We start from the raw sequence: 126,596 nt of genomic DNA on the forward strand, positions 1-126,596 counted from the left end.
TTTCTCTTTACATACATATATACGCAAAAATAAATATTTAACCCGTAGTAAACGTGTAGTTGCTGACGCCTGATTTCTTCCGAAGTTAGGTGGTTTCGCGGACAGTCGAATGAAGCTCATATATGAAATTTCAAGTAAATCTTTTACATATTTTGTTCAAAATGGCTCGCTAATGGCTCCGGAGGTGTGATATATCCCAAAAGTTGATCAATCGTGTCATATCGAAATTAACTTACTTAACTTCTATCAAAATCGGTTCAGCCGAACTTCAGATACACGCGTGCACAAACAGACCGACAGGTTGCTAAAAATAGTTTATTTACACTTCCCTACCACGGTGAAGTACGTTCCCACCGAAAAGTCGATATGCAAAATTTGTAGCCATCACATAACCTACCTTTTTGTATACACAATGTGGTCGGTAGAAATCTTTTATGGTTCTGGAGACATGGAAAAGCCACAGTGCAGAAAGCGGTGAGCATCAATTAAAATTTTACAATGGAAGAAAACTTAAAATTCATTATGTTATAAAATTATGCTAGGAAAAATAGAACATCAATAAAATTTTATTTTCACGTAGTGGGACTATTGCTTAATTTTGCATCTACAATTAAGTAGTTTTCTCAAGAGACCTTTTAAAGATTGTTTAAATCAAGCGAAAAATCTTAAATTTTAAAATTAAAATGATTAAATTTTTCGTCAATCATTATGTCCGTGTGATTCAAGTATAAGAAAGTTTTTAAAAATTTAACGAAACTTGAAAAAATTTTATAAAGTTTTTGCATGCCAAGCGTTTAGGGTAATACTTTTTAAACAAAAATCATAGAAAATAGTGACGTTTTTATTTTCTCAATGTTTAAAATTTTTTCTAGTTTTTTAAAATCTTATATCTTGAGTTAATGCATGTCAGAAGGTTTTATTTTTCAAAAAAAAAAATTGCTAAAAATTATCAAGAATAATTTTTTTTCAAAACTTTTTAATTAAATATAAAATCAGATAAGAACAAGTAAAAACGTTTAAACCGACTGAATTTTACTCTGTACTTTAGGAATCTGACAGTTACACAGAATCTATAATTATTGTCAAGTCTCATGAATCTAACCTTATTATTTTTCTGATTATTTAAAATGATCAATTGCAGTTATCTGGCAGCTATTCGAATCAGTGCAGCCATTCCATTGAAATTTTTAGCGTACAAAATTTCACACTTATATCTTTATTTTTTTTTCATTTTTGCACTCCTAGGAGGAATATATGGCTGGTCCATGACATTATAGACTATGTCATGCCCCAGTTACAATGCGTCATAGAGTCTTAACTGAGCAGGTGATTTGCTATTTCATAAGTATTTTATAATAAAGCTATAATATTGAGTATGATTTTTATAGTGATATGACCGGGGTTTGAACCCGAGACCCCTTCGGTTAAAGGACCGGTGCCATAATCACTGCACCAATGGTCAGATATATTTTTATTAGTTTTTCAAATATTTAAAATAAATATCTGTTGGCTGAATTGGTCCAATAATAATAGGGTTCGTTCTTAGCACAAAAGAAGCAACTTGTGGGAGTTTTATCTTGTTTACTTTATTCATTTTTGAATTATCGTGCAAACGGACGGACGAACGGACATGTCTAAATCAAAGCAGGATTTTACACTGACCAGGAATATATATATACATGTCCAAACCGAAGGAGCAGGGTTTCACGAAGGAGCAGGGTATAAAAATGGATTCAGAAATGGTTTTTTCTGAAGTTTCTCATTTTCATAATCCAAAATCAAAATTTTCGGTTTTTGGTATAAAGAAAAATATTTGTTTACGTTTGATTTGGTTATGTTTGACGTTTATCACGTATTTATAAAATTTTTAAACGTTTTTCCAACTTTTCCGTCTGGTTTATTTCTTTTTTGAAATCACAAATTTTTTTCTTTGCGAACGATAACTGTTTTCTGTAACAGACAAACCTATTTTGTCACATATAAAAATGACCTATGCATCAGTTTAAAGAAATACACAAAAACTAAATAATAATCAGTTGCATTAACAACATACATACATATATTTTGAATTTATGACGCATACTTCATGTCATTTGATATACTGGGTAACATCATATTATTTTTAATGTATGTTATTAAAATATTATATAAGTGCATATTAAGTATTTATTAATTTAAAAGGACAGATTTATAATTCAAAATTAAATAGTGTTGTTCTAGTACAGCAATTTTCGTTAAGTAATAAAACAAAAATTTTGTTTTTATTTATTTATTAAAGCAGCGTTTCATTTTATGAATTTTCGTTACCAGTAATTTTTGTTTTTAATATAACATTAGTTTACATAAAATGATGTTCAATCCATAATACTCGAATTTAATATTTTTATAGTATTTCATTTACAAGTACAAAATTCCTTTTTTTTATTTTGTTTATTTACTCATGTTAAATGTTATTTTCTTTTAATTTATATATAATTTCTTTTTAAATATGTTAAATCACATTTAGACCACATTTAACTAAAAAAATTTTTATTATTTTTTTTTTTGTAAATTATGTAAATTTCAAACGAAGAAAATAAAATTTTAATAATAAAAGATTAATTATTACAATAACACTAGATTATAAATTACTTTATTTAATTTTTTTATTTGAATATTTATTTTTTAAATTCTTTACTCAATCGGTAGAAAAAATATTGTTTTTATTTTCTAATTGTTTTTTTATTTTTCCTTTTATAATTTTTCTCCTATATAATTTTTTTATTGTAAGACTTTTGAATACTAAATGTGTGTTTTACGTTATGACTTCTTTTTTTCTAAAATTCTAAGTCATCATCGGTTTCATAAGGTTTTACTGTGTAGTTTTTTTTATTAATAGAGCAAAGAAATTGATAAAGATTTGTAATAAAAACATTGGGTATTTCGGTAAACGGAAACCGGTTACATTTTTCAGAACTTTATGCAGTTTTTGAATTGATTAAATTTTAAAATAATTTTTCTTTATCTGTATATAGGTATGTTAAGGTATTCTTTTTTCATCGTCTGTTTGTGGACTAAATTATGGCTATACTTTCTTTTTCTTAATTTTTTTAATGTATAAATATATGGTGTGTGTAAATTTGTGATTATTGTTAAAATTATTTTCATTTTTTTGTGCTAATTATTTCTAGATTTAGAAAAGCAAAATACATACCATACAATCAGAGTGAAGTATAGTTTTCTCTATGTAAGTATTTAAATTTAAACACAACTGATTTATACTCAATTAATTTTATAAAAGTGTGTATATATATATATATATGCATGTATATATATATATATATATATATATATATATATATATATATATAGAAAAAATATTTTAATAATTTCTACAACTAGTAAATAAAATCATGTGTGTCAATCTTCAATAAAAAAGAATATAACAATTACAACTGAAAATTTATTGTAATTAATCTAGTAGAATGAAATTTATTAAAAAGAGATAAGGACATATATACATATAAATATGTATGTATTTGGAATATTAGAAATAGATGTAAAAATTTAATTTGTGATGTGATGTATGTATACCTATATATGTATGTATTTACTTTAAAAGTTAAAATTCTAAAAAGAAATGTTTAATAATAAAAATTTTATTACTAAAAATTTAAATTGCAAATATAATTTCATACATACATACATACAAAATTGATCTAAAAAAATTATTTTTTTTTCAAATAAACTTAATTCTTTAAATATAGTACTGTTTCCAAGCAACTTTTAATAGGAAATTGTCTTCTTTCCAAACTAAAGTTGTTTCATCCTTCCAACTGGCAGATATCATAAATAGATTAACCAGTTTAAAACAAATATGTAAATCTATGTACATAAATAATCTGAACAAAATTTACAAATACCGATTTATATACGTATGTATATACATATATATTTATTCGAATAAAACTAATCAAATTTTGTTTGCAATTATACGGTAAAATTAAAATTGTTATGCTATTCATAAATTTTGCTCAGGTTGGCTAGATTCAGGTTTGTATATGTAGTTGAAAAAGGACAAAACAAAACTGCGCTTTCAATTTAAACTTGTATAAAAATTAATTAAATAATTTTTAAATTCTGTTTAATTCTGAATTGAATTATTTTTATCTACACAAAATTTAATTTCATATGTTATTGATTTATATACATATACATATGTGTATGCAATAGTTTTATTAAATTTATGTTTATATGAATAAATATATTTATACACGTATTTTGTAAGTATATATTAATGTGAAAGTGTTTATATATAATATGAGAGTATATATAACAAGTCTTATGTGATTTTTTTTATAATAATGAAGCGTTTCTTTTTGTTATATATTATAAGACTATAATAATTATATAAGAGACAAGCAATTTGAACAAAAAAAAATTTCAATTGCTTATGCGTATTATAATAATTTTCTTTTTATTGTTTCATTTAATATTTTTGTTCAAATTTTTGTGTAAATAAAACATCGCATAATTGTTTTTTAAATACATGGCAAACATTTTAATATATGTATGTAGATTTTATACAAATATATTTCGGTTTATATATAAAAAGCGTTTACATAAAAATTTATGAAGCAAAATTTTTTCTTTCTTTTGTTTAATATTTTTTTTGTTAAGGTGTTAATTTTGATTTAATAAATGTTACTTATTTTTTTATATAATTTTTTCAGCGTTTTTTCATCAATTTTTGTTGCATATATGGTAATTATATTATTTAAGAACAATTTTGTTTTTTTTTTTTTTTTTGACAAACTTTAATAATGAAGAACTAAAATTAATGAAAAATATTCATTAAATTTGTCTTTTATTATTGATTTTTTTTTAATTTTTGAATATTTTGATAATATTTTCATTTTGAGTTCATAAATTTTCATCGATTTTTTTTGAAAAAATATAGCTAGCGATGAGAAGAAAAAACGAAGTATTGTGACCCTTTTTAACCACATACAGTGATTAATGAATCGTTAGCAGTATGTTCAGTTGAATTCTTACATAGTGCAGCTTTATTTTGCCGAACAATTTCAGCACGACGTTCCTGAAAAAAATTAAATAATTAATCAACTATACAATTCATATTGTTTTAAATATATATGTATATCTTTTTTGATTGTATCAATTGAAAATTCACAGTTATACTCGTACATGAATAAACATCTAACGTAACAAGAAAATTAATTTTTTATTTCGCTTCCAAATTTTACGTAAAGAACGTGTACTTAGTTTCAAAAAGAAATAAACGCATTCAAATAGAGATTAAATGAATTTTCAATTAAAAATAATCGAAAAACTTATTTTTTTGTTATTTAAATTGTAAAAAACATTAAGTATAAAAAACATGCGTAAAACACTGTTTAATATAGTTAGAATTTTTATGTACTGAAATGTAAAATTTAGAAAAATTTAAAAATTTGTTCTTATAAAATATGAAACTTATCTTAAATAAAACTTAAACCATAGGTCTAAAAATCATAGTTCAGAATGAATTTAAAATCAAATTGCTATTAATTTTTTTTTTAAAATTAATTTTCTGATGTATTTGCAGTTTAAACATAAAATATTAACGTCAGACTTTATATTTTGGTCCTTCATTTAATTTAATTTTTTTATATTTAATTACAAAAATATATTTAATTAAAAATGGTTAAAAAGAAGTGGGATTGTGCTTTTATAAATAGTGATTAAAATATGTGTATATAGTGAAAAAATAATAAAAGTAAAAACTATAGATCAAATTTCGAACACATTTAGCATGACATAAGTATAAATTATGCAATAAATTAAATATGCTCTGGGAACTTTCACTCTTTACCAATGGAGAAAAAAATTTTTTTTTTTTTACAAAACATATTAAAATTTACACTGAAAATTTTATTTTAAATTAAAATTATAGTAAATAATTATTTTGTAAACGTACAAGTTCTCGAATTTTTTCAATTTTTTTTTGAATTTCCCTTTCACGGTTCTGTTCTGCTGTATATAATTTATTTTCAATAATTTTTGTTTTTTCTTCCGATTTTTGGGCCACGAAACCTTCGACTTGATTTTTCACTTCTGCTACCTTAATGGTATTCTGCACAACAGAGAATATAGAATTCAAAAATATATTCGATGTTCAATAGTTTTGTAGTAGTAGTTTTATGTTATTATGATAGGTATTAGAAAACAAAATTTATCAAAAATTATTAGTAGTTATAAAAGAGAAATATAAAACAATGCAATTTTTAACTCGATTTTGCAATGATTTTTGTCATGTTTTTTTATTTTTATTTTGTTATGTTATTTGAATTTTTCAAAATTATTATTATTAATATCACAGCAGCTATATTTTCAGCAAAACATTTGCTTTTCAAGAAATATGTGATTTTTTTTGCACATAGAAGTAATACAATGAGCAAATGAAATGTACAACATGTTTAAATGAAGTAGAAAAAAATTGAAATTTGTAAAACATGAAATAAAATGTTTTGCTAAATTTTTGTTTCTTTTACATTAATTTATACATCTTACATGTTCTTTAAGACGTTCAATCATTTTTTTCAAATTATCATCTCGAAGAGATTGTGCAATTTTAAGTTTTTCTTCAATGGCGGCTTTTTCAATTTCTTTTTGTTGTTCCAAGGAATTGCGAGTTTTTTCAATATCTTGTGAATGAATCTGAAAAATGCGTAAAGTTAAAAAATTAAAAATTAGAAATTAAAATAATTTTTTTTGAAATACCTTCAACTTTTCTTTCATACTTGAAATGATTTCTTCTCGTTTTTCAACGTGCTGCTCCATTTTAGATTCTAGAGCTTCTTTTGTTTGAATTATAAATTCATTATTCAATTCATCCTTTTTACGAGAGGCTTCTTCAATTTTTGCCAATTTATTAGAAAGTTCCGCCATTTTTTTAGCTTCCAAAGACTTTAATATTAATTAGTTCATTGAATTATTTTAGTTGGTATTTCATTCATTAAAATTATTCAACTGTGATATCTTATATACTTACGAGCCTTCTCTCTTCAGCCGCTTTTAGTTTTTGTTCAATTTCTTCGGCTGAAACATTTTTATTTGGTGATAGAGGTTTTTTAGGCAGTGCAACATTTGGTGCTGGTTCAGCCAGAATAACTTCATAACTTAGACCACCTTTTGATTTTTCCTGGCATCGAATTTCCGTAGCTTTAAATATGTATAACAAAATCATAATAGTTTTAATGTGATAATTTTGTTTATTCAATATTTGTAGAAAGAGAGTCAAATTTATTCTTACTTATGAATTTCACTTTTTTTGAACCAGTTCTAGGCTGTTTGGCGCGAACTTTAGTATTGCTTTTCTTGAAAGGAGCATTTCTTTTTCCAACTATGAAATAAAAATATGAATTATTTTTATCCTTCTTATATCCATAGGTTTAATAATTTTACTTTATATTTTATTTTATTGTTACAGAATTATAAGCAAAACTTATATCATAAATTTAATTGATACCCATTTGCATTATAAATATTACATTACAATTTAGTCCTTTACATAAAAGCAATATATCGTGAGATATAGCGAAAATTGCCCTGTATAATATGTATGTTCAAAAACAGATATTGCAAATTAAATGTGTTCATAAGCTTTTCCAACTTACCAAAACATTTTATCATGTTACATGAATTATCATGTCTGGCGAAGTAAATTGCTTTTGTTATGTTTTATATTTTTAAAATGTCTGATCCGATTGAAAGTGAATTAAGGGTTAGATAATTTTAATAAAATTTTTTAAAATGCATTTTTAGCGAAAGAAAATTTATATTAGAATTTTTTTTCACGAAAAGAAAAAAAATCTTCATATAAAAAAAAATAAACCAGACGGAAAGCTTGAAAAAATTTTTAAAAACTTTAAATGTATTTAATCAATGTGTAAATGGTTATTCTATAATCTATACCCATAATAAGTTATTTAAATGCTACTGTACGTACAAGTCGTAAGTCGTCTTTATTTAAAATCGATTGAATAAATTTCTTTAATAATAAATACGCTGTATTAGTTTTGCTATCCATGTCTCCAACCACAATCTTATAATTTTAAAGTTACTCCAATAACAAAAATCTTCTTAAGTGATTCTTCTTTAGGTTTAGATCAATCAGTAAGACCTGAAACTTTAGACTAAATAACCAATTTAGTTTGCAAGTTTTTCTTGGCTTTGAGGCCGACTCAAAACGACTCGCTTAACAAATTTTATGCTTAATTACATTCTTTTATGAAGATTTAAATATAAATGTAGCTAATTCTAAGTTGATAAGTAAAATCCTTTAAACCTATATTTTAATAATTTAGTTGCAAAAACTTACATTGAACTCATTCACTTACTTAAAATAACTATTTGACAAAACATTATTTCGAACTTTATATGTAATAATTATATTTCGATTACTCTGACATTAAATTTCATACTATAAAAATGTTGAAAATTTTGTGTCCTCAAACTACCTGTGTACATGATACTTTTATTATTTTTTATTTCCACTCGATTTTAATAATTTAATGTACTCATATATAAAGTCGACATTACTGGAATTTCATTTTAGTGCAAAAAATTAAATAATGGAAAATGAACAAGTAAAAATTATTGACATAAAAAAGGAAAATTCAAAAAATAGAAGCAAGGGAAACAAATCCAACTATGGAGAGTGAGGATTCCCTAATATATAACACTAGAGTATTACATTAGAAAGTACATATACGTTAGTTTATGCACTACAGAAGTCTACATACTATAATTTATACGACGCCTATAAAATGACTCATTCATCTTCCACAAGGCTTTTGACACAACAACAATGTTTTTTTATAAATTGGAAAAAAATCGTCATCATAAGTCAAAAATACGACAAGTATACAAGTATATTCAATACAGAAATTGATTTTTCAAAACGAAAGATATTTTTATGTAACATAAATACCTAATATACTTATGCGTTTTTGTATGTACATATGTATGTATACTTATACATAATATGAATTTATCTTCGGTAAATCTAAGAAAGTAAATTAAAAACAATAAACGTGTAGTTTTAAAATAGTGTATCTTTAGACTAACTGATGATTTATTTGCATTTTTTTTAATGAAAATATTAAAAATGCTATAAAAATGTACTAATTTTTGACTTTGTCTAGAAATTTTTTTATTGTTTTTTTAAGTTCGATATTAGTTCCTAGAATTTGAGGTTTAAGCGAGATTATTTTGAAAATTTGGATAGTGAGTGGAGGTTTTGATATAAGGTATAATTTTATTTTAAAACGAATTGGAAGAAACTACAATTAATATTTCTTGAGGTACATTATATATGTATCTTAGTAATTAATATTTTGTAGTATCACATACCTACATAGAAAAATTAGTTAAAATGAAATCTATATATGTATATAGATTTTTTTAGGGATAATATTGTAAGCGCAATTTTTTTAAAATAAAACAAAATTTTATGATTCGTAATTTTTGAGTCATTGACTTGTACATAATATAAAAAAAAATTAAAAATAAAAAATAAGTAAAAACTCAATAGTAAAAAAATTACTGTTACACATAATTACCATATATTATATAAAAACTTACCGGCAGGTAAAGATGGTGCCTGGCACGAATGACAGAAACAACGCATTACAGATTCTTTTACTAGAGTTATAAGCATGATTGACAATTTTCTTATTTCTTTTTTTTCTTTAAATATAAAATTGTTTATCCCTTAATACCAGTGAAATTTCAAATTTAGAAAACCTATATGAATTTTATTTTTTTGAAATTTTTTAAGTTCCTTTTGATTTTTTAATAATATAGTTTTAGTTAGGTTAGAAATTAGTATTTAGTAATATGTATATATTTAATTTTCATTTATACGTTAAATTTATTCTAATTTATTTATTTTTATCATTTTTTAATAATTTTTATTATTTTCAAATTTAAAGTCTTATAATAATCTCATGAACAAGGATATGCAATTATAGATCGATTTTTTTCTCATACAGGCTTTTTATGAGCTTTTAATTAAAATATGGCAGAGAAGTTGTCGGGCGGGGCATAAAAAATTATGTAAATAATTTTGAAAAATTAAAATAAGAATATACTATCCTTTTTTTTTGAAAAATATAAGAAAATTCAGGATAAAATTGAAAAATCTACCAAAAACGGAAAAATTACTATTTGATTTTAACCATAAAATTACAGCTTATATGTATTAAATCACTAACAACTGGCTTTGATTGAACGCGACGACTGACTAAATGATTTAAAATAAAACAATCTACCGTTAACCTTGTAAGTTTTCATTTCTTTAAATTTCCAATTTTACGATATAAACATAAGAGGAGATAGTATCGATTTCCTTCTTTTTCGAAATCATTTTGAAGTTTCACAAATTTTATAGATTTATCCGCACAACACAATTTTTGTTTTTTGTGTTACAATAAAAAAAATTTTTTAAGATATTTGACAAAGCACATTTAAAGATAAGACAAAATAGATTTTGAAATTGAAGGATTTTATGTTATAAATAGAATTATGTGTTATAGACTTAAAATATTTTATAAAGCGAAGAGTGTTGGTTAGGCTAAATATACTATTAACCTATAAAAAAAACTTAACCTGGACTACATAAAATAAACTGAATTATTGGAATTTTAACTTATGTACGCACGCTAAAGTAGTGTAGGTGTTTTTACGCACAGCTTTTTGATATTTAAGATAATGAGAAAGTTGCAATGTCATATTCGAATGTGCAATGTTTCAAAAACGTCTCAACCTTATTTGCATAATGTATTATTGAAGTAGATTTTTTCCACAATTTAAGTTTTTAGACGCGTTTTGAATATATGCCGAAGGTGTAATCATAAGTTTTGTCAAAGCAAGTTTTGATTTTTTTCCCGCATGTTCATAGAAAATTGTTTAAATAAAGAAAATTAAAGTGAAATTAAATTTTGGCAGAGCGAATTAAAATTAACCAAAGTCAAGAACCATACACGACATTTTTGAAAAAGTAATTGTTGTTACGACGGCACACGTTTTATCGTATTTACATACGTGAAATACGATACTGTTTATCCTTTGATCGCGCATGCTTATGTCCTTTTGGATAAACAATTCATTTTGTGGAATAAATTTCTTTTTTAAACTTGTAAAATGACGTAAAAGTTCATTAGTTGCAAGTACGAATGCAGCAAAAATGTATATATGTACATACATAAATTTATTCAGATATGTTTCCTACCATAATTACATATACACGGGGATGTATACAATATAATATATGTATATTTCATTTACAGGTGCACATGTATAAGTGTGGATAAAATTTTTCGTAATTATATGTATGTTTGTACAAAAATGCATAAGGAAATTGCGGAAAATTTAAGTAGAATTAGTGAATTTTGTAGAAGAATAAATATACTGTATTATTTTACTTTTTATATTTATGTATATACGTATATATGTATGTATTTTTATTTGTAACAGACGACGTTAATCTAAAAAAGCAAGGAACGTAAATATAAAAAACCACTACCCCTATTTAAAATTATTAAAACATATGTATATGAGTCATTGTACGATTTCGGTATATGTATTTTAACTTCAAATAAATAAGTTGAAATAAATTTCTTAAAACTTTAATTTAAGGGAGCTATGGGTACATATATGTATGTATGTATATACAAGAATAAAAATGCTATTTATACATTATCTTATTACGCTTTTTAAATACATGGACATGAAAATAAAAGAAAATTTTTCAGCATATTTATGTTTACATGCATATGTGTATGTACATATGTATGTATATAAAAGTAGATATAAAAATGCAGAATATTATATGAATATATATATAGTGTGTGAATATTATGTGTATTGTATACTTACGAGTACATATATGAGAATCAAACTTATAGTTGCCTTAATAAATAGCGAAAGTTGTTTTTTGTGCATGATTGATAATTATTTTTTAATTCCATTATATTATTTTAAATATCATTTATGTATAAATATGTACATACATATGAACGTCCTTATATTGCTTAATTATGGCTTTAATAATTAATCAATATAAGGACTAACTTATTATGACTTCTCATTATGGTGTGAAGCTCACAACATAACAGCTGTAATATGAAAAATTTTATGTCTTCTTCAATTAAATTTGGTAGTATGCACGTAAAGCCACTCTCTCCTACTTTTACATACGGTAGTATGTAAAAGTAGGAGAGAGTGGCTTTTCTACAAAAAAGGTGCTAAAGCCGTCGATAATTGAATACTGTCTAAGAATATGGGAAGAATTTAATTGATTGTAGGTACTATAATTATATTACGTTCGATGTATAAAAATATGTATCTTTTCGGAGAAATTCTTTTGTGGAACCATAAATTGTTATTTACTATTTCTGTCACATATACATAAGTACACCATTGTTTTCATCCATAGGTATTATAAACCAAACATAAAAGCAATTACATACATTCTCGTATACTAAAGAATTTGTAATGTAGATCAATATGTGTTTAGCATTCCCTTTTGATAAAGAAAGAAAAGTAAAGAAAATGTAACATAAAAATGAAATTAAATTTGTGATTTGCGATTTAGTTCTACAAAATTTTTTTTTCGTATGCAAGTTCTTGTATTCATTCTGTTAAATTTATTTTAATCAATAAATAAACTTAAGTAGTAAATAAGTAAAAAACAAAATTCGAAATATTCTGCGTTTTTGATAGTTCATTTCTAAATTACTAAATGAAATAATGATTTACGTTTGATAATAAAGTATTGCGGAGGCTAACAAAAAAATGTGTTTGATGCGAAATTGAAATGCTGCGGAAGCTATCTTGTATTTAAAAAAAATAATGTCAGAACAGGATTTATTAGAATAAATTTCTTTTAAATTTTGTTATTATAATTTAATAAAAAATTTATATTTCAGTGAACTAGAACGAGTGTATCAAAAACATTGAACTAAAATAAAATTAAATTAAGTTAGGTAAAAATTTTGTTATTTTTATTTTGATAATAACAAAATTTATTTTTCATTTTATAAAATTTAGGTAAAAAATTCGAATGTATAAAAGCAAAAGAGTTTGAAATTTCAGGTATGAATGTACACATGCACGTACCTGGTACAATAGATACACATTATCAGATAGTGACATAGAAATAAAGTAATTTATAAGGAAAAAAAGGTGTATGCATACTGATTACTTTATGAAGTATAATTATTAACAATTCATGGGAAATATGTTCTAAATTTATTAAGATTGTAATAAAAGTAAAAAATTTAAAGATAATTTATTTATTTTATTTATTGATAATTATTAATTACAAATGCTTAACACTAAAAATTTTTTGTTTTATATCAAATTGTTTTATAGTTTTATTAAAACTTTTTATTATGTGGTAAATTCTAATTCTCAAACATTCATAGATGAAATTATTTTTAAGTGTTCATATATACATATATTACATTCTAAATTTTTTTCTGTACAAATATCATTAAAAAGTTTAATAAAAGTGTTTTCTAAATTCTTTAAATTATCCATGAAATTCTTGGATGATTTATAAAAAACTGAAAAATATTTTTTTTCACAACTATTTAAAATTTTTTTTAATATTTTACGTCTTTTTAAAATTTATTTTTATTATATTTCAAAATTATATTATATAAATTATAATAATTTTTTTTTAACTTTTTTTTTTCCGCTTCGCTTTTATAATATGAATACACCTTTTTTGCCACCTTGTACTGGAATGAATTACAGAAATTATTGTGTCGCTTTTAAAATTCTTAATATTTTTCCCTTTACTTTATATACGAGCAAATAATAAAGTGTCGCCTTTCAAAATACATTATAAAAAAACAGGTTGACATCTATTGCGTACTCTTTCCCTCTCCCAAAAATTCTTATGTGTATAAAAATGAAAATAAGAAGGTATACTGCTTAACTCTTTTAACTAGGGGAATTTTTTGTATACAAATATTGGTGAGTGATTGCATTAGTGAGATGGAAACGGAGAGTCGAACTACTTGTGAGTAGATATACTTTGGTCCCAATACTCAATTTTTTTTACGAAATATTACGAATTTTTGGCTTCGTTCCTGTTTTTTTCTTTAAATGCCAATGATCGTGTGACGTGTCATATTTCTTATTATCTTTTTCTCTTTTTTACGCAAAAAAGAGTTTAATATTAATGTCTTTACATCTAATCTAAAATAATTATGAATGAAAATATTAATATATTTTTTTGATTTTTCAAATATATTTTCGAAATTTTACCTGCTTTATAATAAGTGTGAATTTATTTTAAAAATTTCTTCTCAAAAAATAGGCACTTCGATTTAAAAAAACCCATATAAAATAAGGTCGTGCTTTCAAGTTTCTCTCTGAGCATTGGGACTTGTTAGATATAAAGTCATTAATTTAAGTTCTAACTTAGAAATCCGGAAGCATGTTGCATTATTAAAAACACCCATTCTTTGCGATTTTTGTAGCGTTCCGTTAAATGTCATAAATAATAGATCATGTCATAATCATAAATATCTATGACTTTTGACTTCGCAGGCTATAATGAGACAAGAAATTATTTTGCTCTAGCAAAAGTTTCTTGTCTCATCACAGCTCTTTCAGTACACATATGTATGTATAAATATTTAATTTAATTTAGGGAATTTGAATATATTGAACATATAGAAAATATAATATGTTGTGGACAGTAAAATAACTAATGTAAGAAGTGATAAATAATTCAAAAAAGCGTGTATTCTATTGAGTTTCTTTTAACACGTACAAATATATTTTTTAAATATTAAATTAATTGCAGATAGTTTTGAGTTTGAAAATTTATTAAAAATCTGTACGATGCAACGTCTTATGTATACGTTATATCGTACACGAAGCAAATTGTAACAATAAAAAGCAAAAAATGTGTAAACCTGAATTGCTTAAACTTTATAAGGTAAGATGCACTAACTCGATAGATATATAATTATACACTAACTAGATACATATATAGGTATGTGCTTTAGATTGCTATCAAAATCTTCTTAAAATATCTGTTACTTTTAAAACCATTACATACATATATTATGAAGGAGAAAAAAGTAAATATTTCTTTAATATTTCAAATGGTATGTTCTCCACATACATAGATAAGTTACACTATCATTTTTGGTTTCTAATTTTAATGAGAAAAAGGGAAAATATGGAAAGTGTTTAAAGAAATCTTGATAATTTTTTTGGGCTTGGGTTTTTCTACCTTTTCGTGGTATAAGTGGTGTTTTGGTGGTAATAATAGATGTATTTTTCTGCAAATTGTAATATTTTTCATCTTTTTTTCAAGGGACGACATAACTTTTTTAATATAATAAATCTGTTATATGTACATATGTATATTACAATATACTTTTAAGGCAAATAGATTTCGGAAAGCTTGTTTTAAATTTGAAAAGTAGTTTTTCAAACTCGATTGTGAACATCCAGTTTTAAAAAAAACATTGACATTTCACACATAACATTTTTAACTTAAACCTTACATTAATTGTCAAATAACTGAAAAACAAAAAAAACAGGGATGCGTTTTCCGTAGTATATGATTTGCATATTTATGCGCGATCATTTTTAAATTTTTTTATAAAATTTTTAATCCTTTTGAAAGCTGATTTGTAGAAAATACTTAAAATTTATTTCTATTTACTATTTACTTTTTCAAACTACTCATAAACTCATATATGACGTATGAAGACGTAATTTATAAATGTATAGATCTTTCTCGGTATATGAGTAAAACATAACCCTAATTTTTTTTGTATAACCTTATTTTTTAAATAATTTTTTTGTTTTTTATATGCATAGCTATTTTTTTATTGTTCAAATGTCAAATAAATAGAAAATCACATTTAAAATATAATTAAATTAAATGTCAAAATAACTTCGACACATACCATTCATATGTTGTAAAGTAACATAGAAAAACTATTTCACCTACCGGAAAAAGCATCATTTTTTAAAGTTGTTTAATTTATTTGATTTTTCTTATATGTATTACGCATTGTGAGAATCTATTACTGAAAAAATGTTTTAAAGACTATTGTTTTTCACGCAGCTTTTCATTTTTTTTATTGCAAATATTTCTCCTTTTCTCCTATTAGTTTGTTTAGATAAAGCAAGAAGCACATCGTTAAAGGGCGTATCTAAAAACGTCATTTAATAGCAATTAAGCAAGCAACAGTTACCAAGCAACGGCGTCATCATTTATAGGAACGGAAAGGAAAAAGAGGGGATAACGTAGGTTAAATAGAGGGAGTAGAAAAAAGGCAAGTAAAATAAAATGACGAGCACAAATGAAAACTGAAAAACTTGACACAAAGAAAACTTAAATTTTAATTATATTTTATAACAGGTTATTAATTTTAATTATAACATTTTTCTCATTTTAATTCTTATTCTCACAAAACATTTTACTCATCAGGTAAAAAAATATTTCTAATGATTAGAAAGAAATGTCATCATAAAAATTCTAGGAGAATTTAAAAAAGGGAACTCAACTCTTCTTTTTTTCCCAATTAAATTGAAAAAAGAAAAAGGGCAATTTTCCGCGTTGACGGTTTTATTTGACATTATTTGTTTTTGTGCGTGCGTAACGTCATGCATTAATTTTGCAAAATACATATAATATGTGAACGCTCTTGTTCTGGGTTGACATCGGAAACCGTCTGCCTTACGTGTACTACAGTATATATTATCTGTTTTTCCAGTTAAATATTTATTGTACTACAAACTTTTATTAGTTTTATTTTAAAATTTACTTATTTTACTAAAATATTGCAATGTCAAATTCGTCTGAGTTCCGAAACTTTAAAAAATTTTTAAGGAAAATAATTAAATATCAAATCCCATTGTAGAGAAAAAGAAAGATAGTCTCTACTGCCAGTGTTTTAATCTAGTAAGTCTTATTAATAATTAGGCGCATTGCGGCACAATTCACAAATGATCTTGATATGTTTTTGTGTTTTTGTTTACTACAGAGTTTCCTTAAAACGTGAAATGTTATATTAAAACTACATATGTATGTAGTCCATATATAAGTACATATAACGAATTATGTAAATTGAATAACGTTATCAAAAATGTTTCTGGGTAGATATTATAAAAATTCTATTACTTGGTCCGCAAGCAACTGCATAAGAAAAAATTTTCAAAATCAATTTAAAATTAAGCTACAATTCGTTTTTAAGCAAATTTATACGAGTGCTTTGGTTAAAAATTTTGGAACAAAAGATAATGACTCTGGATGGGGCGATAATTTAGAGAAAAATGGTGAATTGCAAATAATGAAAAAGTTCATTGAAAAAGACTTGTATCCTTTAACAAAAGATAAAACGTTACTTTCTATGAAGCATTTAATTAGTGTTGATGAGGTATTTGTGTTGTTTTGGAAATTTTGTTGGATTATGTATTAAAAAAAATATTAAGATTTTTCAGCATCATGAAAACTTCCAAGAACATTATAGTGGGCAAGCATTTGCACAGGCTCTTCAAAAAATTTTGATGTTTCAACAAACGTTTCCAAATGAAAACATAAAATTGTTCAAGAAATTGCAAGTATTGTTGAATAATATGAACAAAGTTATTGTAAATATGGACCTAAATGAAAGCATTTATTGTTTACTATACGTAGTAAGGCTTGGAGTGGACACTAATAATACGAGCACACAAAAGTTGTTTTTAAAATGCTATAATTGTTTAGATGGTATGTTGGTACACTTTGAATTTTAATCAAATAGTAAAAATCTTTTTTTTAAGTTGAAGACGAAGTCCCCTTATCTACATTATTAAAATTTTCATACATAATCAAAAAACGAAGAGGGTTTTATAACTTTGATATTTGTAGCAAATTGATTGCTTGTGTGGCTAGACATATCGAAAATAATGGAGACTGTGAAAGTTTATATGCGGCAGCAGCATGCTTGCAAAATATTATATCGTTTGTTCCAGACGAGCTTATTGAAAAGTACAAAATTAAAGTAGAAAAAAATATACCCACAAAAGATTTTGATAATATTGCTACTAACAGAATTTTGATAATTGCCACACTTTTTTCTTATCCTAAATGGTCAAACATGAATCATAATCTTATTCGAAATTTATTAATTATTCTATTAAATAGAATAGAAAAAATGAATACTAAAGAAGTGGAATTAACTTGTAAATTATTTCAAAATAACCTTGAACCTGCAAATATGCTACCTAAAATTTTTCATATGATTGAAAACTTAAATGAGGACAATTTGAGCATTGATTTGATTGCGTTTGCGGCAAATTTCAATAAATCTCATAGAAAATATTTGTTTGAAAAATCTAGAAAAATAGTTGAAAATATTTCATTAACAAATAACATTTCAAAACTGTCTTCATCGCTCTATAATTTAATAAGAAATCTAAAAGTTTCTGATTTTCACTTATGTAATCTGTATTGGTCAAAACTGTTATGTGTAGTAAAATCAGATCCTCAACAACAGATGGATTTTTTGCTAGCAAAACATTGTTTTCGGTATATGTTTTTCAATAATAATGTTGGGGGAACCTTCCGTCATTTAGAATTCGAAAAAACTTTAAGCCGATATGCTGAAGAAATTATATTGAAAAATGAGTGCGAGAAAAACAATAGGAATTTTATTATATTAGCAAGTTTTATATTGGCTTATGGTGCAGGAAGCAAAAATAAACCATACGAATTGCCTCAACTTTTAATTACAAAATTAGAGGGAGCAGAACATACGCTCAGTTATTATGATTGCTTTCACTTATCGAAAGGGATTCAAATAGCTTCAGAACTAATGTTTAAAAACGATATTCCAAAAAATATATTTTTAAAAATTGTTAGAATTAAAATTATAATAGAGAGACGTATAAAACATTTTTTAGGTAATGAAGAAATAGATCTTTCTAAGCTAAATTTTATTATCAGATGTTTAAACAATATTAAAGGTAAGAACTAAAATATAAAGGTGCTACTTAATTATAAAATTTTCTTTAATTTAGTAAGTCCATCATCGGAAGTTTATGTCACTGCAATAGAATGCTACAAAAGTGTGTGTTCTAAAAACATTAATTCACGGTTAATCCGTGAAATTGCTTTAAATCTTCTAGTTTCAAATTATTTAATTTCCACAATTGTTAGTAAAAGTTTCGATTATGTTTTTAAAAATAGAGACTTTGTACTAGGCGATACAGTCGAAAAACTTTTACATACAGCATATAGTTTGGCTTATATTCCAGAAAACGAAGATGTGTTACATTGGTCCGCCGAAATTATTAAAAGAGATTTTGATTTCATGACCGGGTCAAGCATTGTTAAAGCTTGTTTATCACTTTGTTATTATAGAATTTTACCATCAGAACTTGTTCAAAAAATTTTTACTCCAGAATTTATTAAAAAAATTGAAGATGAAATTGAATTATGTTATTCAAAACAAACATACCCTAGCCGAATTTTGAATCAAGTTATGGAATTAAATCGATCTGTGTGCATAGACTTCCCAGAAATGCAAATTCCTTGGTTTCAACAAAATTACATTGAAGCACAAATGAGCAAAAACATAAAAAATCCGTCAAAATTGTTTATAGAAGTTGAGAAAGTCCTTTTATCTGTAGTGAAAGATAAAAAACGGATATTATTAAATCAAACTACACCTTATGGATATACCATTGATTTCGTTGTACATTTACCCAATTATCAAAAAAAATTGGGATTAAAAAAATCTCAATTGAATGAAGAATCTAAATTCGCCATATTAATTCTGAGACAGGATGCCTATTGCACCAATAATAATGAAAATTTAACAGGACATGAGCATATGCGTGTTCGTCACCTTGAAATGCTTGGATTTAAAGTCATTCACTTAAGTATTACTGATTGGAATGCCCTTTATATGAATATCCCAGGTGCGAAAGTGAAGTATTTAAAAGATTTGATGCAATTGTTGTGAATTGGTTAGATGAATATTATTAAAAGGTCTTATTATGTAATTCGATTTTCGCATTTGGAAAAATTGTAAGGTAGCACGAATCAATTTGTATGGCATGTACTATTTTTCCATTTCTCTAAGTATGAAAATCTAATTACATAGTAAAGTCCACTTAAGTAATTTTTTATATTTAAAAACGGAAATTGTTTTAATTTGTGTTAAAATATATTTCGTAAAAAAATGTAAAGGAAAACCATATAATGTAAATGAAAACTTAAAATAATAGTTTATATAAAATTATCTTATAAATCGTGTACTCAAAGCCTTTTGGCTGAAAATGAAATAAATTAACATATACTGAAAATACAGACTGTTAAAAATATTTACTTATTATAAAATCAGTTTCTTTTCTTAAATATTTTCTAAATAGAACTTATGAAATATCGTGTACTATTTTGCTTACATTTCTATAAAAGTTTAACATACTGTTTTTTTTTTTAATAAAAAAGGAAGTTCTTTTCATATGTAAATATTCTGTTTAACTTTAAAATTATAAAAATTTTAAATTTTTTCTTAAATATCATATTATGCATGTATGTTTTATATGGATTTAAAATGGAACTCTTATGTTTTAAAGTATGTATGTATTTTTTATTTAAATGAATTGTAGCAAAAATTATTCTAAAAATTAGTCATCAGGATCAAATTCCACAAACTTTTCATACTTCTCTTTAGTTTTTTCATCAGAAGTATCAACAAGTAATAAAGAATGAGACTGGCCCATGGTGACTTGAGGTATTTTCATTCCTTCACATTTTGTTACTTCTTTAGGTGTGGTTGATGATTTTTGCATGTCACCAAGACCCAATTCGCCGTAAGTTGGTGAAGCACCCCATGAAATTAAAGTATCGTCAGCTGATATGACAATGGATGTGTAAGAACAACCTACATCTGTTATGTTCCAACCTGCCAAATCTTGCACTGGCTTTGGGTACATATTTGCCTCCCCTGTCTTTTTGTTTTGTCCAAATAAGTACAATTGCCCAATGTCAGTTATGGCAAGGCTAAAAGAAGATCCACAAAAAACCTTGGTTACCCCACGGCCTTGACTGTCAAACATTTTTATTAACCTGGAGATTTTTGTATATATTATTATAATGATTGAAACATAGAATTAAAGTGTAAAATAAAATATACCTGGGAACCATTTCATCTTTTTGCTCTGCATGTCCCAATCGTCCAAAACCACCAAATCCCCAACTGTAAACTCGCTTTTTCGAGTCGATTGCAATCTACAAATTTCCAATTTTTTAGTATTATTTAGAAATCCTGTGCTTTTCAAGAAAAATTACCGTGTGATTACTACCACAAGCGATGTCGACAATTGATACGTTTTCGACTGGTGTAATATGCCCTTCCTTTGTTTTTTCAATATAAAGAAGAACTTTTTTTGGCGATGTTTCAAAGTGGAATGTAAGCTTGTTAGCTGTTACGAAGTATTTTCCGTCGGTATTATGACCTAACTGGCCATACTCGGGTAGACCGAAGGTATATAAATTACCTTTGATGTCTAAAATTGCTGAGAATTCAGCTCCGCAAGCGACACGTACTATCGGTGGTCCCCTATAATTTATTCTTGTAGCATTTTGCACAATAGGCTGTGTGTTTCCAATACCACATTGTCCACTTTTGTTATCACCACAAGCATAAACAGTACCATTATCTGACAAAAATAGTGTATGGTTTCTTCCTGCAGCTGCTTGTATAATATTTAGATTTTCAAGACCTGGAACTAAAGTTGGTTTTTCATAACACTTCAATTCTGATTGGCCTAATTGACCAAACGGATTTCGACCAAAAGTTAAAGCTTGGCCTTCTGTGTTAACCACAATATTATGTGCAGCTGCACACCCGCTTGCGATATATTTGTACTAAAATAAGAATAATGTACTTTTAAAGTAATTTCTAATATTTTTATTACTTTCGCATCCGTAAATTTGTTAAATGAGTAGAGATTTGGCCGAACTTTTGCGACTTTTTTAGCGTCTCTTTTTCCTACCAAATCCCAAGTAACCATTCCAGCTATTAAAAGTTGCCCAGATCCCTTTTCATAAGTTTTTAATAAGTCTTCAGGCAGTTTGGAGGTGTTATCTAATTCGTCAGATGGGATCAAAACTTCAACATGCGAATTCCCGTTTTCAGAACGATCGCTTTCTTCTTCTTCATCTTTAGATTTTCTATTACGTTTACCGTTATTGACATCATTAATGTCTGACTTCCGTTTTGTGGACATTCTTCTATAAAAACATTTTGAAAAACAATTGTTGAATAAAAAAATTGTAGGTATGAAATTTATTTTCAAATATGTACGTATGAAACTATGACATTTATATAAATTATGTCGAAATACAATTCATAGCTCCTAAGCTTTTCTATTAAGCTCCAGTTTAATAATTTTAAACACAAAAACGCAGGTAACGTTTGCATTTTATTAATGTTTCATTATAAAATTTAGTTAGTAGATTTTGTAGTTTATGGATACATAAATTGTTTTTCACACTTGTACGTAATTATAAATTTTGAGTTCCTTTCAAGTATACATCCGTACATATATGCATGTACATATATGTATATACATATATGTTTATTGTATGTGCATAATCCTTGAATACACTTTACCAACGAAATTAAATCGTTTGTGTTTTACTTATTAAAGGACAAATTACGTACGTTTATTCAATATTATAAAATTTCAGAAAGTTTTGTTTATTACAACAGCACTTTAAACGGGACGCTAAAAATTCTTAATGGCGGCTTTCGTTCCCACATAAAAGAAAAATCTGTCTCTATATTTCTGTTCCAGTATAAATGTACCACCTTCATGTTTTATTTATACTTCGTACTTTTTATATATTATGCAACGGTATATTTACCTTAATATTCAAAATATTTCTTTGATAATATAATAAACCGGATTTAGTAATTTGAGGATGCTGAACTAGACTTAACACATTTATTTTACTTTCTTTTTCTTAAACAATAGAAAAGCATCTAAGATATAAACTATACATTTGACGGTGTAATATATAAAGTAGTGCCAAGTTGCATGAAAAAACGGAATTTTTTAAGTGACCAGTCGATGTATCGACTATTTATAAACATATGATTTAAAATGGCGTGATGGTACACATACGGTTAACATGAGAAAAATTAATCTTTTCTGTTTTTATGGAAACTATTTTAAAAAAATATTGATGAAGGATTTTTAAAAATTCTAGACTTCTTCAAGGGACAAATTTTGAATTTTAATATAAGGTCTTTTACGAAGACTTAACTTAAAAAACAATTTAATCAATTTTTAATTAATTAATAATAAGCCACAAGGTTAATAATTTTTGGTGAAAAAATAATATGCTCGCGAGAAATAGCTTATTATTTTTTAATTAATTAGAAAACAATTATAACAAAATTAATTAGAAAACAATAGTGATTCACCGCGGCGAATTGTTAAAATTCATTTAGAATGGACCTATCTAAATGCCTAAAATGAATTAACTGCCCAAAATGAATTTTTTTGAAAAGATTTATAAGAAAAGAAAAAATCTTTGTAAAGAGAAAGAAGTGTACAATTTCAAATTGTTGTTCTCATTTAAAAGAACAAATGGTAGTTTCCCACTACATGTATGTACATATGTGAATATAATTTATTTAATAATTTAAACAAATATTTAAAAGTGTTAAATTTAATTCGTAATTTTAATTATATGTCGTAAATTTTAATTGTAATTCGTAAATTTCTTAAGTTTTAATGTTGGAAAGAAAACATTCGTTTTTGTTTTTTATACTAAAATCGAATGTAATAAAAGCAAAATTAATTTGTATTTGATAAAATATATCATACATACAATATTTTAAATTGGCCTTCTAATTTAAAATATTGTATATAAATTTACTTTATAAATTATAAAATTTATAAAGTAAATTTATTCAAGAGAAAAAAAAATAATGAGTTTTGTTAAAATTTTTTTTTACAGATATTTAAAATGAAAAAATATTTTGAAATATTTTTTTGTTTCTACTTTAAAAAAAAGTTTTAAGTTATCTTTCTAACAAATTACACATATTTTATAGTAGAGGCCAGATAAGAAAATAAAATAAATAGGCTCCTGCTACGAATTTGAAAATGCTCGGAGCAAAGAATGAGATAACTAGAAAAATTAGGCTTCATTGTTTTTTCAAGATGTTCCTGCCTTTAATATTTCTAATTCCTTGTACAAAATACTACAGAAACATTACCACACACACAAAATCTTTTTTCGATTTGATCTTTAAAGATACTAGAATTAATGCCAAATTTATTAGCAATCGGGATCAACTGGCTACACTTTTATATAATAGTGATCATAGGGCAGTACTGGTTCCATTCACAATAGAGAGACAGATGCAATTGAAAAAAGAGTTGCCCATTGATTGTCAGTTTTTCCATAATAAAAATAACTGGGAGAAATTTAAAAAATTTCCACAAAAATTTTGAAAGCGATTATAGAAATACAAATAAAATAAATGACAGGCGTAGTTTAAAAATAAATAAAATCTTTTAAACCTAAATCCAATTATTTAAAAAACAATAAATAAGACAGTACCAAAGATAAATAAGTGGTAATCAAATGAAAAAATACTACTCAAAGAAACCCCAAATTTTGTTTAACGAAAAAAATAGTCTTATAAACAATAAACACAAAATCTATAACCAGAAACTGGATTTCTTTTCTCAAGAACTTTAATTATTTAAAAGCCATCTGAATATTGTTGTTTCCATTGTTGGAGAAATAGACTAAAAAGAATAATTCCTGGAAACACAAATAAGTATGTTTATGGAAGTAAAAAAATGATTTATAAAATGAACGACAACAATATAAAAGAGTCTATATATCGATGTTGGTAATGTAAAGCCTCCGCTCCAAATTCAGCTGAACTTCAACCTAACTTTATAATGGGCTGGGTTCGTACGTAAATAATCTCATTTATGTTTTTTTATAGCAAAATTTAGTGTCATATATGCATACATATCTATCAGGCCACCAAGCTCAGACAAACTCAAAAATAAATTCGAAATTTATGTAGAGTTTAAATAAAAGGGGTGTCGCTAATCACATATTTGTCTGAAGGAAATTGATGAATAATATGTTTTGCTCTACTGATTCTACATACATATGTATGTATGTATGTTTTTTAATTTGAAATATAAAAACCGATTGGTAAATTTCATCTGAAGAACGTATTAAGAAAAAATTCGAATTTTTCAAAGCAAAAAAAAAATTACTAAATAAAATGAAAAACCAGACTAAATGAACTGAGAGTCACAAAGAATATTTAAAAATTTCACAAAAAAAAATAAAGCAAAATTTTGTAAAATAATTTCATAGACATGTACATACATAGATATGTATATATATATGGCATTAGCAAAAACGTATAAAAGAAATTATTTAAATCAAAATAATTTTCAGACCCGAATTACTAATAAAGTTAATCTGTTTGGGAGTAACTATTTCTACAACATCGGTGAAATCACCCAAAAACTTAAAACTTATTTGAAGCAGAAGTTTATTGGAAGCAGAATAAAAGAATACAGGTGGTATGACACTAGGTTCATTTCAACCAATATGCCAATCCATACACAAAAAGAATTAAACGCTGCATCAAAAAAATTATTTATTTTAAATACAGAGAACCTGGTATATTTTTATTTGGTATATTTTATTACTCAAAATAAATTTTATATGTCAATTGATTAAGGGACAACATATCATATAGAAAAGCAGTCTAATTTGTATTTCAAGCCACCTCAACGAAAATTTAAATATCAATTTCGCTTTGAATTAATGGAGAATTTATAAGTGTTAGAAAATAAGGCAAATTAATATTTCTTCGATATTGTAAATGGACAAGAAAAAGTGGAACACTAGAAATTTTTTTAGCGGTACTCTCATCCCGTCAAAATCTATTATCTGTAAGTCAAATAGATAATAATAGGTGGCAGAGAAGTTTTTGAGAATGGTCAAGTGAAAATTTTTATAAAACATGAAATTAAGCTGTTGTAAATAAAATAAAATTTTGAAATGGTTTATACTGCTTTGACTTAAATATTCATCGGGTTTCTGCAAATTTATAATTAGACGCAAAATGACATTTGACATTGAATTTGACTATTTGGAACTTTACACATACAATATTTTAAGTCATGTATTCAGTCATCAAGACTCCATTCTAAGAGTGGTTTGGAAGTAAACCATTTGTATCAAAATTAAGTAACTTTAGATGGGATGCTTAAATTTTTACACAAAATTAAAAACAAAAAAATTAAGATAACAAGACTTTTAAATGTATGACTATCGGTTATTTAACAATTGGTTATCGATTGTGGGTAATAACGTCAGATATGTAGTTAAAGAGTCACTACATGTAGAAAGAGTCACTACAAACCAAATTAACACTTACATACGAACACTTCAATTATTCCTAAAGTAAACTGCAGCACCGGTAGACTCGTCACCTACCTAGTAAACTCAATGACGGAAGAAACTGATTCATGGTTATGTACAATGACGTGCACCAGCCCGATATTGTCGCCATTGAACGGAGTGGCAGGTTAAAAATGGTGGGATAGGCAAAAAGTATAAGTATACAAATGACATACCATATTGAAACAAATACATATATTTTTAGCCATTCTAGTTTATCATGCCATTGCGCTTCTATCTAGTAATCTAAGGTTTTTAAAGTAACAGGCTTCATTGATGTACTATGTTCTCTTGGTGTAGGTAAATTCAGGCACTCTCTTTCCTTCAGCTTGTTATCCCCATATTATTCTTCATCAAGACATTTTCCCTTTTTCTATTAGTCAACTCACGAGATGCCAACTTCGAACAAATTTTTTTTTCAAGTCAAAAAGCTTAAGGTCCCTATCACTTGGCGGCATCAGCTATGATTTTAAAAATTAGTAAAATGTAGTGCAGTTTGTGTGAAGTATTAGTGATAAATAAAAAATAAAGAAATATGTTCTGTAAATGTTGTATGCCATATTTTATGGACTACACATTACCGAAACACAAATTTTCCAGCCTTAGAAAAAACATTGAATTTTTTAATAAATCGAAGTCTATGATCCCAGGAATATCTGAATTTTGTACAATTTTAAACATACATCATGTATATTTATATAGGAACGTATTTAAATAAAATGATACAAATGAATTAATACATTTGTATGTTATATATGTATGTATACCTTTGTATATCTATATTTTATATTGCATACTTTATACACTTATGAATTCGTTTTTATCACAAAAAAATCAAAAGCAAAACTTAATAACAATAGTAACAAAAACTACTTTCTGAGATCATATATAGAATTTTCAGATTAAGGCAAACCTTTTACATATAAACGAAGCCCTTTCCAAAATATGCGAAGCCTTTTCCAAATTAAATGAAACTTATTCCAAAAAAAAAACTTTTTCGAATTATGTATGTATGTATGTGAATGGAATGAAGGGTTTCATTTATTTTGAAAAAGATTTCGTTAATTTTGGAAATGACTCCGTTTATTTTGTAAAAGTTTTCGGTTAATCTGGAAAAAATTTCCTTAATCTGAAAATAAGACATATGATATCTGAAAATAACATATGAGCGTTATAAATTTTTTTCTTTTTCTTCATATTTTGAAAAAGCGTCGTAACTACAAATCGGCGTATATCAGGTGCGTCGTAAATGGAGGACCTGCTGTAATCGAGTCAAAAATTATTTTCAAAAGTGATAAACAAGCTAAAGGTAATAAGTAAAATTAAGTGTGATATAAGTATATAAATTAAGAAAGTAAACGCAAAAACAAAAATTTGGACTTTAACCAAAAATTTATCATATACTTCTCTCAATTTTATTTTAATATTAAATAAAATGTTCAGATATAAAGACCAAAGACCGTAGGTTCAGTATCGATGAGAAAATATTAGCTGTATCGATAATGAAGCAAAGTTCGAAATGTCACAGATTTTTAAGGAAATATTTCAATTACTGTCAAGTTTGTTAAGCAAAATGCTAGAAAAAATAAAAATTAAACCTGCATTTTATTAAGACCTTTTTGAATACCTTCAGGATATTTTCGGAAAAGTCAACGCCAACCTATGAAATATGTAGCTTAATTTTTAATGAAATAAGTCTTTTACCTCGTGTTGATAAAAGCGCAAAAGAAGAATAAAGTTATTGGGTTTGAAAATTTTGCAAGCAATGAAAGAAGTGAAAAACTCGCTATTGTTTTTATACTTCGTGGTATAGTAAAGTAGTGGAGAACAGCCAATACTTTATTATCTGGTTTCGTTTAGATGTTTATCCTTAAATATATTTTTAAACTGGCAGCAAAATAACGTTGCAACTATTATATACATACTTATATAAAGTTTCGGATAACATAATAAATAATCCCAAAGTTTTTTTGAAGTTCATAAACCATAAGACGAAATATGATAGTTATCCAACCTTTTTGAAATTCGGCAGGAATGCAAATAATAATTTCCAAACTACTTTCGAATTTTTTCGTAACTTTTTTGCCGAATCTTACTACTTTTCATCTTTTTAAATAAATGTTGACGATTTTCGGCACTTAAAATTATCTTTACAAATTTTGTCACAAACTCTTCTGGGTTGAAAAATATTCCTCCAATTTGGGATCTAGTCTGAGATTATTTTAAGCAGGTGCTGCTCTTCTCTGGCGTACACCTTAACTTTAATTTTTATTAAGTCTGATTCCTCGGGAATTTTTCCTTCCGTGCGGAAGGAAGCTTTTATTAGACCAATTTATAAGAAAAAAAATAAAAATGATGTGAGAAATTACCGTCCTATTGCTAAATCACCCGCAATTCTTTAGGTTTTTGAGTAGATGATATATGACAATTTTTATTACCATTGTATGCCATTAATTTTCAGTGGATGTCAGTATGGCTTCTTGAGAAAGAAATCCACGGTGATGAGCCTGGTGGAAGCCATGACAGTTTTCTCAAATAATATGGAAAATAGCTATCAGACGATCGTACTTTACACAAACTTTAGAAAAGCCTTTGACATTTTTCCACATGATGTAGTTATTTCGAAATTGAAACTTTTAGGATTCCCTGACAAGTACTTAGCCTGAGTAAAGTCATACCTAACTGGTAGGAGTCCTCTTTCGTTCAGCAATTTCTTCACCTCTTTCGGCAAATTTTGGTGTCCCCTAAGGTAGCCACTTCGGTCTACTGCTGTTCATAATTTCAGTCAATAATGTTGTTTCCATGTTGACTCACAGTGACGTATTAATATATGCTGATGACATGAACATTTTCAAAAAAATAGGCTCTGCAAATGATTCAATCGCGAGTAGGTCTTGGGGATGTAGCCCTTTTATCATGAGGTGGATGTATACCATGATTGTAGTGCCGCTTTTAACATACGGGGCATGGGGAAAAAGAACCTCGCTCGAAAGTACAAGGAGGAACTTTGAGAATACGGAAATACACGCTAAAGAAAGGTGCGCAAAAATAAACCTGGATCAGTCAGGCTGCCATAAGGACTCTGGATTCTTCCCAGGTGAAGGACTGTCTCGGAAAATTCAACCGGTTGGGTCAGGACAAACGAGTCACGTCGTGCTTGGTACAAAGACACCTTGACATAGAAGGAAACGAGGAAGTAGATCTGTTAGGTCGCGGTGCAACATCGCCCCTTTCTGCAATCTACAATCTTCAAGATGATTTTAACCGCTTTTACGAGTGGTGTTTAAGTAATAACCTAAAAATTAATGTGAATAAATGTGCACAAGTGTGCTGCTCTAGGGAAAGACGGCCATTTTTAACAAACTATAATTTAAATGGCCAAACTCTTAGTCGAATCGATTCAATTATGGATTATGGATAGGTGTTTGCTTCGATAGCAAGTTATCATTCAAAAACCACTACAACCATATCATATGCAAATCAAGTTCAATGTTGGTTTTCATTAAACGCTGGTCAAAGGAGTTTAATGATCCTTATGTCTTGGAATCGCTCTACTCGTACCTTGTCCGTCCTCATCTTGAATATGCTTTGTAAGTATGGTCACAACTATAATAATATACATATGAAATACAGACTTAAATTAATATTGACTTACCCATACAAGGCAAAAGAGTAATGTCGCGGATGTGTTATTCATTTTTCAGCTTATGAAAACTGACTTAATTTCTCCCAACATTTTAAATAAAATTGTTACCAACTCTAACTTTAGGTCACGTTCCCCTGATCTTTTCTTGGTTCCTTTTCATAGGCCTAATTATGGGAAAGATGAACCTACCTGTCAGTAGAATGCTGCGTCGATGAAACAAACACAGACTTGACTTTTCACTGACGAGTCAATAATGATGTTAAAGTCAATAATTATTTCTTATAGTCCAAAAAAGATGTATATATACTTATATATACATGTGTTTTTTAATTTTAATTTTTGTAAAGTGTTTAAGCTCAACATGAATAAATAAATAAATTAACTATTTCATCAAATGTCTACAACATAATTAATGCTTCTCAGAAATGTGGATTGAGCATTATGTCGACAGTTGAAACATATAAAAATTGAAAAGCAAGCATACGTAACATAATTAAAGAGTTCAATATATTCACAAAACGATATATCTGTTGCAAAAAATTCCTTTTTATGAAAATTTCCTCAAATTTGCCCGAGTACGTGCTATGTAGAAAATTTCAACGTGGGATTTACCCTAATACAGTGTTTATAAGTAATTTTATTTTAATAAACAGATATTTTACAAAAAATATATCAAATTTTTTATTTTATACATAATATTTTTTATACATTAAAATAAGAGGTTAAATCACTTTTTTTATTTTTGTGAAATTTGCTCTATTCATGGTGAAGAAATTATTTCTTTATTTGTTAATTTAATTTCTAAGTTATTTGTTGTTTTTAATACATAACTATAAATAAATTACTTGCTGGAAAAGTTACATATTTTATATCAAGAGGCAATATACAAAAAATGCTGTAAATTACTATAATAAGCTTTACAAACACGATAAATAAAACTAAAAATTAATTGTAAATGTTCTAAATAAAAATTAAAATTATTAAAATTTTTTTTTAACAAAAGTAAAGTACAATATAAATAAATATTAAAAGCGGCATCAATATTTATTTTTTGAACTAGCATTAGTTCAAGTCCTTACCACCAATGAAATACAGCCTGTTGAAAAAAAGGTATCAGATTTTTTTTGTATATAACTGAATGCTTATAAGTTCGGAATCATGCCACATACGGAACCATAGAAAAACCAACGATTGATTGCTCTTAATTTTCAGTTTTACAATCCATTTTGGTTTGAACTATAGTTTTTGAGATGAATCAGAATTTTTATTTTTTTATTGTTTTTTTTCGATGCACTACAATAAGATATAAAATTTAAGCGATATAACATTTTCCTTTATCTCTCATAGTTTTGAGAGTAAAACGTGCTAAATTTTTTTAATGCATATTTCATACATTTGAATGAAATGATATTAAAATTATTTAGAAGTACCGTGATCCTGCCTTATCTCACCTCATTTCGGCAACAGGTTGTAGCTTATGTACCTGTTTTACTTATACTGCAAAGTTGTTTTTCTTATACAGTTTACCTGCTCAACTTCAGTCATTTTACAACCAGTTCGTGTTTCTTTCTTTTTTTTTATTTGGTCACTACATATCGTCCCCCTTTTTTACAAACCAGATTTGGAGTTGCGAAATTTCTGTTTTGTTTTTTGAATGCAAGATTTTTGAGCTGAGCCTAAGAATTTATTAAATGAAGACAATTTTTTGTTGTTGCTTGTTTATTATTTATTTGTCGAATTTTAAACATTACACTTCATATTAGAAGCAACAAAGCGCCAATTTTGAAAGGATAATCAACAAATATCACTTTAACCAAATATAAATCGGAAGTTATTTAGTTACTGCTCTATTAATGTACGCTAATAACTCTATTAGCGTACATTTGAATAAAAAAAAATCTAAACCCGTTTTTTAGCACTTTTCCAAAAAATTTTTGAAAAAAATGTCCTCACTAGTTTCACTGTGTCCTTCCGTTGACATATTTACTAAACTTCTACAAGCTTTTTCAAATTACTATAACGCAAAAAGCTAACAGTAAATTCCGTGCCATTAAAAAATATAACTATTTTTCTTAAATCACGCAATTAATCCTTAAAATCGAGCATTATGTTAGCATCCTTCTAACTCTTATTTTTGCTTTATTTCAAAGACTGCATAAATCAAAAACTAAATATTTGAAAGACTGAAATATTTCCGTATATGAATAAAAGTAATTTTAATAATGTAGAAGGCCTAAGCGGTATTGTTCATAAAATAATGCAGAAGGCCTAAGCGGTATTGCTCATAAAACTATTCTATAGAGAATTATAAAACTTTGAGCATAAGTAAAATATATATTGGATATTTCTCATTCATAATCGTATACCAAAAATTTGTCAAATGTTGAATAATAATATTAAAAATTAAATTTGTTTTCGTGAATACCAAAATGTACAATCATTGACACCATGTACTTCTGACATTGCTTAACGGTAAAATTATTGACACCCAAATATAGCTATTGATATGGTATAAATGTAAAATTATTGACGTACTTCTTTACAATTTTTAGGACATTAGTAATCTTATAGTTAAGATACCTAGAAAAATGTAAATTTGGTTCTTAGTATAGTTTCGCTTTGTGCTACCTGAATTCCAAAAACAGCTCTCTAGCTAGTTTCGGTAACAATCAGAACCCAAATATCACATTTCAAGACATTACATCAATTCGTTCCGTAGATATGGCAAAAAATGTAAAATCGGCTCTCAGATCAGTTTCCGAGGTCCTGATCCTTCCAAAAAATTTATATGTTCATTGTTTTAATACGAATAATATAAATATTAAATTTCAATGAAATCAATTGATTATTTTTCTTTATATACGGAAAAATGTATATTTGGCCCGTAGTAAACATCAGTTGCTGACATCTGATTTTTTCCAAAAGTTAGTTCCACGTACTGTCGAATGAAGTTTATATATGAAATTTCAAGTAAATCGGTTGAATATCTTCTTTAAAATGGTCAAAAATGTAAAACAGGCCCGCTAAAAAGTGCAGTTCCGGAGGCCTGATATATATATCTGATATATCTTGACCAATCCGTGCCATAGTCGAAGTAAACTTACATATTTCAACAAAATCGGTTCAGCCGAACTTAAGATACACGCGTGTACACACAGACAAACAGACCGGTAGACCGAAAGGTTGCTAAAAATAGTTTATTTACACTTCCCTACCATGGAAAAGCACGTTCTCACCGAAAACTCGATATGCAAAATTTGTTGCCATCACATGACCTACCTGTATACACAATGTGGTCCGTAAAAATAATTATATTTGAAAACCGATTCGTATGTTTTAAGCTATTTTATCCAACCAAGTCACCCCACGTCAATAATAGAAATTTATCGAAAATTTGATCAATTATTGACACCCCCATTTTACAATCGTTAAATATTTTTTTTTATTTTGCTTATACATATAAATATATAAAATTAAACGTCCATTCATTCCAAAAGTGCAACAACCATATTAAAAACATCGCTAAATTTACATATTGAAATTCTTAATGATTTTCACTATTTTTTTGCATAAAATAAATTTTGTAATATTCCTTTTTTATTCTTTAAAATAAGAAGGCTACAATTTAAATAAAAGTTATTAACTAATAAACAAATAATGAAGAAAGCGTCAAATAATTAGAATCTATAATTAATTGATGTGATTAATAATTTTAAATTCTTGAAAAGCGCTATAACAATTTCGGTGTCAATAATTGTATCGAATTTTGAGAGTGTCAATGAAGGGACAAAGGCTACATTACAAACCATTGGTTTGACCCAACTTAATTTAACAATAAAAATACAAAAAAAAAACAATTTTCTAATTTTTCTTTTATTAAAGATCGATATGTTGAAACAGTTTTGTTTTGGGTAGCAGAGTTGTAGATTTGGAAAATGCTTGTAGTTTCCTTCTATGTTCCAAATTTTCATCTTTGATTTTTGAACTTTGGAGCTTGTTTATTTTAATTGAAATTTTGTTACAATCTAGAATATTATCACAGTTTTTACTAAAGTTACTATCAAGAGTTTTAAATAAGTTTTCTTTCTTCTGTTTATATTTATATATGATAGGTAGTGTCCGGCTCAAATTTCCATATAAAAATGTGTTATATACATCGACTGGATCAATTTGCCAGAATTTATGGAATGATACTGGAGTTTCAATTTTTAAAATTTCGGTTGGGTAATCAATTGGTCTAGCCTAAGTAAAGAAAAAAAATTTTTTTACGTTGTTTTTATAATAAAACATTTTAAAAATGAAGATATAGTTTTTAGAACTGATAATACCTGATGAAATTTCGAAGAATGAATTGGAATTATACCAAGATTTTTTAAGCATGTTCCAATTATCATATCATCAGGTGAGGAATCTTGCGGGCAAGTGCAGTATTCTATAATAATACGAGCTGTTGGAATATTAAAGACAATACCCCCGCCCCCCGTAATATAATTAAACCCATCTTTAGCATGTATTCTATAACCATAACGTTCTCCCAAATAAACATATTTTACAGATTTATAACATCCCAGAATATCACAGATTGCGGAAATGCTTTAAAGAATTAAAAATATGGAATTTCGTTTTTCGTTTGATGAAACAAAAAATTCTACCTTAACAAAGTGTCGTCATCTGATAGAACAATCCAATCGATTTTAATCTTATTTTTTTTATTCATAATATCTATTTCGTTCACAGCTATTTTAATAATTTTTAACGCTTTTGCGCAATGACCTGAATCAGTATTTGGAATTCCAGTAATTATTGTCGGAATAAACAAATCTAAAAATAGAATAATATACATGTGTATAAAGGATATCAAATCAAATATTTTTTACATAAAATTAAAATTGCATTTCATACAAAGCGAAAAAAGAGTCATACCTTGCATGTCACTAAAATATCTTTTAACGGGAGCATGTGGACCCCAGGTAGCTTCGATTATAGGAATTCTCTCCTTATGGAATTTGTGACAAGTTTTGATTGCAAAATATATTTTTTGCGGAGTTATAGCCATCTGTAATAAAAAATAACCTCTATTTATCTATAGATACTCATAATTTTACTAGGCACATTTTTTAAGATATTTTTTTTTACTTTTTTTAAAACCTGAGAAAAATGAGTTATATAAAGTTAAAAGTTATATAAAGTTATTTCACACTAAGAAAGATAGTCGTGAGGAAGTTTTGTTACGCTTTTATTATATTATTGACAGCATCAATATAATATTTTAAGTTCTGTAATAAATTTTTTACTACTTAAAAAAATGAAAAAATGAAAAAAAGGCTCCTTGGTCGGTTTCCAAACCCTGATCTTTCCAAAAAGTTTATTGGCTCATTGTTTCAACACTCAGGCTTTAAATATCGAATTTCAAAGAATTTGTTTGATTATTTCTCTTTATGTACGCAAAAATGTAAAATTGCGCGCAAAAAGATCCAGTTCCGGAGGTTAGACATACCTCAAAAGTTGATCAATCCGTGACATAAACTCATATATAAAATTTCATCAAAATCGGTTTAGCCGAACTTGAGATATATATACGAGTACGCGTGCACACACAGATAGACAAACATAAAGAAAAAGAGAGACCGACATTTCTCTAAACATAGTTCATTTATGCTTCCCTATACCATGGACAAGTAAGCTCCCACTGCAAACTCGACATCCTAAATATGGTGCCATCATATAACCTCTCTTATTATCTATGAATACTTTTTTGTAGTCTTTCTTTTGTTTGACTTTAATAAAATTTAAAAAATTTTATTAAAGCCAAACTGATTATGCAAATTTTTATTACAAGCTTTTTCTTTTCATTTCAATTATTGCATACATTATAGTTTAAATTTTTTCCTTCTTCCTACTGTATTTTCCACAAATGAAAAAATAATAATGAAATGACACCTCTTTTGGGAAAACTTTCTAAGTTTATAATATGTTTCTTGTTTCAATATTAAGTTTTGTATATCTTAAACACACATGTTATGTATACAAATATACATACATATGTCTGTTATATAAATACAAGTCTTTATTTTTACATTTAATCTAATTTTATTATTTTGCTCAATAATTTTAGTTGTCTTTTTTGTGTTGTTGTTCTATAATTTGAAAATACTTAGATTTGGAAGTTTAACATAAAAATAGATGATGTCCAAAAATAACACTGTGTTGTGCGTTAACTCTGTTATTCGCTGAGTGAAAAAATTAAAGTATATTGCATTTCATAAAATTCTGTCATCAATTTTTATTTTTTTGTGATATTTGTTGTAGCTCGTGTGGTGAATGTCATGCCAAAGGATATTCTATATCCTTTTTTACGCATGAGTACTGAAACTGAAAATTCCATGATAAATAAATGCAATTTAGCTTAGGTTTCTGAATGAAATTTATACAATGTAAGATTGATGACTTAGAGAGTGTTTATCTGCGTTTCGTAGAAAGGTTTCGTGCTCACAATTAGTGAATTCACATAGTAAATTAAGAATGAACTCGGAACACGTTACTTCTGCTACCTAGTCTTCCTAGTCTGGTTTCTTTTAACCATATAATTTATTAATAACAGATACTAATTACTACAATAAAATAGTGAAGCCCAATTAGCGGAATAAAAATGAGCTACTTATTTTATGATTTTTAATACTTATATTATTTTATTTTCAATTAATGTTCTATTCCCCAGTTTTATACTTAATAATTTGTAATTTGTACAAATATCTTACGCAACATCGCATTGCTTCAATGTGCTTCAGACGAAGCACATAATAATACAAAATATGATGCTTCATTGTATGTGCTTTAGGAAGAAATTGATTGAGTTTTTCGAAATTTGCATTGATTTTTGGAACGATTTACTAAGTTTCTTAACGATATTTAATTGAATATATTGCTTTTGATTTTTATAGCTGAATTTAGATGCAAAATAACAAATATTTAGCTCAATTTTCGAATTCCATAAAAATGTTTTTAAACCATTTAAAAAAATTTAAAAAAAAATCGGATTTTCCCAATAAAGCATTATAACGGCATTTAAAAGAATTTCTAATTTCACTTCTAAATCAATAAACTTCGGATTTTGAAAATATGGTTAGTAAAAAATTTTAGAATTGTGTTTAGTAGAATTGTTTTTAGAATTGTGTTAGTAAAAAAATTAGCATCTTATATAGTTTCTCCAAAATCATATTTTTGTAGCGCAAAATTTATTACTTTTGTTGTTTTTTATATTGTCATAACAGACGTTCTTAATGCAAAGTTACATCTGTATATAAATATTCATGTGTGAAAGTGTTATACATATTTTATTGTATATTGTTACATAACACGTACACAAAGAGAACTATTTCCTTGAATTATATTTGGATAAACAGCACAATTACTATCTTCTTTTGTACAAAAATATGATGATGCGTTGACGAGGAGAAGTTTCTTCTTTACGTTGTCTACTTCCTTTGTTTTTACATTTTCTTTATTTTTATTATGATTACTACTGTTACTATTAGTGCTATCGTTGACTCTGTTATTATTCCAATTCTTACTATTCGTACCAATGCCATTCATTTTATCATATTGTGCTACAGTATCTTTGACATCATTCCGTTTGTTTTGCACATTTGGATGTTCATTATATTCGGCAAATATAGTTTTTTTTTTATTATCTAAATATCTATTTTTACTGTCTTTATCAATAACTATGTGCTGTGTTTTACTATTTGTATTCATAGGAATACTATTGTATTTCAAATTTGATTCCGTATTTATTTTTATTTTATCGGAAGTACTATAATGATTATCATCAGTTATGGAATCTTCATTTACTGTTTTTATAGAATTTTTAAGTTTGTTTTCTTTTATGGTTAAGGATGAAATTTTCCATTTATTATTTTCAATTTTGATATTTTGCCAAATAAAAAAGGATAATTCGTGGGATGCATCGATAAAAAATTCGGTTCGAGGTAGTCTTGTTTTTTCAGTTATGAGATTTCCAAGACTGCAAAGAAAAAGAAGAATAATAATTTTTCATAATTGTATTAAAATGTACGAGCTCTAATCATTAATAATTCATACACCAGAATTTTTCAAATTACTTTTGTTTTTAATTCAATGTTCCAGAAATATAGTAAACTATTTTAATACCTAATTATATTTTTTTAAAAACTACATTTTTAATCTTTAATTTTATATATGTATATAACTTTATGTAAATTAAAAAAATTAACAATATTCTATTAATATAAAAAAACCACATACTAAAAATTAAATATTTCTTCGACCATTTTTAATTCATTCCAGCTTCATTAAAATTGCGTAACATCGCCTTTATTTTTTATTACAAAATTCTCTGTAGAACCATTTGCTTTAAAATTTTTAATTATACTCACTATACAGTAGATCTAGTTAAATTAATTTCTTTTAATATTTCACCATAACTTCTTCCATTTTGCATAACTTCCATATTCCATAACTTCTTTCACAACAGGCCTTCCACGCGTCATATTTGGCACTAACTTATTGAAACAACTTTTGCAACTGTGTGAATTAATAATGGTCGAAGAAATATTTAATTTTTAGTATGGAATTTTTTTATATTAATAGAATACTGTTAAATTTTTTAATTTACATAAAGTTATATACATATATAAAATTAAAGATTAAAAATATAGTTTTTTAAAAATATAATTAGGTATTAAAATAGTTTACTATACTTCTGGTACATTGAATTAAGAACAAAAATAATTTGAAAAATTCAAGTATATGAATTATTAATGGTTAGGGTCGTACTCGTATATGATTGTATGAATGTGGACAAGCATTTATTATATATTCACTCATATAAATCGAGTTTTATTTTCGACATATTTAATTTCTAAGCATAACTTTGATAGTTTTTATTTAAGAAAAAAAGTGCTGTATAATATGATATGTTTCTTTTTTATATACATATGAACCAATGAGATATCTCACTAAAGAGTAAGTTTACTAAATAGCGATTTAAAATGTTGATAAACTATAAATAAACCCGTCTTACATAAATTGCATTGTTGCTAGTGTTGTGCTATAATTTCATTTTTTTCTCAAAAATATTATACAGTTGATATTCATTGAAAAAGCTACTGAAATATAGGAATACACAAGGAAAATAAAGAAATTAATTCTATGTATTTTTCGAGAGGGATGACAGGCAATGAAAGGTTTAGAGTCTGTAACGAATAACTGCGTTAAAGCTCAATCGATTTTTTAGAGACTTATTGGAAACACGGATTTCTGAATATGAAACACTATTTCTGAAATAGTGTTAAAATTATATCAAGAATATGTCCCTACCTTAATCCAAAAAAGCGCATTTCCTTCTAATACCTTTTGAATACTGTAATTAACATATGATTCACATGGGGAATCTGTTATAGCTTTATATAAAATAAACTGTCTGTGATCATGAAATTCGCGTTAAAATTTAGCGTGTCGAATCATGATAAAATGAAATGGTACAGCAGAGAACCAAATACAATGTCATATTTAACTTTTAGGGATGTTTCGACTTTACTGGTACATTTGTATACCAGCCGGATCGAAAGGATTAATGTACTTTTACATAAATACTTACGTGTTTAATAAAGGTTTTGAAAATGCTACTCCAGCTCTCAACAATGGATAGGGAAACCATTTAGGATTTTCGTAAAATGCGAAATGATGAATAATAGTTGCTTCCTGATCATGTAAAGCATGCCCTAAATAGATTTCCTGCAATTGAATTCACTTTGTATTAAAATTAAAGATTTTTTTTAAGTTTAATAAATAATTCAAAGTTTTATTTTTGTTTAATTAATTACCTTTGTATAATCTACTGTACTTAAACCTTTAATTAGATTTTTTAAATTAATTTTACTTTGATCTTCACAGAAAAGAATCCATTTAATATTTTCATTAATTATATTTGTTTTCATTAAACTGGGTAGTAAATATAAGATGGTCCAATCTCCGATATGACTGAAAACTTCATGAGTAAGGTAAACATTGATTAAATTTTCTCTTGAAAACAATAAAGATTGATTAAGAAGATCAAAACGTAAATTATAAGCTAGTTGAATATTGTAATCATTTTGTTGACTTAATATCAATATGAGAATATTACTTGGGGCTGAAAATCACAGAAAAAAAGAAATTTCAACAAGAATTATCTTTTATATGATCAAAAATTAAAAAAATATTCTTCAAATTGCAAATAAAGCGCAAACCTATCGGTGATCCGAATTTCGAACTAAAGAAAGCACTCGCAGCGAAAAATAATTTTTTCACCCGAATCACAATTTATAAGCAATATTTTCGATTTGCAAAGTAAAAATTTTGACTTAGCAAAATTGTTTTCATATGGTTTATTTACGTCTTATTTGCAATTTTATCTGCAGTTTGGATGTCGCGGTTTCAATATATTTAAGTTTCTTATTTTTTTTTATTTTCATCATTTTATCAACACTATTCAATTATTAATCATTTTATGACTATAAAATATTAATTACTCAAAACCATAATTAATGTATAGGTTTTCCTTCATAAAAAAATATTGCTTTTAAATTAAAATGTAAATATTTTCTAGCCTAGTTGAAAAGGTTTCCGTACTTTAAAATCCCAATTTCTCAACTGGCACAATTTTTTTTTTGAAGATTGACTGTAGTCAATTAAATTTTTCATTTATTCGTTATTTTTTCTCATTTTTCTTCAAGTATCTCAATTGAATTTCTTGACGTAATGCCTCTTCAATTTGGCACGTCAGCATGTTCGAAAATCATAAAGTTTTTTTTTGCATGTGTATACATGACAAAAACATTTGCATTTTTATTTTCAAATTTTATTTTGTTGTTATTCTTTTCAATCACACCCTACAAGGATCCTAATGAGATTTCCAAGTATAGTATACTATGATGGAGTTTATTCAAAGAAAATGAATTATGTAGTTTACAGTTATGCAACATGCAACAAGGATGACGATTGATACTTACATAGCACTTTTATATGTTGTTTGTGTTGTTTCCCATTTTTATAGGAAAAAGGTAGAAGAACAAAATAGCATAGAAAAGATGTGGTAATAATAAAAACTTTTCTGCTTCTTGTTTAAAAGTTCCTCAAGTGGAAAAAATATATTTTTAAGGATCCTGTAGATGAATTATTCTAGAATTGTGAAAACTAGTCTTGTCTGGCTTTAGTAACTTAATCTATGGAAAAAAAATACTTCAGACTTCAATAAGACTACCAACAAAGAAAAAAAAAATTAATTTATGTTTAAAAAATTTTGATTGCTTGTTATCTCAATCTTGTTTTGTTTTTATGTTTTTAATGAATAAAGTATTTAAAAAAATATTTTTGTTTGATGAGCATGTTTTAGGATTTCCTGAATTGAATTGAAAAGAAAAAAAAGTGAAAAATTTAATTGAATATCAGGTGAAAATAATTTGTTAAAAGTTAACAAAATAATTATTTAGAGTGAGGCATAATTTTATAATATATTTTTTTTGGCTTTTTTTATTCATTTAAATATGAAGATATTTTTAAACGAAAGGTTGTTTAATGAAAGCTACATTTGATAATATTGTGTATAAATAGTTTCTTTTTATTTTTGCTAATTACATTAATATAACTGAGTTTTAGGAGTTTATGTATATTATGGGTTTTTTAAACTTATTTTGCAATTTTTAATTTATTAAAAATTATAAAACAAATTGGATACTTAAAGTAATTCGTAACGCAAATTACGGATTACTTTAATGTAAATGTACGTTATAAAGCTTTGATTTTCTTGTTTTTTTTCCAAGCAAAAAAATCGTCAATTATATGGTTTTAGCCAGGTTATTTAGGCTAAGACAACTTTAGCACTTGTATTATGAAATCATATCATCTTCATTTCATGCAATTTATTGTCATATCATAATACTACATAACATTATAAGTGAAAAATTAAAACTACAATACGTACAAATAGAAAATACTACGAACACTCATTTATACAAAAGTACATATAAGTTTTGAATGTAATTTCTACAAAATAGAGATATTTTTATACCAGTACGAACGTATGTTCGAAAGGTATACTAAATTTGCCTTACCGTTTGTAACGTTAAGAAATAACGATCTTAGATATAGACTCAAGTGTATGTTTTTGATCAACGTCGAATTCTGAGTTGATTTAGCTTTGTCTGTCACAGCGGTAACTCAAAAACTAATTGAGCTAACTTCACCAAATTTTCACAAATGATTTATTGTAGGAAGTGTCAGAACCCTATTTAAATTGGACATGATCGGGGTACCGGTTCGGGTAGCTGCCATACAACTTCAAAATTTATTTGGTTATATCTCAGAAACTGTAAAAGCTGCGGTTTTTAAATTTTACACAAGTGTTATATTAGTAGGGCCGATGTGCTTGATAAAAGTCATTGAAATGGCTTGGCTCCTTCTGGTATCTGCCATACAACTGCAAAAGTTATGTGGCTATATCTCAGAAACTATGAAAGCTATGGTATTGAAATTTCACACAAGCGAATATATTAGTAGGGCCGATGTGCTTGATAAAATTCGTTAAAATTTCTTGGCTCTTTCTGGTAGCTGCCATACAACTTCAATAGTAGTTTGGCACACACAGTATTTTGAATAACACAGTACTGAAATTTTGAACAAATTAATATAGTAATACGGCAAGTCATAGTCTGTCCCATAGTAAGTTATGGCATATTTATTCGCACATAGGATAGCAAATTCGTGCGGGTATCACAGAGTTGACAAGGTCAACTCTATTTTTTCTTGTTTCTTTTTTTTTTAACCCTACTTCGCTCCTACTGGAACTAAAGAAACCTATATTGAAGAGATGAATTAAAACTTTAAACCTAATGGTTTTTTCGAAAATTTTTTCGAAAATTTTCGAATTTAATCCAATTACTGGGATAAGAACAGATCTTCTCTTAAATAGTGAAATTACAGTAGCAATTTTTAATATGTGAAGAAAAACACCTTCCAGTAAGCTAAAATTAAAAATGTAACTAAGTATATAAGTACAATTGGAAATTAATCCATCAGGTTTCGAATTAGAATTATTTAAACTTAAAATTAATTTATTAACTTCAAAAGAAGAAATTTTTTCATAAATAAAAAAAGCTATCAGAATAAGAAATATCATTAATTAAATCACTTCTAAAACATGTAGAACCATTAGAAGAATCCAAATTAGGAAATAGATTGAAAGAGATACTAGGAAAATATTACTCCATTTGACAAAGAAATTTGAAGCCTAGATACGAGTATGTTATTATTTAAAACTTCATTAAAAATCCTCCATTCAGACTTAGTACTATCATCTTTATTTACATGAAGTATTTTCTTAACTTCTTGAACACAATTTATGATAATATTTTTTAGAACTTGTGTTATTCCATTTTTTAATTCTTACTCTAGGTTTATTTCGCTTATTTATTAACTTAACTAAGGAATTGGAAATTCATTGTCTCCATTTCTTATTACGTTTACTGATTCTACTCATTGCAATCAATTATATGACTTTTCATAGTCAAATAAAAGCTAGAAAAAGCCAAACAAGAACTAGAAGCCACGTAAGCTTCATCCCATTTTTCAATTTATTAACATCCATCATAGTAGACGTCGTACCAGTACTAGTATTTTGTAGCTTATTCGTCTTGATAGAAAAAGAGAAGCTTATCATACTATGACACCAAGATCAAGAACTTCAACCACGGAATCATATTTAACATTTCTGTGAAACCTGTTAAAAAGATAATCCATACAAGTTTGCGAAGAAGGACGTGTAACTTCAAAAATAGGAGAAAAAAGTTCACAAAATGAAAACAATAGGAGGTAGTTATCAACAGTCTCATTATTTGTTAGAATATCAACATTGAAATCTCCAAAAGTTATTAAATTCTTAAGTCTTATATTATAAATCTAGAAAATTCATAAACAAAAGTATCTACATTACGAATATGAAAATGAAAACGATAGACACATGAAAATGTAAATTAAAATTTATCAATGTTAATTTAATTATATTAATCCTATTAAACTACATTCAAGGTTATATTTCGACGTGTTAAAATTATTATACCTACTATGAATATAAACTACTGCAGGAATCTTAAATTGTTTATGGTTGATGAAACACAGAAATTTATTTTCCACGCCTTCTACAGCTGTAATCTGCTGGAAGGAGGAGTGGGTACGAAAAAAATTATAATAGGGAAACTATGCATTTACTAAAGTTTATTTATACAAAATTAATTTAATACACAAGTGAGATGCGATCGGTCGCGCGGAAGAACAAGTAAAATTAGTTTTTTTAAATGTGTCAAAAATTAATTTTGTATGAAATATTGTTAAATGATATTTTTCATGCGTGATTCACGGTTAAAATGATGCAAGAAAAAAATTTTTTCTTTAGATAAAAAATTAACTAAATTGTCTTGAAAATTATTATTTTCTGTAATTGATTCGCAAAATGCTTTCAATTTCCAAAGAAATGAAAAGAAAGTTTTTTACAACAACAATACTTAATACATTTGTAAGCCCTCCTTTTTTTCTTTTTCTCTAGAACACTTTTGAATCACTTTGATTGAGACTTAACTAGTTTATTGGTGTAAAATTAAGCTCTTTCATGCCATTCTTTCTGTATAACAGTTTTAAGATTTATTTTGTTCGAAGTCTTAATATTTCCGACATGCTGTTGTTAATATATTCCACAAATTTTCAATCACTAGACGCGGTGCAAAAGTTTGCATTATTTGCGGACAGTTTTATAGAACCTATAGTTGCATGCTAAAAGAAGGATACATGAGATTGTTATCTGGATAATATCGAATACAAACTCCCATTTTTAGAACTTTTCCAAAAAATTTTTTCTGTCCGTCTGTCCGTCCGTGGATAAGTTTACAAAACTTCTACACCCATGAAGATAGAAATCTGAAATTTAATATGTATATAGATCTTTACTAGAAACTTATTTCCGTAGAACAAAATTTTTACCTACCTCCCCCTTTAAAAGTGATACCCCCCCAAAACCTTAAAAATTCCATTTTTCAACTTTTTATGTTGTAGAACCATGTGGAATTTTTAAATATTGCAAACACAGAAAGGCAGTGTGTTGCTTCTTCTATCGCAGCATACTACAATTGAACTTTATAAAACAAAATGGCCGAAAAAACTCCATCAATTGAACACGAATAAATTTAATTTCCTTGAATAATACCTCAGTGTACACAAAATTTTCAAGAAATTCCTTAAAAATAAACAAAAATAGAAATTCGAGCCTCAAACAACCTTTAATCTCGAAAAACTGAGCACTACTAAATTTTATAAAATTCCATATCAAAATTGCATAAAATTCCATTCCAGAACAAAATAAATTTTCGGGACTGTCCCTTTATGCTCGAACTAAAAAAATTTTCTTTCAAGTAAAATGAACTTATTCCTGTGCCAAAGTACAAAAATAAATTAATTTAGCTGTGCCATATTGATTTTAAGTAGAAGTAACATTCCTGGTTTTAACTACGAGATATCTCGTAGCGGTATATTTTAAGAACATTTTACTACGAGATATCTCGTAGCTGGCAGTGAATGCGTTAAAATGTTTATATATAACGTCGTATCCATTTTGATCCATATAAATTTCAAATTTCAGTTTCATTAAATTTTGCTTTCCAAATAAAAGGGAAATATCTTCATCTTCTTTTTACCAACGAATATTTTCAAAAATTTCAGGAATGTCGTGCCTTATGTGCAAAAATTTAAAGTCAAATTTAAAGAAAACGCAAAAAAAATAAACTTCATAACAAGTTAATTAAAATCCAACTTATGCTGACCATTCTGTATATTTTATTATTATACCAGTTTTATTGATAATATTTTCTATTTTCTAAATTTTTGGTCATAATTTTCCTTAACCCTTATTCGAAAACATTTATGTCTAATTTATATTTAAAAACAATTTTTGCGTTTCTTTTTGAATTGGATTTTACAAAGAATTGTTAAAATGAGGTCAAAAAGTGTACTTGTTTTCGTTATTTCTATGTCTACATATGTTGCGTTTTTTCTATAATATTTAATAATCAAAAAGCATGAACATGTTTTGCTATAAAGTTCATGCTGCTGATAGAATTCAATCGTTCTGAAAATTGTAACAAAAGGTGAAACTAATAAAAAGCTTCATTTCCCTAAAACTGTTGTAAAAATATATATTTATAAGCTCATGTGTAACTATCACTTAATAGACCTTTTCATAAACGCAGTATATTACGATATATAACGAGAACTGCGCTATATTTGTGTTCATGAACAAATGTTGCTAATCAAGTTTGTTTATAAAATATTAAACTATCATGACTAGAGCTTTTAAATCAGCTGATTTTTTTTTTACTAGTTTTTGCAGTGTTTTTAGGAATTCGTCTGTTAATTGTTGTACTTAAAAATAACAAAATGTCTTTTTGTTTCAGTTTTCTTTTTTTGTTTTTCTTATTTTTTTTTTCCTGAAATAAAATTTTCACTATTTGGCCCAAAGTAAATACATTTTTTTGTTAACGACATTTTTTGTTCATAAATACAATACTGCAAATTCATAATAACAAAAGTTTTTTTACAACTGTTAAAAATATATTGCGTATGTATCGCGTTATAGTTTTGCAGTATTATGTTTATGAAAATACCTAATATTCTAGGTATAATGTAAAACCTGTATATGGTATAACCTATGTATGACGTATATATTTTAAATTAGAATTTCACTATAGATTCTTGGACTCTTGCAATCATTTTCATTTGAATGGATCATCGAGTTTTAAATGTTTGATAAATAAACATATGTTTCAACACATAAAAATATACATGTATGCATATATAATATATGGAATGCAGAATCATGAAGAAATGTATCCTTTTTAAAATTTATGCAAAAAAGAACAAGTATGTATGCATAATATGAAAACATCAAACATTTATTAAAAAAATGTATTTTATTTTATTATTATAAAGTATTTTATATTATTATTTTATTGTAAGGAAGTATGCATACATAAACAACATACATATATGTAGGAAGATATTCCTTTAAATATAATTTTACACTCCATGTTCAAAAGGAATTCAGGAAATAATTTTTATATTGTACATTCGTAACAACTATTGTATAATGTTTTCATGTACATATATATGTATATGTATATATAAATGGATACACACCAACATCATGGTCCTATCTTCTACAAAAATTTTATCGCCTTCAAAACTTTCACAATTCGAAGTTCTTGTGTAGAAACGTTTCAAAATTAAATCCAAACGGATATTTTTTCATAAAAAAGCCAATTATAACTCACTAATAAATTTATTGGTGGAAGAAAATTGAAGCATAAGAATTCATTAAAATTAGAATTATAGCTATTTTTCTATAATTATTAATATTTATGAGGAATTAGAATTTATATCGTTATTGGATATGCTGTAAAAATTGGAAAAAAAGTGTTTAAAAGGCATTTTTCTAATCTTCTGTAATACTTTTACTTAACTAGACAATATACATTGCGGTCGGTTATGTGCTGATCACATCAGATTTTTTTTCATTGTAATTTAAAATATTGTAAAGCGAGGCATGGGTCTAATTATTTGAAACTATAAGAATAAATGAAATCAACATTTCACTCTAAAACAAAAATAAATAATTGAATAGCTAATCTTGTCTAATTTACCACAAAATCTTGAAGATGACTTTTATATATTTTCTATTATTACCTTATCCATAACAAACGTTTACGATAGCTTTCTACATTCTCCGGAAAGTATTTGAAACGAAACTATATATTTTCCGTATGGAAATATTTTAAATATAATATTTTAAGTACCATACGGTTCAAAATAATTCAAACTGCCACAATAACACTTTTATGCTAAATTTAATATAAAATTCTAAAACAAAAATTAAAAAAAAAACGAGAAAAAATAGAGTTGACCTTATCACGAATTTGTTATCCTATGTCCGAATAAATAAGCCATAACTGACTATAGGACAGACAATGACTTTAAGTTGCCGCATTACCATATTAATTTATGCAAAATTTCACTACTGTGTTTTTCTAAATACTGTGTGTGCCAAACTACTATTGAAGTTGTACGGCAGCTACCAGAAAGAGCTAAGAAATTTTAACGAATTTTATCAAGCACATCGGCCCTACTAATATATTCGCTTGTGCAAAATATCAATATTACAGCTTTTATAGTTTCTGAGATATAGCCAAATAACTTTTGAAGTTGTATGGCAGGTATCAGAAGGAGCCAAATAATTTCAACGACTTTTATCAACTAATATTAGCCCTACTAATATATATTCGTTTGTGTGAAATTTCATTACCATAGCTGTTATAGTTTTTGAGATATAGCCAAATAACTTTTGAAGTTGTATGGCAGGTACCAGAAGGAGCCAAGTAATTTCAACGAATTTTATGAGACATATTGGCCCTATTAATATATCCGTTTGTGTGAAATTTCAATACCACAGCTTTTATAGTTTCTGAGATATAGCCAAATAAATTTTGAAGTTGTATGGCGGCTACCCGAATTGGTGTCCCGATCATGTCCAATTTAGATAGGTTTTGGCACTTACTACAATAAACAATTTGTGAAAATTTGGTGAACTTAGCTCAATTAGTTTTTGAGTTATCGTTGGGACGGACGGACGGATGGACAGACAAAGCTAAATCAACTCAGAATTCGACGTTGATCAAAAACATACACTTGAGTCTATATTTAAGACAGTTATTTCTCAGCGTTACAAACGGTAAGGCAAATTTAGTATACCCTTCGAACATACGTTCGTACGGGTATAAAAAAGATCGACATTTCATAAGCGGAGATAATCCGCGTCACGTTTTCAAAACATCTTCTTTTTGTTTGAGGGCAAAAAGTAAAAGAAGAATGAAAAAAAACTTTCAACTGATATTCTTTTTGTAGAGTTTATGTCTTCTTTATGAAGATAGAATTAGGCCTGGTTTTCGATGTTAACACATTAATACATTCTTATATAATATTTGCAATTTATTTTATTTGTGCTGTATTAAGAAGTAAAAAAATACATGTTTATTTGATTGCTACGAACAGAACTCTTACTCGTTAGTGAAATAAAATTATAAACACACAAACGTAAATGCTATAAAATGTTGTATTCAAAATTAGTCAAAATTAGTTCAAAAATGTAAAAACACGTTATTTATAACTGTTTCGTTTGGAGAGATCTTTTATATTTTTCTAAAGACATTTTTATGATTTGCAATGTCTCACCCAACGATGTATAAGAAAGAACTTTTGGTATAATTTAAAAAAAAGCTTGCGACATTGTATCGGGTCGAACTAATTTTCGATTTGGCCGACACTGTTAATCATTTAAATACAGAATTTAAAAACAAAAATAATTAAGTTCAAAGGCTGTTTGTATAAAAGGTTTAAAACTTTAGTTTTTTTAAATGTGGAACCCAAGTAGTTTCTGATTTTATCTTTGACATACGATAATTGCCATAAACGGATTACCAATTAACGCGAATCGGAACACTTAACCATTTTTATGATGTATGCCGGAGTGATTTTCTAAAAATATGTCTATTTTAATGCAATTGCTTTACTAAATTATTAAAATTATATTTATGCACCAGTCTCATGGCATCATAGATATTAAAAGTAGCTAGTGACTAGCCTGCCGTAGTTTTTTGCTTTATATTTATTTAAGGTTATTGATATTTGTTGTTTATTTTTCTTAGTTTATCGAAAATAATAAGTTTTTTAGTATCTTAAAGTATTATATATAATAAGCTATAATAATATTGAATATAATTTAATAGTGGCCTGACCGGGAATTGAACCTGAGACCCTTTGGTTGAAGGACTGGTGCCATAACCACTGCAGCAATAGTCATGTTATCAATATTGCATACTTAGGTATTTTTCAAGTGAAGGACTTTCTCAAATTATGAATGTTTTAAACTTGATACGTTTAGGATTGTGGAGATTTCTACACTAGTTTTCAAATTATTACTCTTCTATAAAAATGAACTTTTTTTTAATTAGCTTTTCCATAATGTCCACTTACTTCTTCGTCATTTTTGCCTCTTGACACCACTTTATTCTGTTTAAAAAGCAGAAGTGTGTGCTTGAATTTAATAAATAAATGGCAAAAAACAATACTAACAAAAAAAATTGTCTTCGTGTTAATAGATTTTTAGGTTCAAAACATTTTTTAAAAAAAGAAGAAAATAGAAAATTTTGAATAAAAGAAAAAAAAAATTTCTAGGCAAGTGGGAAGAAACATATTCAAGAACTTAAAAATAAATCGAAAGAACACGACTGGTGTGTTAACAAGGATTAATTGTGAGAATTCCAGTTAATTTTAAATTTATATATTGAACTAAATTTTAATTAGTAAATTTATAATCAATGCATTATAACTTAGTAGCTTTTGTTGGGCTTGATGGATGTGTCACAATAATAATCTCTTGTTTACAAAATTGAAAAATTTGAAAAGAAATTAAATTAAAAAAATTCATGTTTTATATTTCGAATACAAGGGAACGATTGTACGATGGAAATTTTTTTCTGTATCCTGCTTAATGCACAGGCATATGATGTACTTGTAGTAGTTTTTTTACATTATATTTATATTCATATGTACATACATATATGGAATATGTACACACATATGTACATATGTATGTATAAAATACTCGCTTGTATATTATAAGATAATTACGAAAAAAAATTATTTTCCAATTAAAAGGCGTAAATTCCATTTAAAACCATGACCTCTTTAATCATCAATTCATAATGTTTGTAATATGGATGGTATTCAAGTTGTGTTAAAATACTAAAGGATTAAATTTATTAAAGGCATTTAGCGATCTTTTTTTTCTCTACAATTTACGTTTTTGTCCTTTTAAATATGTAGATACGTACATATGTATATGGAAATGAAAAATTCACAGGTTCTCATAATTTTGCATATGTTTTACGAGTATGTGCATAATAATAATAATGTATGTGCAAAAGTATACATATAAATTTTACTTTATTTTTTATTTTCTTCACTCTTGATGATTTCTCAACCATACAATTTTAATCAGATTGCTTTTTACAATGAAATTGATTGCAATTCAAAAAATAATTTAAAAAAAATAATGCTTTATAATGTACGTACATATATACATATATAAATATTTAAATCATTCACAAATAAAAAAACAAAAAAAAAGAACGTACATTCCTGCGTAAAAATTGTATTGGAAATGATTAACTTTGTAATTGATGATGACCACAAACATAAAACATTTCCTTTGTTATTGCATGTGAATATTTTCAATTTCATATAACCTTTTATGTGTTCAAATATTTTCTGTTATCATAAAAATACATTCATATGTATATACATACATAGTTGAGAAATGGACCTAGTATTAACGTGTTAATTTGGTCTACATAATTGTACTCATATGACTCTATATAAAATTATTTTTTTGTACATACGTTCATACAAAGAGTGTGTTATGTACATATTGCTCTTTCATTAGTAAAATAAGAGTGATGCATTATAAAAATAATTTTGCTTTTTTTTTGAATAAAATATCAAAGAATTTATTTGTATATATGTATATGTATCTTTAAAATAAAAATTAATATTATTTAACATTTTAATAAAAATATCTGCAAAATTAATATGAGATTGAAAATTCTTTATTTATTAATTTTATTATTAATATTCAAAATGTTGTTTAAAGATGAGAAATGAAAATGTAAGTTTAAATTTTTATTTTAAAAATAAATATTAATAAATTCTAAATAAAAATTACAAGTTTTTATTTGTATTGTAAGTACGTATACGTAATGTATTTATTTAACGCCAAAATAAAAGGAAATTCGACCGTAACTTGCATCTACATAAATAGGGCTGGTAAAATTGAAGAGTTTCGGTTTATGCCAAGAATTTTATTTACAATTAGTTTTGAGTAATTATATTTTTGAATTTTAACTCTTACACACAACTGAGTTCACCACCAAAAGTGTATCAAACAAATAACATTGTTTTATCAATAAATAATATTGCTTTGTTTTGTTTAAAGTTTAATAGCTTACCTAGAGATACAGTAAAATTTGTTGCGACCAATAAGATATAAAAAATTCTCCAAAACATTCTTATAGGACACTTGTTGTTTATGCGCAATAAATTTTCTGAAATTGAAAGAAAAATATAAGTTTTTATTAATTAGTAATAGAAACTGGTTACTATAAATTTATAATGAAGTTTATAAAAAATCCTAAATATCATTTAGTTTATTGGTGTAAAAGCTAATTACGTTCTAGACCATGGTTTTGGTTTTTTATAATATATTTTAAATATATATTTGCCAATACTAGGCAAAGTCATTATCACAAACTATGGAACTTTCCAAGAGTCATAATCCTGTAATACTATTGTAATTGTAATGTATTCCTCCTGCAAGTGATGAGTCCGAATATTTTTATCTCTAGCGTTATGAACTCCAGTTGTAATTGTAAGCGCAAACGGAAGTCAATTTTGGCTACAGTATTTTGTAAAAAAAAATTTCAAAAAAAAAAACCTGCCTTGGTATACTAAATTTGCCTTACCGTTTGTAACGCTTAGCAATAATGGTCTGAGATATGGACTCAAGTGCATGTTTTTGATGTCGAATTCTGAGTCGATTTAGCTTTGTCTCTCCGTTTGTCCGTCTGTCCGTCCCAGTATGATAACTCAAAAACTAATTGAGCTAAGTTCACCAAATTTTCACAAATTATTTATTGTAGGAAGCTCCAGAACCCTACTTAAATTAGACATGATCGGGGTACTGGTTCGGGTAACTGCCATACAACTTCAAAATTTATTTCACTACGTCTTAGAAACTATGAAAGTTGTGGTATTGAAATTTCGTAAAACTAAATATATTTGTAGCGCCAAAGTGTTTCATAAAAGTCGTTGAAATTGCTTGGCTCCTTCTGATAGCTGCCATACAACTTCAAAAATTATTTTCCTATATCTCAAGAACTATAAAAGCTGTTCTATTGAAATTCAATACTAGTGAATACATTATTTTAATCGTTGAAATTGCTTGGTTCCTTATGGTAGATACCATACAACTTCAAAAGTTATTTGACATTATCTCAGAAGTTATTGGAACTATAATATAAAAATCTCGTGAAAACAAGTGTATTAAGTAACTCGATTCTCCTAGAAAATATTGAAAACACAGTGCTGAAGTTTTGCATTAATTAATATGGTAATACGGTAACTTAAAGTCATAGTTTGCCCCATAGTCAGCTATGGCATATTTATTCGCATATGGGATAACAAATTCGTACGGGTATCACGGTCAACTCTATTTTTTCTCGTATAATTTTAAATTCTCCTATAAACTTCATGAATTTTAAGTTCTTGTTGCAGTATTTTCTTTTAAAAGAAAGAAATGGTACGTTGATTAAAAACATGTCAATTAAGGGGTATATACAAAAGGGAAATATAAATGATGCCTATACATGTTTTCGGAATTAAATGATCCTTCTCGAGCCTATTTATTAAATATCATACTTTTTATATATGAAGAAGAAAAATATTATGGGCATATGTATGAAATTATCTCCATGTTGCGCAAAGCAACACAATATTACGTCATAGATTAAGGACTGTTATACATATTTACACCTACATAAGTAAAAATTTAATTAACACTCAGACTTATTTTAAACTTAATAATAAATTATATGTATGTGTACAAACCAAAAAGATGATGGAATAGATTTTAAAAAATCAATTATTCCATATATAAGTCCAAATACATAGCAATATCTTCATATAGCCACGTATATATAGTGAAACACATTGATTAAAATCAATATTCTAATTTCAAGTTAATTACAAATTAATATTAAGAATTTTCTTGATAAAATTTTAAATATTGCATAATTTACCATTAAAATTGATTTCTTGAATCTGATTTTGTATAATGTTCGAGCAACTATATAATATATTATACATACATAAATAGTGTATATATAAAGTGTATGTAGCCGAATATATGAGTAAATATTTTTATACCCTGCACTTCGTGAAGGGTATATAAACTTTGGTATGGAGTTTGTAACTACTTGAAGGAGTTATTTGCGGTTTGGACATATATATATATTCTTGCTCAGCGTAAAATTCTGAGTCGATTTAGACATGTCCGTCCGTCCGTCCGTCCGATCGCACGATAACTCAAAAACGAATAATGCAATCGACACCAAACTTTCACAAGTTTTTTCTTTTGTGTCAAGGACGTGCTCTATTGTAATTGGACTAATTCGGACAACGGGTTCGGGTAGCTGTCATACAACTCAAAGAGTTTATTTTAAATATTTCAAAAACTCATAAAGGTATAAATATAAAATTTTGTATACATGTGTCCAATTACATTCTACATATGCTCTAAAAATTTCAATGGGATAGCTGTACCGGTTCGGGTAGCTGTCATACAACTTCAACAGCAAATTTTTTATATTCGAAAAAATAATAAAGTCAGATTCATGAAATTTGGCAGTCATGTGTCCAATTATAGGTCAGTTATATTTGTGAAGTTTTAGTGGAATTGCTTAATAGGTTCGGGTACCTGCCATACAACTCCAGAAGCTAATTTTAAATTCTTGAAACAGAGTCGTGTGTCTAATTATAGCTCAGACAAATTTCTGAAGTTATGGTGGAATTGCTTGACAGGTTGGAGTAGCTCCCATACAAGTCCAAAAGTTTAATCTAAATATTTGGAAAAACTATAAAATCAGGCAGTTGGGTGTCCAATTATAGGTCAGACATATTCGTGAAGTTTCTATAGAATGGTTTCACAGGTTCGAGTAATTGCTATACAACAACGAAAGGTGCAGGGTATAATTCAATCGGTTTATACCGACTGAAACGTTTTTACTTGTTTTATATGTATATATTTTGGTAATTTGAAAATACACGTAATATAAGTATGAATATGGGCATCATTTACGTAAATTGATCCTTCAGAAGTATGTGTATATTGTAAGGGCCATCGGAATGATATTGGTTAGCATCTACATACATATACTCTTGATTGTAAAATTACTTTATTATACTTGAGTGCTACTAATGGTACTGCATTATTGATTACCGTTATATTCAAATGTTTATGATTGTGTGTATGTATAGTAAATTTATATGTGCATAATGTATGTATATAGATATAAATGTATACGTACATATATGTAAAATACATTAGTATATATATATATAAAGTTTTCAAAATATATGTTTGTAAATATATGCATAATATGTTTGTTCGTCTTTACCCAAATCCCTTAGCGTATAATACAACATTAATTAATATGCATATCAGCAGTATTACTTCAAAAATAGTTTTCCACTCTGCTATATTGCTGAAACGTATATAATTACGATTGTATGGTTTTATACTTAATATATATGTGATATAAATATATATATATATATTATACTTAATATATATATGATATATATATATATATATATATATATATATATAAATATAAATTGATATATATATATATATGTAAACATATATATCTATATATAATTAAATATTTGAAATATGTATATATATATATTTTTATAAATTGATGTAATTATAATTAATGTGTTATAAATTTTATATATGTGTAATAAACACAAAAACTACATACATATGTACCTATATAAAATTGCATTTATTATTAATGAATATAAGCTTTCAACAACGGATAGGTTTTTTTACTTTTGTTCCACTTTGTGCTAAAAGTAAAAGTTTTTTTATGTGTTTATATCAAGGGTTAATTTAAGGGGATATATAAATTCGATTATTTTCATAAAAACTTTTATTTAAAGATAATGTGCATCTTGTTACCAAGTATACCCGGTGATGTTATAAAACTATATGTATATATGTATATAAAGAGTGTAATTTCAATCACTTCCATTCCCTAATTTTTTGTGGTTATTTGATTTTTCTTTATAATTATAATTAGATATTTTCGTTAAAGTATTTTAGTTGCTTCAATTTTCAAGATACTAAAATAATATTTATGTTAAAGGTATTCAAATAAAATATTTATGGGATATTTCTATTAGGAGAAATTTATGTGTTATATACATAAGCGTATTACGTTAAACCTCCCAATTATCATATCATAAAATTGCATGATTCTCGGTGCTTATATCCGGTTTTTATTATAATATGTAAGTGGTTTCAGTTTATATAAGGACAAAATTAGCATTTAAGCGAGTATACTATTCTTGTATATTTAAATTGACATACATAAATTTCAAAGAGTGTTTTCGTTTTTACTTCAGAGCATATTTAAATCTGTCAAAGAATTGATTCGTTCGTTTTTTAACTCGGATTTCTTAGAGCTAAAATTCGTGTTTTTTTTACAATAAGAATTTTGGACATGTTCAGATCACTTTCAGGCTTCCCGGAGCACAATACTTCAAATTTGAAAAGTCATTAATTGCAGAAAAAACTGTGTGGTGTTCGTTTTCGAAATCAGAGCTGTCAGAACAACATTTTTTTCGTCTAATATAAGCGTGTTCTGACTCTGAATTCTGAATCTTATCAAATTCAAACTGTGAAACTTTTATTCAAACTCATATTCCACCAATAAAAAATAACAAATAATTTTGTTACTGTTTATTGGTGGAGTATGGCAACTATAATATTTGACATAAGTTTTAAGTTAAACTAAAAAAAATTTTTATACCGTAACGTATGTTCGAAGGGTATACTAAATTTGCCTTACCGTTTGTAACGCTAAGAATTAATGATCTGGAATATAGACTCAAGTGTATGATTTTGATCAGCGTCAAATTCTGAATCGATTTAGCTTTGCCCGTCCCTCCGTCCTAACGATAACTCAAAAACTGATTGAGCTAAAATCACCAAATTTTCACAAAAAATTTATTAGAGCCAGAACCTTATTTAAATTGGATATAATCGGGGCACTGATTCGGGTAGCTGCCATACAACTTCAAAATTTATTTGGCTATACCTCAGAAACTATAGAAGCTGTAATATTGAAATTTCACACAAGCGAATCTATTAGTAGGACCAATGTGTTTGATAAAAGTCGTTGAAATTGCTTGGCTCTTTCTGGTAGTAGCCATACAAATTCAATAGTAGTTTGGTCATATCTTAGAAAATAGTGTAAACAAAGTACTGAAATTTTGCATAAATTAATATAGAAATACGACAACTTAAAGTCATAGTCTGTCCCTCAATTTAAAGTTATAGTGTCGTCAGCTATGGCATACTTATTCGCACATAGGCTAACAAATTCGTACAGGTATCACAGAGTTGACACGGTCGTTTTCTCGTTATTTTTTCTCGTTTTCATCAATTCCTGTTTTGCTTGTGGATACGATATAACGAGGAAGAGGTAAATGGGTTGAAGTTGTTTGTGTTATCCCATGTTTATTATATAGGGCTTATAAATTACGAGAAAAAAGTAGAAAAAAGTGAATAAAACCAAATTATGTTTTGCAATTCATTTAGTGGTCCAACTGTTATTATAAAATTTATAAATTCCGCATTTTATTGACAATTAATTTGTTATTTACACTTTTCTTTATTAAACAAACTTATTTAATATAATTTATACAGGTTCTCATTATACCATAAATGTAAATTCTTATTTGCTATATGACGATAAACAATCTCGTTATATTAGGAATCTAAGAGTATTAAATATGCAAAATGGAAATGGAAGAAAATTTAATTGTTATATTTTGAAAATGTTTTATGATATGATATTTTTATACACATATCAATGAAAGTTGTTTTAATGTAATTTTGTAGTCCTTTGAGAAATCTGTGGTAGCCTTCTTTTAAATTTAAAGATCAAATATTCATGTGTGTGTACATAGAGTGTCCCATATCTAAGTGAACATTAAAGTGATCTAACATTAAACAGACTCCTCATGAGAGGGCAAACTTTTGTATGCAAACAACGTCCACGATTCAAAAGGCTCCTCGAATTACAGGGATTCAAAGCCAATTTCGACCGTTTTTATTTCACATTTTGAAACTTTAAGTATAATATCCGATTTTCTGTCAGATATCGCATGATTAAATATGGTTTGGATAAATGAAAAATACCGTACAAAAATTTTACCTATTCGTCAGGGTCCACACAATAGTACAACGCAGTGGTTTTAAACACGAGACACACTATACATCATTTAAATAAGGATATATGGACATACATAGGTATATTACTACATAAACCATATAGAAATTAAAAAAAATAATTCATTTATATAAAATTTCAAAGGTGGTCCAAAATTAGCTTCTCTGGCAATTTAAAAAATTACCATGGTATATTTGCATTATATATAGATGTAAACGTAAAAATTATTTATTCGTATGTTACCGTATTTAAGTTTATACATATATGAAGTTGGGTACAACATCTGTTTTAAAATCAGTTAACGCCGCTAGATTGTATGGATTGTATATTGCTAAATACCAGTAATTTGTTTTTTACTGGTGCAAATTTTCTTTTTTTGCGTAATGTGATCTAGCTTTGTATTCAGATAAGCAACTACACTTTCATAGCGACTTTTTCATTTATTAAGGCTCAAAATCGATTATTATGGAAATACACAGCCCTTCACTAATCATTATAATCACGCTGTTATATCCTTTTTTCTTCTGTTTGTTTATCTTACGTACATATTTATGAAGACAATCTATTTCAATAATTCATTTCAATGAAATTCTATAGTAATCTTTGCTGTATAATCTTAATAAAAAGAAATATCAAACTTATAAAAAGAAATTTAAATATCTTATAGAAATCTATTCAGGTGTTCAAAATTGGTTTCTGTCATTTTAAGTAAATTTATATATATAGAGCTATACTTAAACGTATATATACTTTCTTGTGTTTTACATGTTTTATATGCTATACATATCCTTAGCCCTTACTAATAATCATTATTATACGATTCATAGCGAGAAACATCTTTTATAATATATATATATATATATATATATATATATATATATATATATATATATATATATATATATATATATATATATATATATATATATATATATATATATAAGTACCACTTTAATATAAAATGAAATATGCAAATTAAATTAGATTAAAACCTATAATTAATCATTGAAACTGGAACATATTTCCACATTTTATGCTGAGAGATTTTGTGAACGATATCCTGAAATATAGATAAAATTTAATTTAAAATGCTTTTTCAAATTTTGTATAGAATTTATAATTTATAATGACAAAATAAGGGTAAAAATAGCATTTCACCAAAGAATAATCTTGAAACTTTATACATATACATAATTAAATATATTTATAGTTTCATTTAAAATTTTCTGATGTCAGAATTTTAAAATAATGTGTTAAGGTCTCAGGTCTCTATATTTTGCTTTGAGATTTTTTTTATATTGAATATTCAATTAAATGATTTGCAATAAAAATTTTATTTGTTTAACAAGAGAATAGCAAAAATACAAATTACAACCGAAATGGAATATTAAGTAAACCAACAAAATTCTGAAATATTTTAGGAAATCTTGAGTTATAAATAATGAAAGAAAATAAATTTTATTTACATAAATACAAAATATTTTCTGCTGATCTTTCTGTATTGGCTATTTATTTACAGATACTTATAGAAACAATGGAATAGTATAGTTTTTGTGCTAAATAATGACAAGGTATCTTTAGAATTTTCGAATAACAAAATTTATTTGAAATAAAAAATTTATTATAATGGTTGACCAATCATCCATACTTATTGGATACTTTAAATACCCTGCACCTTCGTGAAGGGTATATTCAATTTGGTATGGACTCGTCTCCGGAATGGACATGTATATATACGCTTGCTCAGCGTCCGTCCTTCCGTGCGATCGCACGATAACTCAAAAACGAATTATGCAATCGGCATCAAACTTTCACAAATTGTTTCTTTTGTGCCAACCACGGCTGCTAATGTAATTGGGCCAATTCGGACAACGGGTCCGGGTAGCTGCCATACAACTCAGAGCTTTTTTTAAAAAGAGCTTATTTCAAAGAGCTCAAAGAAATTATTTCAAAAACTATTAAAGATATTAATATCAAATTTTGCAAAGATGTGTGTAATTACATAGGTATGTTCTGCAAATTTTAATGGAATGGCTGTATATGTCCTATTATAGGTCACATATATCTCTGAAGTTTTGGTGAAATGACTTCATAGGTTCGGGTATCTGCCATACAACTCTAAAAGAAAATTTTACTTATTTGCGGGAATATAATAAAGTTATATTCATGAAACTTGGCAGTCGTGTGTTCAATTTTAGGCCACACATATCCTTGAAGTTTGGGTGGAAGGGCTTAACAGATTTGGTTTGCTGCCGCATAACTCCAAAAGCTTAAAATTAGGTTATTTGGAAAAATGATACAGTTAGGTTCATGAAACTTTGCAGTTGTATGTCCAATTATAGGTCAGACAAATCCATGCAGCTTGTATAGAGTGGTTTGTCAGATTCGAATACTTGGTATACAACTCAATATTTCAAAAACAAATATAAAACTCGGATTACCAAGGTGCAGGTTATAATTCAGTAGGTTTATATCGACTGAAACATTTTTACTTATTTTAAATAAGACTGTTGCAAAAATGTAAAAATTTTGTTTTAATTTACTTTTTATGTATAGAATTGAATAGTACACGCATTATAAATAATTTCTTCAATTTATGTCCTGATTATAAGTAACTATGAAAAGAATGTAATAATGGCGCTTTAATCTAAGTACAAATATTGTTATTCCAAAGTTATCAAGAATTGTCAGATTTTATTATATATTCTGGTCAAATTTTATTTGGCACAATATGGCCATTAAAAACTGTAACACGTATCCTATAATATACAATATAAAATTTATCAAAATGCGTTTTTTTAATAGTTTAAAAATAACTATAAGAAATCAAAAAAATAATAATTTCTTATATATTCATTTCCCCCAAATAAAGAGCAACAAAAAAGAATTTTTGATCTGAAAATTTAATGCTCTTACAGTTAAAATGAACATCTTAATAAAACCGTCATTTAGTTTTTAGCACTTTTCCAAAATATTTTTGAAAAAAAATGTTCGTCCGAGCGACCGTCGTCCGTCCGTCTGTTTAAAAAACTTCTGCACCGTTCAAGATAGAAAGCTAATCTATATATATACGAAGAATTTTATATATATATACATAGATTTTTACTAGAAACTTATTTCCTAGAAACTTACTAGAAAGAAAATTTTTACTTATCTCCCACCTCTAAAAGCTATATCCTCCCAAAACTTAATAAAATTTCATTTATTGATATGAAAATACAAGTATTTTTTAAATTTCGCAAACACAGAAAGGCAGTAGATTTCTTCTTCTACCGCACCATAACATACTAGAATTTTAAAAAAACAAAATGGTCGTTTACCGCAATCTAAAGTACTTTTATTTCCAAATTATTGATATCGTTTTTCTTCTAGGCCGCAGGTTATAGGTGTCTGAAATTACCAGCTCTTAGATATTCATAAATACGAGTAGTTTATTTCTGCAGAAGTAAATTTGTTATACCTCCACAACCTCTCAAGTTATCGTCCCTCGAAATTTGTAAGATTTTAATTTTTGACATCTTATATTTCCAAAATATTTTAAATTTCTATAAATGCAAGAAGGTAACAGTAAATGCCATGCTATTGAAAAATATGATTATTTTTCTTAACTCACCCAATTAACATTAAAATCAAGCATTATGTTAACGCCTCTTAAATGTAAATTTTACTTTTAGTAGAATTTCGCCTTCTGACATCTGCCCAGTTCCCAAGGCCTGATATATCCCAAAAGTTGATCAACCCGTGACATAGCCAAAACAAACTAACATATAAATTTTCATGAACAGACAGACAGGTCGACAGATTGCTAAAAATTGTTTGATTACACTTCCCTACCCTGAAAAAGTACGTTTCCACCGAAAACTCGATTTCCAAAATTTGTTGCCATCATATAACCTCCATCATAGTTGCCATCATAGTAACGGTACTAGTATTGACGCTCTGAAAATTCGATACAATTATTGATATCCCAATTGCTACAGCGCTTTTCGAGTATTTCTAATTCTTAATCACCAAAAATTAATTATGAATTCTAATTATTTGATACTTTCTTCATTCTTTGTTTATTACATAGTAAATTTCAATTAATTAGTAGTCTTTTTTTAAAAAATAAAAAAGGAATATTACAAAGTCTATTTTATACAAAAAAATAGCGAAAATCATTAAGAACTTTTAAATGTAAATCAAGGATGTTTTTAATATGCTTGTTACACTTTTGAAATGAATTGACGTTTAATTTTACATATTTATATGTATAGTCAAAATGGAAAAAAGATTTAACGGTTGCAAAATAGAGGTGTCAATAATTGATCAAATTTTCGATGAGTCAATTCGAGGAGTGTCAATAGTTATACACTATAAAAGTACAATTATTAATACTAGCTAAAAACTGCACAATTTGCAAATCTTTTAAGAAGAAGTAACTCAGCAAAGAGAGGAGCTGCAATGAAACTTTGTTTAAGTAAGAGAAAATAATTACAATAATTGTTAAAGCTTGAAATACGTCCAATATTTGAGGACAAGTATATATGGATGTGTACTGATCTCAGCACATATACACATATTCTTTTTTTAAGCTTCTCCAACATTTAACTATTACGTAATAAAATTTTACAAGAATTTATGCAAGAATTAATAACTATGTTAAACTAGGGTAAACTTACTGGACGATGTTTGAACCAATATCGGCAATAACATAGCAGGTATTTTTGTAGATTGAGATCTTGGAATCCTGGGATTATGTCTTACATACAAGGATTATATCAAACGCATACAGATAAAACTGCAGATTGCATACTTACGGCTATCTATCTGCCCTAGTTGGATAAAATAGCTTAAACCTTCGAATTAGTTTTTAAATATAATTATTTTTTATCTCATAAACATACGTCAGTAATTTAACATTTACGAGTATACCATGTCAATAGCTATATTTGGGTGTCAATAATTGTACCGTTAAGCAATGTCAATAGTACATGGTGTTAATAATTGTACATTTTGGTATTCATGCAAGCAAGTTTAATTTTTCATATTATTATTCAACATTTGACAAATTTTGGTATACGATTATGAATGAGAAATATCCAATATATATTTTACCTATGCTCAAATTTTTATAATTCTGTATAGAAAAGTTTAATGAGAAATACCGCTTAAGGGTGCTAATAATTGTATCCGGTACGATTGTTTTAAAAGCTGTATTTTTATTTGTTGAAGGGAAAAGTGCTACGTTACAAACCATTGTTTTGATCCAACTTTTTTATTGAATTTTCAAAACAAGAAATTCAAATTTGTCTAAAAAATTAATTTCACCTACGAAATATTAGCTGATGAAGCACCACGATAAAAGATAAATGACGAACATGTACAATTGGTGGTTTTTAAGATTTTTGCTTTTGAGTCGAACACATTAAAATTTAGAGATTTATATAGGGTCACTAACGAATGAATAAACCTTTCATCATGAATACAATGCGTATGATATTACATGCATTAGAACAATACATTTACAAACCAGAACGAAGCATTAGTATAATTAGTCGCTTTATTTGGCTATAGTTTAATTACAGCATATAAAATTATTGTATTTCCACATATCTATTTATTTCTGTGTTTTAACCAGAATAATAATAAATAACAGTATACAGTTACAAAGAAAGGAGTTGTCGAAAATTGAAATGTTGGCAATTTAGTTAAATTTCCGAAGGCAAGAGTTTCAAATTTAAGCAGTATGTGAATATTGATAAATATTTTATTTTACTTAAAAACAAATTCTTTGTTATTCCGAGATTTTTAATTCTCTATATCTTTGTTACTAAGAACTGCATCAAATTTCTATAGAATTAAAGAAGTGGAGGCAACCGTCCTTGTGCTTAGAAGTATACCTCAATTTTTTAACTAAATCAATTAGCAATGCAATCGAAGTTTTTTTCCTTAATTTATGCAAGATTGCTTAAATATATCAAAAATAACCGAATTTTTTCAGTTTTGTTACAAACTTTGTAGCGTTTTTAAAAAAAAATTTTGAAAAAAAGTGCTTATTAGTTTCACTATTTCTGATCGTCCGTTCGTGGACATGTTTACAAAACTTCTACAACCTTAAAGATAGAAAGCTGAAATTTCTTATGTAAATAGATCTTTACTATAGAAACTTATTTCATTTCACTCCCCCTTTGAAAGCTAAGTCCGTCAAAAACCAAAATGCTATTTCTTGGCTAGTATTTTAAAGAAAACATACATACACAGTTTTCTAATTTTGCAAACGCAAAAAAATTGTGGCTGGTTTACTTTATTTTTAAAAAAAACAAAATGACTGCAAAAATTAACTATTATTTAAAATTTCATTTTTCAAATTTTTGATATCGTTTTTCTTCTAGGCAATAAGTTATAGGAGTCTGAAATTTAATTAGCTTTTAGGAATTTATAAACAGTTTATTTTGTTAGAGAAAAAAATTGTTTTACACCTTCACTTAAGCTATCGCCTCTCGGAATTTGTAAAATTTGTTTTTTGCCACTTTATATTTCCGAAACTCCAGGCTTTTCGAAATTTCTATAAATGGAGAAAGTTAATAGTAAAAGCAACGCATCAAAAAATATAATCAATCACCGAAATCAGAAATCTGATATTTTCAACTAATTTTTCACATTCTTCTTCAAAATTTCACTTGATATTTTAATTAAGATTTAATTTTGCTTATTTTTGGAAAGGAAATATCTGTGGAGTGATAAAAATTGCTCTCATACTGTATTTATCGAGTATATATGTAGTACATATGTAGATGAGGGTGAAAAACCAAGATACAGAGCGTTTTAGGACATTAGTGCGTTACATTTTGCTCAGCAGGTTTTTATATACATAGTATACGTAAAACATTGCTTTCTCCTAATTTTTGTTAAAAGATAAAATTGAAGGAATTTTGTCCATTTTAAAGTTTGTGACGTTATAGTTATTTATTTGTTGCAAATAAAAAGAAAGTTGGATCAGACAATGGTTTGTTATGTAGCACTTTTCCCTTCAACAAGTGAAGATACTGCTTTTAAAAACAATCCATGTACATACTACATTACAACTAAAATTATTTTCATTCATGTGCAAATATATTTCAAAGTTTGTATACAATTAAGATGAGCACAGCATGCAGTCTTTGAAATAAAACAAAAAGAAGTTTAAAGAGATTTTAAAATAATGCTCAAATATGAAAGTTATTTGCGGACGTTAAGAAAAATAATTATATATTTAACAATGGCATATTTTTAACAATTTACCGTTAACTTTCTGCTTTCATAGAAATTTAATAAAGCTTGCAGTTTCGGAAATATAAGGTGTCAAAATTTCAAATTTTACAAATTTTGAGAGGCGAGAACTTAAGAGAGGGTGGAGGTGGAAAAAAATTTTTTTCTCCCGAAAAGAACTATTTATTATGTCTAAAAGCTGCTATCAGGCTCCTATTCTGAGGTCTAGAAGAAAAACGCTATTAAAAATTCAAAAAAAAAAAAACGAATTTCAGATAACGGTAAATTTTAACACTCATTTTGTTTTTTTTTAAATTGAAATATGCCACGCCGCGGTAGAAAAAGCTTACACTAGTTAGAAAAGCTTAGTTTTCTGCGTTTACAGAATTTTAAAAATGTTTGTGGTTTCATTACAATAAATAGTCAAAAATGGCATTTTTAGGAATTGAGGGGCTATAACTTTGAGAGTGGAGAGTGATAGGTAAATATTTTCTTTCTTTTACGCAGGTTTCTGGAAAAGATCTACATATATACATAAAATATTTCAGATTTCTGTCTTCAAGGATGTAGATGTTTTGTAAACAGACACATTAACAGACGGACGGGCGGACAGAGTGAAACTAATAAGCACTTTTTTCCAAAGTGTTTTGTAAAAGTGCTAAAAACATATACAATATTATATTATGTATAAATTCTTAATTGTCAGTGTGTCTAGTACATTACAATAATATTGCAAAAATTTATGAAAAAATTTATTTAATGTTTCGTTCCGAAAAATTTGGTAGATACGTAACAAATGTCTGTATTTATCAGTAGTAGTGCCTGCAAATAATAGCATTAACTTTATCAAAATATTTATACAAATCTACTTCAAATATTTTGATAAATTTTGAGTAGAATGAAAAAATTAAAATATATAGACTATAAACAAAGTAATTTAAATAAAAACTATACTCAGCCACTTGATTGAGAAGTACATACAAACTGTAGAAAACAAAATCAATTATTGTTGAAATTGCTATAAATTTAGAGCTTCTTTACAATATTATTTATTCAATTACGAAATATTTACATACATATACATATTTATGTATGATATCAGATGTATGAGTATATAAGTTCATAATATGCATATTTCATAAATAATGCACATATTGCATTCAAGTTATTATATATTGATTATTTCAATTCACTATTTTGTATTTTATCTAATTAAAATGGAAAGACAAATAAGGATATTTTATTTATAAAATATACAATTGAGTTCCGATATATCAAGTGTTTTGTTATATACGTATAAACATATTTATTTATGTTTATATGTATGTAACATATTTATATCGCATCGGTAATATATTTATTATTTATGTGATGATATTATATATTACGTAATATATTTATATGTATTATTTATTATGAAATTTCTATGTATGTATATACATAATATGTGGATATATATACATATGTTGTATATATATAGACACAGATACACAATTAATTATAATATAATTAAAAAAATTCTGTTATATTTTTGTAGTTTCTGTTATAATATAAACATGTTGTACATCCTTTACTGTAATACACCACATTTAACGTGAAGAATGCTCTCCAAATTTTCTTAACGTTAAACATAATAAAACTTAAAGTCTATCAAAATTTTTGTGAAAGTGAGGTATCGAAAGTGAGGTATCGATACTAAATAATGAATATTAATGTGTATATACTTTTATATATTTTGTTCATATATACCCGAAGCAAATATTATAAACTTACCACTCCGTTTATTACCTAAGGTCTGAGAAATTGTAACATAAAATCTTGAAATTAAAGTATATATACATATATATATATAAATATACATAATATGTATATATGGATTTTTTTTTTCCTTATTCACTCCTAGAAGGAGCATAGGGCTAGTGCATGATTTCTCATGCACTAGTTTCGTAGCGTCATAGAGTTTAACTAGGTAGGTGACTAACCTGCCGTAGTTTTATTTATATTAATTATTTGAGGTTATTAATATTGAGGTTCTTAGTTTTTTTTTTAATATGGAATATTACGAATATTTGAAAATTACTTGTATAATATTTATTAGTATTGTATATTAAGTTATAATAATATTGAATATAATTTTTATAGTGACCTGACCGGGGTTTGAACCCGAGACCCTTCGGTTAAAGGACCGGTGCCATAACCACTGCACCAATGGTCAGATATGTATATATGGATAAATCTACATAATTAGAATTAGCGCCAAATTCATACTGTTTCTGTTCAAACAGAGTGATTCAGAAATGCATCAAATTTTCACAAATTGCTTAAAGAGTTATGTCATATATAACTTGCTTGGAAAAAAAATAAAATATCGGAATAATAATTTATGGTATTTTTAATTTAACCTATTTAATTAAGATGCAATCGAAGTAGCTAATCGTAGCAAAACCATAAAAACAGTTTAGTCAACTTCATTTTATAGCTTCATTGTACATCAACATTTTTGAGTCAGCTTTTTTAGTCTGGATTAATACACATTTTCATTTTTTTATTTAACAAGTGTATATATATGTACGAGTATGTCATTTTTTCAATGTGGTTGCTTATTTCGTAATTGGATATTGAGAATAATTTTCACAAATATTGATAGTTCGAAGCAAGGCGACTGCATTTTAAATACTTTATAGAAAAAATACATATGAACTACGTCCTACGATATTTAATAATTATTCTTCGTACATGACTTCGTAATTACATATGTATGATGCTTACTTTATTTTTTCTCACCTGGTGTGGAAAAAATTGAGAAACTGAATGAGAACATGTAATATATAAAATAATGAAATTAATAAATGACAAGGACATACATATATTTCGTTTATTCATTAAGACATAATTTTAATAAATGAAATATAAAAGTGTATATGAATTTGTTCCAACCAGACTCACATTAGTGAAAAAATCACACGTTAAAAAAGAGTATTACTGTACATAGATATAAGTATAAACAAGTTTTTGATGCGGGTGTATATGTATAAAGTATATAGCGCGTTCATAAAAATTTTAAAATTTAAAGCACAGAGTGTTATTATTTTAAGCACTGATATAAATATAAGAGATTTTGCATAAATATATTTCAATTACAAAATAATATTTAAAAACCAAGAATACTAACAGATTCAAAATATCCACTTAATAGACATCTCGATTTAAATTTTAAAATATAAGTTTCGAAATTTATATCTGTATGAGTCATTTACTAAATGGTTCATTATTTTATTATTCTTTTTATATTTAAGGCCTTTTTTATAAACACAGCGATATATAGCAAGAACTGCGCTATATTTGTGTTTATAAACAAATGTTGATAATCAAGTTTGTTCATAAACATTGTTAATCTACCACAAAAATATTTAAATTATAGCAAGTTAAATCAGTTAGCGCAGTTAAATCAGCTGTACTCTTTTTTACTAGTTTTTGCAGTTTGGTTTTACATTTTTAATTTTTAATTGTTGAACTTACTTAAATATAACAAAATTTCTTCAGTGTTGTTTCAGTTTTCTTTTTTTGTTTTTCTCAATTTTTTTTTTTCCTGAAACAGATTTTTCACAATTTGGCCGAAATGAATAAATTTTTTTTTGCTGACGACATTTTTTGTTCATGAACACGATACCGAAAATTCAAAATAGCAATTACATTATTATATGTATCACATTATTGTTTTGCAGTATTGTGTTTATGGAAACCTTTTTATTTATAAAGCGGGATACATTAGCAGATGAGCTTGAAGAGTGAGTTTAAATTACCAATAACAATAAATTACATTCGTTAGAGCAATCGGGATACTTATATTATTAAAATATTTTTCAAAATCTCTACAGAATATTCAATAAAGAGACCCTGTTTAATACGTTCTTACATTATTTGTATAATGAATATGTTTATTTAATTTAGTTTGTTGTCAATAACATTTGCGTATATCTTTTATATTTTATTGCATTCATTGCATTGAAAAGTAAAAAAAAAAATTAAAATAATTTTATTCAGAAAAATCTTTTAAAAAAACTTTTATTTGATTTCTTTTTTTTCAATTCAATATTTTCTATCATTATAATGCTGTTTTTCCTATCTATTCTCATTATAAAAGATAAGTAATTCTTCAAATATATTATATGATTTGCAACTGACGGATTTCAATATTATAGTTAAGGTACATACAATTGTACTGTGAAAAAAAGAATAATGAATGCAAAAATTCTTAGGATCTTTCAGTTAAGGATAAATATACAATTACAGTGATGCGATCTTTTGAAATGAACTAAATAAATAGTTCCGAGATTGCAACAAAATTTTTTTTGTTCATTAATTTTAATTTTATTTAAAGTTTTCATGGAATTGAATTTTTATTACTCCGCGCTTGAAACAATTTTTTTATATGTATTACATAAAACATAAGTACGAGTATAACGTACATCATTTAAAAAATATTTGGTTAAATTGTTTAAGAATAAAAAGAATTTCAATTGTGCTACTTATAATGATTATGAATAAAGTTTATGAATCAAAAAATATGAATTATAAGAAGTTTTCAGTATTAGTGAAAAAAGGGGAAACAAGAAACTCCTCTAGCTAGCGAGTTAAAGGAAAAATTTTCGTTACAAAATTTACAATTATATATTTTTTTATTTGGTAGCTAGTATATATAAGAAAATTTAAATTTTTTTTATTCACAAATTGATATTTGATAAACATCACGTTTCTTAAAATTATGGTATTTTAGTAAATTATTTATTGTCTAATATTATCATAATTACATATTGTAAAATAATTTATGAAAATTAATTAATAGGGTCTGATAAAATCCAAAAGAGTTATAAAAGCCAATAAAAAACCTTCAAATAATAACAATAATAAACAACACACAACAAAAATAAAAAATTGAATTATACATATTTTTTAATAAAAATAATGTTTTTTTAAATGCCCTTTTTGGAATTTTGGTCGAGGGTTAAATATTTCACACGACGTTTTTGTGGAGCACATACGCATTAATGGAGAAAAGTTTTTTACATATAAATTATTCTTATAGAAGCGCAAAATTTTCTGTGATATATCGATGCACAATCTTTTGCACTGATCAAAGAAGGCCCATATTCATAGTTTATCCTTTAAGTAACTTATAATTGTAGCCCAAGTGGTAACACTCAGACTATTAACTTAGATTAAAATGTTCTCTTCAAAATTAAAATTATTTTAAGCACACTTTCAAAGATAATTAATTCTGTTATTAAAATAGTAAAATTATAAAGTTAGGTCAAACCAATGGTTTGTATTGTAGCACTTTTCCCTTCAACTAGTGGAAATTCTGTTTTTAAATACAGTCTATGTATACCTATCACACTATTAAAATTTTTTTCATTCATATACAAAACTATTTCTGGGATTGCATATATTTAGGATGACCGATTTATGCAGTATTTGAAATAGAGCAAAAATTAATATAAAGAGGGGTTAACATAATGCTCGGTTTTAAGGTTTAAATGTGTGAGTTAAGAAAAATAATTATATATTTTAATGTCATGGAATTTACCGTTAACTTTTTGCGTTTACAGACATTTGAAAAAGCTTGCGGTTTCGGAAATATAGGGTGTCAAAAATTCAAATTTTACAAAATTCAAGAGGCGATAACTTGAGAGGGGGTGGAGATGGAAAAAAATTTTCTTCTAACGAAATCAACTATTTGTTAATGTCTAAAATTCCCTAAAATTTCAAGCTTGTACAGGCTGGGGTCTAGAAGAAAAACGATATCAAAAATTTGAAAAAAAACGGATTTTATGTAACAGTAAATTTTAACAGCCATTTTGTTCTTTTAAAGTTCAAGTATAGTATACCACGCTAAGGAAAGCAAGCCGCTGCATTTTTGCCTTTGCAAAATTTCAAAAATGATTATGGTTTCTTTGCAACAAATAGTTAAAAAAGGCCATTTTTAGGGCTTTGGAGGGGTATACCTTCTAGAGGGGGGAAGATAGGTAAAAATTTTGTTCTACGGAAATAAGATTCTAGTAAAGATCTATGTACATACAAAATTTCAGCTTCCTATCTTCAAGGGTGTAGAAGTTTTGTAAACAGACACACGGACAGACGGACGGACGGACGGACGGACGGACGGACGATCGGACGGTCGGACGGACGGACGGACGGACGGACGGACGAACGGACAGAGTGAAACTAATAAGCACTTTTTTTCAAAAATATTTTGGAAAAGTGCTAAAAATGTGAAAATTAAAATTGAGTTGTGTTCTAAGTTAATGTTTTCCAACAAAACTGTAAATGGTTCATGAAACTAAGTTCAAATTTAACACAATTTTAATAATAATCAAAAAAAAATTATTATAATATGCACGTATATAAAAACAAAATAATAATAAACTAATAAAGGGTTCTAAAGGGAAAAAATATTTTAATGTTTTTATATAAATTGAATAGTGTTCAAATTTCCTATATAAGAAATGTCTTGGATATGTAATTGAAATGCCAAATATAAGTGATATGTAGGTATATGTATATATACATAAAATGTTAAAAATATTTGACTTCGACTTGAAACAAAAACATTTAAATTTTTAATTTTTAAACATTTAATTTTTTATATTTTGCTTAAAAAATTAAATAAAACTCTACTGCAATAAATCAACTTTATAGGTGGACGAATCAAAGTTTTAAAGCATTTAAATTTAGTTTTTCCATTTTCTCTTTTTAAACGTTAAAATTTAATAAAGTAAAAACTTGAAAATTTAAAAATCAATTGCAAAAAATTCAACAAGGCTTAATTGTTCGAAATTCTTAAGCTTCACTCTTAATAATTAGATTTTAGAATCTCGATGAAAATATTCCTGCGGCTTTTCATTTTGCATTTATTTTAAACTTATAGGAGCTTTAGAACTCCGTATAAAGTGTTTTAAAGTATTTAATATACATAAATGAAAATTTTTTAACATGTCATGAATGATATGAAAATAGAAATATGAAAATTCATTTTTCAGACTCTTCTATACTAATTGTTAAGTAGATCTCAACTAACAAAGTTTTCATATTTTAATTACATACTAAAACAATTTATGAAATACCGTCGGAGTTGCCGAACACACTATTAACTAAAAAGTATATAAAAATGCTTTTAAAAAATACAGTATTTATTGAAAAAGTAAAAACTATTTTAATAAATAGAGTGATGTTTAAAAAAAGTTATAGTTTTAATGAATTAAAGCATTTACAATCATATCGAACAAAATATTGTTATAGCATTAATTATTGCTTTTTCTCCCAACTTTTCTCGTCAAAGTTTCGAATATTTAGATAAAAACATAAAAATTTAAAAACTTTAATATTAATTTTTTTTTCTTTAAATTTAATACACAAGTAGAAGTAACATATAAAATGTATTTAATATTTCCATTTATCTTACTTACTTTTTTTATAATTCTGAAATTTTCTTGATGCGTCTGCCAAATTCTAAAATCAAAAACATCCTCAACTGGATAAATTAAAAGATTTTAAAAAAAGAAAACTTATGCTCGATAATTACTAAAATTTCAATAAAATTTTATAATTATTTAGTATTTCAAACCATAAGTACTTTATTATTAATTATTTTTAAAATGCTTACACTTTCAATTATAATTTTGATTTTGTGACTTGTCAGTTTTAATATTTTTAACTTTTAAAATTTTATTTCATTAGTGTTGAGCATTATTTAGTTAAAGAAAATACCTGTCCCAATTTTTATATTATAATTTTATAATTTTTATTATTTCTTTTAAATTAGATACTTTTTGTAATATTATTGGAATCCGACAAAAAATATTTAAAAACCGCATGGTAAAACAATTTATTTCAAATTTATATAAAGTCATTTCGAAAAGAAGAACCGTTCCCGATGCCGTAAACACATCGACTGAAAACAAAACAGAATCGGAATTAAAAAAGAAAATTAATCTGATACAAAACTTCACTTTTCTACTATACAAACTGATAATATGGTCTGCAAAAATAAAAAAACGAAAAAAAAAAACTAGAAAATAAATAAAAATTATAAAAAAAGAAAAATAAAACTGCGCATTCTAGTTTTCCTTCATAATATTAAGGAAAACTTAGGATGAAATATAGTAAAAGGATATAGCTACGTATAATTTTCATTCAGTTTTATAGTCGACACTGAATTGACTTTATCGAGTTGAGAGTTGAAATGTTTCTGTTATATTTTATTTCAATTAATCTTTTAATTGTGTACAATGCATAATTAAAATATTTATCAATGTTTGTATACTTATTGAGATGTATGCATGTTTGTAAATATGCTTTTATTATGTATACTCGTATATATTCAAGTGTATAAATTATAAACATTTTAGTATGCAAGTAGTTTTTGCAAATTTTAAAAAAGGGCTAATATGAACGATAATTGGGATTGACAGGAATTAATTTAGAATTTTACAATTAAAGTGATGCTAAGGATACAAAGTATTTTAGTATTTCACTCATATTTATCTGATATATTATTATATTCTTATAATATGGAAAGGTATATTGTTTAAAAAATATTTAGAAATAGTAGGAATAATTAAAATTTTTACATATTTTATATGCATTCTTAAATCTTTTGCATTTATATATGTAGTAAGTATTTACATTCATTATGTAATGTGTAGAACAGACTGTATAAAGTTAGAGATAAAAAATATTTTTTAAGTTCTTATAGAAATTTTAAAATTAAAATATTGAAATATGAATAATTTTAAGGAATAACAACAGAAAAAAAAATTAAATTTTATGAAATTATTAAATTATTTTATTTTACATATGAATTCGTTAAAATATTCTCGTTCCATTTGACGTCAAATTTAAATATACATGGAATATAAGCTACAGAAAATTATAACGGAAATTCATTACTCGAATCTAAATTCTCAATAATATACGTTATGTATGTAAAGTCTTTCGCTAAATATTAAATTCCAACCATTCAAAAAATAGTTTCAGTTTTTGTATTCGAAATTTTTTTAACTAGAAAACAAATGCAAAAATATTCCTTTCGGTTCTTCTATATAAAGTTAAAAATATTTTCCCAAAATTTTAATAGCATTTTTGTGGCAATGGAATTTTGTTAATTAGTTCCCCACATAGTATTTTTGTTATTTAATTATAACAAAACCTAAAATTACTTAAATTTTATTGTTGTTGAAATTTTTGTAAATTTTTATTTTGTTATTTGCTTTTTTTCTGGTTTGGTTTGCTACAAATTAAAAGACGCACCTGCGATACACATTTATTTTCTATTTGAATTACAGAATAAATATACATATGTACATATTATGTGATGCTATATATTAGAGTAGAGAAAGATATGTATTTAGACCTAGTTAGGTGTATATTAGAGTTTTCAATTTTCTGTTATTGTTTTCAGTTATTGGATGAACTTTTGTGACTCTATATAAAGCAAAATTTATATAATATTAAGAACTAAAAATTAGAGAGAAATTTCGAAAATGAATTAAGTATTCAAAACTATTACAATAATTACAAAGTGATTTGGTGGACGGTCTCTTATAGATAAAAATTGATTAGGCTGATAAATTACTATTAGAAAATAGAATTTATAATTTGTATTATATGTGGAAATTAGCCAAAACTCGATAGATCCCCATTTTAGGTCAACTTCAGGTAAATTTAAAAATTATGAGCACAAAGTACAAACATGACCAATCAACCATATAATGAATTTGTTCTTTGATTATAATATTAAATTATTTTCATTACTATTATGACACAGCGCACCTGCCTTAAAATCGAGCGTTCTGAAAAGCAAAGGGAATTAGTCTAAATGTTTATTGTTTCGCCAATTTTATTTTGCTGTAAACCACTGTAAAACTACATATTCTAATTTATTTTATTTATTACACATGGAGAATTCCGCTTTTTAATTTCTTCCAAATGTCAAGGAGACATTTTCTCATTTAATTAGAATTGCATAAGTATGCACAATGACAATGCTAGAATCTGTAATATCTATTTTGATTAGACATAAATTTTTTCAAATATTAAATTTAAAATAAAAATTTCCACGAAATTAATTATTTTGCAAAAAATACATATTAACTTGCGGTAAGTTAAATTGAATTAAAGATTATATCGAACGTTATTAAAAAATATATAAACCAATCGAAAAAATCTTCTCAGTATTTGCAGTTGAATTTTTAAAATTATCGGAAAATTTTTCAGACTTTCGATAACATTTTTCGTTAGAAATTATATGCACATACACAATAAATAATGTTCGCGAAAATAAATAAATTTTTACAATTAATTATTTTAATTATAGCAGTAATCGCAATTATTTACCAGAAAAAAAAAATAATTTTTTCAAACCATTACTCTAAATTGACATTTTCAACTTGGAAAACAGAAAAAGTAAAAAAAAGGTGAACATTAATATTAGCTGAAGGATTTCCAACAATACATTCAAACTTTAAAATACATTTAAACTGTAGTTTAATGTTAAAAATTTTTCATATATTTTTTTTGTTTTTATAGTTTTTTGGTTTGGATATTTTGAAAAAGGGAAACTGCAAATGTAAAAATGGCAATGGCATATTTAACTTTACAATAACAGTTAAAACCTCAAACAAAAACTATTCTTGTATATACGATTCAATTAGAAAATGGAGTTTTTTTCGTTTACTTTGTAATAAAACACAGTTTGAACAAGGAACGATCTATAAGTTTCAAAATGAAAAAGTTTTAAAGATGCTGAGTGCACAGATAGATCTTATGTACAGGTTTTCGGGCGATATTTGTAAAAATGTGGTATTAATTTTCTTGTATGTTATAATTTTTTATAATTATATGTATAAAATAGCGCCGATAAGTTTTGGAATAAATTAAGAAAAATATGTCCTTGTATCGGTTTTCCTATCTTTTCTTTGAGCCTTATTTTGTATTTCAAGTTTCTGATGACTTTTCAAGTTAGAATTCTAATTTCTTAATTAAATTTGTAAACTTTTCAAGTAGATTTTTTATTTTTCCAATCAGATTGCACAATTTAAAATTTATATTAGGACATAAGCTTAACTGTGGCGCATTGCTTTCATGCCAGAACAAAGAAGGTGGCCCTTTTTTTACTTATTTATTCTAATGCTTTAACAATGTTTCTTCTTTAAGATTTTTATCTTTATGCTTTACATGATGATACTAAATTTTGTTCATATTTAACATACCCAGAGACCTGGAGACATCCCTATCTTAACATTTTGATAAATTTCTTCTTAAGCATATTATCTATATTATACCAAATCTGTATTTTGTGCATAGAAATATATTTAACATATTTCTTTCATAATCTCTTTTTCAGAATTTGGGATCACACAGGATTGATTTCCAAAAATTTCTGTAACAAAAGTTTCTTTGGGACTTTTCCAACAATACTCCGTACACTAAAAAAACAAACGCATATCTAAAGTGTTTATAAACCAATTTCAAGGTCATATTTCCGCTTTGTAGATAATATATTTCATTATACTCGTAATAATTATGCTCAAAGTAGAAACGTCCGAAATTATTTCAACCATATGGATACAATAAAACTAAAAGGGAAATAATGTATAGCAATTTCGTAGATAATCCAATTTTGATATATATAATGTTGTAATAAAAGTATATAAATAGATCTTTTGTTAATAGCTCTTTTTTGTTTTCCAAAGTAAAATGTAGCTGAACAAAACATTTTTGATGGACATAAGTATATCGATATTCAAATAAAACCATTACCAAATGAGAAATAATTTATTTGTAATGTGCCATATATATTTCTCAATTCCTGGAAAAACATTGGCTACAAAATGTATACAAATTATTCAATTTTTTTTTATTCTAACTACATAGATAACTTATTCATAAACGGCTCAAAAGTACAGTTAATTTAAAAACATTATACTCCTAAAGCGATTTTAAATTATATTCAAAATAAAAATGAAGGGTTACATTTATTTCAAAAGTAACTATAAAGTGTAATTGTTGTGATTACACTATCCGATATTGTGTCTGTTCTGTTTATAAAAAATATCTAATTTAGATAAAATTTTTTCTCACTATCCGTGACTTCAATAATGCCTTATAAAAAGTTTAAGTACGGTATTAATACGGTTGTAGTACCGTCAATACCTTTTTCAATACCTTTACATTGTTAAAAAAAGCTGCCAAAGTTTTTGAAACATTTTGGAATACAATTTGTACAATACGAGTATTAATACATGTTTTGAAGTTTGTTTGAAAATTCCAATTTACAGTTCTGTGCAAATGTTAATTTTTAAAAAACGTTACCACGTCATTAAAAACCTGGCGCTTTTATGCTGCATTTTAGAAAAAAAACTCAATAAGTAGCACTCTATATGCTGGTTTATTTAATTGGTTATTTCTGGCAACGTTTATGACATGTATAAGAAAAGCGTGCTCGATTTTTTCGATACCCAATTTACGTTTATTTTACGTATCCACTACATATAGAACGCATTTTGGAAAAGTGTACAATGTCAAGAGCTTTTACTAAACTTTTTGGAATGTGATACTTTGTAAAGTTTACGTCGTAAGCGCATTATTGAAGTCACGGTTATATAACCACTTTTGCCGACTTTTAATCTTTGTATAACCGAAATTAAATTTAATAGCGTAATCCAGATACAAACATACAATATTTTTATTGTATGTATTTGTTGTAGAAAAATGTAGATAAATTTTTCGAAACTCTTTGAATAATTCTATGCAAAATTATTTGGTAATGAGCAAATTATTTCAGAAGATTAACGGCAAGTTTTCTTTTTTACAAACCAAAACTTTGAAGAATATATTTTAATATTATATCGTCGAATGAGTAAGTTGATAACTCGAGTTACTTTCTTTATACGGACCATTAATTTTTATATTCTGCTACTCAAAATATATATTCTGTCAAAATTTCGTGCATAGGTCAAATATTGGTAAGTTATTATATAAAACGCAACTATCAAATTCTGACATTTAAGGAAGCTCATAGTAATATATTGATTTGCTCTAAAATTAAAGTTGTAGCTCTGCTTCCGCACTTCTCTTTTTAAAAATTTCCTTCGACATTCCACACTGCTTATTTTCTGAGTTATCAACCTATTGCTTTGACGGTACGATATGTACATATGTGATTAGATTACTTATACATATTGCCCTCGTATATTTTTTGTTTTAAAATTTATTTAAATTTCTGTCTCATTTTTGCAACTTTCTGCGTCTGAATTTTTTGGTTTTGACTATTAAACAAAACAATTAGAGTTGCAATTTCTTTAGAATTTAACCATTCATGATGGTGAAATTTTAAATGAAATCAAAACATGAATGGAATTGAAACTTATATTTTCTATTCATGATAAAATTTTGTTATTTCTTTGTTTCTTCTTCTGTTTTTTTTTTTTTTGGTAAACATTATATGATAAAATGTTTTATCAGAAAACAAAGAAAGAAAATAAGAAAATAAAAGACCAAAATCTTCGTTTCTGTTATAGTTTATCAACTCTAAAATGCTTATGCATCTGAACAGAAAACTTTTTTTTGTCTGCTCCTCTCTTATTTAAATTATCCTGAATTTTAGATAAAATGTTGTATTTCACATACATATAAGAGCAGAAACTTTATTTTTATCCTTGATTTCGATTTCTTTCCTGCGAGCTAAAAAAAAGAAGCATGCAGAGTACGAAAAAGTTTTTAATATTTCTTCATATTTTATTGTTATTATTTTTTTTTTTTAAAAACTTTTAAAAGTCATAAAATCATTTAATCCTGTTCTAGTCCTACTAAATAGAAAGCTTAAAAACTTCTTTTTAACATTTTTTATTTTGTTTTTAAGTCGGACTAAGATGAACTTTTCTATTCCATTTCTAATTTTTTTTTTGTGAAATTAAAACTAAACAAGACTTTTTTTAAGTTCATTATGAATTCAAAGAATGATCTAAACAATTCTAAAAAGGTCACTTCAAAAAAAAATTTTTGTCACTTCTTGTAACATTCGATAAATTTCTAATGAATTTTTTTTTTCCTCTTTTTTAAATAACTGAATTGGTGCAGAACAAAATTTATTGTTCATATTCTATCTGAGATCGGAGAAAAATTGAAAAGGAGAAATATAGAACTAAAATTTTTGGGGCCATAATTACTATTGCATGACTAAAATTGGAAATAGTTCATTTTTGTTAATATTAATTTAAGGATTTTTTTTTTTTGGTCGAGTTTTTGGTGTTCTTTCACGTGAAGAATATTGTGAATTAAAAACTTTTTTTTAAATTCTTTTAAACTCCATTTATTTATATACTTTTTTAATAAATAATTGTGTATATATAATTTTTTGAATACACAGAAGAAGAACTTGCGGAACTTTCTTATAATAAATATGTATAAGAAGAGAAGACTATCCCGCAAAATGTATAATAATGTTCTTACCAAGAATCGAACTCCAAGACGAACTAACCATATTCATATGCCTATGAGTCGTTTAATCAGCCCTGGTATGTCGTGGTACATAATTCATCTACAAAGAATTTTGTTAGGGTGAAGTTTTTGAGATCGGATCCGAAAAGATATTAGGTTCTTAAAAAATTATCCTTATTAGGTTTTGGGACATATCATTCAAAATTTCTCAAGAAATTCTGCAAGTTTTGTTCAGTAATATATTAAAAAAATTATCCCATAACACCTAGTTTCATTTCAGAAAAATTCAACTGAACTCTTTATTTTTGAGTATTTTGCTTTGAGGAAATTATTTCGATTTTTTGCATTTATTTAGAATAGACAGTATTTTAAATTCATTTTTTTTTGTTTTATTTTCATATTTTTTCGCTTCTATTTGAATTAGAAACTCATCATTAAAAGATTTAAAAATATCATGATCTCCTCTTACTGGCAACCTTAAGAATGTGCAAAATTTGATAAATCAACCTAATATTATTTGTGCTCTTTATTTCATTCTCGAGCCTCGTGTATGTATTCAAATCCAAACATACCCTAAATGACAGGTTCAATGAAGGTTTTTGTTATATTTCAAGACTACAATTTTGATATTGTGACGACGATAAATTTAAAAAAAATTACAATACTTTTCATCTTTTTAGAAAGAGATCATCCTCCTTAAAAAAGGCTTTTAAGCAAACACAATAGCAGCTGGCTCTTAAGGTTATTTTTTCCAAATCTATCAATCTCTTTTTGCACAAGTAATTAATTATTAATTGTTAAAAAATTTTTGATTTAATGTTCGGGAAATCACTTTAGATTTTTAAACTTTAGTGCAAAAGGGAAATCACATGTCAATAAATATCACTTTACTTCAGCTTGCATAACTTTTCAAAGGCCAATAGTTACAAATAGTCTCATTCCTACCGTTTATTTTTTTTCATTTTGGAATTATTTTAGTTTAATACCAAATAAATTTATTCGAGAAAATAGGATAGTTATGATAAACTTTTTTGACTTAAAAAGTGTGCCGTTTAAAATTTTCCTTTTTTTTGTGAATACAAAACTTTTTTCTTTGTTAAAATTGAAAATTTTATATTTCAAATTACATAACATTATAGAAAATGGTTGCTTACATTTCGTTAAGCTTTTCATTTTAAAATCTAATAATGAATTTGTCATAGCTATATTTGTTCGTATGTGTGTCTATGGTTAAATATTTCTATATTTACGGTATTAAAAGTTTTTCTTTCATTTATTTTCATAAATCTATAACTAAAACGGGAAAAATTTCTTTTCAAATTGAGATTTTCTTCAGTTGGTTTTTATTAAATTTTCTTTTGACTTTGATTTTCTCTTCATGCGAAATGCGAATTAAACAGAAATTTTCCCCAATCGAAATCATAGCGTAAAAAATTGCTTTAAAAAAAAATTTCGATTTGGACAAGTAAATTAAAAAGTTAATTCATTTTATTTCTTTCTACGTATGTGATATATATATATAAACAATCAGACATACATGTGTATATATAAAGCAATATTTTTTAAGCGCACATTTCCAACGAAATTGGGAAATAATTGCTATCAATTTCACTGCGTCTGTGCATCTGTTTAACTGTGCGTTTGCCATTTATTTCTATGAGTTTAACGAAAACAATTCCTTTGAGAAAGAAAAAAATTTTATACAAAAATAGAATTTTTCGGGAAATTCAATTTTCCCGAAAAAAAACTTTCAGCCCTCCGCGCCAACTTCAAAAGTCCTAATGAACCGCAAAAAGTTCTAATGAACAATAATTTTTTGAAGATTTATTGTTTTAAAGCATAACAAAAAAATAATTTTAATTTATAATTTTACCTTCTACAAAAATTTTTCAGTTTTAGACTTCTTATCTTGTTGAAACGTAAAGGGAAATGATTCGATAATTGAGTTAACGCTTGTATAGTTTTTGTTTTTTCCCCAAAAAATATATAATAATCTTATTGCATGTTTTTTGGTATATGTATATTAATGAGAATTTTTTAAATTAAAAAAAATGTTTTCCTTTATAGCAGCGAAATGTGCTGCTGAACTATTGATATAATTCGAATTTATTTATATAACGTTTTAAATGATTTACAGCAAAGGTGGATTTGCTACGAATATTTTGATGAAATTTTTTTTTTTGCAATTAAGAGCTTAAGACATTTCGTATAAAATGTTTTAATGAATTTCCAGTCAAATGATTAATAATATTCGATTCTTTTCTCTCCATCTTTTGAAGTATTAAAAAAACTTATGGCACATGTTATAAAATTTGTAAAGCGGCTTCGGTTTTACTGTTGTAATAAGTATGTGGAAACTTTTTACTTCAATTTAAAAATATTCTTATACTAAATCGTTTGTGATTAATTTATACTATATACATTTATATGTATTAGTATACGTTAGGTTAGGTCACACGTTTAGGAAAAATTGCGTCATTTGAATTATTATGGTGATACTTTAATTGTGTAATTAAATTAATATATGTATTAACACTAAGCCAAAACTTTTAATATTTTGACTCAGTGTTAATGAATTTATGAAACGTTTCATGGGTAAAGGTGAAGTAAAGGTGATTTGGAATCATACACAAGGTTTTGAGGTTCAAACTATCTATTCAAAATTCATCAAAAATCATTTCCTGACAATTTTATTAGACTTTATTTTATATTTAAAAATCCATTTAAACATTTTAAATCGACCAAAACAATTGTACTTCGTATATGATTACCCTCTTATAGAATTTAAAAGTTTTACGAACAGAAAGCAAAAAAGTAAACTTTATAAAACTTATTATCCCATGTCATGAAAAACTTATTGGTCACAGAAAAAAAACGAAACAGTAAAAAGTAGAAGAAAATTTTTAAATTGCGGAAATAAATTTTAGTGCAAAATCTTTTTAGAATGTACGAATGAACGTATATTTGTGTGTATTTTATAGAATTTATTCGTGCATGAAATGCGAACTCATTAAAAATATCCTTTTCTTATTCTCTATACATTTTAAGCTAAGCATGTATAATATGATCCAAATATATTTTTATTTAAAAACAAGAGTAGGTAGAGTTGACCGTGTTAACTCTATGATAACCGTACGAATATACAATTTTGAGAGTTGTACAATAACTAACAAGCTGTATCATAAGATCTCATGTTTTATATATATATAGTGCTATTTTATACATTTATACATAGATAACACTTGCCATATGAACGTATAAAATCTCAACATTTGCCCAAAAAATTGGCCGCACTATATAAGAACAGTAGTTTTAACAAGTTCTAAAATATGGTCAAATAAATTTTAAAGTTGTATGATAGCTACAAAAAGGAGTCAAGTGATTTGAATTAATCTTACCACAGATAACTGCTTTAATAATATATTTGACATGGCTAAATCGAATCCGAAGTTGATCAAAAACATATACTTGCGTCTATATCTCACATCGGTAGTTCTTAGCGTTACAAACGTTATGGAAAATTTGTAATACTCTTCGAGGATACGCTCGTATGAGTGTAAAAAATTTTAAGAATTTGCAAGGAACCATAGGCCGTATAACTTTTTAATCTAAGTTTTTTTTGTACTTTTTTTCATATTATAAAACTTTATTTCTCTTTAAATTAAGGGTTTTACTAATTTCATTATACACCTTCGTTACCAAAAAAATCGTCCAAATATTTCTATAGCTGATAAAACGAAACTCTAATATTGAAGTGAAATACAAAAATCGTGAAATATAAATTTGGATTAATCAAACTTTGTAGAGAAGCAGATTTCCCTTTGAATAAGTGTAAATACTTTTTCTAAAAAACGATCATCTACTTAAATTCTCTAATAATTATTATACCACAATTAAAAAACAATTGCATACTTTTTTGGAGAAAGGAACAAAAATTTAAGATAATTACTTGCTTTTATAGAAATTTTAAGGAACTTGCAGTGTCGGAAAAATAAGAAGCCTCTGAAATTAAAATTTTGCTTGCTGAGAGAGGTGGTAACTTGGAAGGAGCTTGGTTAATTTTTTTTTTGTTTCGAATTGAAAAAAATGTTGATGCCATAAGTTGTCAAAAAAAAATAGAATTTTGTGGACTTTTTGTGATCAGAACTTATTTAGTGGGACTGTTGGGGGGGGGGGGGGGGGGAGAACTTATTTTTAATTATCTTGTAAACCTTTTTGTAAACCGACGGATGGCTAAAATAAAGCAATAACAAACACTTTTTTTCAATTTTATTTTAAATTTGCTAAAACTTCAAGGAATTTGTAATTTCGGTAAAAATATATGGCATATAATTAGTAAAATCAGCTTAAAGCTAAATAATGACCCTAACAAAGTGAATGTTTGTTTGGGGTGATGCAGTAGCATATGTTAAACGAAGAATAATTTAGAGTTTGATAAGAGAATTTGCATATTACAATTTCTAAAGCTTTATAAAATTGTTTAAGATTAAATAAAAATTTTATTAATAGTTAGTAATTTTTAAATATTCTTCAATATGCGTGATTTATAAAAACTTCGTTACTTAATGAAAGTTTTTTAAAATAAAAAGTTGTACTGAATGAAATTTAATAATTTAACAAATTTTTTTATTGGATAATTTTTTTTTAAATTAATAACTATATATTGATAAGATTAATATATATTTATGCATAAATATACGTACATATGTGCTTTCATATTTAGTGAAGTAAACTCAATTAAAATATTTATAATATTTTAATAATTTATAATAAATAGTTATAATATTTATTTGTTGCGTTATGCGTTAGTATGTTTAAAACATTTTCCATGTTCATATATAAGATTTCAGTATTCACACAATATTTACTAAATAAGAAAAGCAGTGAAAATAATTTGTAGTTAACTACGCACATTTTCTTTACTTCCTTTATTTTTTTATTACCTTTTATACTTAACTTATTAATAATGCCAAAATCACATATTAATATACACTTGTGAATTTGTGTTTCACACCCAGTAAACTTTCCAAGAATTAATTCTTAGTATTATTATGAGAAGAAAGAGAGATATTATCATCTTGCGTGATATTTATTAATTTCCTTTTAAAGCCTATAGCATTCACTTCATGGTTAGTTCATTTAGGTTATTTGAATGGGGGTATAGGTGATTAACGTGATTAAGAATAACATTTAACTATGAAAAATATACCAAATTACATTTTATATGATTATAGTACACGAAAAAGGTGAAATTATGTTGCTTAAAATTTGCTTACATTTTTTTCTCTTTATTATCCTTTTGTGCTTCTCCTTTCTGTATTACACGCTATAACAATAGAGGCATATATATATATTTATATATATATATATATATCTACTATTTTTAATATATAAATTTATTATTGAATTATCCTATATACGAGTATAATACTGTGATGTTCTAGGAACTTAAGTATACTCGTATATAGAACAATATTTTTATAAAATGTTGTTGTAATTTAATTACACTATACAAATTTGTATACGTACTCACATTATATTATTTTTCAAAGTTGAAAAACTCTTATTAAATCTTGTTCTTTCTAAAGAAGTTATTTAGTTCAATAAAATTTCTATAGAACATGATTAATTTTGGTAATTAGTTATTTGATTACCAGGAAAATGTAAAATTATTTTGTCGTTTTACCATTAATAAATTTTTTTTTATATTGATATAGTTACTGACAACTTGAGTGGAAATTAAAGATTTGTAAATTTTTTGTCTTATAGATATTAACTCCATAACTACATAATTATTTTCCGCGATTAGGACTCTAGAAGGATGAACAGGTCGTTTACATAAACTTGAAGGAGAACTTGAATTTTGTTCTAGAAAAATAATGTGTTGAATAAGATCTATCTTTGTGATGTATTGAACGGTATGAAAGTTCTGAAAAATAATGCATAACAAATTGTATATAAGTACTTTGAAACTAATAGACACTTGTTTTTTAATTTGTTTTAGAAACGTGCTAAATAATAGATGTGACAATGTGATGTGATATAAATGTGACAAAAAATTAATCTTACACTCAAATTATTTTAATACAACTTCTCATGTTACAGTGACGACATGAAAGTTATAGCCTTTAATTAATTTAATTTCTTTCTTCATTTCAAAATGATTATAAAGTTTCAGTTCTATATATTAACTTGTTCCTTATCACAAATCCAATTTAATTATGTTTTTCTTTTTACATACATACAATATATATATACATTTGTGCATTTTGAACTTGCTTGTTTTGTTTCTATTGTAAATTTACTTTACTAACCATGCTTATGTTGCAGAACATTAATTTTACAAAATGTGGCTGGTAACTTTTTTTTTATTCTTTATATAGCATTAACTCACAATACGTATATTATGTACATTAAATCCACATGTAGGGTGAACTGCCTTACCTATGGACGGCTTCCCATGTGGACAGTATCAATATTTAAGAAAATATTTAAATAAAATTAAATGCTGTACAGTTATAAAAAGTATTTTTCATTTTCAGAAACAATATCCTACTCTTATACAATAAAATATTTTAAAACTGCAATTGATTTTTCATCTTAAAAAACTGAAATTTTTAAGATGAAAAATCGTTTTAATAACTTGCTACAATTTTTTTAATGCACTGAATGATATTAAACATAAATTAAAACAAAATGTTACTTACAAAAGACTCACAATGTGAATAATAAGTTGAAACTAATTTTTGTCAGAGTTATTAAAAATCAGAGATGAATTTGAAAACTCGGTTTTTGTTTACAAATAGGTAAAAAAACCCTACATTAAAAATACAGTAAGTATTTTTTCTTTTTTTTTGAGGTAGCAAACACTAGATGCTAACTTACCATAACAGATTACAAAAATTTATTTATTTATTTATTCTCTTGTTACACAAATATATACCGGAATAGATGTATTACAACTATGCGTATTATAATTTCAAATTCTAACATATTTATTAGTAAAAGAAATCTATAAAATACCATTTTAAAGTGAATTTCTCGGGATTTAAATAAAAACTGTTCTTCAATGCTTCAGAAAATAAAAGCAAAGACGAAGCTTATATTACAAAAATTGTCAAGCCCAAAATAAATTCAACGATTATCACTTAAAGAGTTTAAATTTTACGAATGCGCTGCAAATTAATAAGTAATTTTCATATACCAATTTTTCAATTATGAAATCTCCTATAATCTAAACATTGCATATATAAGTATGTACACATGCATATACTTAAACACTACACAAGTGTTGTTCTTATTTTGATAATTTTCACTCAGATAACATATTTTAATGAACTGAAAGGAATATAATAAATAAATTTTCACCAAAAAAAATACAAGCATAAACAAATTATTATGAAAGTTGAAAACCAAAGCTAAAACCACAAAATAAAAATTTGACTTTTTGAAAAATCAGAAATTTATGAAAACCCATTTTCTTCCTTGATTTTATTTGAACTTTTAAGATCTGCAAAAGAAAAATCAAAATATGGTAAAATTATATTTTGATAAGTTTGACCGAAGTGAACCCAAATAGAAAGGGAAAAAATATTTTTTTTTTTTCTGGAAACATAATTATGAACACTAAACTTCTGGTTTGCTATGCTTTATACAAATATAAGTAAATATAACATACATAATGTATACATAATTAAAAAATGTATTTTGTATATAGAAAAAACTTTTTAATTAATGAAAAATGAAAAATCTTATTCATTCTTCTATACTAGACACTGTTGATTTTAAATGTGTTGACTGAATTTTTATGCTTTTTTGTTGGAAACTACGTTATTCATTCCCGGAAAAAATTTGTATATATTTTAGCATTTAATTTAGATTTTTAAGTAGGTTGCGATTCACTTGTATATTTATAAAATATACTTACCATGAATATATTCATACATATGTATATATTTGTATCTACATTATTGTATAATTATTCTATGTGTTGGGATGTACATATGTATGCTATATAAATATAATTAATGCAAATTGCAATTAAAAATAAATTCTGATACGACAGTCTAAATTTATTTTGAGTAGTGTATTTTTAAGGCTTCATGTTAATTGGTGAATGAAATTCTTAACTAGCATACATAAGTTTCGATTATAAAAATTTATTAAATTTTAATAAAACTATCCCTAAAAAAATAATAAAAAAATAAACTAATGTAGAAAATCAAATTTAAACCATTTTTTTAAACTTTATTTAAAAACTGCAGTGAACTTTATATGAATGTAGCAAGTCTAGAAAGTATTGTGTTTGCGGTAATTTTTTTTATAAGTTTATAATAATTTTTTAATTTGAATATTTTAAAATTTATTAACTTAAACACAAAATATAAAACTTAAAACAAAATATAATGCAGATTTTAATGAAATTTTCGTTCTACTGATTTAGAATGAGAAAAAATTGTAAAATTTAATTGCAATTAAAACACAAATTTTGTGCAAATATTGAATTTTAAGTTAACTGGAGGCCGTGAAATTTATGTTAGCTTTACGGAGCTCTTGCGAAGTCATTAAACTTCAAAAACAAAGCAGAAACAAACAATGGCAAATCAGTATAAGTTCATTTTGGTAATACCGTTACTTTTTTTTATTAAATTACACAAAGGTTTCAAAGATTTATATATGCACATAAATTTCATGAGGAAAAACGTATCAAGAGAAGTAATAATATAATTACTACTTGCTATAAAATATTTTATATTTATACTATTTTTAGCACCTTTTCAACAAAATTGGAAAAAGGTACTTAATAATTTCAGCTTTTCCAGTCCTCTCGGGCTATCCTGTTCTTCATCTATATGTTCCTCCGTGCGATTTTACAAAATTTTACACACTTTGACGGGGAAATGTGTAATTTTATAAAGAAATATTTTTGTTGGAATACCAATTTCTTTAAGAAAAATTTTTATATACCTTTCCCTCTTTAAAAATTTAGTCCCTACACCAAAGATTTAAAAATGTTACTTTTTGGCAGTTATAATAACTTTTTGAATGTTTAAGGGCAGAAAAAATGGCGAGATAATATATCTTCTATTGAGAAACAGTAAACGTATTTTAACTAAAGTTTTCCAAATTTCAATAAAAAAAAATAGCTTAGATTTTTTTTTCATCAAAAAATGTAATTATTTTTCCTTAACTCAATAATAAATTGATGTGATGTAGAATTCACTTATTATATCAACGGTTCGTTTAATTTTTCTTTTTTCTCCGAAAAGTAGGCAATTTTGGTTATAGTTTACCTTTCACTCTATCTGCCCGTCCGTTCGTTCGTCCGTTAGCGGACATGTTTACAAAACTTCTACACCCTTCGAAGATATAGAGCTGAAATTTCATATGTACATAGATCTTTACTTATTTCCGCAGAAGAGAATTTTAGCCCCCTCTAAAAGGTTTAGTCCTTCAAAGACTTAAAAATGCTCCTTTTGGAAGCGTATTGAGTCAATAGTAATGCTGGGCTTTTTCTACCGCGGTGCAGTATAGTTAAATATTAAAAAAGCAAAATGGCCGTTAATATTAACCATTATCTCCAATCCATTTTTTTTATTTTCCATGCTTCTAGATCGTAAGTTGTAGAAGTCTGAAATGTTAGCAGCTTTTAGATATTAGTAACTAGTTTATTTCGTTAGAAAATTTTTTCCACCCCTTCTCAGGTTTCCTCCTCATCACTTTGGAAAATTTGAATTTATGTCACCTTATATTTCCGAAACTTCAAGCTTTTCCAAATTTCATGTCATCCAAAAAAATAATATTTTTCCTTAACTCACGCAAGTTCGGTTCTACGTTATAAACTATTGGTTTGACCCAATTTTTTTTAAAAATGTATTTTCACTTGTTAAGGCAAGTGCTACTTTGCAACACACAGTTTTTTTTTCAAAATTTCACATTTATAAATGAAAATTTTAAATTTTAACCTGCAGACAAAATTACTATTAAAATTTTTATGTTAAATATAAAAAACTTTTAAATTAATAATTCTCTGCAATGCATTAATAGGTAAATGCAAGTCCTATTAATTAATTTTAATGAATTTTCTTGTATTTTGTAGTTATTGCATCACTACTCATTGTCTGACTTATACTGGATATTATTTTATTAAAAACTGTTAAAAACAGAAAATATTTAGTCGTTGGGAATCAACGAAATTCTTGAATACGATATTATAAAAAATAATCATCATTCTTTTTAATATTTTTTTTTCATATTAGAATGAAAAAATGAAATTTCGAAGTGTACAAAAAGGAAATGAATAAAATGATAAAAAGATTTTTACTTTAAATTTCCACTTAAATATTTAAGATTTTTAAGACTCTGAAATCCGATGGTTTAAAAAGTAATGAAGGTATCCATTTATAATTAGGAATAAAAACTTAACAAACTTTTTTTAAAGAGCCACTCTCATTAAAAAATTTTTTTTTCTAAATAAATAATTTGAATAAATGTTTAAGGTATGGAGGAGTACTTCTATGCCTCTCATGTATAAGGCTTATTTAACATTAAATAATTATATAGAAAATATTTTGTAACTCTACATACAAACATTATATATATGTATTCGTAAATATAATTTTATAAAAAATAAAAAAATATTAAAAAGTAATCAAGAATATTAAGGACTTAGGAATAAAATTTTATTTTTGATGTTTTTTTGTTTTTCTTATTTAACGACGAAATAAAAGATTTTTCGAAAGAAAAGAAAAAACAAGCAGAATAGCAAAAAAAGTTCACCCTTTTAAAGGCAAAAAATATTAATGAGTTTAGTACACTTTATTCAGATTTAATTTGATTAATTGATATATCGTGTTAATTTAAGTTTTGAATTAATTAAGAAGATGACGTTTTTCTTCTAATTGAAGTTACATTCAACCACTCATATATTATATAAATATATACATATGTTCGTATGTAATTTAAAATTAAAAATTTAACAACTATGTAATTGAGCTTGAACGATTTTCCTACATATTTTTGATAGGAGGAATATATACCACAAAAATAAATTATAACGAACAAAAAAATAATTTTCAGGAAGGAATAAGAAACATGCAACTGGCATGTGTGAACTGCTTGAAGAAAGTCAATCGGCGCAAGTAAACAAAAAAAAATCTAAATTCGAAATAAATTATTTTATAATGCTTTAACTTTTTTCTTGTTCCGATGCTAATATTGACTTGCCGATTAGACTCTCAATTGATAGAAGTTGAGGCAAAATGTGGTCATTCCATTTGCTAACGTTAATTGGTTATTGGACAACGAATCAACATCAAAGAACGGCATAACGATATAGCATGTCACATTGTATAATAAAATAAACTCGTTTGTAAAGTATCGGTTTGAGTGGTTATGAATGTTGAAAAAATTTCCTTCTAACAAAATAATTTTTTTTTAGTATTTAAAAGTTGCTAAAATTTCAGACTTCTGCTATTTTCAGTCTAGAAGAAAAAAAACTAGCAGGTTGTGTGAAAAATGTGCTAATTGCGATAGAACATGCTAACTTCCTATTGCTGAAAAACGACATGACCATAATCCATTTGCATAAACGGCTTGACCAGTCTGCATGAGAAATCGAAATTACCAACTTTCATGTTTAAATAACTGGACCAGAACTAGATAATGACATGACCAATAAGAATGAGAAAACGGCTTGTGAAATCAATTTAAACGACTTTCACGACTAAACGGTATACTATGTTTGACTATGTTTACGGTATACAATGAAAATTGTAAAAAAAGAGCTTTTAGTTTTACAGTAAATGACAATTTTTTAATACAAAAATTGTAAATAAATGCAATCTAAATTTGTATTTACATATGTGATATTTTATAATAATCTTATCTAATATCAGAAATAGTAAACTATAAAAAAAAGACCCAAAAATGGCACGTCAAACTTTAATTGCTTCTTTTAAGTAATTATTTTAAACAAAATATTCAAATCAAATTTCTTTTAAGAAATCTTTTTTACCGACCGTATCGTATATACAATAGGTAGGTTATGTGATGGCAACAAATTTTGCATATCGAGTTTTCGGTTGGAATGCACTTCTCCATAGTAAGGAATTGTAAATAAACTATTTTCAGCAACCTGCCGGTCCGTCGGTCTGTGTGTACACGCGTGTATCTTAAGTTCTGCTGAACCAATTTTGATGAAATTTTATATGTAAGTTTATTTCGACCGTGGCACGTATTGATTAACTATTTGGATATATCAGGCCTCGGGAACTGCACGTTTAAGCGGGCCTGTTTTACATTTTTGACCATTTTGAAGAAAATATTCAACAGATTTACTTGAAATTTCATATATAAGCTTCGCTTAACCGTCCGCAAAACCTCCTAATTTTTAGAAGAAATCAGATGTCAGCAACTGGACGTTTACTACGGGTCAAATATACATTTTTGTGTATATAAAGAGAAATAATCAACCGATTTCATTTAAATTTAATATTTAAATTCTTCGTACTAAAACAATGAACATATAAATTTTTGGGAAAGATCAGGGCTCGAAAACTGATCTGCGGGCCGATATTACATTTTTTACCATATCTGCGGAACGAATTGATAAAATTTCTATCTGATAACTCTAACATATGTCGCTGATAATTCGCTATACAGAAATTTTCTTTATATACTTCCTATAAATAATCGAAACGTGGAATGTACAATTACCTAAATACTTATATTTTTGATATAAATTCAACCGTTATATCAAAAATTTATTTAGGTACGACTTTATTACGATGTTTAATCATTTTTGTTAGATAACTCGCTATTTAACTATGACCGAATTGCTCTACGTTCGCTCTTAAATTATGAAATTTCCAAATTTTTGCATATTCCACTCATAAAATGTTTAACTATTCTACGTTCGTACATAAACTACATAGCAATGTGCAATTGGTTGATAATGAAATATCTTCAATATCATGAAAAATAGTAGAATAAATATTTTAAGCACGTGGTATTTTCAATTAAGAAGTTTTTTGTTTTTCATCAAAAACTTTTAATTATTTTCCGTTTGAGGAGAAAGTCTTGTTTTTGGAATAATTTGTTTAAATACCTTATTTAAATAATTACACAACAGATTTGAAAATGCATATGTAATGCATATATCAAATATCTTTTGCATATGTTATATGTATACAGTCGTATGCGTTCTACACACATGTTCAAGTTTGTGAAGCTTTTTTCTGTATCATATTAAAATTGCACTTCAAAAAATTTCATTGTTCGAGAATATTGCAAAAAAAACTAATGTACGAGTATGTATTTATTACATACAAATTTATTAAATCTATAATATGTATATTTGATTTGAATAAAGTGATAATGTCTACTATACTTTGTTTGAAGAAATTTTACATTTGAATATTGAAAGAAAATTCAAAAAATGCTGGCGTGACTAAACTTTTTTTCCTTTTTATTTTTTCTTCTAGTGGTTAACACTTTAAGGGCTTTTGAATAAGTACGAATTTTCTTTGATTACATTTCTGTTTAACAAGCAGTTATATATATACATATGTACATATGTATGCCTTCACATACGATATAAGTGATAAAAACTTCTATTATACTCTTAAGTTCTCTTCAAAAAGATAAAAAATAAAATAAAAAGTTTTCTTGTTTTTCTATTGTGTGTCAATTTAAATTTATTTTTGTTTTGTTCATATTTCTTTTTTGTTTTTAGTGATATAAAAAGTATTTAAAGACCTACTCGTTTTTGCAATAACGTGTGCAGAACTGATATTGATTTTGTCTATAATAGACTTATGTGTACTTATTGGCTTCTTTATTTATAAAAAATTTAAATTAAGCGTTGTTAAACAACAGTCTAAAAATACACCAAATATTACGTTAATTACATATTAGTAAATGTGCCACTGACCTGGCGGGTAGATGGTATTGTGCAAAAAAGAATAAATTAATAAAAAACAAATAATATAATATGTATTTATGTGTATACATACATTATGTACATGTTGTAAATATGTGTATTAAAACATATGTTATTAATGTCAAGAGACTTACGGTAAGCCCTACAACAAACGCATTTATAAATGCAAATTGTTTGAAAAATTTTATTTGAAAATAAAAAACTTACACGTGTGCATATATAGATAAGTGCTTTACATTGAAAAATTTAATGAAATGATTCTCAGAGTTGTGAAGAACTGTATAATAACAGCTACAACACTTCATACCGCTGTTTATTGTTTTTTATAAACTGGGTTGGCAATATTATTCATATAATTCGAGTGCCATATAAGAACTCACGTAATTTCTACAATTTTTACAAAAATAATTATTGTACCACTAAATTGTTTTAAGTCAAATTTCAGTGCTACACAGACTAAATAGTTTCTATGGCATATTCAAATAAATTTTGAATTAGTGTTATAGGACGACTGCTGAAAGAGCTCATGCAATTTCAATAATTTTTACTAAAAAATAAGAGTTTTATTACTAGTCTTACATTTACTTGCCGAAATTTTTGTATTGTTAGTTTTAAAAGTTCTACAATATAACAATTTTTTTTTCGTAGTTGCATAACAGCTACCCGAATCAACATACCGATTAAATTAAAATAGAGTTTCCGTCATTTCACAAATGACTTGTGAAAATTCGATGAATTTAGTTTAATTATAGTTTTGATGTAAATTTTTTTTGAAATAAACGAATAGCTGAATAAGAGCCAATTAACTAAGAATTTGACGTTATAAACGGAACCGCAAATTTACAGTGGCCTATGTACATATATTCGAACGGGTATAATATCGTAGGTATGACAATTTTTCAAATTCAATTATATTAATTTTTTTTTTAACGTGCTTATAAAACTTCTGAAGGGGTTCAGGGGTGAAGACAGAAAGCTGAAAATTCTTATGTAAACAGATCTTTATTAGAAACTTATTTCAGTTAGGGAAATTTTTACCTAAATCCCCCTTTAAAAGTTATAGTCCGTTAAAAACCTTAAAATGCTATTTTTTTGTAACTATTACATTCGAGCATTATGTTAAAAAGTCTTTCAATTTTTTTGCCCTACTCCAAATGTATGCAATATTTGAAATATTTTGGTTATTTGGTATATGAATAAAAGCAGTTTTAATAATTTAGAAAATGATTTTTAAAAGCATTATTTTCAGTTGTTGAATGAACACAAGAAGCATTATTTTCAGTTGTGCTAATTTACACACCATGTGTTTGATCCAACTTTATTTTTTTAAGAACATAAAAAAGAGCCATTTACTTCTTAAAGCAACACTTAAATTTCTAAAACCATAAAACTAATAGATTGAACAGAGATTTATTTTTCGTTGACCTTTACTATTTCGGTATTCTACAATAATGGTAAATTTTTATTTTCCATAATTAAATATTGAGGTTTCAAAAACTTCATAATACTTTTATAATAGTTTATTTCATAATAATTGACATTATTAATTACATATATGTAACGTACGTACTTCTAAAAATTCAATTAAATTTATGGCAATTTGTTTTGCTAAAAATATTTCTTAGGTAAGCAAAAATAGTTTATGCTTTAGTAGAATATTGTATAGTACCTATACATATTTATGTGTATTTGGAATATAACACTAAATAAATGAAAAATAAATATAAATAAAACATTTTTACACAAAATAAATTTATATTCTCAATATACTTAAAAAATATGCGTACAGTTCCGTTCTTGTACATTATTATTCAACATCTAATGCAATGTATATATTAAATTAAGAAATATAATTATAAAAGCATCAATTTGAACTCATTAAATATAACCAAAAATTTTTAATCTGTCACTAGATATGACTTGACACAAAATAAAATCTTTATTTTAGCCAATATTTACAAATAATGAATGTATTGCATATCTTTGTACATGCATATGTACGTATTAAATACTTTCATATACAGGGTGAGTCAGAAAAGTGTGTAACGATATATATTTTGATTAGCGGATCAAAAATGCACTAAAAAACGCTTGTCGAAAGTGGTCATAAATCATTTCGAATATCATATTTACTCTTTGTAAATAAAATATTTGATAACTCGTAATATTTTTACTCAAAGTAGAAACAATTTTTAACTTTATATAACATAAATATATTTCAATACTTTTTATAGTAAAACGTGCTAAAATTATTTCAATTATATCAGATAAAATAAAACTAAAATGAAAATCATGTATTTTATAATTTCATTGATAATACAATTCTGATATGTGAATGGTGTAGTAAAAGTACACACTTATATAGCTCTTTTGGCAATTTTCAAAATAAAATTTAGCTGAATAAAAAATTATCAAATAAGACATAATTTATTTCCAATGTGCTATAAAGATTTCTTAATTTCTCCAAAAATATTATGAATTTGACCAAAAAATATATACAAATTATTGCAGCTCATTCAGAATTTCTTTTATTCCAAATAGATAAATTATTTTCATAAATTGCTCAAAAGGAGAACTAATTTGAAAGCAGTATATAAAACTGTTTTGAATTATATTCAAGATAAAGTTGTAAGAAATAAATTATTGTGCAAATTAACTATAAAGTATGGTTGTCGCGATTTTGGGTATAGTTTGTATCTCTTCTCTATATCTGATTTAGTTAAAATTTTTCTGTGTGGCTAATACTTATGTAAAAAAGCGATTACCAAATTTCAATAACGTGTTTGCAAAGCACTGGGATTTTAAAGAAATTTCAAAAAATTTTCACATATATCTAAGTTTTTTTGGTTATAACTTCCGTTCCAAAAAAGATAGAAGCTTCAAACAAACAGTTTTTAAAGAACTAGTAGAGTTGTCAAAAATAAGATATTATTTTTTCATTCATGTACTTTCGGAAAAATTTACTTTGGTAAAATTATTATGTTTACTTTGGATTCCGTTACTTTGATAAAAGAATTCATTTATCGAAATTAAAAATCTTAGGGAAAAGTTCTTGTTCTTCTATTTCTTTAAAAATTTTTTTTTTACAATTAAAACTTCTCGGGAATGCTATAACACCCATATGAATCATCCTGTGCATATGCAAGTCTTAACAAGTGCCCATTCAGTGAAAATTAGTTGTTATACAGTAAAGACCTGATCAAATTGATATTATGCTTGATAGATTAAAAAGAGCACTACTCTCAATATTTAGCTATGTATGTTGAACAAAAAAATGTTAACGAAAAACTAATTTATAATTATTTTAAAAAAGTAGAATATTTTAATATTACTATTCTTATAAATAATATAATTCTTAATTATAGATTATATCTACTTGACACATTTTGCATTAATGTATCCAAAGTGTTTTTGAATAGGCAAATACTTAAGATATCGCTAAAAATATTTGGCGATATCTTAAACATAGAATCCACTTCTATTATTTTCGTAAAATTGATCATATTTACAAACTTAATCTTTATCTTTATAACAAGAAAATAAAATTAAGCAATAAATGCAAAATATTAATTTAATAAGGAATTCATTGTTTTTATAATTTTTTAGTTCTTTATACATGTGCCTGCAATCTATAATGCAATCAGTTTATAAATATGTACATATTCCCAATAAATTAATTTTTCTTCAAAATTCCACTCTTTTATACTTTTATCTTCTTTTTTTTTACACAAAATATAATACAATTCAAAAATGAACACATAACAGAACAATTGAAATCCAGTAGCAGTAGGGAAACTTAACTTTTGGGTATAAAACATTGAATGAAATATCCTTTTGTTTTGGGCATTTTTGTTTCGAAAATTTATGGTAAAAAGGCACTCTCTTAATAATATAAGAACGGATATAAACAGTTTTGAATTTATATAGTAAGTAATATACATACATATGTAAGTTATATATATTAGCATAAAAATGCACATCGTCATTATATATTTATATAACATATATTCGTAATACATCAAATGAATACGTAAGTTGCAATTTGTACATCAATGAAAATATGGAATTTACATGATATATAGCTATACAATATATTTATCTATATGTATGTATTTAAATATATCCAAAATTTATATAATATAAATATATTATACGATAATAAGAGAACTTTATGGAAAATAAAAAGTCAGCACTAAAACTCAGCAGCATGATTGTATGTATCGGTATTATAGTAGCACATTAATATACATGTTAAACAATAAAAACAAAAGGCGAAGAAATATGGGATGCAATTCCTGAAATGGTGTGAAAGGATATGCTTTTATTCAATATAACATGTGAATATAAATGTAAAATTTCATTTGTGCATATTTTGGGGAAAATAAACAATAAAAAAAAAGAGAAAATAATATGTACAATTGCATAGGATCTAGATGAGTATTTGAGTGAATACAAATTTTATTTTGATTAGGTTATGGAATTGATTATGTATACGGATATACAAATATTATTGTCATATTTCTGGAAAATAAAACACAAAACTGTTATACGTACTACCATATATTATATATCACAGAATAGTTTTAAATAGTTTTATTATTTTATTGTGTTTTGTTTTACAGCTAATGGAATTTTTTATTTATTTGCCAATATAAATATGTATATATAATAAGAATCTGTTCGAAAATTCCTATACAAAGATATAATCAATTTTCATTTCAATGAAATAATTATATTTTATATGTTAGGATTTAATTTTGTGTGCAGATTTTGAAAGGCTATTTGATTTTAATCAATTTTAAATATGGCTATACGAGTACATATAAAAAATCTAAATTGTATTGTATTGTATGTAAAGCTATGATGTGAAAATTTTGAAAAACCGCTTGAAAATTTCAAGAAATTTAATTATATAACAATAATTTAATAAAATCACTTAAACTGTATATGTATGTATGTATTTACTTATTAATTAATTGATGAAAATTTAAATTTACGGTTATTCGCTTTATAGCAATAGTGTTATAATGTGGTCTAATATAATTGAAAGCATCTAAATAATAAATATATGTATGTATGTACATACATAGAACTGCAATCTGTTTAAATCTAAGTGATATTTGTTTTTCAAAAATTTTTCGTATTTTGATTGAAATTTCAATAAATGTGATCATATAATATATTGAATAGTTTTTCAGGTATATTTATATATAATAGAAACATATATATATACCTGAAATGTATACTGTTCGTATATAAATATGTTATAAATAGCATATTTATATACAAACAGTGGCTCACAGTGAAAATCGTTCAGGTTAAAACATTTGTTACTTTTTTAATTTAAAAAATATTTTGTGATTAACAAATTATAATATGTACTTTTGACAATTCAATACATTCACTTTTCAAAAACAAAAAATTAATTATTCACAATAAAAACATATTTAATAAATTTAAAATATTGTAAAAAAAATAACCGTTACATTAACACATGAACTGCAATTGCAAATCATTATTATTATTTTGTTGGTACCGACACAATTTTCATTGGATTCTGTTGAAGAAAGGTTATATCTTACAACATATGAGACGCCATATAGATCTACCGGCATGTTTCAACAATTACAGCACGTACGTCAATTCAAAACATGATAAAAATATATTATAAAGTAAAGTGGGTTGTCAATAAGCTAAAAAAATATCCCAAAAATTATTTCTGAACTTCCTAAAAATAATCCTAAATTAAGCGCACCTAAAAATCGTGATGTGGTTTTAGAACATTTTAAGATAAAACGAGAAAAAATAGAGTTGACCTTGTGATACCCGTACGAATTGGCTATCCTATGTGCGAATAAATAAGCCATAACTGACTATGGAACATACAATGGCTTTAAGTTGCCGTATTACCATATTCATTTATGCAAAGTTTCAGTACTGTGTTTTTCAAAATACTGTGTGTGCCAAACTACTATTGAAGTTTTATGGCAGATACCAGAAAGAGCCAAGCAATTTCAACGATTTTTATCAAACATATTGGTCCTAATAATATATTCGCTTGTGTAAAATATCAATATTACAGCTTTTATAGTTTCTGAGATATAGCCAAATAAATTTTGAAGTTTTATGGCAGCTACCCGAACTGGTACCAAGATCATGTCCAATTTAAACATGGTTCTGGCACTTACTACAATAAATCATTTGTGAAAATTTGGTGAACTTAGCTCACTTAGTTTTTGAGTTATCGTTGGGACGGACGGACAGACAAAGCTAAATCAACTCAAAATTCGACGCTGATCAAAAACATACACTTATATCTAACGTTGAGAAATAACGGTCTATATCTAAGACCGTTATTTCTCAACGTTAAAAACCGTAAGGCAAATTTAGTATACCCTTCGGACATACGTTAGTACGGGTATAATAAGATGCCGAAACAATTAGGAGAATCACGAGAAATTCTAATTTACTCAGTAGAATTGTGAGGAAAAATTCATTCATTAACAAGAAAAATAAGAAAATACATTTTGAAAGATTTTAAGTTAAAAATTTACATGAATTCCTCTTTATGTTGTTTTTATTATATTTAGTTATTTGGTTAAAAATAAAATTATGTTGTAAACACTCAAATTTTTGTAATCAAATTGCTTTAATTTCATAAAGTGTTATTCATTTTTTAATGATTTTATGATTGCTTTGAGTTAGACCATTTTCACTGTGGGTCACTGTATGTGAGAAAAATTATAATTTGATTTTAATCTTGAATATAAAATTATTAGTTTTCTGGGCTAGAAAAAATTGAAGAAATAATATTGAAACTCTTTTTTTTCGATTTTTAATAAAACTTTTGTATTGATTTTTAAAACATTTGCTTTTCAAGGAAATCTCCAAACAAAAACATAAGATATGTATATTTCTATGCGTACCTACGTACAATTGACCAACTTTTTTTAAATTTTTGTAATTTAAAGAAAAAACCTTAAAAATACAACATATGCCTTCAAGATCATAAAAAGATTTATATTTTAATTCCAATCCTATACGAAATAAAACAAATATCCTTAATTTTCTTTTATTTTCGTAAATTTTTAGAGGAACATTATGCAACAGTTTTTTATATGAATTTTCTGAAGCAACCACATAAACGCATTGAAAGCTTAGGATGAGTCCTGTGTACTATATATCATTTTTGTATATGATTCAATATCTGCAAACAAATAAAGTTGGATCAAACCAATGTAGCACTTTTCCCTTCAAAAAGAGAAAATACTGGTTCTAAAAGCAATCCAGATCTCTACTATACGTTGCATTATTAAAATTACTTTCATTCATGTACGAATATATTGCAAAGATTGCATATATTTACTAACTTATAGAATGAGCAATGCATGCAGTATTTGAAATAAAACAAAAAAAAATTTACAGAAACCTTAACATAATACTCAAATTTAAGGGTTAATTGCGTGAGTTAAGAAAAATAATTATATTTTTAATTACACTGAGTTTACCGTTAGCTTTCTACATTTCTTGAAATTTGGAAAAGCTTGCAGTATCGGAAATATAAGGAGGCAAAATTTCAAATTTTATAAATTTTTCGAGCCGATAACTTGAGACGGGTTGGAGATGGAAATAAATTTTCTTCTAACGGGCGGGAGATAAAAAAATTTTCTTCTACGGGAATAAGTTTCTAATAAAGATCTGTGTATTTCAGCTTTCTATCTTCAAGGGTCTACAAGTTTTGTAAATAAGTTCACGGACAGACAGACTGGGTGAAACTTAAAAGCACTTTTTAAACATTTTTTTTAAAAAAGTGCTAACAAGGAATAATAATGTTAATTTCTGCAAAATCGACTCGATCAAACTATACAACAATATCTAAATATTTAATTATTAATTATATTTTTAAATATAAATTGAATGTGTACATAATATACAGTGTGATTCAGTAAAGAGTACAATATTATATATCATTGTTTAGGGAATCAAAAATGGGTTTGATTTTTTATATTTTATTAGGGCCCTTAAAAATCTTGACAAAGAAATGGTTTTTATTCTATAACTTCTGCATCGTAAAAGATCTTTTAACATTTGAGGACTCAAATTGAAACTTAATGAAGTGACCAAAATCCTTTAATAAAAAAACTTAAAGTTTCTTAATTTTTACACAAAATTGTGGAGATGAAGAAAATTAAAAAAAAAATGGGAAAAATTGATGTTTTTCCAAAGTTCGATTGCTTGGTATTACGAAAGTATGCAAAATACAAAATCAAGAAGCATATTACTTTCAAGTCCTTTACTAGTACTTTGCGAAACTGTTAATTTGATGCCTTTACCCTTTTTACAAGGGAAGTAACAAGCAAAAAAGCTTGGGCAAGTAAAATTTTCGTGGAAATTCGTAAAGTCGCTGTAAAATTTTATCCATTTTTGATGCCCTAAACAATGATATAAAATATTGTACTCTTTACTGAATCACCCTGTATATAACACGTACTAGATAAATTTCGAAATTCGTAAATAAAAATTTTGGGTGTTGTTCCTAACGAAAAGGGCAATTATGAAAAATTCAGTAAGTTTCCAAACGATTTATTAGAAAATTTTTTTATTGTAAAATACTAGGGAAATAATTTGCATATAAATAAAAAAAAGTTATTTCAACACTACTGTAAATATTATTTTTTTTTAGAATTGAATTTCAATTTCCAACGAACGCCTAATTTTGTTATATAGAAATTGACATTTCTGTTAAAAATTTATGACAGTTTTATACAACCTTTTTCTCTTACCTAAAACAATATTTTATTCAATCTCAATTTTTGGAATTCAACTTGTATTAAAATGTTTTTAAGAAAACTCGAAATTTCTCGGAATTTTTTAAAGAAAATTTCAAAAAAAAAACAAAATTTTGACTTTGACGAGCTGTATCTCGAAAACTATGGCTAAAATCAAATTAATTGCCGACCAAAAATAAAAAACTGAAATTGATCAAAGAATCACCCCTAAAATTATTTGCCACCTTATGCGAAACACCCTGTATATACGATATACCATGAACTCTAATAAAGCAAGTGAAACTTTAGGATTAAAGCAAAAAACTCTTATTCAGGTAAGTGTATAACCTTTTTAATTTGATATTTTGTTTAGAATTTGATATGTATAACAATATAGATTACTCCTTTATATTTATATGTACACAATTCTAAAAATTTTCATGTCAACTACGTGTGTTCTTTCAAATATTCATGATTTACCAATTATATACATAGATATTTCATTTACACATATGAAATTATGTTAATATAAATGCGTATTTGTGGTAAATGGTGTGTTATATACAAACATTTTGAATAGTTAGCATAGATAGTCAAACAGTGTTTGCCTATAGGATATTAAATATTAATTATTTCCGCTTTTGATATTTAATTATACAACCGAAATGTTATGCAGATAGATATTGAGAAGGAAAGTAAATGTTTTTAATAAAATCCAATATGTATTTGTGTATGTTGAAAGCATTACAATTGGCAATACAATACATATACATATTCATGCTTACGTATGTACATAAGTATCCAATATCAATCAGCGTATTTAGAATATTTAAATTTTTCCACACTTTTATACTACTGTGAAACATGCTAGAGGGAATAATTAATATTTTAAAAATAATTATTTTTTTTTTAATCAAAAATTAATCAAAATTGATAAAATTCATTTATATTTCAAATTTATTTAAATATGTATGTATGTTTATTTTATAAAGTAATTTATAGTGGACAATGTTTGATGTTTCAAGGGCAAGATTTCGAGTATAAATCTTTTCCTTTCATTTCTTATATTACGACCAAAATCTGTGAAAGTGATGTGCTGGGGTACTAAATCTTTTCTCAAAACTCATCGTTTTTAGCACTTTTACAAAAAAAAATTTGGAAAATTTTAATTTTTGGCACCTTATATTTCCGAAACTGCAAGTTTTTCCAAATTTCTATAAAAGCTAACGGTAAATGCCATGTCATCACAAAATATAATTATTTTACTTAACTCACGTAATTAACCCTTAAATTCGAGCATTATTCTAACGCCTTTTTCAATTTTTTTTTTGCTTTAATTCAAAGATTACTAACATTGCTCATCCTAAATATATGCAACTTTGAAATATATTCGTGTATCAATGAAAGTAATTTTAATAATGTAGCACATCGCTAGATTTTTTTTGAAAGCAGTATTTTCACTTGTTGAAGGGAAAAGTGCTGCATTAAAAACCATTGGTTTGACCCTATTTTATATCAGTTGTGTCGTAAAGAAAAGCCCGAGTTATGATCGATTTATTTTAATTTTGTAATGTTTATGAACAAATTTGTTATTATTGGAGTTAAATAAATTCGCAAATTGTTCCGGCCGACTCTCATATGTACATCAAGTAAAAGAAATTATTTGGCGTGGTCTATTATATGGCGGAATCATTAGACTTTTTTTTTTGATCATTGACAAGTGCTATAGATAGATGCAAAAACTTTTTTTTGTTGCCTCAGTTCAGTGGTATGGTAACTTTATTTTTTAGAAAGTCAAGAAGCGATGATTTGGCGTTCACAGGTTATGTTTTAAGTTATTTAAAAACGGAGTTTTAATATATGATTTAGCTTAAAGTAAATATTAATTAAAAACATGTGTTAATATAATTTCGGCTCTTGCACGATTATTATGTTGTTATACAATATCGCGTATCGTTTCATTTTTTTATCTTCAAATTATTTTATTGTTAACTCTAAATCCTCTCTTGCCAGAATATTCATAATAAAAAATTATCTTAATTCTTATTCATACTCGTAATAAGAAATTGTGCAGCATCAGTAAATAACTTTTGCAACTCTTTCCTTTTATCCAATTCTAATACGTTCTAACACGAAATATTTATAAAAATAATGCAATGTAGTACAAAAATTTCAAAACAAACATTGCAAATTAAAAAAGTAATATAAAACTTATGAAGCAAAACTTGCAGTTACCCTGTTTTATCGTTTAATTGTTAAAAAATATTTTGAAACACAGGGTTTTTTTAATAATTTGAAGCATGTTTCATCTATAATTCCATTTTTTTGGATGTGTTCAAAGTTCAATCCTTGGAAGGTGTTGATCGCAATGAGAATTTTAATAAAGGAATGAAATATGGAATTTCACATACCATAACAATATTAATATTGTATAAAAATTTTTCAAAATTAAATTTCTCTGTTAAAGAATACTTTGTTTTAATACAAAAGCAAACGTTTATAATAATTTATTGCAAAATAAAAAAAAAATTTCTGATCCTTTTCTTACAAGAATTCAATTGTGTAATTCCCAAAATTTAAGAATGAAAACCTTAATTATAAGATTTTAAAAATATTCAGAAATACCGAGAAAAAAAATAATGTGAATTTGTAATGTGAATTTCTTCTGAAAATATTAACATTTACCCTCATAGCAATTTTCTTATTAGTATAGCTTTTTATGTCATAAAGTTAAAGATCTGATTTGAGCTCATAAAAAGAAGAAAATTTTATGCAAATTATATTTACAATATTAAATCCTTAAAACCTAAAAAAGCAAAAACAAACCATAATAAAGTAGAAAATAAAAAAAAAATATTTTTAAAGCTCACGAATTCGCTATTTAATATTTCTTGTAACTTTTCTTCTTTGGTTTTACAACTCTACATAAAGCATTTCAAGAAAAAATTTATTATGGTAATGTCCTTGGGATACAAATAAATTCGTTCAAATTTTCATTTCCTTAGAAAAACTTATCAAGAAAAATAAAAAAAAGAATGAAAGTCCTTTTCTTTTAACATTTTATTTTTATTATTTACTTCGTTGATGCCCCAGGGACATTTTAAAAATCTTAAGTGGCCAAATTTAAATTTTTTTTAAGAAGCGAATCAAAGCAGAATATTGAAGGGAGTTGAACCGTTCAAAAAAAAAACAAATAAAAATTTTGAAAGAAAAAAAGAAAAAGTGCGCTTATATAACAAAAAAGAAATGAAAAACTCAAAAGTGCGCGGTCCTTGATAATGCAAATAATCTTGTGTTCATTTAAATAATATTATGTGTAAGTATATAAAAGAAACAAAAAGTTCATTTTGTGAAATTTAATTTCTCTTGGTGGTTTGGTCTTTTGTTCTCTTTGCTTACATAAGGGAACCATATATAGATATACACTCAAACATATTGTATGTATATGACATTAAAATTGATTAGCTTTTAAATTATATCGTATATGTATGTGTAATGTAAGATATTGAAATTAAATAAAATTTCTCAATTTTGAGAAAATATTTTTTAAAAAATTTAAAAAACTTTCATATTTAATTTGGAAAATTTTTTTGCTATGCAAGAGTCAAAATAAATTTGGTTTGGTCAAAAGAAAGCAAGAAAAGTGTTCGTATATGTGTTTGTGTTTTAAAAATTATCTGCATGATTTTAAGTTTGGGGTCCATTTATTAAAAACAAAACTACGTATACACTGAAATAATAAAAAAAACTTTTTTTAATTATTCCACAAATACGAAAAAAAAACCAAACAACAAAAGCAAGCAACTGCTTTCAAACCAAAGTTTTCATTTAATATTCTTAAAACTGAAAATTTTACATTATAATAAATCTCGTTCCTATAAAAATTTATTTATGTATGTATATGCATAGGTATATAATTATATACGCTTCGTTTTTATATATGAAAGGTAACTGAAAACGTTCTCCAGGAAGGACTTTAAAAAAAATATAGAAACACACAAACTTACAAACATACATGAGAAATTTTCTACATATGTGCACATTAATGAACCTTGCTTCCTCTTGTTGAATGATTAATAATTTTCTCATTTATACAGTCGCAACATATACAAATATATGCAGGTTCGTTTGTATATACACATATACATATATATATACATAAAGATGAAAGTTTGTTTGCAAAAATATATGCATTTAATGAATAGAATCCATTGTACAAAAATATGTAGCTACTGTATTTTGTAGCTCTGGGTAGGATAAAGTTTTAATCACCAAAAAGTTATTCAAATTTAATATAAAAAAAAAATAAGAAAACAACCAAACGACGTTAAAAAAAACCTTGATAAAATATCACGTTCAAATCTTGTAATTTACATAAAATTGCAAAAAGGGATCATTATTATTTATTTATTTTTATTTAAAATTAAATTAAAACATACAGAAGGAAAAAGAAAAAGATTTCTTTTTTGTATTGAATAAAAGTTACATATGATGTTCCATTTAACTTTCAAGGTGAGTCCAATATAATAAATTTATTTCTATATGAATACAATTACACGTTTCTAAAAGAAATGCATATGATTTTATAGTAAATTCTATTTCAGAATAATTTCAAAAAAATGTAAGGATTTGCGATTTTTATATTTTTTTAATGATATAATTTAGGTGCAATAAAAAGCTGAGCTGATAACTCAACGAGTCCAGTTTTTTCTTAGCTTTTTAAAAATTTGGCAATCTAAAAAACGTCAGCGCATGCGTCGCTGTAACGCACTTGTCAAGATGTCAACAAAATAACATTTTTGCTAAAGATAACGTTACGATTACAACACTTGATACCACTCATGGTTCTTGAAATGCGAATAAACAAACATCTATTTTTTTATAGCGGTTTTGTGATATTAGCTTATAAAAGCATTTAAAACAATAAAACTATTAATTTGTTAAAAAATGAGCATACTTCCTGTTAGCCTTCCTGTAAAAACTCTAATTTTAATTAATTAGTCCTTTTGAAATAAGGCTTGTCTAGATTGGAATTAGATTGGTTTATGCTATTCTATAAGGAATTTCAGCAGTACGCACTGAACATGAGAGTGTCTGCATCATTAATGTTATAAATAGTTCGCCTTAAAAATCCTTATTACATACATAAGTATTATTACATAACCTATGTAATATACTAATCTTTTGCCTTTGTAATTTAGTTTTTCTAATAACTAAAATCAAAAAAATTAATTTGAGATTGTTCATGATTGTTTTTATGAATCACTTTTCAATGAACCAATTAATTTTCGGTGCCGTTATTAAAAAATGAATATTCAAAAATAGTTTAGGCATTGTGATTTTACATGGAAAAAATTCGGTGTTATCATTAAAAAGAATTAATGAAACGACTGATTTTTTCTTTGGGGAAATTGTCTTTCATTTTTTGGTGGCAATAACGATCGAAGCCGTTATTTTCTGTAAAAAACTTTACTTCAAAAATATCACAAAAACGAATTTAAAAGTATTTTTTATCTCGTGAAATTGGCAAATTGTGATTTAAGATAGGTCTGCTCTAGATAAGCGATAATTTTCTTGTCTCTCAAAAGTAAATAAATAACGATCGTTTAGATTTTTAAATTTTTCTACACCACATATACAAATGTTTGAGTTTCTTTTATAAAATCCACTTTCTTCAATAACAATTAACTGTTAATTAATTTTGTAAAGTATTAAAAAAGCAGACAAGGGGACTTAACAAAAGTATAATTTCATTTATTTTAAAATTCTAAATAAGAATGAAGAGTGTATCTAGATTCACGAGTTTCCCTTTTAGAAATAAATTATTAAGAGGTTTTTTTCCTTACAATTCATAGTACCCCAATGTTATTTAAATTTTAGGTGCAAATTCTTATTTGACAATCATTAATTATCCTTTTTCAGAATCTCTCTTTTTTCCACGTAAATTTTTACAAATACGTTTTTTAAACAAGAAATATTTTTTTCATTTTATACAAAAAAAAAAATTTTCTTCTACAAAATTATTTTTTTAACTTCCCTCTTCTATTCTACGCCTTCTCTCATCGTCTTTCGTTTTGAAATTAATGATCATAGATGCCAATAAAGAAATCCTGATAAATTATTAAGGGTCGTATTTTTTACAAAAGGAATTCGTTATTTATTGGCAAATGCTGAAAAATACAAAATTTTTTAACTCAATTTATTAATGAAGTCCATCAAATGAATTCTTGAAATCTTTTCATTTTAAAAATGTTGACATTTGAATTTTAATAATTTTTTTTTCGTATGAAACAGCTTTTTTTTTCACTAAAATTTGTGTACTCATACATACACATATCTACATACAAATTTACATAATGTTGTTATATAATACTATAACTATTATGACGTGATCCCTGATTTGTGTTTTTGTATGTTCAATGAGAATGTTATATGTATGTGCACAAAATTAAAATGAGACTTGCCTTTTTATCATTTACAAAATCATCAAAAACATATACATACATATACATATATGAATATCAGTAAGTAGCAATAATAATTTTATATCTATTGTTTTTATATGAATACAAAGTATATGTGTGATTATTATTTGTCATAAAAATAAAACCTGGTCGGATAAAAATGAAAAAAAAAATATTTTATATTTTTTTTGTATTTTTCATATTTAATTTTGATTTTTTTTTCAATATTAAGTACATATGTATGTATTTCGAAAATCAGATAATTTTTTACAAGTTTTTTTTTTTTTATGTATAATTTGGCAAAGTTTTACAAAATTGTACAAAATTCTTAAAATTAAGGAGAAGTAAAAATCCCATTTGGGTCCTCTACACATTATTCAAGTAATTTGTGTATTTTATTTTGATTTTAGATAATATTTTTGCATGTTCATGTTTTGATCTTAAGGATGTCTTTGATCTCAAGAAGCTATAAAATTCTAAATAACTATTATAATGGTGTTAAAAAAATTCATGGACAATATCTGCAATTATTGCCAGCGTGATCTCAAACAATAATACAAAATAAATTTTAAAAATAATTTTGCAAATAAAATATTAAAATTATTTAAGACTATCATAATCAGAATGCAGCTATCAGAAAAATTCATATATGAAAAATTAAACACTATTTAAATATAAGAACCATAAGATTCATCAGATTCATAGTTAAATAATCAAATTTTTTTCTTACAACCACGAAATCTTTCATTTGTTGAAAGATTACGTAGTTGTACTGCATGCAAGTAAAAATATATATTTTGTTTGGGTTTCTTCAGTTTTTTTAGAATAAAGTTAGGTCAAACCAATGGTTTGTGAAGAGGCACTTGCCGCTTCAAAAAGTGGAAGTTTATACAAAACTTTTGCATACATTTAGGATGAGAAAAAAAAATTGAAAAAAGCTTTAACGTAATGGTTGAATTAAACGATTAAGCAAGTGAAATTTAGATTACCATTTATAAAAATTTGGCAATGCTTGCAGTTTCAGAAATTTCAGAAGACGCCGAAAATTCAAATTTTATAAATTTCGGAATCGATAACTTGAGAGGGAATCTAATTAGAAAAAATTTCTAGTAAAATAAACTATTTAAAACTTATTGGTAACTAAGCTTATTAATATCTAAAAGCTGTTAAAATTTTTGACCCCTATAGCTTGTCTAGAAGAAAAGCGGAAAGAACCGATTTTGGATAACGATTAATTTTAACGGTAATTTTGTTTTTTTAAAAGTCAACAAAGCTATGTCGCGGTAGAAAAAATTTACAACTATGTCTTTTGTTTCGTTACAATAAATAGTCAGAAAAATTTCACATTAAGGATTTTAAGGGGTCCTTAAAACTAACTAGAGCTATCAAGGGTGCACAAGTCCTGTAAACAAATACACAGACAGACGAACGGGCTGATGGACAGAGAGAAACTAGAAAATACTTTTTTTTCAATTTTTTTTTGAAAAGTGCTAAAAATATATTTCTACATTTTACTCCCAAAGCCTTTAATTTTAGAACGTTAAATTTAAAAGAATATTAGTAAACATTTAACCTACTAAAATAGAAAATATGCTTTAATAATATAAAATTTGCAATTTATACTTTTATAAACTTATTTTGTCAACAGCTAACGATAAACTAGCTGTTGACAAAATAAGCTTTAATATTTTTAACAAAATTTTTAAAGCAATTTCTTTTTAGTTAAATAAAATAATTGTGTTTAAATAACACCTATATGTCTTTTAAATTTATATATTATATTCCGTATATTCCGCATAGTAGATGGCAGCATGAATATTATTCAGTCCTTTCAAAAGCTATGTATCTATATACAAATATAATACCATTAAAAATTGAAAGTTACTTAAAACCTTGTGTTTTTCATTTTCTATCTTAAATCCTTTGAATAGCTAAAGCAACATTTATTACCTTTTCTTATCATATTCTATTGTAAAATAACCACACATTAAAATTGTTCTATTTTTTTAGATACATTTGACATTTTTCCATACATATAAACATACATACATACGAATATATTATATATGTATATACATATCTTGTTTCTTTTTGTTATAAAAAACCATATGAGATTAATATACTGTTGTACTGTGTTAAATAAAAAAGAAAATGAAAAGAAATTCCGAAAGAATTCCCATGCGGTGACCAGATTTATTTTCTTTTAAATGTCGAGATAAACAGAAAGTAATGTTTCCCCAAGTATATGAAAACTTATAAATATTTAAATACATATAGCTATATATGTGATTTTAATATACATACATGTATATGTTATTCTTATTCACATAAATATTCTAAAATATATCCTTTTTCCTTGCATTTTTATTATATAACATACAAGGAGTATATGATTTTTTTTAAAGATCTTAAGACCCCGTGCTTTTTTTTTCATTTATAAAATTTGAGATAATGTTCTGGTCAGTTTTTTTGTTTTTATTTTGATTATTTTGTGCAGCTTATTCAATACAAATAAGTATTATTTATTTAGACTAATTTTGTAATAGTATTAAATACAATGAAATTTAAGATTTAATACCATTGCAAAATTAGTCTAAATAAATGTAAGAATATAAATGAATTTTTTTTGTTTTAAATTTTCTAAAGTTATCTATTTTGCTATTGGAAATGAAAGTAATCTGTGTATATATAAAATATTCTTCAAAATTCTTTTATCGTCATAATTATAACAAAACAGTACAAAAATAAATTATTCATATTATACAAGGCGATGGATTAGCTCCAAATATGGAGCAGTTACTTATAAGTAGTAATTTACAAAGTAATCCCATCATCATTTATGTGAAACGAAAGGATACGTTGGTAAAAAAAATAAGTATAAATTAAGGAATTAATATTGACCAAGTAATATTTATATTTCAATAAAAATATTCAAATCACCAGAAACCTTAGTCATAGGAATCCTTTTGCTAAATATGGAATAGACCAGAGAAAAATCGGAATTGTCATTTTCAAAAAACGTAGCATCTTGTAATTAATTCATTTCTGTAATGATAGCATAAATGACGACGAATATGGGACAACTCAACTAATCTGGCATTATCTCTAAAGAATAGTTGACAAATAAATACTAGTTGATGAATAAACACAATATCAGCAGATACCCTATAGGATATCCCAAGGGCTCCAAGCTAACTTTTATAGGTACAGCAGACTTTTACATGAGGTAATCTGTAAGAACAAATTAATGCGTAAACATATTTTTACTTCAACACGAAAACGAACTTCCAAAGCAAATTGAATACAATAATACACCCAGACCTGGAAAACGTGCTCTGAACGCTCATCTTTGTTACTATTAAAAACTATTAGGACTATACGTTTTATCAAAGTTTCGAAACTATAATTCTAGACAAGGCATATAACGCGTAGCCAGTAGTGCATATCTATTTGTTCTAAAATTATAAAAAATAAAATTCAGTACGGCACCCAATTAAGTTCGTCTTTAATACGTCTTCATTTCTAGAACTACAGATATTGAGTATATATTATGTTTTGAGAATGGTACGTACATTTTCATGTACTTTGCAAATTGTTCATTTATTCCAAAAGTATATTTTATATGATCTGTAAAAGCGTATGAGAATGATTTCTAACGTATACAAGGAATATTGCTGTTGAAATTAAGATTAAAATTTCAATTAATAAAAATTTCTTTTTAAAATTTTCACTTTTGTTTCTTTTATAGAAGAAACATTTGTTTTTTGTTTTTGACAATACCGTGCACAAATTCATGTAGTTCAATAAATAATTTTAATTGAGTCTTTTATATTACCGTATAGCAGAAAAACGTGATTTTAGTATAAAAAATGAAAATTAATTTTTGCTTGCGATATTATTTTGCAGAAATCTTTAAGATCAATAAAGTAAACAACAGCAAAATGAAGGAAGAACAAAAAACTTGAAAACACAAAAATTTAAATCCTTTTTCATACTTATTTTTTTGCTCTATTTGGTAAGGTTATATCATTAAATAAAATGTACATATATTTTTTTTTAATTTCTACTCGACGTATGTTGTATGCACACATCACCTTCGAGTATATCTGTGTTATAGAGATATACATCTGCATACCATTATTGTTATACATTTGAGAAATTTCAGGAAGTCATAAAAAATGAAGTGCACACCCAAATCATCCAAAATGCAATTTTTAACTAAGTAAGAATAAAAACAAACTACAAAAAAATTGAATGAATTTAAAAGTCAAGATTATTGCATTTTGTGATTCAGTTGATTCAGGCACGTGCACATTCTGTGCTATACTCGGTTTGTTTATTTTCTCTTTCGTCGGTAATGTGAATCTAGTTATGAATTCTCTAGTTACACGTATGTACCTTGTACATGTAAGAGATTTACAATGTTTTGAAGTAAGCCAAATATATACATGCACGTATGTTCTCTTTTTAAATACAGTAAGGAAGGAAATGAACGAATTATTAAAATTTTTCGATTTATTGAAAACATTTAAATATTTATTAAAAGTTCTCTGTATCACCGGTACCATTGTATTTGTAACATATATGGATATATTCCAAAATATTATAATATTCCAGTATTATGCGTTCGTTAATTCCATAAACCAAAAAAAAATTCTATTCTGAAAGGGTTATTTTGATATAAGATGTTGAAAAAAACTCTTTTACTTATTTGAAACATGTTACAAGCATGCAACGCACACCATGCTATGTTAAATTCAGCCAACCGTCTTTATGAAAATTTGATCCAACAGAGAATTGCGAATATTACGTTGAAGAAGAAAATGACTTTCAAATTCCATTTATTCCAACCTATATGCAATTGAAAAATAAAACTCAAAAATTTATAAAACATGCATCAATTTGAAATTTCATTTTTAAAATTACACTTTAACAGGACTGTAACTTTATATACTAAGCATTATAGTGCGAAAACGTGACTTACGAAAATTTTCCTTTCACATGTGCAATGTACTTATATAATAATATGCTCGTTAAGAAAGCGACTTTATTAAGACTCTTTTAAAACAAAAACCCAAAAGTGCAAAATAAACTTGAAGCAATATCCGTATAAGATTAACTTTGTATTATTATGAAAATACATACATACGCGCATAATTGTATAGTTACTATTTAATGTGAAATATATGATAGTTAATGTTTCTCAAAAATCTACCATTAAAGTTTAAATAATGAATTTTGAACTTATCTTTACATTAAATTTATAAAAATCTCAAAAATAAAACAGTTTACTATACCAAAAATTCTAATTAAGGTATAGAGTATTAAAATTATCTTTTTAATTATTTCATTTCTTCTTCCATGGTATATACGGGGTTGTCTTTTATTATGTGAAATACAAAATAAGAAAAAAATATTATAATTATTTCGAAACGCTATGGCAAATCACTACAATTTCAAATATTTCTTTGGTTTTTTCTTCCTATATACTTTTTACGTTTTTGTTACATTATATAGCTCTCTATACCTCATTAATAATGAAAGTGCTTTAACCGCTCTTGAGGATATTTTAATTTTAAACGAAATCAATTCTGAATTATATATTTTTGCTTATAGTAAAAATTATACGAGGTTATAATATCTGATTGAGGTTAATTTTGAAGTTATTAGTTTTGAATTCTATATAAATGCTTTTTAGCATTTTTCTCACAAAATTGAAAAAAAAGTGTTTATTTATTTCACCCTGTTCGCCCGTCCGTTGGTATATATATGTTTGTTTTCAAATATTTATACTATTTCTGATAGCTGAAATACAAATAGATTTTTTTAAGAAACTTATTTGTTTAAAAAAATTTTTTTACCTATTTTTCCTCTCTGACAATTGTAAATATTCCATATTTTGACACTTTATAAATTTTTGACACTTTCAGCAAAGGCAGAAATATAACGACTTGCATAAATGAACATTAAAATAACAAAATAACTGTCTAAATTACTTATTATCAAAAACCCTTTTTTTCGTAAATTATTGATATATATTTTTCTTTTATAAGTTGTACAAATCCGAAATTTTAACAGTTTTTAGGCATTGTTATCAATAATCTATTTTCTCGGAATAAAATTATATTCCTTCTCCCCAGCCCTCCAATTTTGCTGAGGGAACAATTAATTAAAAGACTGTTTAAAAAAAGTATTTTCATTAGCTTAAGAGAAAAGTGCTATTTTTCAAATCATAGATCTGATTCAAATTTATTTTTCGAAAAAATTATTTAACTAAAGAATATTCAAAATGAAGAGTTAGAATAATTTAAAAAAAATTTGTTTGACTTTCTCTAGTTTTTCTTCTTTCATATAACTAGCGTGATAAATAATATAACGTAGTTAAATAATATTAAAAAGTAGGAATTTAATTTCAAATGACGTTGTTGACGAATTCAATTCGAAAGTCAGGTAATGAATTTTAAATTGAAATAAGAAAATTATTCAAACGACGATACTCAATTTGAATGTAATTTGATATTTTATCAAATATTTTTAGAAAATTGAAATATCCTTGAATTTTCACACAAACTATGTACTCAATGGTGAAAAATAGTTTTATCTTTTATTTTTTTTAGTGAAAATGAAAAATGTTTTTTTACTTGTGATTTGTGAATAATCGTACGAAGAAAAAAAAATTCAATAAAAAATTTAATACATTTGTAAACGAAAGCGAGAAACCATAAATATGAAAAAAAATTTCAACACACTGCATTAGACTTGCAATTTTTGAAATCTACTTGTTCTTTACTTTAAGAATTCCCTATTCCGATGCACAATGTGAAAATATTTTAAAGCTTTAATATAAAAATTGCTATTCATAGTCTCATAGTCTTAGGTTATTCTCCTTATAAGAATAAATTACTACTAATTCTTTTAGAGTCACTGCATTCATTTAGATGTTATATTGTTTAAATAACTTATCTCTGGAGACGTTGTTCTTAGGCATTTCATGAGGTTTCTATCTGAGATTAGAAATTTGTGATTTGTTGAACTTTTTGATATTCGCCATTATCAGATAAATATTCTGATACATGACCGGTTATAATAGAAACAAGATATTGACGATAATGTTGCCTTCTTCGAACTCTAATTCTTCCTGTTTTAATTGCACCTATATCGTTATGAAAGGTTTTCTTATGACTACTTTTTTAGCTTTGTTTCTTTTGGTATGGCCGTATAATAACAAAATGTTTGATTATGGTTGTTGCCACAAATATCTTTAAAGTTGTTATATTTAATTTTAATTATTGCATAAAAAGATGATTTTCTAAAAGAATTTAAAAAAATTTCATTGAATTAAATAAAATTTTAGTTAATAATCAGAAAAAGAGAATAATTCAACAGAAACAATTTCTGTTACACTTTATAGTTATACAATTTATAAGAATTTAATTACAATATTCCCCATTCATCAAATAAAGCCAAACTTTTTGCAAAATTTTTGCACAAATTTTTTTTGTTTTTTAGTTCCATTTACGTTCACGTTCTATTTCTATAATGTTTTTTTTTAACAATTTCGACATTAAAAATCTTTTTCTAATCAATAAATCTACTTCGACTTAAATAATTGTTCGAAGGAAAGAAAACGGTATAGTTTTTCTTCTTTATTTTGTTTGTAATTTCACTGCTTTTTGCTTTATTTTATTACTTTATATTTTCGCAGAGTTTATGATGGTAAAATATATACAAGGATATATAAGTTTATAAATTTTCACCTTAACACTTAGAAATTTTCTACATTTGTAAAAACATCACACCTTACCGTATATTCTTTATCTACTCTGCTTTATTTTTTTTTACAAATGTAAATATAACGTAAAAGGAGAAAGCTAGAGACAAACATTTTAAATCAGATATAAAAAATCCCTTTGTGGAATAAATTCAAATATAATTTTTTTTTAATATTTTTCTATTACTTTCTCTGCCATTGCTTTTATACCAATCCAAGCTTCTGTTACCATTTTTCTAATCTGTGATGGTTTCGGATCAAAGCCAGATCCACCGGATGGTAATTCCATAGTAACAGCGATTGGAATTTTTGCTACACCTAAAGCATAATCATCGCTACCACCTGCAGCAGCATAAAGAACATTTGTTGAACTACCAACTCTATAATTGGTTCCAGTAGATAATTTAATAGCATTTGATCCAGCCTTACAAACTTCATCCAAATCTTTCCAATTTTCCGGTAATGCTCTGTAATATCATACACGTATTTTATAAGATACTTATATATATTAAGAAATATGAAAACTTTAATTTAATATGCATGTAAATAATAGAACTTACGAAGTGTAGCCCCATGGGTATAACAACAAATTGCCATAAGAGTGTAATGTAAGATACATTTTTCCACGACCAGTTAATGACAATAGAATATCACGTACTATTTGTGTTTCTGGCTCTGAAAAAGCCTTTTCTCCTTTAAAAGTTTCTTGGCATGGTAAAGATGATGCACCTTGTTCTCCCCAATGAAAATCAAAATTCCTATTTCCATCAGTACCATAACAAATAGCTGAACTAGGTTTACGTGTTTTTCTCCAAAATCTTTGTGATTTATGTGTATACTCATATCCATCAACATTTACTAACGGTATGACAATCCAATCATAATTTTCAAGTAAATGTTTATTTTCATCAAATTTCTCAACTAACTGATATATTATATATAAAGCCGTAGATGGTGCAATCCATTCTCTTGCATGAATTCCAGCATCAATAAATATTACATTTTTACTAGTTAAAGAATTTTTTCCATTAGTAATTGTTATTGCGTTTATTGCTCGACCTTCATATGAATCTCCAACTTTTTTTACAGATACTCTTTCTGGGAATCTTTCTGCTAAGTCTTTTAAAAATGAATTAATTTCATTATAACGATAGTAATCCTCCAGTATATGTTGTCTTGTAGCACGTTTAAAGAAATTATGAAAATTATTGTAAAAAATTGAATTGGATACATTAGAATTAATAAGCCTAAATGTAATACCATTTGAAATAAGATCATTTTCGAATTTTTGTTGATGTTTTGGTGGAACTAACGCTCTTGCTGGCACATTAGGCAATTTTGTCAATGTTAACATATCAATTTCTTCATTTTTTAAAGATATTTTGTACAAGATATTAGACTGAGTTACAGATGAAGGAATAATTTCATAGATTTTGTACCTAAAATTTATTTTATATTAGCACTTTAATCCAAAATACTTTTTCTATCTTTATGGAAAATACAGATGTAAATTAAAATAAGTTCAATTAAAATTTTTAGCACAAACTGAATATTATTTAAGCAAATTTTATTAAATGTATATTTTGTTTTATTTTATTTTTACGTAATTTTATTTACCCCTTATATTCCTCAAATCCATTTGTTGAGGCTATTATTAAAAATAGTAAACTTATCAACTTAAATTCAAAGAGAATCATATTGTAATATTTAAGTATGCCCTGTTTCAGTCTCTTTAAATTTTATTAAGTAATGTAACTTATTGTTGATAAACCTTACCTATTTATACAAAACAATTATCAACTGATATTAAATTTATCAATTTTTAGAAAACTTGTAGTTCTTATCAAATAACGTACCTTAATAAGTAATTCAAGAACAAAAAATTTTTAAGTTTTAAAAAATGAGATAATGAATTTTTTATACTCGTATCAACTATAAAATGAAATATTTAAAAAAAAATGCAGTAACATTTTTAAAATTAAAGTCAGTTATTCTATTAGCATTGAAGTGTGTAGTATTAAAATTGCATCAAAAATTTTAAGGGCATTATAGAATTAAAATTGAAAATCTTGATATCATCAATGTTGATACAATATAAAAATTATTCAATTTTTAATTACGGTGCGCGTAATTAAAAAATTATTCTAAAATCGTAATATAAATATTTTAACTCTATAATTTTATAAAAAAAACTTTATATACGTTATTTATTAAAATCCCCACAATTCCGAAGAACAAAGCTTTTTATTTTTAGTATTGATATAAAATAATTCAACTTTGAATTTGATTGCATATGTTTTTGTGTAATTTATCTAACTGGATTATTTCATTAAATCTATTATAAAGATAAGAAATTAAAAAAATCAGCGGTCTTCCATGCGCCAAAAAGAAAATTAAATCAATTTTATATAATTTTTCAAGTAAAAAAAATGATTTAAAATTGTACTTATCACTTTTTAAACTACTTTTGATTTATTATTTAGATTTTGATTTATTATTGTAATGTAGAGCGAAATCAATTTGAAAAAAAAGAAGAAGTTAGTTCTGTTTTGTAATGGTCTTGTGAGTGCTTTCTATTCATAAGCGGATCTCAATATTCCTTAACGAAGCGGTTAGTAAGTTTTAATCTCTATGGGCTTTGAAAGTATTACCTGTTTTTAAATGTACAAAATGAAAAAAAATAAAGGGTACAATTTGCAGATATGCAACTTTTTGTTTTAAAATTTCCCTAAGCCTTGTAGGAATAGAATATACATTTTGTGCTGCAAGTTTTGAAATTGAATTTTTTTTCACACATTTTAATTTATTATACAATTACAAATTTTATGAACTGACCTTTTATTAAGTCTTACTTATATTTTGTTTAAACTGAATTTGGGGCTTATGAAAATATTTGGATCAAGTTAAGTTTCAATATAATGTTCACATCCCACTTATTCTAATTTGTTCACATCTCATTCTAACATCCCATTCATTCTAATTAATTATATTTCTATCATATAAAATACAAACAAATAGGTACATTGTAGGTTCCAACAACGAATGTTTGCTGGGTGTCATTAAAGGTATAGAAGTGTATAAAAAACTATAATTCGAACCCACAACCAAAATGCTGGTAAGAAAAGAAAAAAAACTTTATTGAGATATCTATACTAATAATGGTTTATTTTTTTTCAGTAGAAATATTATTAACTTAAAACTGAAGGCATTTTGAAAAATTTTCGAAAAAATTTTGAACATTAAGTTTTTCGCTTGAGTTGGTATATTGTACGTTATATTATTCGCTCCTCTAGTTCCACACTGATATATACATAAACTTCTTGCAAAATTTTTAGGATTCACTTAATTTTTGGTCTTTATTATAGCTTTCATATTAGATCCTATTATATAATTATATAATTTAGTATATAACAATAGCACAAAATGAAAGTTGTTAATCCCAAATTGATAGTTTAAATTCTTTATAAACTTTTATACGGATTGAAACTTCAAGAAAAACGTTCCTACATTTTTATAATTAAAAAATTATCCAATCAAACTAATTTGTGTTTGCTTCATAATAAATACATATGTATATGCATCATCTATGTACGTATGAGTAAGTATGTGTAAGGCAATATATACATATGACTTTTGTAGCATATCACAAAATATATATGTACATACCAAAAGTTTATAGCACAGATTTCATGAAGATTTTCAGTTATAGCTACCTAAACTTTTAAAAGTCAATTCATGGGGATGTTTTTATTTAATATGTTATTATTATTATGAAAAAAATCTAATTTAGTCAGCACATAAATGACAATAAAATTTATTCAGTATTGTATAGTTTAGCGGAACTTAGTTTTGCACAACATTATAGAAATGTTTTTAGAGACAGCAAGAAAACAATTTTACTTTTTTCTTAAACATTGTCTTAAATGTAATATCGACCGTAACAAAAGCTTCTGAGACCTACGCAATCTAAATAAATTTTCATTAAAATCGGTTTCACTGAATTCAAGGTAATTGGGAACGCAAAAAGACAGACAAACCGACATCTCTTCAAAAGAAGTTTACATATATAACGTAGAAATATATTTCACCAATTGCAACACGTCCCTTATTGCATGCAATGTGGACAGTAAATACAAAAACAACAAAAGTAAATGAAAAATAACACTATCCTTAAGAGATAATTTAATTCCAATTTTTTATTTTATGGTAAACAAGAATATGTATTAGTAGAGTCTTGTCTATGACATTCGTTTATTTTCATTTTGGTGAACAGCAAGTTTTACGATGCACATTCATATCAACAAACACAAATCAATTTCATAAATTTTAAGCCAGTTTATTATTGGACAAGAGTACGTATGAATGTTAGAACAAGAATTATCTAAATATAAAATATTTCATTAGATAAAAATTTCCTTTCTTTCTTTCGTTTTTGTGACTGTAATCGGATTTTTATATTTGTATGTACATATATCTATTTGGGCGAATATGTAAAAATGTTTTTAGATGTTTTTTCTACAATACAAAAATAAGAACCCATTCTCTTTAGAAATTTTTTTAAGATATAGTAAATAGTTTAGGTTGATAATTTGAATGAGATGAAAATTTATAAAGGTGTGAACTTCTCAAAATACTTTTATAAAAATAAAATCTATTAACTAGTTATTTAAAATTAAAATTGTTTTCATTAATATGTATACCAAATATATCAAATTATTGTATTGATTATATGTATATAATTAATAATCAAATTCGAAGACATTTGGCAGATTAAGAGCCATGTGTGAAACCAACTTGTTGTATGGCTCCAAAACATGGCTAGCAACAAGTAAATACACAAACAAAATACAGACCCAGAGTAATAAAAAAGAATATGTGGGGATGGATAGGTCACACATTGCGACGACCCCTGAAACAATTGCAAGGGAAATATTGGAGTGAAACCCGGAAGGGAGAAGAAGCGTTGGACGACCCAAAAATACATGGCAAAGAACAATAAAGAAAGAAATCGTAACGGCCAACATGTTATGGGCAAATGTAAAACGAATGGCCTATAATATCAAGGGGAGTAAAAGCAGAAACGAAAAGAAATTGCCGAATTCCATTGTCAAACAAATGAATTTTATTAATTGTAAAGCGAATTATATACATAGATAAATAATTATATTTTTAGTGGCGTCACATTTATCATAGAATTTACTGAGTTGTTTTGTTTTAGTTTACATTAAACTTTAAACTAATGAAAACTAAAACAAAACCAAGAACGGCAACCTCTTATAATTTTTTCTAATCATTATTTTAAAAAATTAAATTTTATTTAATTTTTTTGACTTTAGACTACAGTGATCTGATGTGTTCCTTAACCCTCTTCTCCGACAGAAAGTTTATCTAAATAAAAATCTGCTCATATATCTCAGTCTACCTATACTTTTTGTATATATAAAATCCTGTAGGTAAATATATTATAGAAATATAAGCTTTGGGTGGTTTTGTGCTATAGAGTAAACTATTGTTTACTTTGAACAGGAGATTGGCATTTGCTTCTCCTATTCCGTACAAAATTTTTTTCGCTTCTCCTTTTTCGTTATTTCTAGCTCTTTTCCCAAAAATTTTTGAAAAAAGTGCTTACTAGTTTCACTCTGTCTACCTGTCCGTTGCCATGCGCCTGTTTACAAAATTTCTACACCCTTAAAGATAGAAAGCTGAAATTTTAAATGTACATAGGTCTTTACTAGAAACTTATTTCCGTACAAGAAATCCTAGAAACAGTTTTTTACCTATCTGACCCCCGTATAAATGCAAAGATTTTCAAATGTCTATAAATGCAGAAAGCTAACGGTAAATTCCATGCCATATTTATTTTTACCACTTACAACTTTAAATTTTTTTGCTTAATTTCAAAGAAATATGAAAGTAATTTTGACAGTGTAGTAGGTATACATAGATTGTTTTCAAAAGCAGTATTTTTACCTATTGAAAGGAAAAGTTCTACACTACAAACCATTAATTTGATCCAATTTTATTTTATTTATTTATTCATTTTTATACTCGTATATTGGTATATTGTAATGGATCTGATGTGTCTTTCGTTTTGTTTCATTTCTAAAATATTGTTATTTTACATTATATTAAAATTTCAAAAAAAAGGATACATGAATGCAAAATTAAAATCATCTTTGAAAATACTTTTGCATCTATTTATATTATATAACTATCGCATTGTGGGAAAAATAAAAGTGACACCAGATGATTCATTAGTTACCTACCTCAGTTTGTTTTTGTTATTTTTTTATTTTATGATCTTGTTTCTTTTTTGTTATATGTATTACAGTTATACATGATAAATATGTTATACTTGTACATATAAAATGATAAAATAACTACCAAATAAGTATATACAGAAAATGTAGATATATATATATGCATACTTTCTGTATGTAGCAGGAGTGTATGTGCAGAAAACACGTTTGTATATATTTTATGATAAAACAAATATAAGAATATTTTTGATCATCTCAGAAGCATTTAATATTCGATGAGTTTAAAAATTATATACACAATTTATGGGTAAGTCAGAAATTTAATTGCATAGTTCATTTTTTATCTTATATCCATAGAAAAATTTCATTCTTACGTATATTGCATACATACATACATATACTAAACTAGAATTAAATTAATTGTTAGTAAGGAAACATTTTTACGTTGAAGAAGTTCAAATACTGCTTAGAGTTAGTGTTGCAGCAGACTTGTTTCAATATTTGGTGAAATTTACTACATTTTCTAAAACTAATGTAACAAATTTTTTTATACAAAAAACTTTACTATTTCTTCTATAAAGAAAAACTACCTAATATCAAAAACGATAAGCAAAATTTTTTAAACTGTTTACTTCTTGTAACTGCTCTTCACATATGAAATCATATTGCTAGGATATGCTATTATAATACAAAAAATCAAAATAATAAAATTGGGTCAAACGAATGGTGTGTAAACTAACACTTTTCTCTTCAACAGATGAAAGTGCTGCATTCAAAAAATATCAATTACATTATTTAAATTGCATGCTTTAATTCATATGCCAAAATATTTCAAAGATTGCATTCATTTAGGATAAGCATTACATTAAGATGCAACCTTTGGAATAAAACAAAAAAAAATTTAAAGAGGCGTTAACATAATGCTCCAATTTAAGAGTTAATTGCGTCAGTTAAGAAATATAATTATCTTTTTTAGCTTTCTGTATCTATAGAAATTTGAAAAAGTGTGCAGTTTCTAAAATATAGCATTACGGGTAAAACTATCGACGCGGGTAAAACAATAGCGCTTTTCGAGTATTTTTAATTATTACCAGAAATTAGTAACAGATTGTAAATTGAAACTAGATGGTGAAATTCTGAATTTTTTGGCTAGATATCGCTACGTGCAGCGAAATCAGAATAAACGCAAAACGTAAAAAAAAATAAAGTTGAGTCAAACCAATGGTTTGTATTGTAGCACTTTTCCCTTCTACAAGTGAAAATTCTGTTTTTAAAAACAGTCTATGTATATACCTATTACACTATTAAAATTATTTTCATTCATACACAAAACTGTTTCTAGGATTGCATATATTTAGGATGATGCATATATGCAGTCTTTGAAATAAAGCAAAAATTAATATAAAGAGGGGATAACATAATGCTCGATTTTAAGGTTTAATTGTATGAGTTAAGAAAAATAATTATATTTTTTAATGTCATGGAATTTACCGTTAGCTTTTTGAGTTTATAGAAATTTCTTTCGGTTTCGGAAATATAAGGTGTCAAAAATTCAGATTTTACAAATGATTTTGGTTGATGAAAGAACTATTGGTTATTGTCTAAAAGCCCTTAAAATTTCAAGCTTCTATAGGCTGTAGTCTAGAAGAAAAACGAAATCAAAAATTTGGAAAAAAAAGACTTTAGATAACGGTAAATTTGAACGGCAGTTTTGTTTTTCTAAAGTTTAACTATAGTATACCGCGCTGGGGAAAGCAAGCCGCTGCCTTTCTGCGTTTGCAAAATTTCAAAAATGCTTATGGTTTCATTGCAACAAATAGTTAAAAAAGGCCATTTTTAGGGTTTTGGGGGGGTATAACTTCTAGAGGGGGGGAGATAGGTAAAAATTTTATTCTACGGAAATAAGTTTCTAGTAAAGATCTATGTACGTACAAAATTTCAGCTTTCTATCTTCAAGGGTGTAGAAGTTTTGTAAACAGACACACGGACAGACGGACGGAAGGACGGACAGAGTGAAACTAATAAGCACTTTTTTTCAAAAATGTTTGGGAAAAGTGCTAAAAATAAAAAGTGAATATTATATGTATTTGTTTTAGAAAAAAAAATAGTAAAAATCATTAAGAATTTCATTATGCAAAATTAGTAGTTTTTAAGGTTCCTGCGATGTTTTTAATATGATTTTTGCACTCTTGGAATGAATTAACCAACGCCATATATGTACGAGTATATCGTTGTAGATATTGTTCTACATATATACATATGTAAAACAATTATTAATGTTTTATGTTTTCGGAGTATGCCGATTGAAATATCTTTTTATTTTTTTTGTAGAATTTTTGAGTATTCTTTATGATTCTCATTTTATTTAGTATAGTTTTAAAAGCCATCTAGATTATAATAATTACTTTTTTGTTTTTTTTTTCAATTTCTTTTTCAAAAATTTTACTCTGTAATTCAACACCCTTCCATTAGGAGGATAAGAAAGATTGTCTGCGCTAAAAATTGCATTTTTTTTGTAAATGCATTTTTCAGATGGAATTTATCAACCAATTTTTTTTACCAACCAAATATATCACTGCCCCAGTAACTATAAGGCCACCGCATTCAAAAAATTTTCCGAAGTGATTCTATCGGGTCAACTTCGATGTAAATCGCATGTTTTTCTTCAATTTATTTTCTACTGGAATTATTTTTTAGTTTGAAAAAAACTGTTGAAGAAGTAGGTCCTTTTTGTTTGCTTAACATTTTTTTATTTTTATTTTCGTATGTTGCAAGAGCCATGAACAATTTAAAGCACTTAATTGTTCCGTTTTAGGTTTTTAACTGAAACCTCTACTTGAAACCTTTAAAATATTTTTTTGATCTTTAATAATTATAAATTTTGTATATGCAAAAATTTAACCAATAACAACAAATTATTGTTTCCATACTATGATTTTTTAAAACAAATATTTTTATTGCATATGTAAACAAAATTTTTAACAACCGCTCAGGATTTCAGGACCGCTCTGAATGTGAAAATCTCAGAATCCAATGTTCTTATCGCGGCCTGACTCTTAGTGAAAATATTGACGCTACCGGCCGATACCATGTTGCAACCAAGCCAGCGCAGAGCCTCCGCAATTCCGACCACCTAGCCTTGAAAGACACTAGAGTGATCCGGTAAACAGAAGAAGAGCTCAACATCCAATGGCTCAGAATAAACATCTACCCTGCTATCGAGTTTGGATCCG

The 126,596-nt window shown here is 26.0% G+C and overlaps 5 protein-coding genes across 6 annotated transcripts; 1 reads left to right on the forward strand and 4 right to left on the reverse strand.

Annotated features, from left to right (window-relative positions):
- Positions 1–2,551: 2,551 nt before the first annotated feature.
- On the reverse strand, positions 2,552–10,292 carry LOC129612389 (stathmin). Of its 2 annotated transcripts, XM_055525948.1 has the most exons (7): positions 9,625–10,292; positions 7,292–7,381; positions 7,031–7,200; positions 6,760–6,945; positions 6,550–6,696; positions 5,957–6,112; positions 2,552–5,077 (listed from the first exon to the last, which is right to left on the reverse strand). In XM_055525948.1, exons 1-7 carry the CDS (start codon positions 9,698–9,700, stop codon positions 4,979–4,981), a joined length of 924 nt encoding a protein of 307 aa, XP_055381923.1. In that variant the 5' UTR covers positions 9,701–10,292; the 3' UTR covers positions 2,552–4,978. The 2 variants fall into 2 exon arrangements, with proteins under 2 accessions (XP_055381923.1, XP_055381924.1); XM_055525949.1 differs by lacking the exon at positions 5,957–6,112.
- A 6,438-nt stretch (positions 10,293–16,730) lies between these two features.
- Positions 16,731–20,314, forward strand: LOC129612451 (uncharacterized). The gene is made up of 5 exons (XM_055526049.1): positions 16,731–16,984; positions 17,067–17,459; positions 17,515–17,791; positions 17,845–19,029; positions 19,084–20,314. Exons 2-5 carry the CDS (start codon positions 17,169–17,171, stop codon positions 20,028–20,030), a joined length of 2,700 nt encoding a protein of 899 aa, XP_055382024.1. The 5' UTR covers positions 16,731–16,984; positions 17,067–17,168; the 3' UTR covers positions 20,031–20,314.
- A 243-nt stretch (positions 20,315–20,557) lies between these two features.
- LOC129612453 (protein RCC2 homolog) lies at positions 20,558–23,073 on the reverse strand. The gene is made up of 5 exons (XM_055526050.1): positions 22,943–23,073; positions 21,991–22,306; positions 21,362–21,940; positions 21,207–21,301; positions 20,558–21,139 (listed from the first exon to the last, which is right to left on the reverse strand). Exons 2-5 carry the CDS (start codon positions 22,300–22,302, stop codon positions 20,698–20,700), a joined length of 1,428 nt encoding a protein of 475 aa, XP_055382025.1. The 5' UTR covers positions 22,303–22,306; positions 22,943–23,073; the 3' UTR covers positions 20,558–20,697.
- Positions 23,074–34,055: 10,982 nt separating this feature from the next.
- LOC129612363 (beta-1,3-glucosyltransferase) lies at positions 34,056–73,587 on the reverse strand. The gene is made up of 9 exons (XM_055525920.1): positions 73,126–73,587; positions 52,358–52,453; positions 40,043–40,350; positions 39,817–39,953; positions 37,542–38,202; positions 35,103–35,235; positions 34,832–35,000; positions 34,508–34,772; positions 34,056–34,421 (listed from the first exon to the last, which is right to left on the reverse strand). Exons 2-9 carry the CDS (start codon positions 52,413–52,415, stop codon positions 34,056–34,058), a joined length of 2,097 nt encoding a protein of 698 aa, XP_055381895.1. The 5' UTR covers positions 52,416–52,453; positions 73,126–73,587.
- A 43,553-nt stretch (positions 73,588–117,140) lies between these two features.
- Positions 117,141–118,853, reverse strand: LOC129612423 (carboxypeptidase B). Its single transcript, XM_055526009.1, has 3 exons — positions 118,721–118,853; positions 117,664–118,542; positions 117,141–117,570 (listed from the first exon to the last, which is right to left on the reverse strand). The coding sequence occupies exons 1-3, from the start codon at positions 118,798–118,800 to the stop codon at positions 117,273–117,275; spliced, it is 1,257 nt and encodes a 418-aa protein (XP_055381984.1). The 5' UTR covers positions 118,801–118,853; the 3' UTR covers positions 117,141–117,272.
- Positions 118,854–126,596: the final 7,743 nt, after the last annotated feature.

The sequence above is a fragment of the Condylostylus longicornis genome, unplaced genomic scaffold, assembly GCF_029603195.1.
Source record: "Condylostylus longicornis isolate FDR11 unplaced genomic scaffold, ASM2960319v2 ptg000072l, whole genome shotgun sequence".
NCBI classification, from domain to species: domain Eukaryota; kingdom Metazoa; phylum Arthropoda; class Insecta; order Diptera; family Dolichopodidae; genus Condylostylus; species Condylostylus longicornis.

Bases quoted from the DNA above. Each gene is read 5' to 3' on its own strand.
- LOC129612389 (XM_055525948.1), bottom strand. From the start codon at position 9,700: ATGCTTATAACTCTAGTAAAAGAATCTGTAATGCGTTGTTTCTGTCAT. The intron at 7,382-9,624 runs GTAAGTTTTTAT...TTTATTTCATAG, and splicing joins GGCACCATCTTTACCTGCCG to TTGGAAAAAGAAATGCTCCT. The intron at 7,201-7,291 runs GTAAGAATAAAT...ACATATTTAAAG, and splicing joins AAAAAAAGTGAAATTCATAA to CTACGGAAATTCGATGCCAG.
- LOC129612451 (XM_055526049.1), top strand. From the start codon at position 17,169: ATGTTTCTGGGTAGATATTATAAAAATTCTATTACTTGGTCCGCAAGC. The intron at 17,792-17,844 runs GTATGTTGGTAC...CTTTTTTTTAAG, and splicing joins ATGCTATAATTGTTTAGATG to TTGAAGACGAAGTCCCCTTA. The intron at 19,030-19,083 runs GTAAGAACTAAA...TCTTTAATTTAG, and splicing joins ATGTTTAAACAATATTAAAG to TAAGTCCATCATCGGAAGTT.
- LOC129612453 (XM_055526050.1), bottom strand. From the start codon at position 22,302: ATGTCCACAAAACGGAAGTCAGACATTAATGATGTCAATAACGGTAAA. The intron at 21,302-21,361 runs GTAATTTTTCTT...GGAAATTTGTAG, and splicing joins CTTGTGGTAGTAATCACACG to ATTGCAATCGACTCGAAAAA. The intron at 21,140-21,206 runs GTATATTTTATT...AAAAATCTCCAG, and splicing joins AAAGATGAAATGGTTCCCAG to GTTAATAAAAATGTTTGACA.
- LOC129612363 (XM_055525920.1), bottom strand. From the start codon at position 52,415: ATGTTTTGGAGAATTTTTTATATCTTATTGGTCGCAACAAATTTTACT. The intron at 35,001-35,102 runs GTATGACTCTTT...TTCTATTTTTAG, and splicing joins ATATTTTAGTGACATGCAAG to ATTTGTTTATTCCGACAATA. The intron at 34,422-34,507 runs GTATTATCAGTT...TTCTTTACTTAG, and splicing joins ATTCTTCGAAATTTCATCAG to GCTAGACCAATTGATTACCC.
- LOC129612423 (XM_055526009.1), bottom strand. From the start codon at position 118,800: ATGATTCTCTTTGAATTTAAGTTGATAAGTTTACTATTTTTAATAATA. The intron at 118,543-118,720 runs GTAAATAAAATT...AATAAATTTTAG, and splicing joins GGATTTGAGGAATATAAGGG to GTACAAAATCTATGAAATTA. The intron at 117,571-117,663 runs GTAAGTTCTATT...ATGATATTACAG, and splicing joins TACCCATGGGGCTACACTTC to AGCATTACCGGAAAATTGGA.